We start from the raw sequence: 139,806 nt of genomic DNA on the forward strand, positions 1-139,806 counted from the left end.
TGGAACAGATGTTACATGTCAATTATACTTCAGTGTTAAAAAATTGGAACAGCACATCAATGAACTAAAAGGACCACTTCAAGCACCCTAATATACACATAATTGAAGTTTCTAAAAGAGAGGAGTGGACAGAAAAATTATTTAAATAATGGCTAAGATTTTTTCCAAATCTAGTGAACCCTGTAAGCTCATTCATCCAAAAAGTTCAATAGACCCCAAGAACAGGAAACATGAAGAAAATTATACCAAACATCACATAATGTTAAATAAATAAAATAGAAACTCTGAAACTCCCTATTCCTTACTCTGCTGTATTTTCTTCACAGCTCTCATCACTACTTAATACCACATTTCATTTATTTATATAGTTATGGGATTACTGTCCCTTTAACCCCTGGAAAAATGAGCTTCGTGACAGCAAGAAATCCATCTTGTTTATTACAATATATCCAACATCTAGAACTATGCCTAACACACAGTAGACACTCAATAATTATTTAAGTAGTTATTCAGAGAAGTGAGTTTAATTATTTTTGACCCAATTACTTTATCATACTTAAGGAGACAGAGCTTCATTTTAGAAATAAAAATATTATTCCAGATAGTACTCAATGAAGTGACTGCATTGTCTCTGATTCATTTTAAGCCAAAACATACTGAACATCCAACTCAATTTTACTCAGTATGCTCTTACTTTTTATACTCTTTTGAAACTTTCCATATTCATGGTGACACCTGCTTTCCTTTTTCTACACCTTTATTTCAAATTTGGCCTCCTCCATAAATACATTCAGACACCATCCTAGGACAAACAGAAACACATTGAACAATACCAGAATATGCCACTCCAAAATATTTTGACATATCGATAGCTTTGAGCTAAAGGCCATTGAGAACCAGCAGCTGCAAGAAAAACTCTTCACCTCACCCTAACTGACTAAAAATAGAGTATAAATCCTCTTTTATAAAAGAAATTTGCAGTTATAAAGGATATTTACACTCGTAAAGATGTTTCTTTACCAGGAAGAGAGCTATGTCTGGAGACAACTCTTATCACCTGAGAGACACATCTACATAACAAAACAATGCTTACTTACCATACATCTCCTCCTCTCACCTTCCCAGAACTTGCCTTCCTACCCAGAAGCACACCCACCCTTTTATGTTTAGTCTTAGATGGTATATAAGCCTGAATCATCTAACTGCCTTCTTGAGCCACATTTTGCAAACTCCTGTGCAAATATAAGAAATTAAAAGAGTTTTTTCTCCTGTTAATCTGTCTTTTATCACTTTAATTCAAAGGCCCCAGTCCTTGAATCTAGGAGGGTATAGGGAAAAATATTTTTCCTCCCCTACAACATCCAGTCACACCCACACCCATGTACGCACAAGGATACACACACATACACATATGCATACACATACCACTCAGATAAATAGACAGAGAGACAACCCATATAGGCAGACATACACACGTAAACACAAGTGGACATACACAAACTTAAATGAAGACACTGGAGGGGAACAAAACTTGCCTGCCCAAAATGTGTCTCTTGGGCTTGAGGATTATTTTGGGCTGATTGTTTTCAAGAAACAAAGGCTCAGGAAGAGCTTTTACCTCCTTCACTTCACTGTCTAAAAGAATTTGGATAAAAGGCCTGTTCCAGGAAGAACTATCACCATAGATAACTAAAGTCTAATATGAACTAGGTGTAGCAGACTAGGGGAAACAAGGCCTGTTTGATCAAAGTTCTCTCTGTGTCCCATTGTCTCTTCATGGCCCAACAAATATTTGTCTACCAAATATTTGCTGTTTTTCAGCTTCCTATAAATTGCCTTCCTTCCCTTTGAAGCCCCAAACCCCTACCCCCTTCTCCTTCCTTCAAATGATTTATAAGTTTCAACTGTCCTTGGGCCTCATATTCTTATGGAACCCTCATACCTACATATTAAATTTGATTTTCTCCTGTTAATCTTCCTCATATCAATTTAATTCTTAGGCCATCCAGAAAACCCTAGAATGGTAGAGGAAAGTTTTTTCCACCCCCACAACACATAGACACACAATGGAATTCTTATAAACAGACTTACAAAAATTTTTAAATCTATACAAAATGGCTACACACTATATCCTCCCTTAGAGATTCATAACTTGCTTTAAAGGATCTTATGTAAAGAAACTGGATTAACTGAATTAGCATTTTCCAAAATTATCTGAAGACAAAACTTCCTTACACTGCTATTAGCATAAGAAGGAACAGTTTTCTGTAGGATACTGTCCTGGGAAATAATGAGAAAAATCATCCTGTGAAGTGGGTACATCAGATTATTTTAGCACAAGGAGTAGCCATATGACTTGGGGAGATTTTTCAGAATTCAGAATCTCAGAATCCATCCCAGATGTATTAAATTGAATCTATGCTCTAATCCATTATGTATCGATCTACCACTAAACTTTAAGATAGCAATCTACTTTTCTCATTTCTAATTTCTTAGCTGGCATCTCACTGTTAATCCCATATACATACAAAACTCTCTGGAATTCCTTACATGTGATGCCCAGTTGTCTGTTTCTGAGACCAGATGTCACCATTCCTAAGAAGCCTTCACTGGCCTGTCCAGATGTCAATCTGATCCCCCATCCCATGATGTGGTATCTTTCTAATTGCAATGTTTCTTCCTATCCCTATGTCTGCAACTTTCATCATAATTATTCATTTATTTCTCTTTTTTCAGACTGTTGCTTCTTTGCAGATGAGTCCTCAATTTTACATCTTTATATTCCTAGTGCCTTTCAGCATGTTTAACATAAAAAAAAATATTCAATAATTTTGCTGTCATTGGTTTTGACTTGTTTAAGTTAAAGCGAATTGAAATCTCATTTTATTCTACACTGGTGTGGTTCTCAGTTCTCAGTTATTCACACATAACATCCATAAATATTGAGTCCTTTATGTAGCACATACCCCACTTAATATATATTTCTCCTTATGTTAGGGAGACATTGTTACTGGCCCAGCCTAAACAATTGTGTCAAAATATGTATAAGGAAGATAATATTGAATAAGATATCCAAAGTAAGCATTCAGAACACTAGTGTTAGTATGAACCAGGGCCCAGACTCCCAGCTCACTGATCTGCCAATGGCTACCACCTCCTGATTGAGACATGCTAACCATGGTCATGTAATATTGGAGAGGTAAGAAGATAAATACCAAATACCAAAAAGGCAATACCAAAGATTAAAATAATAATACAACAATAAGTAGTAGTAGTAATAATAACAGCTATCATTTATTGACTTCTTACTACTTGGCTGAACACTTTACATATATTAACTCATTAATCTTTATAACAATTTTGTGAGGTAATTATTACTAGCTTTCTTTTTTCTACAGATGAGAAAATTAAAACTTAAAGAGTGTTATGGACTGAATATTTGTGTTCCCCAAATTTTACATGTTTAAGCCCTACCCCCCAGTGTATTTGGAGGTGTGGCTTTGGGGTGGTAATTAGGTTTAGATGGGGTCATGTGAGTGGGACCCACATGATGAGATTAGTTTCCTTGTAAGAAGAACATTCCTTAAAATGTATTTCATCCTGCTCTTTATCATCCTGGCTTCTGACTTTCCTTACCCTTATCACGTATGCTAAACTTGACAAACAGCACTGTCCTTATTCAACATTTAGTCAGTATTTATTATGACTTTCCATTCCAGACAGTGGCTCAACTTGGGGGACTTTCTCCGTGCTCTTTACTCTCAGCCCTTAATAATTATTCTTCCTCCAGCTGCACCATTTCACACTTTCCTTAACAAACAACCTGCTTCAATTGACTCAGCTTTGGAACTTGCCTTTCTCCCACCTAGTTAACCTGCCTTCATGGACAGAGTGTTTATCAGAGCTTCTATTAGTGTGCTTTATCAACTTGTATGTTGATACAAGTAACAACAACAACAGCAAAAAAAAGCCCCTGATTAGGCTTCCCTGGTGGCACAGTGGTTGAGAGTCCGCCTGCCGATGCAGGGGACGTGGGTTCGTGCCCCGGTCCGGGAAGATCCCACATGCCATGGAGCGGCTAGGCCCGTGAGTCATGGCCACTGAGCCTGTGCGTCCGGAGCCTGTGCTCCGCAACGGGAGAGGCCACAACAGTGAGAGGCCCATGTACCGCAAAAAAAAAAAAAAACAAACAAACAAAAAAAACCCTGATTAATGGAAGCTTAAACCACAAAGGTTTAACGTATGGTTAACAAAAGTCTAGAGGTAAGTGGTTCCAAGAATTTTAGTGGCTCAGTTTTGCCAGCCTTCCAGGTTGAAGTCTCTGAGATTCTCATGGTTAAGTCAAGAGAATCAAGATGGCTACTACAGTTCCAGTCAGTACTTCCTCCCACTGGTATACTTAGCAAAAATACAGAGGAATAAGAAAGTACCTCCCCACCAAGTATATTCCGTTGCCATAACTAGAACTAAGCCCACCCTTTTCCCACTGCAAAGAAGAATGAGATTAATGTGACTCGCTTAATCGGTTATGGTTCCCTTCTTGCACCAAGGGGCAGGCATAACTTCCCTGAGCCCATTGCTGCCTATCTAATACCTCAACAAAAGCAAGTTTCAATTAGAAAGAAGAAAAAGAGGCAATGATTGTTGGGTGGATGAATAGCTGCATTGGCCACAAAATCACTCAAGCCTCCAGGAGCAGGAACCAGAATGGCAGCCAGAGTCCTACCTGCCTCACTTTGTATCCATCACTTCATCACATAGGGTAAGTAATATTTTGAATGAATGAAAGACTTAAAGATGACTTAAGTAGGAAGGCAAAAACAAGAACAACAGTTTAGCTCCTGTATGTGTGGTGTTTGTGTGTAGTAAGAGGTATTAGTGTTAAATACATGAGTCACACTGATCTTTGAAAGACTGACTTTTTAAAAACTGAGCAAAAATATATAACATGTACAAAGATATAGAATAATTAATACTTATAGCTAAAAAGTCATGTATGGGGTATATAGTAGTATATGATGTGATGATTATTTTTAGGAAAGACTTCCTGAGAAACATGAATTTTCAAAAGGAGCCTGAAGAAAGAAAACAACAAATAAGGAAATGAGTGAAAAGAGCACCCAGGGAATGACTGAACTGGAATCAGGAATGTCCAGTAAAGACTGTGTTTTTACCCCTTCTTATTTTTTTCCTTAATGCCATTATTTTCCTCTCCTAGTAACCTCTTGTCATTCTCTGCCAAACTTATTTTATAACTAGTCATTCCACACTGCCTCTATCCTCACCTCCTAGTGACTGCTTGATTCTGGGCAATTTATCGTTCACAATCATATTGCCAGAAAAGAACAGAAAAGAAAACACTCTTGGAAGTTACTTAGTCTGCAACCCACTTCTTCTCCTCCAGTTCATCTACCCTAAAACATAGAACCTTATTCCAATAAGGTTGTACAGGAGAACATTCCTCTGGATAAAAGGAGATACTGGAAGAAATTCTGAATTCCCCCTAAAATATGTAGATGACCCCTGGTATATCCAATGTTGTCAGTAATGTTCTCCTTCATTCCTCAGTGCCAGTTTTGCTTACCAGAATTTAGCCCATTAGACTTTCACATTCACTAAGTTGCAGTGATTAAGAAAGCATCTTAGGTCAGAAGATTTTTTTATGTAAAATAATAATGATAGAAGAATATAAAACACAAGCCTGTGAAATAAAAATACACAGCAGTACTTCACACAAGGCAACCCCATTAATTCTACCCTCCTCTCCATTGGTCTCAACCCCACCAAAATGTCTTACAGACTACCTGTTATGTCTTCCCAAGGCCTGATCATCTCTTTTGTTTTCTTGAAAATATCCATTTAGAAGATTTTTTTATGTAAAATAATAATGATAGAAGAATATAAAACACAAGCCTGTGAAATAAAAATACACAGCAGTACTTCACACAAGGCAACCCCATTAATTCTACCCTCCTCTCCATTGGTCTCAACCCCACCAAAATGTCTTACAGACTACCTGTTATGTCTTCCCAAGGCCTGATCATCTCTTTTGTTTTCTTGAAAATATCCATTTATTGCTGAAGAAAATATGTGTCATTCATGTTCTGGCCCAGTCTACTCTTCCAGCTTTATCTCATGCTCAGTCAGTGCTTAATACATACTCATTGGAGGAAAAAAAGTATAGAACGACTTGACAAAAAGTATAGAATGACTTAAAATGAGTAAATATCTAGGAGTTAAACTAAGGACCAGTCCTTTCCCCAACTTAGATAGTGGTTAAATATATCATTTTAAAATGAGACATCTTTCCTTTGCTTTTCAGGTTTTAGAAGTGTCGGATAGACATAATGAAGAAAAACTAAGAAAAATGACATTTGAGAAACACAGGAGGAAAAGTAAAGAGCGCTTCCTGTAAACTGGTGACTTTGTTCTACAGTTCTCACGCTAGCACAGGTAGCCTGGCATAAGTGGCTAATCTGGATGCCTACTGTTGATTCTTTAACCAAATCGGTTGGTCGGTTCTACATACAAAATGATGGTCCCTGAGACAAATAGACCAAGAGTGATCTCATTTCCTTTATGCTTTCTTCTTTATAATTGTGTTTTCTTCTGCCAGTGTTTGAAAGAGTCACAGTCCAGAGTAACTAAATACATTTCTCTTGTCTACATGCCAATTAATTGCCTAACTTCCTCTTCTTTCTTTTGTTTATAATTTGGGCATGTCTTACTCTGTTTAGCAAATATATTTTTTAATTGTGCATATAACATTTTTATAAACTTAGTCATGGTATAACTATACTGGTGAGGTCACTGTTTAAAGGAGATCTTTGACAAATGTTATTATAAAGTAGAAATCTTCAGAGCCACCTCCTACTTTCTCTCTTATAAAATCTGATTTCCATGGATTGAGTTGCATAAAGCGTTATGTATCAATAAACATTTTTGGTCTTTAGAGTATAAAAGCTTTCCAAATCTACTTTTACTTTGTTTGTTTAATTAAGACATTTTGAGTGTTGTTGTTCTTTGGATACTTAGGCTTTAGCTTACCACAGATGATTACAAAGGGAGCTTTGACCTTCCTGATAGTCTATTGAGTTCTTTGCATCAGCCTGGAGTATTCTCACTTTAGTCAAGTTCATAGTGCTCTCTAATTTATGTCTCTTATTATTTTAAATACACTGACAGTTTCATCAGCATTATCATAGTTTTTGCATGTAGAGTTTTTTGCTTTTGTTTTTGTTTTTTTTTTCTTTTTGCATGTAGAGTTTAGTTTAGGCTCTCTTTCACTTCACTGAAACCACCTGGTTCTATAAACAGCTAAACAAAGGTGTTTATATTGGATCAGCACTCAAAGGATCACATGTCAGGGTCAAATTTTGTTTGTTGTTTTTTTCATTCTTTTAGCATTTCTGGAGAGTGAAATGTATAAGAACTAAAGAATACATTCTCTGTTTGGAGGAAGAAAAGGAAAGCAACACTATTTAAGTTAATTTGTTTAAATATCAAGGTCCCAAATAAAAAAGGAAATACCCTATAACAACCACTTGATGTCACTACTGTAGCTCGTCTCCGGCTTTGGAGAGGAATAGAAGTTGCCTCCTTCCTAAGTCACCAGAAAAGAAAAATTAGACAAATGTACTTTTAATATTCTTATGGACATTTTTTAGAGGTAATGATTGTTTCAGTTTTAAATTGGGTTATTCCACCTTGTTTCTTTTTCTTGCTCTGCAGAGAGAAGGCAATTACATGAAGATACTGAGCAGACATTACTAGACAAAGACAAATATTCCATTCCCATATCAGCAGTTCTCAAATGTAGCTATGTATCAAATTTTATCTGGGGATCTTTTTAAAACACAAATCACTGGACTCCACCCAAGAACTCTGGTATGGGGTTCAGAACTCTGATTCAGAACTCTGGAATCAGAATCTCTGGAATGGGGCATAGGGATTTATATTTTAAGTTTATCAGAGTGATTCTAAATATCAGTAATGAATCCGAGCAGGATCCTGTGGGGCTCCTGGGCATGGAAGCCATTCCTTATTTGTAGGGAACAGACTCCAGCCTCCACAACCTTCCCAGAGTCCCAAAGGGCAGATTCAAACAGTTGTTAATCAGGGAAGAGAGGGGATGAAGAGACAAGGAAGGAGCAGCCAAGAAACAATAGTACAGCCTTGGGGCAGGGTCCTGGCTCTGACACAAGGGATACACATAACAATATCTTTTGAACTTTTTATAGAACTAAAACCCCCAATAAATGGAAGATGTCAGCATTCTTCATTCCTGAGAACACCACCCGAGGCCAGATTAAAAGGAAACAGAGAAGCTCATCAAGAGATTACCTGAGACCAGATTAAAGGAGTGCAGGCCCTGCACACACCCTAATCTTATCAGCCACACCACCCTTGAACCATTGCTATAAAACTCCTTACCAAATCCTTCCAGGTGGGACACACAGTTTTCGAGGGCAGGAGCCCACCATGTCCCCCTTTGCCTGGCAAAGCACCCAGAACCCTGTTTCCGAGAATCAATTTGGCACCAGTGCACAGAGACCAAGTTTCAGCATCAGTAAGGATTGGAAATCTCTGTTCCACTTTGCCCTATACCTCTCCTAATTTATAACAGTAGAGAACATAAGCTGACCTGATATTCTATTTAACTGAACAATTTTACATTTTCACATCCTCATACATCACTCAAAAGGAATTTTTTGCTTGCACTCCATTTCTCATTCAACTTTCTCTAATCTTCTTTTTGTCATATTGCCTCTTTATTTTTCCCTTCTTTAAATATTACATAGCATACATTCCCTTAATAGCAATAATTTTATATTTTGCTTTACTGATATATCTACTTTTCAATTGAAAGAAAGCTGAGCTGTTGATCCTCCCTTTTCTGACAAGCAATAAAAACAAACTCCCTTATTAAATTTACACAATATTATATGTCAAATATATATATATATTTTTTTTTTTTTTTGCGGTACGCGGGCCTCTCACTGTTGTGGCCTCTCCCGTTGCGGAGCACAGGCTCCGGACGCTCAAGCTCAGCGGCCATGGCTCAAGGGCCCAGCCACTCCGCGGCATGTGGGATCTTCCCGAACTGGGGCACGAACCCGTGTCCCCTGCATCGGCAGGCGGACTCTCAACCACTGCGCCACCAGGGAAGCCCTCAAATATATTTTTAAAGCAACAACAGTAACACTCCCTAAACTGGCCAATTACATACCTAATCCTAAATAAGACATTTTACATACATAGGTACATTCTTTCATAAAAACTTGTGTGAATAGTACCATTAACATATCTCTACAAATGAAGAAACTGAAGCCAGAATATTGCCTCCTCCACCCCCACACCCTAATCTGAAGGTCAGAAATTCTAACTCAAACACCTTCTCAGGTTTTTGCACTCTCCTTTAGATGCTGCTTTGTCTTATCAGAAATATGATCATCTTGCTACTGACGAATTTTTAAGTGCCCAGTGTGCAAACCTCAAGGAAAATTAGACTACAAGTTAAATACAAAGAGCCCTGCATAATGGTATAATATGCAATCTTCTTGATGAGTCATATTGTTTCTGGTTACCAGGGAAGAAGGGCTGATGGCAAACCCGAGAACTGTGAACCAGCAGCTCTGCCCCAATCCAACACGTATAGGATATTTCTCAAAATTTTGCTAAGTGAGGGACAGAAGAACCTATCCTTTGGACAAAGAATAATCCCACCTTTGGCTGATAAAATGAAGATTATGTTTTCTTGTGTTCCTTCTGTAACACTCAGTGCATTTCTACAGCTCTCCTGTTAAAAAATGTCAGCCATATCAAGTTTCTTGCTTGCTTTTAGACTTCAAAGGAGATTTGTGACTAAAAACAGACTTGCCCAAACCAATCATTTATATAAGAAATACTGATTTGATTTTAATATACTGCCTAATTCTGCCTTTTTCCTGAAAAAACAACTAGGAAGAATATCAAAGAAAAAAATTGCACTGCTAATTCTGATAATAGCCAAAATACTGATTACACTAACACCAGATACTTGAAATACTGCCAACAGAAAGAAAACAGATATCATTAATTATGCTTACTTGAGTAAAATTGAAAAAGAGATTCTGAATCTATGCCAAGTGCCAGGTTTTGTATCTAGTGATGACCCAGCCATGATTTTTTTCTTTAATTAAGGTGATATTCACATAACATAAAATTAACTATTTTAAAGTGAACAATTCAGTGGCATAAATTATATTCACAATGTTGTATAACCACCACCTCTAACTAGTTTCAAAACATTTCCATCACCCCAAAAAGAAACCTTGTACCCATTAAGCAGTTGGGTTGGCCAATAAGTGCCTTCGGTTTTTAAGTAAAAATAAAAGACACATTTATCATTTTCACCAAGAACTTTATTGAACAACGTATTCACCCTTTTATTCCTTACTTTTTGCCATTTTTCAAGCAAATTCATAATTCCATCTTCCCAAATCTTTTTATCTTTTTGAGCAAAGAACTGTTCCAGGTGCCTTTTACAGTCTTTTACAGGGAGTTGAAATTTCTTCCATTAAGAGAATTTTGTAAAGATTGAAATAAATGGAAATCTGAAGGTGCAATGTCTGGTGAATATGGCAAATGACTCAGAACTTCCCAGCCAAGCTGTAACAGTTTTTGCCTGGTCATCAAAGAAACATGCGGTCTTGTGTTATCCTGATGGAAGATTATGCGTTTTCTGTTGACTAATTCAGGACTCTTTTTGTTGAGTGCTGCTTTCAGTTGGTCTAATTGGGAGCAGTACTTGTTGGAATTAATCGTTTGGTTTTCCTGAAGGAGCTCATGATAGAAGACTCCCTTCCAATCCCACCATATACACAACATCACCTTCTTTGGATGAAGACTGGCCTTTGGTGTGGTTGGTGGTGGTTCATTTTGCTTGCCCCACGATCTCTTCCATTCCACATTATTGTACAGTATCTACTTTTCATCGCCCATTGCAATTTCTTTTAAAAATGGGACTTTTTTTTACATTTAACTAGAGAATGTCATGTGGAAATACAGTCAAGAAGGTTTTTTTCACTTAACTTATCTGGAAACCAAACGTCAAAGGCATTAACATAACCAAGCTGGTGCAAATGATTTTCAACACTTGATTTGGATATTTTGAGTATGTCAGCTATCTCCAGTGTGGTATAATGTTGATTGTTCTCAATTTGATCACTATCAACTTCAACTGGTCCACCTCACTGTGGAGCAACATCCAGCGAGAAATCGTCAGCATGAAACTTTACAAACCTCTTTTGACACGTTCAGTCAGTCACAGCACCTTCTCCATACACTGCACACTTTTTTTTTTTTTTGCTTTTCAGTTGTGTTTTTACCTTTCTTGCAATAATAAAGCATAATATGCCGAAAACGTTGCTTTTATTCTTCCACCTTCAATATTAAAATGGCTATACAAAAATTCACCAATTTTGATAAGTTTTTTTTTAATGCACACTGATATGACAGCTGTCACAATACAATCAATAAAATTGTTTCAAATGAAGTTAAAGACAACTAAGTGCTACTAGAGCCATCTTACAGAAAAACCCAAACGAACCTTTTGGCCAACCCAGTGTTCCCCATTCCCCTCTCTCCCAGGCCCTGCCAACCACCAGTCTGCTTCTGTCTCTATGGATTTACCTATACCAGATATTTCATATAAACAGAATCATACAATATGTGACCTTTTGTGTCTGGCTTATTTCACTTAGCATAATGCTTTCAAGGTCTTATCTCTATTGCAGCATGTATTGGTACTTCATTCCTATTTATGACTGAATAACATTTTATTGTATGTCTATGTCACAATTTGTTTATCCATTCATCTGTTGATGGGCATTTGGGTTATTTCCACCTTTTGGCTAATTTGAATAACACTACTCTGCAATGAACATGTGTGTATTGATACATTTGTTTGAGTAACAGTTTTTAATTCTTTTTGGTGTAGTTAGGAGTGGAATTGCTAGATCATACGGTAATTTTATGTTTAACTTTTTGAGGCGCAGCTGTAATACTTCTTGTACCACATCTCTTCTCCTGCCATCAGCCTCCGTTAAGACAGAAAACTAAAGGAATTGGTAGGACTACTTCAATTAAACCAGCAGTTCTCAAACTTTTTGGTCTCCATAACTCTTTACACTCTCAAACTTTTTTTTTTTTTTTTTTTTTTTTTTTTGCGGTACACAGGCCTCTCACTGTTGTGGCCTCTCCTGTTGTAGAGCACAGGCTCTGGACGCGCAGGCCCAGCAGCCATGGCTCACGGGCCCAGCTGCTCCACGGCATGTGGGATCTTCCCGGACCAGGACACGAGCCCACGTCCCCTGCATTGGCAGGCAGACTCTCAACCACTGTACCACCAGGGAAGCCCCTCAAACATTTTTAAAGAACCCAAAGAGGTTTTGATTGTGTTGGCCATGTCTATCAATATTTATTGTATTAGAAATTAAAACTGAGAATTTTTTAAAATAATGGAGCCATTACATATTAACATAAATATGTCTTAGAAAGATAACTGTATTTTTCAAAATGAAAATATTTGGAGAAAAGTGGAATTTTTATATATTCTCAACTAATGTAAGACAGCTGGATTCTCATACCTGTGTCTACATTCAATCTGTTGTGATAAATTGTTTTATTGAAGTATAGGAAGAAAATCTATCTGCACACAGATATATAGTTGAAAAGGAGTGGTGTGGTTTAATAGTTTTTTCAGATATTTGTAGGCATTTTCTTTGATACTACATGAAAACATAACAAATGGTAGAATCTTAAAGGTTAGTTGTGATGTGGAATCCGAAACTATATTAATGAATTTTTCCTAGTTGGTAACATTAAAATCCATTTTTCCATTTAAGCACTTTGAATAACTCATCCATGCATGATTTTAATGTTATAAATGTTGGTTTACTGAGCTATATCTCTCCTCAAAATGTTGGTACATCGTATTACACAATAACAAAAAAATCACATTTGTTAATATCACCAAAAATCTCATTAGAAAAATATGGGAGGCTTTCAAGGTCACAATGGTGGCAGATACATGTTTTCTAAAATTCTAAGTTTTGCTTAAAAGCTTGAATCTTGTCATTTGCAACAAATACTTGTAGCTGGTATCCTTGAATTGGCAGACTTACTCCACTTATTTTCAAGAAAATACCTGCCAATTACCAAACCTGAATAATTATTTTGTCAATCCACTTCTTACAAGTTGGTGGCAGTTTTCTATGATTCTCCACAATTTTCTATGATTCTCTCTATGACTCCTGTAGTTTTATCATAGAGTCCCCAAGGATACTTTTCCCTTTTAAAAATATCCATACATTACTAAATTTGAGAAGTGCTGTTACATAAAGGGCAAAACCTACTCTTAATATTCAAGGCCTTTGGAATTTGCACCTCAACTAAATTTCTTGCTTTATGGTTCACTAATCCTTCTTACTTGTGGTTCCCAAACCTAGCTGTTCATCACAATCACCTTGAAAGTTTTTTCAAGCTACAGATTCCAGATGGCACACCTCAGAGATTCTGATTTAATTGGTATTCTAAAAGATTAAATTTTAATTGGAATCTGTATAATTTTTAAAGTTCCCTCTTTGATTATAATGCCCAACTGGATCTGGGAACATGAGCTGAAGTTACTCGGTTCAGACTACTTTCCTAGTCAGGCTTCCAACTATCACACTTTTCTACCTCCAAACATCTGCTGCCCACCTTCTTATACCCTCTGCCCACTTTCCACCTAATCAAATCCTACCCGCCCTCAAGATGTGGCTCAGTTAACACCTAGTCACAGTCTCTACAAATATCCTTCCTGATTGCACCAACTGGAAAGAAATCTCTTACTCTTGGGACTTCAGGAATACTGTTTATCTTTCCAATTTATTTGGCACATCATACTGTACCACCTCCTTTATTGTTGCCTTGAATAACTTTTGACATGCTATTGTTATTTAAATTTTGACATATTTTTGTTTTATCTTCCTATCTACAATAGAAAGGTCTCCAGCACAAGAATGTGACTTATTATTTTGGATACCAAGTTCTCAGCTACTGTCTTGCATATTGTTAACTTTAACACAATCTGTTACTTTGACGGCACATATCAAACATTCTAAAATATGCAAGATAATATTTAACATTCACATAATGCTTTATGATTTATAAAGGATTTTTATATCTTTTATTTCACTTGTCACATTAGCCCTATTAAATGTGGTATTATTTATTACCCCTATCTTCAAGCCAGAAACTAAGGCTTAGAGAAGTCTAACAATCTGACCAAGATTAAATAAGTACAAAGTGTCAGAGTATGAAAAATAATCCAGGTTTATCTAATTCCAGAGGCTAAGTTCTGAATTATTATGGTATATTTCTTTATCTATCATACACTTACTGGTTACTTTTTTTTTTTCTTTTTTTTCTGTGGTACGCGGGCCTCTCACTGTTGTGGCCTCTCCCGTTGCGGAGCACAGGCTCCGGACATGCAGGCTCAGCGGCCATGGCTCACGGGCCCAGCCGCTCCGCAGCATGTGGGATCCTCCCTGACCGGGGCATGAACCCGCGTCCCCTGCATCGGCAGGCAGACTCTCAACCACTGCGCCACCAGGGAAGCCCCTACTGGTTACTTTTTTATTCCCTAATTTTTATCTTAAGTATATTACATAAGCAAACAAACAGAAAACTGTCATCTTTATTCAGGAACGAGTCTGAACTCTTAAAAATGTCATCTTGTTTAATTCCCAGGAGCAAAAACAAATGAATCTAAGGAGTCTGGGGGGTGGGGCAAGGGGAAATCCATGAGGGCAAATGAAATCAGCTTTGCTAAGGAGAGGAAGCATGAATTGGACCTTAAAAGATGGGTAGAAATAAACTAGGCAGCCACTGAAAATCAGAGGAAATGAGCACCAACAATTTTTAGGGTGTGATAAGAATTTGAGCCTGGCTAGTTCAGAATGTTTGTGCTGGAGAGTTCCATACTGTGAGATAAAGTCAGCTTGGTACAGTGAGGTTGATGAAAAAGATCTTAGAATGCCATGAAATTAATGCTGTCTTGATCCCTTATGCAGCCAATCGTTAATGGGGTCATTTCCTCACTTAAGTGCTTTCCTGATAACATTTTTGAAATTTCACTTGAGTCAACTATTGCCTTGTTATTTATGGCTCCAAAGCTTAATATTTCTGCTGAAATCTACAACATTGAAATATTAGCAGGGTCAATCAAAACAACCAGCAAATCATTCTGAACCATTTTATCAGAAGCTGTTGCCACAATCACAACTTCAGAAGGACTACTTTCTCACCCCTTCTTCTGTCTCACAGGGCAATCACTAGGATTCCTATGTGACTTTGGTTCTATGGCCAGAATATTTCTTCAAAATGTTTCCTGCTATCTAAGATACAACACTTAAAGCTTAAAAAGAGCAGACCTGGACATGTTCTAAATTTGGACTAGTTTAGTTCAATCCAGTGAAATAAAATTAGTATCAATAAATAAGTCTAGAATCCCATCTTCCATTTTAAACCTTTTTTTTTTCAGAAAAACACAAAAAGATTTGTCCCCACACTTAAACTCTATTAAAGTGTGAAGAACTAAAATTAAAACGTATTTCTATTATGCATTCATTTAACAAATCCCATGAGCTTACTATATGTTGGATTCTAAGAACTTCAGATGAATTGGTGAACAAGAAAAACTTTCTGCTTCCATGAATCTTACATTTTAGTAGGGAAATAACACATATGAATACATATACTTCTGTAAATAAGAAAACTATCAGGTCCTGTAAGTGCTTTGTACAGAGTGATAGGATAAGTACTTTAGACTGGTTGGCCAGGAAAATTCTTTCTGGGGAGGAGATATTTAAACAAATCTGAATGACAAGAAGTCAATCCCATGAAAATGTGGGGAAAGCATCTTCCAGGAAGAGGAAAGAACTAAGGCACAAGTATATTTCATCAAGAAATAAAAAAGGTTACTACCTCCATTGCTCAACCTCACCTGGACAATTTTTAAACTGGGGTCCGTTCTTCAGACCTAATAAAAGTGAACAGAACAGAATTGCTTTTGTCTGAATGTTTGTGTCCTCTTAAAATTCATATGTTGAAACCTAATGCCCAATGTGATGGTATTAGGAGGTGAGGTCTTTGGGAGTTGCATAGGTCATGGAGGTAGAGCCTTCATGAATGGGATTAGTACTTTTATAAAACAGACCCCAGAGAGATCCTTTCCCTATCTGCCATGTGAGGACACAGTGAAAAGATGCCTTCTGTGATCCAGGAAGTGGGTTCTCACCAATCACTGAATCTACTGGTGTCTTGATCTTGGATTTCTCAGACTCCAGAACTTAAGAAATAGACGTTTATTGTTATTAAGCTACGCAGTTCATGATATTTTGTGTAGCAGCATGAATGGACTACGACAATAATGGAAAAGCAATGTGAAATAATGGGGTTGGACTAACAATTGTCTACCTTTTCTAATCCACATGTTCTCTTGGTAATTGCTCTTCTTTTGGACTACAGCAACGATATTCCAAGTGAATAGTACGCTATCCCTCTTATTGTTGTAAAGGTGTCATGTATTCTTTTATCATTATAAGTAGGAATGCCACAATAAAATTATACTATTAATCACTTTTGAGGTTCAAATTTGCATTTTTAATAATTTTTAAAATTAGTAAGTATATATAAATATAATCCAAGATGACGATCATTGGCGCACCAGTGACATAACTGAGATGATGAAAATACTGGAAGTCCATCCACTTTTGAACCAGTAGAGGATCAGCAGGGAATCCTTCACATCCAGTGAAATATGTCTGGATTAACTGCACTTGATTTCTAAGGGTATCCAAGCTTCCTCTGAATAGAGTTTAAACTGCTTTGATGTAACAGGCAGAGAGTTACATGTATCCACTATCTTGGGTAAATCAAGACTGCTTTCCTTTAGATTCATTCCTCCAGCCATCAAAAGGTAATAACAACAATCCTGTCGACCTTCGAGAGATAAGCCAATTCTAAATAATAATGATAATAATAGCAGCTACCTTTTATTGAGCAGTAAGTATGTTAGAAAGTTTGCAAAGATGGCCACAATAAAACTTTGTGATCACTCCATTAAGAAGTGGCTCTTTCACTGCCCTTTGAATCTAGGCTGGTCTTGTGACTTGCTTTAACGAACAGACTGTGGTCAAATGACATTGGGCAAGTGTCAGAGCCTAGGCCTACAAAGTCTATTGCCTCTGTTCTTGCTCTCTTAGAATGCTGCTCAAGAACACTCTGTAAAGAAACCAAAACCAGCCTACTGGAGAACACGAGGCCACGTGGAAAGAGAGGGTCAACCATCCTAGCTATTCCAGCCATACAAGTTGAGGCCCCAGATTCATGAGAATGGTTGTCCTAGACCACCCAACCAGCCCCAACCAAGCCATCAGCTGACCTCAGCAACATGAATGAACCCAGGCAAGACCGACAGAAGAATTGTGGAGTCAACCACAAAAATTATGAGAAAGAAATCATTGGGTTTTTTTTTTTTTGAATTTTATTTTTTTATACAGCAGGCTCTTATCAGTTATGTATTTTTATACATATTAGCATATATATGTCAATCCCAATATCTAGTTCATCCCACCACCACAAACCCCTACTCCGCTTTCCCCCCTTGGTGTCCATAAGTTTGTTCTCTACATCTGTGCCTTTATTTCTGCCTTGCAAACTGGTTCACCTGTACCATTTTTCTAGAGTCCACATATATGCCTTAATATACGATTTTTGTGTTTCTCTTTCTTAATTAATTTTTTTAACATCTTTATTGGAGTATAATTGCTTTACAATGGTGTGATAGTTTCTGCTTTATAACAAAGTGAATCAGTTATACATATACATATGTTCCTATATCTCTTCCCTCTTGCATCTCCCTCCCTCTCACCCTCCCTATCACACCGCTCTAGGTGGTCACAAAGCACCGAGCTGATCTCCCTGTGCTATGCGGCTGCTTCCCACTAGCTATCTATTTTACGTTTGGTAGTGTATATATGCCCATGCAACTCTCTCACTTTGTCCCAGCTTACCCTTCCCCCTCCCCATATCCTCAAGTCCATTCTCTAGTAGGTCTGTGTCTTTATTCCCGTCTTGCCCCTAGGTTCTTTTTTTTTTTTTTTTGCGGTACGCGGGCCTCTCACTGTTGTGGCCTCTCCCGTTGCGGAGCACAGGCTCCGGACGCGCAGGCTCAGCGGCCATGGCTCACGGGCCTAGCCGCTCCGCGGCATGTGGGATCCTCCCGGACCGGGGCACGAACCCGTGTCCCCTGCATCGGCAGGCGGACTCTCAACCACTGTGCCACCAGGGAAGCCTGCCCCTAGGTTCTTCATGACCTTTTTTTTTTTCTTAGATTCCATATACATGTATTAGCATATGGTATTTGTTTCTCTCTTTCTGACTTACTTCACTCTGTATGACAGACTCTAGGTCCATCCACCTCACTACAAATAACTCAATTTAGTTTCTTTCCTTGGCTGAGTAGTATTCCATTGTATAAATGTGCCACACCTTCTTTATCCATTCATCTGTTGATGGACACTTAGGTTGCTTCCATGTCCTGGCTATTGTAAATAGAGCTGCAATGAACATTTTGGTACATGCCTCTTTTTGAATTATGGTTTTCTCAGGGTATATGCCCAGTAATGGGATTGCTGGGTCGTATGGTGGTTCTATTTTTAGTTTTTTAAGGAACCTCCATACGGTTCTCCATAGTGGCTGTATCAACTTACATTCCCACCAACAGTGCAAGAGGGTTCCCTTTTCTCCACACCCTCTCCGGCATTTATTGTTTCTAGATTTTTTGATGATGGCTATTCTGACAAGTGTGAGATGATATCTCATTGTAGTTTTGATTTGCATTTCTCTAATGATTAATGATGTTAAGCATTCTTTCATGTGTTTGTTGGCAATCTGTATATCTTCTTTGGAGAAATGTCTATTTAGGTCTTCTGCCCATTTTTGGATTGGGTTGTTTGTTTTTTTGATATTGAGCTGCATGAGCTGCTTGTAAATTTTATAGATTAATTCTTTGTCAGTTGCTTCATTTGCAAATATTTTCTCCCATTCTGAGGCTTGTCTTTTGGTCTTCTTTATGGTTTCCTTTGCTGTGCAAAAGACTTTAAGTTTCATTAGGTCCCATTTGTTTATTTTTGTTTTTAATTCCATTTCTCTAGGAGGTGGGTCAAAAAGGATCTTTCTGTGGTTTATGTCACACAGTGTTCTGTCTATGTTTTCCTCTAAGAGTTTGATAGTGTCTGGCCTTACATTTAGGTCTTTAATCCATTTTGAGTTTATTTTTGTGTATGGTGTTAGGGAGTGTTCTAATTTCATACTTTTACATGTACCTGTCCAGTTTTCCCAGCACCACTTATTGAAGAGGCTGTCTTTTCTCCATTGTATATTCTTGCCTCCTTTATCAAAGATAAGGTGACCATATATGTGTGGGCTTATCTCTGGGCTTTCTATCCTGTTCCACTGATATATATTTCTGTTTTTGTGCCAGTACCATACTGTCTTGATTACTGTAGCTTTGTAGTATAGTCTGAAGTCAGGGGGCCTGATTCCTCCAGTTCCATTTTTCGTTCGCAAGATTGATTTGGCTATTCGGGGTCTTTTGTGTTTCCATACAAATTGTGAAATTTTTTGTTCTAGTTCTGTGAAAAATGTCAGTGGTAGTTTGTGTTTTTTTCTTTTTAACTTACTTCACTCTATATGACAGACCCTAGGTCCATCCACATCTCTACAAATTACCTAATTTCTTTCCTTTTTAAGGCTGAGTAATATTCCATTGTATATACGTACCACATCTTCTTTACCCATTCGTCTGTTCATGGGCATTTACGTTGCTTACATGACCTGGTTATTGTAAATAGTGATGCAATGAACATTGGGGTGCATGTGTCTTTTTGAATTATGATTTTCTCTGGGTATATACCCAGTAGTTGGATTGCTGGGTCATATGGTAATTCTATTTTTAGTTTTTTAAGGAACTTCCATACTGTTTTCCATAGCGGCTGTATCAATTTACATTCCCACCAACAGGGCAAGAGGGTTCCCTTTTCCCCACATTCTCTCAAACATTTGTTGTTTGTAGATATTCTGATGATGCCCATGCTACATGGTGTGAGGAGATACCTCATTGTAGTTTTGATTTGCATATCTCTGATAATTAGTGATGTTGAGCTACTTTTCACGTGCCTCTTGGCCTTCTGTATGTCTTCATTGGAGAAATGTCTATTTAGGTCTTCTGCCCATTTTTGGATTGGGTTGTTTGTTTTTTTGTTATTGAGCTGCATGAACTGCTTGTAAATTTTGGAGATTAATCCTTTGTCAGTTGCTTCATTTGTAAATATTTTCTCCCATTCTGAGGGTTGTCTTTTGGTCTTGTTTATCTTTTTTTATCTTGTTTATCTTTTGCTGTGCAAAAGATTTTAAGTTTCATTAGGTCCCATTTGTTTATTTTTGTTTTTAATTCCATTTCTCTAGGAGTGGGTCAAAAAAGATCTTGCTGTAATTTGTCAAAGAGTATTCTTCCTATGTTTTCTCTAAGAGTTTTATAGTGTCTCAGCTTACATTTAGGTCTTTAATCCATTTTGAGTTTATTTTTGTGTAAGGTGTTAGGGAGTGTTCTAATTTCATTCTTGTACATGTAGCTGTCTGGTTTTCCCAGCACCACTTATGGAAGAGGCTGTTTTTTCTCCTCTGTATGTTCTTGCTTCCTTTGTCATAGATTAGTTGACCATAGTTTCGTGGGTTTATCTCTAGGCTTTCTATCCTGTTCCACGGATCTATATTTCTCTTTTTTTGCCAATACCATACTGTCTTGATTACTGTAGTTTTGTAGTATAGTCTGAAGTCTGAGAGCCTGATTCCTCCAGCTCCGTTTTTTTCCCTCAAGAATGCTTTAGCTATTTGGGGTCTTTTGTGTCTCCATACAAATTTTAATATTTTTTGTTCTAGTTAGTTCTGTAAAAAATGCCATTGGTAATTTGATAGGGATTGAATTGAATCTGTAGATTGCTTTGGGTAGTATAGTCATTTTCACAGTATGGATTCTTCCAATCCTAGAACATGGTATATCTCTCATCTGTTTGTGTCATCTTTTATTTCTTTCATCAGTGTCTTATAGTTTACTCCTAGGTATTTTATTCTTTTTGTTGCAATCGTAATTTGGATTTTTTCCTTAATTTCTCTTTCTGATCTTTTGTTGATAATGTATAGGAATGCAAGAAATTTCTGTGCATTAATTTTGTATCCTGCTACTTTACCAAATTCATTGATTAACTCTAGTAATTTTCTGGTGGCATCTTTCGGATTATCTATGTATAGTATCATGTCATCTGCAAACAGTGACTGTTTTACTTCTTCTTTTCCAATTTGTATTCCTTTTATTTCTTTTTCTTCTCTGATTGCCATGGCTAGGACTTCCAAAACTATGTTGAATAATAGTGGCGAGAGTGGACATCCTTGTCTTTTTCCTGATCTTAGAGGAAAAGCTTTCAGTTTTTCACCATTGAGAATGATGTTTGCTGTGGGTTTGTCGTATATAGCCTTTATTATGTTGAGGTCAGTTCCCTCTATGCCCACTTTTTGGAGAGTTTTTTTTATCATAAATGAGTGTTGAATTTTGTCGAAAGCTTCTTCTGCATCTATTGAGATGATCATATGGTTTTTATCCTTCAATTTCTTAATATGGGGTATCATATTAATTGATTTGCATATATTGCAGAATACTTGCATCCCTTGCATAAATCCCACTTGATGATGGTATATGATCCTTTTAATGTGTCATTGGATTCTGTGTGCTAGTACTTTGTTGAGGATTTGTGCTAGTATTTTGTTGAGTATTGAGCATCTATATTCATTAGTGATATTGGTCTGTAATTTGCTTTTTCTGTGGCATCTTTTACTGGTTTTGGTATCAGGGTGATGGTGGCCACATAGAATGAGTTTGGGAGTGTTGCCTCTTGTGCAATTATTTGGAAGAATTTGAGAAGGATGGGTGGTGTTAGCTCTCTCTAAATGTTTGATAGACTTCACCTGTGAAGCCATCTGATTCTGGACTTTTGTTTGTTGGAAGAATTTTAATCACAGTTTCAACTTCATTACTTGTGATTGGTTTGTTCATATTTTCTATTTCTTCCTGGTTCAGTCTTGGGAGGTTATACCTTTCTAAGAACTTGTCCATTTCTTCCAGGTTGTCCATTTTATTGGCATAGAGTTGCTGGTAGTAGTTTCTTAGGATGCTTTGTATTTCTGCGGTGTCTGTTGTAACTTCTCCTTTTTCATTTCTAATTTTATTGATTTGAGTTCTCTCCCTCTTTTTCTTGATGAGTCTAGCTAAAGGTTTATCAATTTTGTTTATCTTCTCAAAGAACCAGCTTTTAATTTTATTGATCTTTGGTATTGTTTCTTTCATTTCTTTTTCATTTATTTCTGATCAGATTTTTATGATTTCTTTCCTTCTTCTAACTTTGGGTTTTCTTTGTTCTTCTTTCTCTAGTTCCTTTAGGTGTAAGGTTAGATTGTTTATTTGAAATTTTTCTTGTTTCTTGAGGTAGGATTGTATTGCTATAAACTTCCCTCTTTGAACTGCTTTTGCTGCATCCCATAGGTTTTCAGGTGTCATGTTTTCATTGTCATTTGTCTCTAGGTATTTTTTGATTTCCTCTTTGATTTCTTCAGTGATTTCTTGGTTATTAATAACGTATTGTTTAGCCTCCATGTGTTTGAATTTTTTACATTTTTCTCCCTGTAATTTCTTTCTAATCTCATAGCATTTTGGTCAGAAAAGATGCTTGATATGACTTCAATTTTATTAAATTTACTGAGGCTTGATTTGTGACCCATGATGTGATCTATCCTGGAGAAGGTTCTGTGCACACTTGAGAAGAAACTGTAATCTGCTGTTTTCGGATGTTATGTGCTATAATTATCAATTAAATCTATCTGGTCTATTGTGCTGTTTAAAGCTTCCGTTTCCTTGTTAATTTTCTGCCTGGATAATCTGCCCTTTGGTGTAAGTGAGGTGTTAAAGTCCCCCATTTTTTTAGCTGTTAGCATTTGCCTTATGTATTGAGGTGTTCCCATGTTGGGTGTAAAAATATCTATAATTGTTATATCTTATTCTTGGACTGATCCCTTGATCATTATGTAGTGTCCTTCCTTGTCTCTTGTAACATTCTTTATTTTAAAGTCTATTTTATCTGATATGAGTATTGCTACTCCAGCCTTCTTCTGATTTCCACTTGCATTAAATATCTTTTTCCATCCACTCACTTTCATTTCTATGTGTCCCTAGGTCTGAAGTGGGCCTTTTGTAGACAGTATATATATGGGTCTTGTTTTTGTATCCATTCAGTGAGCCTGTGTCTTTTGGTTGGAGCATTTAATCCATTCACATTTAAGGTAATTATTCATATGAATGTTCCTATTACCATTTTCTTAATTGTTTTGGGTTTGTTTCTGTAGGTCCTTTTCTTCTCTTGTGTTTCCTACTTAGAGAAGTTCCTTTAGCATTTGTTGTAGAGCTGGTTTGGTGGTGCTGAATTCTCTTAGCTTTTGCTTGTGCAAAGCTTTTGATTTCTCTGCCAAATCTGAATGAGATCCTTGCCAGGTAGAGTAATCTTTGTTGTAGGTTCTTCCGTCTCATCACTTAAATATACCGGGACACTTCCTTCTTGCTTGCAGTGTTTCTGCGGAGAAATCAACTGTTAACCTTATGGGAGTTCCTTTGTATGTTATTTGTCATTTTTCCCCTGCTGCTTTTAATAATTTTTCTCTGTCCTTAATTTTTGTCAGTTTGATTACTATGTGTCTTGGCATGTTTCTCTTTGTGTTTACCCTGCCTGGGACTCTCTGTGCTTCCTGGACTTGGGTGGCTATTTCCTTTCCCATGTTAGGGAAGTTTTCAACTATAATCTCTTCAAATATTTTCTTGGGTCTTTCTCTCTCTCTTCTCCCTCTGGGATCCTTATAATGTGAATGTTGCTGCATTTAATGTTGTCCCAGTTGTCTCTTAGGCTGTCTTCATTTCTTTTCATTCTTTTTTCTTTATTCTGTTACACAGCAGTGAATTCCACCATTCTGTCTTCCAGGTCACTTATCCGTTCTTCTGCCTCAATTATTCTGCTATTGATTCCTTCTAGTACATTTTTCATTTCAGTTATTGTGTTGTTCATCTCTGTTTGTTTGTTCTTTAATTCTTCTAGGTGTTTGTTCTTTAATTCTTCTAGGTCTTTGTTAAACATTTCTTGCATCATCTCAATCTTTGCCTCTGTTCTTTTTCCAAGTTCCTGGATCATCTTCACTATCATTATTCTGAATTCTTTTTCTGGAAGGTTGCCTACCTCCACTTCACTTACTTGTTTTTCTGGGGTTTTATCTTGTTCCTTCATCTGGTACATAGTCCTTTGCCTTTTCATTTTGTCTATCTTTCTGTGAATGTGGTTTTCATTCCACAGGCTGCAGGACTGTAGTTCTTCTTGCTTCGCTGTCTGCCCTCTGGTGGATGATGCTATCTGAGTGGTTTATGCAAGCTTCCTGATGGGAGGGACTGGTGGTGGGTAGAGCTGGGTGTTGCTCTGGGGGGCAGAGCTCAGTAAAACTTTATTATGCTATTCTGCTGATGGGTGAGGCTGGGTTCCCTCTCTGTTGGTTGTTTAGCCTGAGGTGACTGAGCACTGGAGGCTACAGGCTGTTTGGTGGGACTAATGGCAGACTCTGGGAGGGCTCATGCCTAGGAGTACTTCCCAGAACTTCTGCTGCCAGTGTCCTTGTCCCAGCAGTGAGCCACAGCCACCCCCTGCCTCTGTAGGAGACCCTCCAACACTAGCAGGTAGGTCTGGTTCAGTCTCCTATGGGGTCACTGCTCCTTCCCCATGGGTCCTGATGCAGACACTGATTTGTGTGTGCCTTCCAAGAGTGGAGTCTCTGTTTCCCCCAGTCCTGTCAAGTCCTGCAATCAAATCCTGCTAGCCTTCAAAGTCTGATTCTCTGGGAATTCCTCCTCCCATTGCCGGACCCCCAAGTTGGGAAGCCTGATGTGGGGCTCAGAACCTTCACTCCAGTGGGTGGACTTCTGTGGTATAATTGTTTTCCAGTTTGTGAGTCACCCACCCAGCGGTTATGGGATTTGATTTTATTGTGATTGCACCCCTCACCATCTCATTGCTGCTTCTCCTTTGTCTTTGGATGTGGGGTATCTTTTTGGTGAGTTCCAGTGTCTTCTTGTTGATGACTGTTCAGTAGTTATTTGTGATTCCAGTGCTCTTGCAAGAGGGAGTGAACACACGTCCTTCTACTCTGCCATCTTGAACCAATCCAAAAAAATCGTTTTTTTAAGCTCTTAAACGTTGGGATGGATTTTTTGCAATTATAGATAAATGATATACTTAGTATGGACTAGGAGGTCTAAGTGTTTTATAATTAGTATCTAAATGAATTTTCTTAACAATACTGTGAGGGCAATACTATTAAAGACACCACATTACAAATAAAGAACTTGAAGCTCAGTGAATTTAAGTAACTTGCTGAAGGTAAAGCAACAAATTAAATCAAGCTCTGGCCTCAAGAAACTATTTATATCACTCTACCATTCTATGAGGATGTTTTAAAGTATTGGGTTATCCCAAAGTTTCATTCATTTTTTTTCCGTAAGATGGCCCTAGTAGCACTTAGTTGTCTTTAACTTCATTGGAAACAATTTTGTTAGATTGTATATGACAGCTGTCATATCAGTGTGCATTTAAAAAAGACTTATCAAAATTGGTAGATTTTTGTGTAGCAATTTTAATATAGAAGATAGAAGGAGAAAAGCAACATTTTTGGCACATTATGCTTTATTATTGCAAGAAAGGTAAAAACACAACTGAAAAGCAAAAAAAAGATTTGCACAGTGTATGGAGTGGTGCTGTGACTGATCAAACGTGTCAAAAGTGGTTTGTGAAGTTTCATCCTGGAGATTTCTCACTGGATTATGCTCCACGGTCAGGTGGACCAGTTGAAGTTGATAGTGATTAAATCAAGGCATTAATTGAGAACAACATTATACCACACTGGAGATAGCTGACATACTCAAAATATCCAAATCAAGTGTTGAAAATCATTTGCACCAGCTTGGTTATGTTAATGCCTTTGACGTTTGGTTTCCAGATAAGTTAAGTGAAAAAAACCTTCTTGACTGTATTTCCACATGACATTCTCTACTTAAACGTAAAGAAAACATTCCATTTTTAAAAGAAATTGCAATGGGTGATGAAAAGTGGATACTGTACAATAATGTGGAATGGAAGAGATCATGGAGCAAGCAAAATGATCCACCACCAACCACACCAAAGGCCAGTCTTCATCCAAAGAAGGTGATGTTGTGTATATGGTGGGATTGGAAGGGAGTCTTCTATCATGAGCTCCTTCAGGAAAACCAAACGATTAATTCCAACAAGTACTGCTCCCAATTAGACCAACTGAAAGCAGCACTCAACAAAAAGAGTCCTGAATTAGTCAACAGAAAACGCATAATCTTCCATCAGGATAACACAAGACTGCATGTTTCTTTGATGACCAGGCAAAAACTGTTACAGCTTGGCTGGGAAGTTCTGAGTTGTCTGCCATATTCACCAGACATTGCACCTTCAGATTTCCATTTATTTCAATCTTTACAAAATTCTCTTAATGGAAGAAATTTCAATTCCCTGTAAAAGACTGTAAAAGGCACCTGGAACAGTTCTTTGCTCAAAAAGATAAAACGTTTTGGGAAGACGGAATTATGAATTTGCTCGAAAAATGGCAAAAGGTAGGGAACAAAAGGGTGAATACATTGCTCAATAAAGTTCTTGGTGAAAATGATAAATGTGTCTTTTATTTTTACTTTAAAAATGAAGGCACTTTTTGGCCAGCCCAATATCATTCTATGATAATGTTTGTGAAGGAAAAAAGGTGGGTGATGAGGCCTTTAAAATCGAAGCCAGTATTATTTTTCTACATGGAATATAATACTTCAGTTTTTGGAATTGCAAAAAAATAATAGTATGTATGGAAAAAGGGGACAAATCTAAAATACAGATAATTTATTTGTCACTGAATATACATACACGTATATCAATCAGTATCATATATTCAAATAATTTCCAAACAATTGAAAAAGTGTATAGTGCAATAATTTTTAAAATTTAAACAATGCATGATGCTGAGGTGCTAGATCCTCTACAACAGTGGTCCCCAACCATGGTACCGGTCTGCCGCCTGTTAGGAACCAGGTCGCACAGCAGGAGGTGAGTGGCGTGCAAGCGAGCAAAGCTTCGTCTGCTGTTCCCCATCGCTCCCCATCCCTCGAATTACCACCTGAACCATGTCCCCCACACCGTGGAAAAATTGTCTTCCATGAAACCGGTCCCTGATGCCAAAAAGTTGGGGACCGCTGTTCTACAAAGTTACAAAAAATTAATTCTACCAAATTTCTCTGATACCTTCATAAACTTAAGCTTCATAGCTTCATAAGCTTAAAAACACTAAACATTGTGCTCCCTTGGGCACTCAAGTCACTTTGAGATTTTTGTTTCAGGCCAAGCCACCGCCTTCAGGATCCCCAGCTGCACCTGGGCCCCCTCTGAGGCAAGCTAATTAATCAAAATGCCCATAGGTGAGAGGTTACATTCAATTAACTATTTATTGAGCACCTGCTAGTAATCTCATTGCTAGGTTCTGTGGCAGAGACAAAGAAGTAGGAAACATTGTCTCATATGAAGCCAAAAATGTATGGTGTTCCCTCCCTTCAGCCTCTTTGGCCATGAGATGGAAGATCTGACAACCATTAATGTATCAGCTGTAGTCATCCACCCAGAAGGTAATAGTTTTAACTGATGTACCTAAAGCATACAGGCCCATGAGTCATGAAAGGAACTTTTGAAAGCCTTCGTATGAACAAATTGTTCATTGCCAGCCCTCATGGTTGCCCACCTGGTTTTCATCTCCCACATCATATCTGGGGTCTTTTAAAAAGAATAATTTTCAGACCTACACACTCACAATATATCCAAAATAGCAGATAAAACGAACGTCTGCATTAAAGATAAACACTTTAACCCTCACTGCTGTTGAAAGTCCCCACCAGAGAGTGGTGTTCAGCATCTATATGTTCAGAGCTTCCTTTTCCACTCCTGATCCAGCCTCATTATATGTGGCTAAAGATAAACCTGCTACAATTGCCTTGGCAACATATCCATTTGATAAAAGAGGAAATAAAGCCCGTGGTTTATATTAATTTTCTATCTGCCAGGTCTCTTACACTAATTTAGGAAATACGTTTTATTTATTTATTTGTTTGTTTGTTTGTTTATTTGCCCGGGCTGCGAGGCTTGCAGGGATCTTAGTTCCCCAAGCAGGGATCAAACCCGGGCCCACTGCAGTGAAAGCACCAAGTCCTAACTACTGGACTGCCAGGGAATTCCCGGGAAATAGGTTTTAAAAGCAATAGATATTAGTAGCCTACAAATAGTAACAGGATAATATTTCATAAGGGAAGATACTCATGAAAATGTTAGAGTTTATTTTTTAAATCTGAACCAAAGAGTTTTGGTGCCATTAATGTTCTTTAATGTTCTCTACTGAAACGTTATTTCTGCTCTAAAATTTATACTATGTTTAGTCTTTTAGTGACTTCCTGGATTTTTCATATTGGAATTTATATATGGTTAAAGAAAGTAGAGATTATGCTGAGGAAGCCCTAACTATAGATTTGAAAACAATAAAAGATTAGTGTTTTAAGGCTATAGTGTGTAAATCAGATAAAAATGCAAGTTTAAAACTCAAGAATTTTTGACTCCTTATTGTAGGTTTCCAGCAGAAGGAACTGTAGCCTCATAATTGTTATCTGTTATTTACATTCCACTTCAATCTTCCTGTGATTTTACTTTTTTTTTCCTTTTATCAGATTCTGTTGGTAAATGAAAAAAAAAGAGATGGAAGAGTTTTCAAAACTGAACCAAAACACTAAAAAGTAGCAGATTGTAGAACAGCAAAACACCACAAAAGTATTCATGGTGTTTAATTTCCATGGTTCAATTTGTTGGCTAGAAACTACGATTAGCAGTTATCTCACACGTATTGCTCACAGTTTAGGAAATGGGCTAGGCAGTTTTCCCAGTAAATGCAGAGAAAATGACAGGGCCTGTTGGAACTCTGTTGGAACAGAAGTACATCTAGACTATGTTTGGGGGCACAATGCCAGAGTCTGCATTTCTTACCTTGTAAATAACCATTGCTATTGCAATAGGATTCTCACCTCCAAAGTTATTCTTTTAATTAATTTCTCTGTTTACCTTATTTTCAAAGGGATTATTTTAATGAATCATTGAATTCTAAAAGCATTCAAAAATTACCTCAGTTTAGTTTGTTTTTTATTTACAGGGACTATTACTTAGCTAACTAGTAGAATACCTAAATACTAACAGTTGTTGAGTACTCATGTAATATATAAGTGTTTTTATACATGATTCATTCATTCATTCAACATATCTCTATCTTCTACTATGTGCCTTATTCTAGGTCCTAGAGACAGCTGTGGACAAAACAAAGTCTCTGCTCACATGGAGTTTACAGTCCAGTAGGGAAACAACAAATAAATTAAATATAAAGCATGTGTATGAACATAAGTCTATGAAGAAAAATGAAGCAGAGAAGGCAGATAGTGACTCTGTGTGTGTGTGTGTGTGTGTGTGAAAGAAAGAGAGAGAGAGAGAGAGAGAGAGAGAAGGCATCTCATCCAAATGATAAGTTGACATATGAACAGAGACCTGAAGGAGGTGAGGAAATCCAAAACTGGATCTCAGGAGGATGTTTGTTAAAGAGTATTGAGCATTATTCATTGGGTGTTTCTTATGAACCACTTATTTAATCCTCACAGCAGCACTTCATGGTAGGTATTTTTATTACTCCCATTTTACAGTTAAGAGGATTGAGGCTTAAAAATGTAAAGAAACTTGCTTAAGGCCACACTGTATACAAAGGACAAGCTAAGATTTGAACCCAGATCTGCCTCATTCACAAGCTGTGCTTTTAACCATCCTGTCAAATCATGCAACTACTCAATACCAAGATGTCTACGTGCTCAATAGGATATTAGGCTAGTCAGTTACAACATCACACTTGGAAAAAAAATCAATTTGAGAGGAAAAAAGTAAATGAAGTTTGGCTCAATCAAATAAATAAATGAGAAACATTCCTCTCCACCCCCGTGGTGAAGGATCTAGATGGAAACAGAGCTGACCTTGTAAGTTATGTCTCTCCAGGCACAAAAAACAAAGAATGACCCAGCTGACCCTGTGGGGCAGGTACTGAAATTGTCTTTCAAAGCAGCATTCACAGAGCTGCCAGAGGAGGCCAGGTGTAGGGAGTCGGGAGAGGAAGAAGAAGGGAACAGGAATGGAGTTTGATGTTGGAAGTCTCTATATCACTTCCCCTTCAGTTCACCCTTCTCTTTTCAGCTGAATCTCAGCACCAGGTTTGGATGTTTACATCTGGCTATATAATTGAGTTCTTCACAAGGTATAATCTACCTCAAGACTGGTCCTGCAGGGATAGAAGGAATTGCATCCAAGACCCACCATCCACATGGCTTCACTTAAGCTGAGAAAGGGTGGCAGAGCTATCATCTCTCCAGCTGTCCAGGCTTTGGGCCCCTTGATTTCCTTTTCACCCCCCGGAAGGCCTTATACCTGTGCATTAAGTGTGTGTGTAAAGATAGAAGGGTATGCTGTAGGAAAATGAGGACAGGGGAAGCTGTGTTCTCCAGCCACTGAATAAGTGGGGTTCTGCAATAACTGAGTGATTTGAGGGAAAGTGGACATACAATCCCAAGCAATCAAAGGGAAGATTATCTTAATACCAGGGGTAGATGTTTTTCTTTCTGCCTCTCAAGTCCAAAGAGGGAAAGCAGGACGAGTGGCTTTGTTGTAAACTTTAAGGTCAAGGACTCTTTCTGTTGAGCTTAGCTCTCAAGTTCTCAGAAGTCAACTAAGTGTGAAACATAACTAATAGCCTGGTAAGTATAAGTTGTGGAAGATAGGACTGAAAGTCAGAGGCTCCTTCCATGGGACCCCTACAAAGAGCCTATCATAAAGAGGACTTCATCAACGTTAGCAGGGCTGTTAGAAAGTATCACCTATTGAAAGTGTGCTCTCTTATTGGAGTTTCTCTGTGTGGGTGTGTTCCTAAGAGCAAGAGCGTACTGGGTACAATTTGAGTATATGCAAGAGAAAACAGAAACTCTCAGTGAGGAAGAACATAGGTTTCCGGGACTGCATCTGTGCAAAAAGGACACAGTCCCTGAAACTGTACTAAAGGAAAAACAAAACAAACAAACAAACAATTTTAAAATGTCTTATTTTACACAAGACATCTTCTTGGCACATTTCCCTCCTACTTCCTTTTCCGCCTGACCAAATAGCCCCTTCTCACCCCAGGTCCACGAAATGTTTCGAACAGTCTGACAGAGCCTGAATAACCAAATAGACTACTCACTCCGGGATCCCAGAGGCAAACCCCAGCCCAAGAACAGAAGTGACTCTCCAGGGTGCACTTGTCTGGAAGTCGGCCCTTGAGCAATCAAGCGGAAATCACATCCTTTTCGAGGGCTGGGCCGAGGCCGGGCGAGGCAAAGAGAGCGGAGCGCGGCCCCCGCCCACAGGATCCGAGGTGACTCGGAGAGTGTGCACGCCCTGGGGCGGACCGCGCCCCTTTCCCTGCAAGGAGTTCAACTCGTCAGGTGTCGGCGCGCGCGGCCCGCCTGGCACGGCTCGCTGGCGGATTGCGCTTGCCGCGCTGGAGCCGCGCCCCCTCTCCCGGGGGAAGGCCCAGCGCCAGGATTCCCGAGGCCTCGCTCGCCGCAGCTTGGGCCTCTCACCGGCGCGAAGGCGGGGCCAGAGGCGGGGCCGGCGCGGCGGGGCGGGGCTCGCATCAGTGCCCCGGGCTCCGCCGCAGCTTCGTCCGCAGCTTCGTCCGCAGGTCTCGCGGCAGACGCGTGGCTCGGTCGCCAGCTCCGGCCCCATGGCAGCTCCAGGCTCCTCGGCTGAGTGCGGCTACATCCGTACAGTCCTGGGCCAGCAGATCCTGGGGCAGCTGGACAGCTCCAGCCTGGCCTTGCCCTCCGAGGCCAAGCTGAAGCTGGTGGGGAGCAGCGGCCAGGCGGTCAAGAGCCTGCGGATCCAGGAGCAGGTGCAACAGACCCTGGCCCGGAAGGGCCGCAGTTTCGTGGGCAACGGTGAGTGGAGCCCCGCTGTGCCCTGCACCGCCCCCACCCTGCCCCTTATCCCTTCCCTCCCCTTCCCTCACCCTCACCGCCCAGTTGCTTCGACTCGCTTCTTCCTGAGGGTGCGGAACCTGGTGTTCTGCCCACCTGTGGGTCGCCGGCCCTTTGTACGATCTGTCGCGCCTCCAGACTCAGACCAGCTTACTTTGGGAAAGCACTGTTTTTAAAAACAAACTCTTACTCAGATGTGTCGTATATGTATCTACGTATATTAAGTGCATATATATATATATATATATATATATATATATATATATATATGAAAAGAATTCAGTCCAAGATTCCCTTCCTTAACCTGTTCCCCTAGGCCCCCCGCCCCCACCCCCACCCCAGGGGACTTCATCTGGAGGCTCCGGCAGTCTGTAAATACTTTGAAATTCTCTGCAGAAATTTGGTATGATCATTTTTCTGGGAGAAAGCGCCCCTAGCTTCTACTAAAGATTTTAAAGGATCTATGACCTCCATAAATATTTTAAAAAAGAAAATCTGAAAACACTGGCGCTCCTACAACCTGTAAATTGCGATTGTGGTGCTTCGCCCAGGTACTTCGGGGCACTCCACCCCGTGTACTGAGCGAGTGGTTAATCTAGGAAGTGAAAAGATTGGGTGGGAGGGTTTGGGCTGGGGAACAATCACCCCACCCCGCGGGTGACAAGGAGGAGGAGAAAGAAGGGGACTTTGCCCCGCCGGCAGCAGCCCCGCCCGCCTTGCTGTGCCCCGCCAACGCACTCGTGAGCACAGCGCTGGTATCTACGAAAAATTAAACTTGGAGGTGAACAGAGTTAAAACAACACACACACACACACAAAGAACACTATATTAGTAACTGATAGTCAAAGGAGGTGGAAGAGGAAGAAGATGGCAAACCAGTTGTGAAAATTAGAGAACGTGAAATATCATTTCTCTCCTGCTAAAAAGTCAGATGATCAGAGCCACTCAGTAATTCTTTTACTAGTTGTTTAATTGATTTTTTCATTATAAAAGTATTCTAGGCTTATTATGGAAACGAGAGGAAAGAAATTAAACGGTTAAGTTGGGTTATCAGTTGTTTCCTGCAATGTTGAACTGTTTCTCTAGGAAGTTAACTCGAGAAATGACAAATGTAGAACCCATTAGGAAAAAGAAAAATGCTTGCAGACCAGATCAGAGATTTAAAACAGCAGACCCTGCGAAGCTGTATTGTTTTACATTTATGTAAAAGAATTTTAAAGGATCAGGCAATCAATATCTACATACTTAAAGGTAAAGAGATGTTTAATAATTACAGTTGATGTAATTGTGTACCTACTATGTGCCAAGAATTGAACTCTGTGGTTTGCATTCATTATGTTACTTATGTTTCCAGAAAGAAAAAAAAAAAAGCTTGTGAGGTAGGGTGCTTTAATCCCCATTTTACAGATGAGGAAACTAAGCAGTTAAGTAACACTCGATTTCCCACAGGTAGTAAGTAGCAAAACTGGTAGTACTTAAACTCCCAAGCCTGAATTTTTAAACCACTCATCAGTTATATTGTTAAGCTTTTTGGTAATTAATAGAAAGTGGGATTTTAATTAAACCGTAAGCCTCTCTAAGCCCCCATCCCATTTTCCTTTAAAACTAAGATAGTTCTGAGAGAGTGGGGAGGTCTCAGTGACACAGAACTCCCACAGCACATGGAAAAAAAGAACGTATATTTACATTTAGGAGTCTGACTAAAGACCCTAGGACAACTGAGGCCAATTTTTGACCAGTGGGGTCATTGTACCCCCTTTAGTCTGTGCAGGTCCAGTGCCAAACTGGAACCAAACTAGCTGCTTCTGCATAGGGGGACACAAGGAATGCACCTGAAATATCCTTTCTTACCCTCTGAGAATGGCTGGCTAGGAAGAGCAACCAGACATCAACTATTCAGTAAATGCAGGGAGTGAACAGAAGGAAAGGGAGCATTGTCGAGCATCTGCTATGTGCCTAACCCTGTTCTAGAATATGTTTGCATTTTATTATATCCTTAAAACAATTATATGAGATATATATGCAGATCCATTTCACATATGAAGAATGTGTCAGTCTCTCAATATTTATTGGACGCTTAGTCCCAAACCCACATATGATTTGTTCTCTTGACAATGGCACATTCATGTTGTTTGGTGAATTCAAGAACTATCAGCTGAGTCTGTTCTTCATGCAGGGCATTATGCAGGTGCTGAATTAAACATACACTCTCCTTGCTTTAAAGCAAGGAGTTCAAAGTCTGTAGAAGGAAAATGCTCTCTCTAAAAAAATGCGTTATCAAATAAAAAATGGTAAGCTACCCAAAGGAAGAACAGCCAACGAATTATGGAGTTTAGAAGAATGAGTTAGACTACTAGCTGAAGGGAATTTTGAAAAACTTCTTGGAGCAATTGGGATTTTAGGTCTCAAAAATTCAGTAGGATTGGACAGAGGGAAGGGTTTGGAGGAAGAGCATTCTAGGAGGGAACAGCAGGAATATTACACAGTTCACAGAATTGATATGGTAGATAGAACAAAGGGCACTGTCATGATGCTTCTCCAATGCTTAGGGCAACTGCTTGAGTCCAACTAGGAACAAAGTGTTTGAAATATTTTTATTGCAACAGGAGCTTCCCAACAAGCTGAAAATACACTCAGCCTACACAGAAGGGCAAGTCAGGCAGAGAGATAAGGCAACAAACAACACCTACTTACTCTAAACCTCAGCTTTCTGAGACTCAAAGGAGAAATCAGCTTCAAAGGAATTTAGCGTTAACACACCATGGAACAATTACCAGGAGTGGTTTGTGTATGTTGTTTAATTAAAGTTCTTTGAAAAGGTTTGGGGGCTCCTTATGGTTGTGAGTATTGTTTTTATTATTTCCGTATTACTATCCTGTCTCTAAAGTTGAAACAGACAGGCTGTTGTTGAAACAGTGCTGGTCTGGAAAGAATCCTGTATCAACATAAATTCCGGGAAGAAATGACCCTGGTGTTAACTGCTGTTAGCTCCAGGGACCTGGAGAATTCTGAACTGTTGACATACCTGTAAGATTGAGGCAGCAGATAATCTGTTGAAAACAGAGATGAGATAAATGTGACTGATTTGTTGATAAATACCCTGCAAGGGTCTTTAAGCTGTCAACTTCTCTCTAATGCCTTTATATAAGTGAGTGGTTTTCATTGTAAATTACTCTAACTTTTGTTATTTTAAATTGTGTTGAACATTTTAAAATTGCCCATAACTCTTGGGGGTGGGGGTGGGGTGGGGTGTGGAACAGAGGTGTATAGCAGCACTGTGAGATGAGTCTGTATTGTAGGAAATTTTAAAAATTCTTTTATAAAAGTCACATAGAAGACATTTAAGAATTGCAAGTACAGTATTAGCAAAGGGAAGAATTTTAAGTGTCCATATCCTATTTATTACATTTACTTTGAAAGTACTACTACTTTACTTATTACAACAGTTCCCCCTTGGGTGCCTGGGTAAGGAAGAAAGTCATGCTTTAAATTGTTGTATGTATACAATACTTATAAAACACAATGAACAATATCCTAATAAAATTTTCAGCTTCTTTGGAAATCAGCCAAAGGCATGCTGTTTACTTAAATGGTTTTCCTGGCCAAGATGTTTTGAATATCTGTAATCAGAAGGAATTTTGGAGAAAAGACTGAAAATTGGCTAAGGTAGCAAAAAAAGCAATTAATAGGTATTATTTGTGGGGCAGAGGCCCGGGGTGGGGTGGGGGAATTAGACATCGTTTAAATCCTGTATGAATTATTTGTTGCCAAAAAAAAGAATGCCAGGAATGAAGCAATTCTGGAAGCGAGGCGACTAGTCATTTAGAAAGCAGGAGAAATCAAGAGAGAAGGAAAAAAAGTTAGATGGTGGGGTGACAGGGACATAGCCATGCTGCTGTGATTGTAAAATGTCAGTAGTGCCACATGATTTAATGTACTTCCTTGTCTGCCAGTGTCTAGCAGATCAATTGCAATGACTTAAAAAAAAAAGTGCATTTTTTTTTAGAAATTCTTCTGATTATAATAAGTCAAAGGAAATAGAATGTTAACAACATGGTGATTCCAAAAAAATTAACTCCCCTCCCCTAGAAATGGTGAAAACACATCTTTTATGGATAAGGTCTTGAGTGAAGGCATAAGTGGGGGTGCTTCAGAATCAGTGGAAGTATTAACAGTGTTTGATTATAAAAGTACATTGCTCTATGTGTCCCAGATAAGGTGCAAGAAATTTCCTTAAGAGAAAACAACTGTTCACTTAGGCTTTTTAAAAGACTGCATTAATGTTATTTATGCCCTGTGTTAGTAAGTTCCAATCATGGGAACAGCTCATTTGAATTAGATATTCTAGGTATTTGTTGTTCACATTGGCTTATTCTCCTAATTGTTTTGGATATCAGCTTTAAATTTTTTTCCTATGTGTTAAAATAAGGTCATACATATTTACTTTATTTTATCTTCAAATAGTTAACATTAATTTTACACTCGCTGAATTTCTGGTCTGATCAATAGAAATATTAAAAGCTTTATTTTTTTTCCATTCTGAGAGCAAGCATATTATTGGCAACCTATCTATGATAATAATGTATAACAAATATGTTACTAAAACCTCTGGAATTTATATATCAGACTTGATTAATATTGTCTGTAATAAGATCATTTGATACTATCTCAGATGACATTCAAGAATTTTAAGTTATACAATTCTGAGGTAAATGTTGGACTCCAACTATTTTGTGCCAGTACACAAATGTATGAAGACATAAATACCATACTCCTTCTAGGGAAGTAAACAGTAAAAGGAGTGTTGCAAGTGGGAATAGACACAATTAGTAGAAAACTTAATCTTTGTGCTAGAGTGAGCCATCTCACTCCCCTGACTTATTAAGGTAAGAACAATAAGCAGAATTTCAGGTCCTCTTATAATAGAATGATTGAAAAATCTATTGTGTATATTTTATGTTATGCTATTAATGGTGATTGGATATAGGACATAAAAACAGTTGCTCTATTCTTAAGTAAAGTGCTTAAAGATGAGCTGGGGACCCCAATCAATATGTAGACTTAAATGAAAAGGCATATTTAGAAAAAAGAATCTTGAGCATTTGAAAACACAGCTCACCATTACCATTAAAAGAATTCACATATTTGTTTTCTTGGAGTAATCAGCTTTAGGCTTAACAATATTAATTGGCCAAAGCATCATAATCAAAGTTCCTCAATTCCTTGATATCCAGAAGAAAATACTGCTCATTAGAAGCTTAATAAATTATTCCCACTTTATCTTAAATCTCACTAATATGTTCACAGGATACGGGTGAGGAGAATCACATCTGAATTATTGTATCTTGATTACCTTTTTCTTTGAAGGAGGAAAATAAATGGAAACTTTTCTTGACAGATCATAAGAAGTTATTATAGAATACCAAAATATTGCAGATAAAACACAAGCCATACAGATAAGAGAATGACAGTAAATATATATTATGCAGATGTAGAATCAACCTTGCCACAACGAAAAAAGTCATCGTTTCTAATCACTTAGAGTCTGCCTGCATGTGGGGGAAAATTTTTTTTCTTTCTCTCTATATTCCCAGAATGACAGAGAAACAGTAGGAAATATTTGAGCACCTTCCATCCACTCCAAGACAAAAGCATACATGCAACTATCATCTTCACATTTTGGCTCCACTGTGGTAATCCACAGGATAGATGTAGGCCTGAAGGATTAAGTGCAAACTGAATGTGTATAACTAGGATATTTTTAATGTACAAGGAAATATTGACTAATCAACCATTAACCTGTCAAGTGCTGATGAAGGACTGTGCCAGAAATGGTAGTAAAAGATGTGATTCTTTATATTAAGAAGGTAAATCTGGGCTCACTCCAATTCATTCTTCACCTAGGTAGTGAACTTTCTAAAATCTCAGCACATCATTTCCTGATTTAAATTACTTCGGTTTCTTGCTGTTCTCTACAGGAGTGAAATCCTTATTCAGCATGGCATTCCAAGTTCTCCATGCCTGCATCTTCTCAAACTTGGTCCTATCACCACTACTCCCACACCCAACCAAACACCAGCAATTTATCTTGCTCAATTCCTATCCCTACCCCCTACTGCCCTCACTCCTCTCCCTTCTTTTGGCTGGGTTAACTCTTACAAGCCCCTCAAAACTCAGTTCAGTTGTGCCCCTGTATAGGCAGCCATCCCTCATCCATCCTGATCCAAGTTAAAGATTTGATCACTGTGATGCACACAAGATGTTTCAGTAGGGGGAAAACAAGAAAAAATGCAGGGGTTTTCTGAAAATACATTTGGCAGATTTGGTGGATTTAAAGAAGGGACAGCAGTTATGAATCAGTTGGGAGAGGAGAGGTTAGTACTGGCAAGTGAGGGGCAGTGGAAATATCATGTCTTGAGTCATTACAAAAACCTATAGCAAGTTCTTTAAAGCAAAAAGTTCTTTAAATTCATCTTTTTTGACTATTAGTTGCATCATTGTGAGTATAATGTGCTATTTGTCTTTGTGGTTCTAAAGTTTTACAAGTGATCATTATGAGGTATCTCAGCAAATGAATTGGCAAGAATGCCAAAGTAAGGTGATAAATTATAGGAATTCATATAGATTTAGAAACCTCCAGGGTGTACCAACTTAGTGCTTTACTAGTGTGCTAAGTTACCAATCACAAATTTTATAATCACATATGCTGGCTACTCAAACAAAATACATGATATAGACACCTGCAGTATAAAAGGGCCTTTTTTTTTTAAAGGGCCTTTTAAATATGTGTTTTGTGGTTATCTAGAGCAGTAATTTGAGGATTACTCCAGAAATGTCATAAACTGATGTCATAAACTGCATAAGAGGCTCCTGAAAAATAAGGACTTCTGGTGGCTAGTTAGTATATTATTAGTGGGTGATAGCCATTGACTTAATGACACAGTGGCACATGGAGCGTGTGGCCCTTTTGCTAGGATTGCTGGTCTGTCCCTGGCATATTCAACTTTGTTTGAAGCCAGCTCTACTCACCACTGTACTACCAACACTGACTCCTGGCATATTCCACTTTGTAAGAACTCATAGCCAGTACTTTCCAACTGTACACTCAATACACTGAGTTGTTCCTCATGGTTGATTATGTGAGCTTTCTTAACTGGTAAGTTACAACACTGCACACTTTTTGTTAATTTTTCAATAATGCAAACATTATTAGGCTTTGGTTTGCTTTAAAACAATTTTTCACCGTAGTTTTTAAACCAACAAATTCCACTCCTCTTCCAGCCTGAGCAAGTGCTTACCTGAGTTGCACATAAGGTTGTAGAATTGCGGTTTGCGTGAATATCTGATCATTTTTCTTAGAAAGTAAAAACAGAAGAAGATAAAAGAAATAATTTTTTTTAATGTTAAGTCCAGGAAAATGAATTCTATGTTATATGCCCACACAGGCAAAGGAAAATCCTTCACCAACTCAGGAGTCCTGTTGTATGGTTCTTGATGGGTCCTTACATATTTTGTGTTTTCCTTTAAGTACCTACTTTTGTTAGTAAATTATTTTAAGGACCCATTTAAATATGAATTGCTATACAAATTCCTTCTGATAAGTTTCAAGAGGTCATGTAGTTAAATCTTTTTAAGGTATATGGAGAAAGAGAGCTGTTGCTACCCAGAGGTTGCTGTGAAAAGACCAAATACAAGAAAGTGATAGCTTTTAGAGCTTTCAGACTTCCAGAATCTAATCTCTTTCCATCAAAAAGGCCATTGTGAATCCACACAGTGAAGGCAACTGCTTGTGATTGTGAGCACAATGAATTGTAGCATTTAAATCAGTACTGGTAGTGAACACATACTGATTTCTATGCATACCTGTTTTCACGGGAATTTCTTATACCTCCATCTCTACACATTCTCCTTTTAAAGCTCAGTGTGAACCAAATCAGTTTTTCACCTATGCTCAGAGAGTGCTAGATGCTTGAAAGAAAAGATGCTTCTCTGAATGTGAATGCTACTCACTTCTCTCTAATATAAGCAGGTTATTTAAAGGTCTTGTTTGTTTGTTTAGCAACTCTCTATCATCTACTTACCATAAGGGAAGCTGTATTTTTAAACATCCCCAGATACCGGTAATGGAGTCACAACAGAGGCTTGTCAATTTGATTTCATAACTATATTAAATTTAACCAATTGGGTAATAAAGCTGGTCACAAAAGCTACAAAGAACTGATTATGGAAATTAATTTTCTATTTTTGACCCTAACAATATTTCATTATTTTGGACAACACTTGCATAGATGACCAGAAGTCAAGATATTTTCCCACGAACAGCTGCTTAGGGATCATATCATTCAGACTAACATTCAGAATTGGAAAGAGAGAAAATTACATTTCCTGTGAGGTCTGCACCTCTGCAGTCTTCCGAGCAATTTGGAATCCTTCCATCGAAACCAACCCCCCTCGTTCTCACCCTCCCACCCTGCCCCCACAATTGCTTTGACCTGAATTGCTTGTTATTTGAGGAGGATGGAGTTCTGTAACTGTGTCCTTCATTTCCCTTAAAGTGGGCTCCATAGATGTCCACAGTGTTCTTAGAAGAAAAGGTTTGGATAATGTTGCCTGAGTCAGTATGATTAATAATTTGAAATAGTCCCTAAAAATCATTGCCCTCTTTAGGAGACAGCAAAAGCACATTATGCAGTGTGTAAGTGAAATGAATGACCAGTTAAAACCACAAAATGATCACTCTCAGTGGCTGGGTCAATCAAAAATAACCAGAAAAAGCTAAATTCAGTACCCGAATAAAAACTCTTAGATACAACACAGTGTAAATTAAAGCATGCAAACTAGTTTATCCCTCTTTCTACAACTAATTCATGAAAATGTGTGAAAAACAGATTTTGTGACCCAAATTCTATTTTTAAAACCGTACCTAGGGGCTTCCCTGGTGGCGCAGTGGTTGAGAGTCCGCCTGCCGATGCAGGGGACGCAGGCTCGTGCCCCGGTCTGGGAAGATCCCACATGCCACGGAGCGGCTGGGCCCGTGCGCGTCCGGAGCCTGTGCTCCGCAACGGGAGAGGCCACAACAGTGAGAGGCCCGCGTACCGCAAAAACAAAACAAAACAAAACAAAACAAAACCGTATCTCATTTTTGCATGTTGCTTTATAATTTTAAAAGTATTTGAATGTATGCTTTCTCAGGTAAACCTCTTTCTCAGCAACTCTGTTAGTAGGTGGAATTATGGGAAATAAATCTAGGTGATGTGTCCAGACACACGGAAAGGAGTAGTTGGAGGCTCCAGACCAAGTCCACAGATTTCTACAGCTTAGGGAAGATACCTACATACTTCTGTGATGTAAGCAAGCCCTTTGAAATATAGTCATGCTCTAATTTTCCATGTTAGAAAATATGGATTTTTATGTTGGATTTATTTAAAGCAGTATGTGCCTGTATGTATAATATGTTTTTGTTGCTTTCTTATTTTTGTTTTTGGAGAAGGGCATGGCTGAGTTATTTTATATGTTTAACTGTCATATTATTATGTGTTTTATTCTCCAATTGAACAGAAAACAATGACTTGCCTTAAAGAGATTAGTTTCCATTCTGATTAATATTTATTTTTTAATTCTACCCAGTTCAAAATTTCTTTAAAATCTTAGAACACAGCTGCTAATTCATTAATCCACTATACTGATCTCAAACTCAACGACTGCCTAGGCAAATTAACCTGCATTATTTGTTGTTTAAGGTTGGCATTTTAACCAGAGAAACCATCTATTGAGCCATCCTGCAGGTTGACTATCAGGAGTCACAACTTTCCTTGAACAGGAAGAGAGTCTGTGGTTTAAAGATCTAATCTGATTTTATTCCCTGTTACCAACTACCTTGTAGTTATTTTGGGAACCAGTAAATCGGTCTCAATTCTTTCATCTGAAAACTGAAGGAGAAGCTTCCTTATAAGGATTTATGTCAGCAAATAAAGAACTTTTACAGAGTATTTGGAGTTGCCCAGGTAAAGGTTCTAGAGGAAAGAGAATGACTATTTTTGGTTCTCATTAAAGAAAAACTATGATAATAATAATCTCTCCGGGGTTTTGATAAATGGCAGTTTCAGAAGAGCCACAGTGCAGTCAAATAGTAGAGATCAGTGGAAAGGATGAGCCCAGAGTTCAAACCTGATATTAAATCTCTTCACAATTTGAAGCAAGTAATTTGTTTCCCTCTTTTTTAAGGGACATGCCAATAGCTAACTCTGCATCACAAAGTATTGAAAAATAAAATAATTTGAGCTCCTTAAAGAAAAGTAGTATTGAAATGTAAGGAGTTGCTTTAAAAAGCCTTACCAGCCCCAGCAACAACGTGAGTTAAAGAATGTAAACTAAACATTTAGCCTCCCTTCCCACACCAGCAGGACCCTTGCAGCCCTGCCTCCCTGATAGCCTGGGGTGGGGGTGGAGGTGAGAGAAGGAACAGTGGGGCCCGAGTTGGGGACTACCGACAGCCTGGGCAGCCTCAGCAGGAGCCTCAGGCAGGCATTGAGAGCTAGTATTTAAGCCTCTCACAGCTTTTGCTCTGGGGTCGGACGGAAGATTCCTTTCCCTTATTCAATGTCCAGGTTCCAGGCATCCTCTGTCATTGAAGTTAAAAATTAAGGGGCTGCCTGACCTTTTGCTAACCCTTGAGAAGAAATCAGGCCCCTGGAAACAGGAGAAGACTGGCTTAGCTCAACTCTTGTGGTCTTTAGGGTGACAGTTACAAGCCTGCAGCTGCCTCCCCCAGGACCCCTTGAGGCCTGAAACTTGTTTACCAGCCAGATTATTTGGCTCCAGGAAGTAAGACACATATACAAACATAATTTGGGATGGATTCATACTTTTTAGCTCTCTGGCAACAACACTCTCCATTCCCCCCTACCTCAAAATAACTTGTGAAAGTATTGTCAGTTAGACTCTATAACAATTTATTGGAAAATATGTTGCTATGTTCCAATTGTACTGGAAAGGGTCTACCTTTGTTGTTTTATTCCCAACATCTTTCACAAGTCTCTCAATCCTGCAAGAGTCAATTGAGTATTTTATTTTTTCCTCTGATGTCTAAAAGAATGCTACATGACACAGTAGTTTTGGTTAAAGTTAGGGAACTAGAAATTACCTAGGTTTTAGAAATCTTTTATTATTTTGATTAGGCTTTTTTTTTTTTTTTTTTTTTTTTTTTGTAGGGCAGTGGGAGATCGCAAAAGAACAAACAAAAGGCTGGGAGCTTTTTAAGCTCAAAGAGGAGTGTTTTAAGACTTGCTTCAGTTGAGAGTCCCTGCAGGCCTCACAGAGCTGAGCAGGAAGGGCTGCCTCCTATGCAGTGTCTGCAGGAAAGGGCTGACTTGTTATACCCCAAACTAAGAACTAGCCTGCAATTCATTTGTGGTGTACAAGTTGATTCTCTCTCCTGCCTAACTCTCATGTTGCCAAATGCCTCAGGCCCAGGGTTGGCATTTTTCAAGCTGATCCATGTTTTCTTTGACCACACCACCCATTGTATTTATTGCCTTCACCTACATCCTCTCAGGAAGCTTCAGAGTTTCTGCCTTGGATATTCCTCTGACTTACCGAACTGTTAACTGTAGTTAATAACATTTTTAGATTTTTGTGAAAATCTCCTCTCTCCTTTCTTCCCTTTTCTTAAAAAAATTTTTTCAAATAAATATTTTTAATTTTAATTCAACTTTTAGTTTGAAAAGCTTGTGGAGAATGTTGTCATAACCTGCAATCATTTGCCATATCCAAGGGTCCCGTTAACCTAGCACTTAAAAAACACTAATGTAAATAAATAAATAAATAAATAAACACTAATGTAAATCTAGTACTTGTCATTGACCTTAATTTTTTTTTAAATAAATTTATTTATTTATTTTTGGCTGCATTGGGTTTTCGTTGCTGCGCATGGGCTTTCTCTAGTTGCAGCAAGTGGGGTCTACTCTTCATTGCGGTGCGTGGGCTTCTCATTGCAGTGGCTTCTTTTGTTGCAGAGCATGAGCTCTAGGAGCAAGGGCTTCAGTAGTTGTGGCACGTGGGCTCAGTAGCTCAGTAGTTGTGGCTCGCAGGCTCTAGAGCACAGGCTCAGTAGTTGTGGCACACAGGCTTAGTTGCTCTGTGGCATGTGGGATCTTCCCGAACCAGGGCTCGAACCCATGTCCCCTGCATTGGCAGGTGGATTCTTAACCACTGTACCACCAGGGAAGTCCTGACCTTAACTACTTAAATTTAAAATATATTGTTGTTATATAATCTTTACTGATTGGCCCACTTATATTATTTTAATATATGCTTGATTACAGGAAATCTTCACCGAACTAGCAGTGTTCCTGAATATGTCTACAATCTACACTTGGTTGAAAATGATTTTGCTGGGGGGCGTTCCCCTGTTACTAAAACCTATGACATGCTAAAGGTAGGATACCAAAGAATATAACCCTAGTTACCAGGTTACCAAGAAAACATTTTTAAACTTCTGTAGGTTATTTTTTAATGTTTACCGTTCTCAAGTATTTCCATTTCCTAAATGAATTATGAGAAGTGGACACCATGGAAAACTGGAAACTTTAAACTATTAAATCCTGGTGCAAATAACTAGACAACCAAGTCTTGTTTAAAAACAGATTTTACCCAGAAAGGAGCTGACTTCTCCGTGTGATTCAGAGAAACCAACACCTTGTGTAATAGTCCTAGAATAGTTAATCTTCAACAAAGATGAAAACTGATTCATGCCTCATTTAAACTTTATTTCTCTCTTGTGCAGACAGGCACAGCTACCACTTATGAAGGTCGCTGGGGGAGAGGAACTTCGCAGTACAGCTCTCAGAAGTCAGTGGAAGAAAGGCACTTGAGGCAGCCTCTGAGGAGACTTGAGATTTCCCCGGACAGCAGCCCTGAGCGGGCTCAGTACGCACACAGCGAGCACCAGTACAGCCAGAGAAGCCAGGCCGGGCACACCTCGCGGCAGCAAGAGAGCAGGAGGTCCACGCTTCTCGTGCCGCCTCGCTACGCCCGCTCAGAAATTGTGGGTTTCAGCCACTCCGGGGCGGTGGGCAGACAGCGCCACTACGACACGTACAGGCGCTACCAGTACCGGTCTGTGAACGACGCTGTCTTTGACGGCGCCCAGGTCCACCCGGTGGTGCTCACGTACCCCAGGCCTGGGACCAGCCACAGCCTGGGCAACCTCCTGGAGAAGGAGAACTACGTGACTGCGGGGCCCGCCGCGGGGCAGGCCAGGCCGGCGTCCGTGCAGCCGGGCACGCAGGGCCGGGCGGTGCGGTCGTCCTGGCATCAGAGCTCCTTCCACAGCACCCGCACGCCGAGGGAGGCCGAGTTCGGCGGGAGGAGGACCCACATGACCGTGGGCCAAGTGGCAGCAGGAGGAAGTGGGAACGTGCTCGCGGAGAGAAGCACTTTCACCGACGGGCAGGCTGGGTGAGTCCCCTTCTCAATCTGCAGCACAGTCGGTGCCAGCACATTCTGTTCCCACAGCTCTTGCCCATGTGAGCTGGCGCTCCTGGGGCTGCAGAGAAAGGCTTCCAGAGATAAGTGATTAAAACAATGACTTCTTAGGCAGCTGCCTAATTGACAGATTAGCCTGTTTGCCTCAGGGACAGGGGCCAAGCTACCTGCTTGTATGGCAGCTCTGCGGGGGGAAATGTGACTTTTAATCCATCTGTTCCAAATTAGATGCTGGCTAAAGGGATGGCTGCCCCTTGGCTATATGAAAATCTGCTTTGAATGAGAGCTAACTCGAGAGTAGACCAAAAAATGGATAATTGCATGCATCAATTATTCTCAATCATTCCTTGAAATAAAGGAAGGAAAAAGGCAAAAGTGTTTATTCCTGGTGCTAAGAGTGAACCTCAAATGCTGTTTTGATAACACTACCACAAAAAGATGGAGCTAAGCAAAGGCAGCTAATTTCTAGATGTCTCTTTCCTTCCTTTGATACCTGATAATTTTACTTTTAGATTCTGGTATCAGTGATTGGAGGGGTTTTGTTTTGCAATACTGAATACTTAAAATAATTGAAGTTTCAAAGTCATTCCTTTGCCTCTCCTATTTACTTTATACCTTGACTAATCTAGTTTTTGGAACTTTAACATTTATTCAAGTTTAATGCTGGAGCACAAATTTCTTAAACTGAGGAACTCACTAAGAGAAAGGTTAAGAAATGGATGGATGATTACATCAGTAACTCCCAAAATAATGATGTAGTATCATTATGGTAAAACATTAAATACATGACTTTTAAAAATTTCTAATGAAAGTTGTTACCTTTAATCATCCCTTTAAGTGAAATTGTGCAGTGTACTCATTGATTAGGTAGGCACCGGTGAGAAAAGATGTTAGGGCTAATCTAATCTTGAAGCAAGAAATATTTTTTATAAAGCAAAATTGAGCATGAGACTTCTTTTTTTTTTTGCGGTATGCGGGCCTCTCACTGTCGTGGCCTCTCCCGTTGCGGAGCACAGGCTCCGGACGTGCAGGCTCAGCGACATGGCTCACGGGCCCAGCCGCTCCACGGCATGTGGGATCTTCCCGGACCGGGGCATGAACCCATGTTTCCTACATCGGCAGGCGGACTCTCAACCACTGCACCACCAGGGAAGCCCGAACATGAGACTTCTAACATTTCTTGTAGAAAGCAGATCTTTGTCAATATGGACACACTTATAAAGAAGAAAAATACATGAGGTAATTATTTATGGAGGAAAAAGCTGATCAAGTCTTTTAAATGGATAATTCAAGATGTATTAAATGCCTACTGTATTCTAGGATTTGTGTCAAGCACAGTTTTAACAAAATGATTCTAATAATAACAAAACTATTGTGCCACGTTCTCCAGCAACTGGCATTCTTCTCTTCTTGCATCTCTGTGTCCCCACACTGCTTCCACCACCTTGTCACTTCCCAGTCTGTCATCAACCCACTACAGTATGGCTTTAGTCCCCACCATTTCACTGAAATAGGCTCCCCACAGATCTACCAATGACTGCCTTAATGCTACATCTGAAGCAGTCCTTATATTACTCAGTCTGTGGGCAGCATTTGACACCACTATCTGTGAAATTCTCCCTTCCCTGGGTTGTCGGGGCACCAGCTTCTCCTGGTTTTCTCTAGCCATGTCTTAATCTTCTCTGAGAAGACTTTTCTGCATTCCCAAGGAAGTCATCTTCATCAACCCTTCTCTTCTGGTCTTGGTGCTCTTCTAAAGAGGCCCTGTGTACTGCACTTGTATCCTGTGATTCCCAGTGTTTTATTTGTAGCTCTGTCCTCCATCCTGAACTCTAGATCTGTATGTATTTCTAACAAAGTCATGGACTCAGTATGCTCAAAACTAAATCTATCAGCTCTTCCCTACCCTCTACTTCTAACTATCTTCTCATACTAAGTCCTATCTTTACAAACCTGGGAGTCATTCTTATCTTTTCCCTCCATAGTCACATATCACCAAGCCATATTTTATTCTCCTTAATGGGCCTTAAATTTTTACCCTTCTTTCTGTCTCTATTGCATAGGTCTCTCTGCCTCTGGTCTTGCTCACTCAACCATTCTCTAGGACCATTAGAATGGTCTTCCCAAATCTGATGATTCCTCTCCCCAATTTATAACCTTCCCATAATTCCACCAAATTTTTGTGCTTTTTACCATGGCACACAAGGCCCATGTTTTCAGCTATACTTATCACTCTAGTCTCATCTCTTTCTACTGTCCTCCACCTGTCATCATCACCTTCCCCAAACACATCCCCAAACAGTCAAACCACCTCGAACCTCTTTTACTTCCCTTAATGGAAAATATTTATTCACATATTTTCTTTCTTTTTCTCTTTCTGCCTTCCCTCCTTCTTTCTTTCCTTTCTTTCCTCCTTCCTTCCTTCCTTCTTTTCTTTGTCTGTCTATCTATCTATCTATCTATCTCCTCCCAGTAGCTTTGGCTGGCTACTCATGATTCTGGAATTATCTCAGTTACCACCCTTTCCCTGACCACTCCCCTCACAATCTAGTTTAGGAGCCCCAGAGAGCTGTACTGTGTGGGTGCCTCTACCAGAATAGTATATTGTGGTTATTAGTTTTCTTATCTGTACCCCCTCTAAATTCGAGTTATTGTTTTAATAGGGTGGATTTTATTAAAATAACTGATCGTATTTCAAAGACTAGAAGGAATACTTGGGGTCAAGAAATTTAAAATAAAGGGAAAGAAATCTATTCTTGATGATTCCCAAAGTTGCCATCCTAGAGACCAGAAATCATAGAAATGAACACTTCTTGAAATTTTTGCTATGTATGGAAAAGAAAGGGCATCTGGGATATTTCCTATAATGATCAAGGTGGCATCCATATCTGATTCTCTTCCTCCTTTGGTGTGCCACATGGCTCATTTCAGTTCCCCGGGCTGCCCCGTGAGAGCTCTACCCTTGAGAACACACACTCTGCTCTCCTTTGCCTTGTAGTGTCTCATATTTCAACCTCTATCCAGTCCCTATATTTGGAAACTGCTTTTTTATGACTAGTGAAAGTCCCACATGTAAAGAAGTGTTCTTTCACATTTGTGGAACATTCCTATAGAGTAGTTAGATAAAACTATAAACCTACATAATGACATAAGATATTAAACAATGGATCTTTGTTTCTAAAAGAAGAATGGCTGGTCAGTTTCTAATGCAGCTGAAAATCAAAACATTGGAGTAAAGAGAGATAGTGAACAACTGTTCTAAATCAGACTAATGAAAAAGGTTTAAGAAATCACCAAGTAAAACACTGTAGATCAGTTTTACTGAAAATATGATTTCTGTACCTGTGGAGGACTGGTAGTTCAGCAAATGAATATTAGGTTGCTCCAGTGTACCCAACACTGCAGTAAGCACCACAGAGGATCCGTAAAAAAGAAAATAAGACACATCAAGTGCTAGATTGTACTAGTGTCTACAGGAATTCAGAGAACAAAAGAGTGATGTATTAGTAGAGGGAAAGAAAGGTGAGAGACTTTATCTCTGGTAGGATCACCAGTCAACTTTGTGACTTAGAGCAACACAGAGCAGAAAAGATGTCATAATAACTTCCCTTCACATCCTCTTAATTACCAACCTCTTTAGTTCTTTGATTCCTCAGGTCTCTTTTAGTTATATCTTTCTTTCCATTTCCATTTTTAACAGCCCAGTTCACAACTTTATTGCTTCAGCTAAGACTCTTGTAGTGCCCTCAAAACTGTGTCTAGAGACACATATCCACTCCAAAGTCATCTTTCCAAAGCAGTGCTTTCATCACACCTAAAATCTTTGTGAGGTAGGGCGATTTGCATTTCCTAAGCATCTGACAACACGAGGGAGCTCTTCATTCATCATCTGGCGTTTGCTTGGCCTTCAGAGCTATTCTAATATCTGGGAACCAACCTAGGGCAGGGCTGTATTATTATTGGCAGGAATGCAGTTGCTGAGGGATTGCACACCTAAAAAATAGGACCGTTTTTAATTTTTTCATATAATGTCTCATATTCTGACCAGTGATATTTTACACTGCTTCCTCTTTACATTTTTGTAAAACATATATTGATATCATATTAACATATTAACTAAAGTTGTTGAAAAGACTCACTTCTGGAGAATATGCTCAGTGGATAATGGGGCCGAGGAACAGCTGCTCATCCTGATGCTTCCCTCCCCAACCCCATCTCCCAAGCCACATTTCTACAGGCTTCAAGAAATGTTTTGTGAGTGAGCAGAAAGGGGAGAAAGAAGGACGAAAGGGAAGCAGGGAAGAAAGTAGGGAGGAAGAGAGATTGAGGTGAAACCAAGCAGGACCCTGCAGGGCCTTGCCTGGGAGCAAAATTCCCTCCATATCTCACCTTTCTTGTTTGAAGAAAGGCTTTTGTCTCCTAGGCCCTCTGAGTTCCTAAGAGCAGGCTCAAGTAGTTAATGATTAGAACAATGGAGCCACAGGACTCCTAGTTCATCCTGAAGGGATATAGATAACAATCTAACACATATCTCTGAGTTGTTCTGCAGAAACTAGGACCGCCACTCATTGTGGATAGTGACTATGTGCTGACCACCAACACCTAGACCCCATACTGGTTGGAACCAGAAGGTTGATTGTTGAGATTCCTGGAACATCATCCTGTTAACTCACCACCATCAGAAGAATGTCCACAAGCTGATCAGGCACCCTGCAACCCTCACTCCTAATTTTGCCTTTAAAAACCCTTCCCTGGGGCTTCCCTGGTGGCGCAGTGGTGAAGAGTCCGCCTGCCAGTGCAGGGGACATGGGTTCGAGCCCTGGTCTGGGAGGATCCCGCATGCCGCGGAGAGGCTGAGACCGTGCACCACAACTACTGAGCCTGCGCTCTAGAGCCCGCGCTCTAGAGCCCACGAGCTATAACACTGAGCCCGTGAGCCACAACTCATGAGCCTGTGTTCCACAACTACTGAAGCACGTGCCTAGAGCCCGTGCTCTGCAGCAAGAGAAGCCACCGCAGTGAGAAGCCCGTGCACAATGCAGAGTATCCCCCCCACCCCGCCCCCTGCAACTAGAGAAAGCCCGCGCGCAGCAACGAAGACCCTAAAAATAAATAAATAAATTTATTTTTAAAAAAACAAAAACCCTTCCCTGACAGCCATCTGGTCTTTTGAGCATGAGCTGCCCATTCTCCTTGCTTGGGTACCCTGAAGTAAACGCTGTACTTTCCTTCACCACAATTCTGTGTCATTAGATTGACTGCTGTGTGTTGCACTAGCAGACTCCAATTTTGTTGGGAAACGAGAGGAGTGCTATGGGAAAATAGAGGAGGAAAAGAATAGCTCTAGCTGGGGGTAGGGATACAGGAAAGATTTCACAGAAGTGATGATATTTGAATTGAGTCTGAAGAATTAAGAATTAGGTAGAAGGGGGGCTTCCCTGGTGGCGCAGTGGTTGAGAGCCCACCTGCCGATGCAGGGGACACGAGTTCATGCCCCGGTCTGGGAAGATACCACATGCTGCAGAGCGGCTGGGCCGTGAGCCATGGCTGCTGAGCCTGCGCATCCGGAGCCTTTGCTCCGCAACGGGAGAGGCCACAACAGTGAGAGGCCCGCGTACCGCAAAAAAAAAAAGAAAAAGGTAGAAGGGTGGGCTTTCTAGAAAAATCAGAGAGAGTGGCTTGTGAAGAGGCATGCAGTGTTTAGAGAAGGATTAAAAGTCTGGTGTGATTGGAGGATGGGTTAGTCCATCAGGGGAAGGAGAGGAGATGGGGTGGAGGATGGCAGGAGATGGAGTCAGAACATATGCCATGTTATAGAGTTGGACTTTACAGACAATAACAAAACAGGAAATTGATGCCCTGACAGCTGTGGCTGACCTTCTTGTTGAGGAAGTCTTCGTTATGTTTAGGAATTGTTTTTAATGATAAAGTAAAGTAGTATTAGGTTGGCTGGTAGTGAATGCAGAACTTCTTTGTGAATCATGTTCAGGAATGGAATTAATTGTCGGTGTTAGAGACTTGGGAATTCAAACTTTCGTGAGTCATTTATGACTTACGAAGTACATTAATGGCTGAATCTTAAAAAAAAAAGAAGTGTTAAACAGGAGGTTATTCTTAGGTTATGAATGATCTTTCGTTAGTTTAAACACCTGTAGTGGTGGATGGTAAAAGACTTAAAACTAATTTCACTTTTGATTTCCCTGTAAAGGAATTGGAGTCCATGCATATGAAATATTTCCATCTCTTTTTTTTTAAATAGATCTTTATTGGAGTATAATTGCTTCACAGTACTGTGTTAGCTCCTGTTGTACACCAAAGTGAATCAGCCATATGCATATACCTGTCCCCATACCCCCTCCCTCTTGAGCCTCCCACCCGTCCTCCTTATCCCACCCCTCTAGTTCATCGCAAAGCACCGAGCTGATAGCCCTGTGCTATGCCGCTGCTTCCCACTAGCTAACTATTGGAAAACAGGATGGAGGTTCCATCTCTTTTTAAAAGGGTGTTTATATTAAATAAAAGTGATTCAAATTCTAGTTTTAGTGAAAATAGCCTACATTTTTACCAATTAACTTGATTGCTAAGTCCCAACAGTTAAAAATATGAGATCATTATATAATTCTCAGTATAAATGCCAGAAGTGCTTCATTTTTAATACCCTTATACGCATGAGGTAGCACTTCTGTGTTTGAACATGTGTTTCAGAAGCAGTGGAAATTAGTTTTTAGTCATGAGGCCCATTACTCTTATCCTCACCTGTGCCACACCCACTCACACACAGCCATTCACAACATACACATGCTCACCTCTATACACAGGTGCATGTATTGGTGGGTTAGCCAGCTATAAGAGAGAATTTCCTCACTGTTCTTGCTAGCAGGTACTGGAAAATTCCCTCCCATAATGTCTTAGGAGTCTCCATTACCTGAAATGAATCAGGCGTAACCTTCTTTGAAGCCAAAAAAAGTCCTAGGTTACCTTTAAAGCATGTCTTTAGCCACAGTACTAACATGTTGCCATCCTGAGTATGGTTTCTCTGAGGCGATACTTAAGGAAGTGCAAATGTGCAAAAGATAAAAAGGAAGTGCAAATCCACCTTGGTAATAGGCTGCCTAGCCTAGTCACCCTCTAGTCAGAAGTAAAAGGGGAGGAAAAAAATGCCACTTCTGTGAGGCATTTGGGAGCTATTGTTTAACACATAGCAATTTTATTTGTTCTCTATAAATTATCCTGTCAATATCGAACTGAGTCAGATTTCATAACACTGTACACACCTGCAATTCATAGAGGACAGAGTATGCTACTAGATAGATGTAAACTGAATGTCATTACAATGGCAAAGCAAATGGTAACAGAATGTTTATAAAATTGTCTTTGAAAAGGGCTTTTTAGGGCTTCCCTGGTGGCACAGTGGTTGAGAGTCCGCCTGCCAATGCAGGGTTCGTGCCCCGGTCCGGGAGGATCCCACATGCCGCGGAGTGGCTAGGCCCATGAGCCATGGCCACTGAGCCTGCGCGTCTGGAGCCTGTGCTCCACAGCGGGAGAGGCCACAACAGTGAGAGGCCCGCGTACCGCAAAAAAAAAAAAAAAAGGGCTTTTTATTGTTGCATGTAATCATTACCTTTCCTGATGGATTCTGTCACACTAGTGTGACTTATTTTAACCAAACAAACTCAGTTTTCCTGGCTTGTACTGTTTACATACTACTATATTCATCAAATAAGAGCACTTTTAGAATGCTTCTTTTAAAACTGATTTTCAGGTGAAATAACAGACTTTGAGCAGCTGTGAGAAAAATCTAATGATTTTTGAGGGAAGGTGTTTAACTTACAGGTGTGACATTACCAGGGTAGGAATAATTTTTAATTTCTGTGACCAAATTTCTTTTAAATTTCACATAAGATACATATTTATCTTAAACAGAGTTAAGTTTCTTCTCAATTCAGTGGTATCTTCAGAGGCTAGTCTGACCAGAGCTGGAATGTTTCTGTTGCTAGCTTCCTATACCTTCTGATCTCAAAGGCTGATTATTCCTCTGGCTGAAGAGGAGCCAAGGCTCAGACGTTCTAGGTGCTTCCTGATATTAGCCAAGTCATCTCTGGAGGATCAAGTTGACAGGAGAGGGCAGGTTTGGAATTTTGCTGAATCTGTGACTGTTTGTCTAGGAATGCAGACACGGAGATGACTCTGGAGCGAGCAGTGAGTATGCTTGAGGCAGACCACACGCCACCGTCCAGGATTTCTGCTGCAGCTACTTTCATACAGCATGAGTGCTTCCAGAAGTCTGAAGCGCGGAAAAGGGTGAGCATATCATATTAAGTCTGATGTAAAACTAGCACACTTTCACATCTATTACGGTGATACTGCAAACTGAAACCAATTTTAATTTATTTTGATTTTTGAAAATCTTCATTGAGTTATGTCAATCATAGCTCAATTTTTTTAATTAATTAAATAAATAAATAAAAATACTCTTTATTGAGACCTTTTAATTTAAAAGGAAATATACACTGATTGCCAAAAAAATTTTTCCTGCAATCCAGAAACTTAGAATGTAAATCACTACACATACCTCTCCCTTCTTTGTCTGACCCTTTAGAACCATCCCCAGAGATAACTGTTTGTATCAGTCTGTGTAATTTCAGATTTTTCTGAGAGAGAAAGGGAGCGAGAGAGAGAAAATGAGTGTACATTTTAGGCTATTATTTTCTACGTTTAAAAAAATATATTAAATGTAAGCAGTGTGTTCCAATTTTTGTTTTCCTGTTTTCTTTAACATATTACAACAATGGTTCAATGGATAGCTTTGTACATGTATCTTTTGGCATTTCCACCAGTGTTGCTATAGGACAGATCCTCCAAAATGGAATCAATGTTCGTTTTAAAAAGTGGTACAGGGCTCCCTTGATGGTGCAGTGGTTGAGAGTCCGCCTGCCGATGCAGGGGACACGGGTTCGTGCCCCGGTCCGGGAAGATCCCACATGCCGAGGAGCGGCTAGGCCCGTGAGCCATGGCCGCTGAGCCTGCGCGTCCGGAGCCTGGGCTCCGCAACGGGAGAGGCCACAGCAGTGAGAGGCCCGCGTATAGCAAAAAAAAAAAAAAAAAAAAAAAAAAAAGTGGTACATTTGTGGGGGAAAAAAATCATAGTTCAAAAAAGTATGCAGTGAAAAGTAAGTTTCTCTGCTACCCCAAACCCCAGTCTACCCGCCATTTCCCTCTTTCTCTCTCAACCTCCCATTCTCACTCCTCCTCCCTCTCTCCTTCTCTCTTTGCCTCTCTCATCAATTTTGAGGTATCTTTCCAGAGATAGTTTATGCATGTAGAAACAATTATTGGATGGGTTGGTTGAATACCCTTTTTTGTTTAAAATAAAATCACAAATGGTAACAGGTTATTTACAGTACTCAGTACTTTATGTTTTTATCTAACACTATATCTTGGAAATCTTCAGTATTTATTAGCCCTACTTCATTCTTTAAAACTGCTACATAGATTTCTCTTGTATAAGTGCACCAATTTTGTTTGTTCAGTTGTTTGTTTGTTTGTTTGTTCTTTTTGTGGTACGCGGGCCTCTCACTGTTGTGGCTTCTCCCATTGCGGAGCACAGGCTCCGGACACGCAGGCCCAGCAGCCATGGCTCACGGGCCTAGCCGCTCCGTGGCATGTGGGATCCTCCCGGACCAGGGCACGAACCCGTGTCCCCTGCATCCGCAGGTGGACTCTCAACCACTGCGCCACCAGGGAAGCCCCTGTTTGTTCAGTTTTTTAACAGACTTATTAAGGTCCAAAATGACAAAGTTTTGATATATGTTTTGATACTGTGAAACCATCATCACAATCAATATAATAAGCATATCGATTACCTCCAAAGTTGCCTTGTGCCCCTTGATAATCAATACATCCCACCCCTACACAACCTAGTTCTAGTCCCCAGGCATCCAGTGATCTGCTTTCTGTTACTATAGATAAGTTGAATTTTCTAGATTTGTATATAAATGGAATCATATAGTAAATATGCATTTTTTGTCTGGATTCTTTTACTCAGCTTAACTTAAATCTTTTGAGATCCATCCATGTTGTATGTATCATGTGTATGGCTGAGTAGTATTTTGTTGTATGGATACACCATAATGTGTTTATCCATTTACCTGTTGATGGACATTTGAGTTTTGGTTATTACAAATAAAGCTGCTATGAACATATGTATACAAACAAATGTTTTAATTTCTCTGGGGTAAATTCCTTGGAGTGGAATGCCTGGATGATATGGTAGTTGTATGACTTTTTAAGGAGTTGCCAAACTGTTTTACAAAGTAGCTGTACCATTTTACATTCCCATCAGCAATGTATGAGAGTTCCAGTTCCTCAATATCCTAACACTTGACATGGTCAGTATTTATTAGAGCCTATAGGTTTGTAGTAGTATTTCATTGTAGTTTTAATTTGCATTTTCCTAATGACTAATGATGTTGAACATCTTTTCATTTGCTTATTTATCATCTGTATACCTTCTTTGGTGAAATGTGTTTCCAGATCTTTTGCCCATTTTTTTTATTTGGGTCTTTTGTTTTCTTATTGAATTCTGATATTTCTTTATAGATTCTGGATATAAATCTTTTTTCATATATATGATTTGGAAATATTTTCTCTCAGTTGTGTTTTGTTTTTTCATTCTCTTAACAGTTTTTAATTTTGATGGAGTCTAATTTATCAGTTTTTTCCTTATGGGTCATACTTTTCATGGTGTATCCAAGAAATCTTTCTGTACTCCAGGGTCACAAAAATACTCTTCTATATTTTCTTCTAGATGTTTTTTAAGTGTAATATTTTATAGTTGACTAATAGTCCTTTGGGGGTTAATTTTTGTATATATTGCAAGATGTGGACCAAAATTCCTTTTGTTAAAATATATGTAAATGCAATTGTTTAGGCAGGATTTGTTAAAAAGACTAGCCTTGGGGCTTCCCTGGTGGCGCAGTGGTTGAGAGTCCGCCTGCCAATGCAGGGGACATGGGTTCGTGCCCCGGTCCGGGAAGATCCCACATGCCGCGGAGCAGCTGGGCCCGTGAGCCATGGCTGCTGAGCCTGCGCGTCCGGAGCCTGTGCTCTGCAACGGGAGAGGCCACAACAGTGAGAGGCCCGCGTACCGAAAAAAAAAAAAAAAAAAAAAGACTAGCCTTTTGGTACTGAGTTATTTTTGCACTTTTGTTTAAAGGAATTGATCATATACATATATGGGAGTTTATTTCTGGACTATGTATTCTATTCCATTGATCTCTGTCTATCTTTATACAAATACCATACTGTCTTGATTACCATAGTTTTATATTAAGTCTTGAAATTAAGTAATGTTAGTCCTCTGACTTTGTTCTTTTTCAAATTATTTTGGCTATTCTAGGTATTTTGCTGTTCCATTTGAATTTTAGAAATGAGCTTGTCAATTTCTATATTTTAAAAAACTGCTGGGATTTTGTTTTGAGGTTGCATTGAATCTGTAGATCAATATGTGGAGAATTGACATCTAAACAAATCTTCTGACCTCTGAACATGGTATACTGCACCACTTACTTAGGTCTTCTTTAATTTTTCTCAACAGTGTTTTGTAGTTTTTACTCTAGAGATCTTTCATTCTTTTGTCAGATCTTTCCCTAAAGATATCGTATTTCTAGATGCTTTTATAAATGGTCAAGTTTTTTTTTTTCATTTCAATTTTTGATAGTTCAATGAGAGTAGATAGAAATGCAGTTGATTTTTATATGTTGATTTTGTATCTGTGTTATTACCTAATTCACTTATTAGCTCTTGTAGCATATTTGTAGATTCATCACATTTCTACATAGAAGGTCATGCCAACTGCAAATAAAGACAGTTTTGTTTCTTCCTTTCTCATCTGGATGATTTATATGTCTTTTTTTTTTTTTTAATTTAGTACTGGCTAGAACCTCCAGTACAATGTTAAAAAGAAGTGAGAGTGGACATGTCCTGTTCCTGATTGTAGGGGAAAGCATTCAGTTGTGTTTACACTATTAAGTTTGATGCTACCTGTAAGTTTTTGTTGTTGTTGTTTTGAGGAATTTAATCTAGGGTATTTTTGTGGTTTTTCGTTTTTCTTTTCTTCCTTTTTTTTTTTTTTTTTGGAAGAAAGGGAAAAGGCTTATACTTTAGTTTTTTGTTTTTTTTTTTTTTTTTTTTTTTTTTTTTTTTTGTGGTACACGGGCCTCCCACTGTTGTGGCCTCTCCAGTTGCAGAGCACAGGCTCCGGACACGCAGGCTCAGCGGCCATGGCTCACGGGCCCAACCGCTCCGCGGCATGTGGGATCTTCCCAGACTGGGGCACGAACCCACGTCCCCTGCATCGGCAGGTGGACTCTCAACCACTGCGCCACCAGGGAAGCCCTACTTTAGTATTTTTAACAACAGTTTTTTCCAGCTTTTTGTTTTGTTTTTTTAATTGAGATATAATTGACATATAACATTATATTAGTTTCAGGTATACAATATAATGGTATGATATATGTATATATTGTACAGTGGTCACCACAATAAATCTGGTTACCATTTATCACCACACATAGTTACAAAATTTTTTTTCTTGTCATGAGAAGTTTTAAGATCTACTGTCTTAGCAACTTTCAAATATACAATACAGTATTATTAACTATAGTCCTCATGCTGTACATTACATCCTTAGGACTTATTTATTTTATAGCTGGAAGTTTGTACCTTTTGACCCCCTTCACCCATTGCACCCTGCCCCAAACTCCCTCCCCACCTCTGGCAACCACCAAACTGTACTCTGTACCTATGATTTTGGGGGGTTTTTGTTTTATTTGTTTCTTAGATTCCAGATGTGAGTGAGGTCATAGGGTGTTTGTCTATCTCTGCCTGACTTATTTCACTTAGCATAATGCCTTTAAGGTCCATACATGTTGTTGCAGTGGCAGTAATTCCTTCCTTTTTATAGCTGAATAATATTCCATATATATATATTTACACACATACACACCACAACTTCTTTATCTCTTCATCTATCGATGGACACTTAGGTTGTTTCCGTGTCTTAGCTATTATAAATAATGCTGCAGTCGAGCTTCCCTGGTGGCACAGTGGTTAAGAATCCACCTGCCAATGCAGGGCACATGGGTTCGAGCCCCGGTCCAGGAAGATTCCACATGCCACAGAACAACTAAGCCCGTGTGCCACAACTGCTGAAGCCTGTGCACCTAGAGCCCGTGCTCTGCAATGAGAAGTCACCACAATGAGAAGCCCGCACACCACAATGAAGAGTAGCCCCCACTCACCGCAACTAGAGAAAGCCCGTGCACATCAACGAAGACCTAACACAGCCAAAAATAAATAAATAAATTTATTTAAAAAATAATAATGCGGCAGTGAACACAAGGATTCATATATCTTTTTGAGTTAGTGTTTTTGTTTCCTCCAGATAAATACCTATAAGTAGAATTGCTGCATTATATGGTTGTTCTATTTTTCATTTTTTGAGGAACCTCCATACCATTTTCCACAGTGGCTGCTCCAATTTACATTCCCACCAACAGTATACAAGGGTTTCTTGTCTTTTTGGTAACAGCAATTCTAATAGGTATGAGGTAATATCTCATTGTGGTTTTGATTTTCATTTCCTTGTTGATTAGTGATGCTGATTAGTGACACATCTTTTCCTGTGTTTATTGGCCATCTGTATGTTTTCTTTGGAAAAATGTCTATTCATGTCCTCTTCCCATTTTTTAATCAGGTTGTTTGTTTTGATGTTGAGTTGTATGAGTTCTTTGTATACTTTATATACATAAAGTATATAAAGTATATATATATATATATATATATATATATATATATATATATACTTTATATATATCCCTTATCAGGCATATGATTTGCAAATATTTTCTCCCATTGTATAGGTTGCCTTTTGTTGATCTTTTCTTCTGCTGTGCAGAAGCTTTTTAGTTTGATATAGTCCCACTTGTTTATTTTTGCTTTTGTTGCCTTTTTTTGGATGTCAAATCCAAAAAATCATCACCAAGACCAACGTCAAGGAGCTTACAGCCTATATTTCCTTCCAGGAGTTTTATGGTTTCAGGTCTTATGTTCAAGTCTTTAATCCATTTTCAGTTGATATTTGTGTATGGTGTAAGATAGTGGTACAGTTACATTCTTTTGCATGTGGCTGTGCAGCTTCCCCAAAACCTTTTATTGTATATTCTTGCCTTCTTTGTTGTAAATTGATCATAATGTGTGGGTTTATTTCTGGGCTCTCTAATCTGTTCCACTGATCTATATGTCTTTTTATTCTAAAATCATACTGGTTTGATTGTTATAGCTTTTTAATATAGTTTGAAATCAAGGAAGCATGCTGCCTCCAGCTTTGTTCTTTTTTCTCAAGATTCCTTTATCTATCAGGGTCTTTTGTGGTTCTATATAAATGTTAGGATTGCTTGTTCTACTTCCATGAAAAATACCATTGGAATCTTGATGGGGATTTCATGGAATCTGGAGATTGCTTTGGGTAGTATAGATGTTTTTAACGATATTAATTCTTCCAGTCTATGAGCATGGAATATATTTCCATTTACTTGTGTCTTCTTCAGTTTCTTTCATCAATGTCTTATAATTTTCAGTGTACAGGTCTTTCACCTCATTGGTTAAATTTATTCCTAGGATTTTATTCTTTTTGCTGCAATTGTAAATGGGATTGTTTTCTTAATTTCTCTTTCTGATAGTTTGTTATTAAGTATACAGAAATGCAACCGAGTTTTGTATATTAGTTTTGTATCTTACAACTTTACTGAATTTGTTGATTCATTCTAACAGTTTTCTGTGACGTCTTTAGGGTTTCCTGTACATAATATCATGTCATCTGCAAATAGTGACGATTTTACTTCTTCCTTTCTGATTTGATGCCTTTTATTTCTTTTTCTTGCCTAGTTGTTCTGGCTAGGACTTTCAATACTGTGTTGAACAGAAGTGGTGAAAGTGGGCATCCTTGTTGCTTCTGATCTTTGAGGAAAAGCTTTCAGCTTTTTACCATTGAGTATGATGTTAGCTGTTGGTGTAGGTTTTTCATAAATCACCGAATCAAGTTGAATAACTTCCCTTCTGTCCCTAATTTAATAGATTTTTTCCCTTCCTCAGGAATGACTATTGAAGTTTATCAAATGCTTTTTATATGTTTATTGAAATACTTCTCTGGTTTTTATTTTAATTTTGCTAATATGATATATTACTTTGATTTTTAAATGTTACCCCATTCCTATGATGAAACCCACTTGGTCATGATGTACTGTCACTTTTTATATTTTTGAATTAGATTTGCTAAAATTTTGTCAAGAAATTACGAAGCTAATTTACAAATGATATTGACCTGTAATTTTCTTTTCTTGTAATGTCTTTGTCCAGTTTTAGATTGAGGGTAATACTAGCCTCATAGAATAAATTGGAAAGTGTCTTCGTCTCTTCAGTTTTCTGAAAGATTTTGATTGGACTTGGTATTATTTCTTCCTTAAATGTTTGGTGGAATTCACCAGTGAAGCTATTTTGACCTTAAGTTTTCTTTGTGAGAAGGTTATTAACTATAAGTTTAATTTCTTTAACTGATATGGGGCTATTTGGACTATTTATTTCTTCCTATTGAGTTTTGGTAGTTTATGTCATTCAAAGACCAAAGTCTTTGTTCATTTTATCTAAGCTGTTCCAGTGCTCTTCATTTCTTTTTGTAGGTGTCATCTGATGTCATTTCCCTTTGCCTGAAGAATTTTTTAAAACATTTATTATAATGCAAATCTCTGATTAACTATTTCAGCTTCGAATATCTGAAAAAGAATTTCATCTTTGCTTTTGAAAGATATTTTCACTAATAACAGAACCCTAGGTTGATGGTGTTTTAATTCCAGTACTTGAAAGTTGTTGCTCCATTGTCTTGTCACCTGCATTGTTTCAGACAAGAAATGTCCTGTCCTCCTTATTTTTGTACTGTACATGATGTGTCTCTCCCTGCCTACCCAAGCTGCTTTTAAGATTTTATCTTAATCATTGGTGTTGAGCAGTTTGGTCACAATGTACCTTTGTGCAGTTTTCCGTAGGCTTCTTAAGTTCATTAGACTTCTCAAAATTGTTGATTTCTGCTTTTCATCAAATTTTGGAGTTTTGTTTGGGAAATTTTCTTCTGTCTCACCTTTGGGAACTACAGTTACATATATATTAGGCTGCTTGAGGTTGTCCCACAGCTCATGCGTACTCTGTTTTTCTTTTTTAGTTGGTTTCTTTTTTTCTGTATGTTTCTTTTTGGATAAATTCATTTTCTATGCTTGAAATATACTAAAATTTTCTTCTGCAATGTTTAATATGCCATTAATCTCATTCAGTGTATTTTTTACTTCATAAATTATAGTTTTCCTCTCTAGAAGTTAAATTTGAGTCTTTTTTATATCTTCTGTGTCCCTACCTAACATGTTTCATTTTTCCTCAAGGTTTCTGAATGTAGGGAAGACTGTTAAAATAGCTGCTTGAATGACCTTGTCTGTTAATTCTAACATCTGTGTCCATTCTAGGTGGGTTTCATTTTTTTTAAATTTATTTTATTGAAGTATAGTTGATTTACAATGTTGTGTTAATTTCTGCTGTCCAGCAAAGTGATTCAGGTATACATATATGTATTCTTTTTCATATTCCTTTCTATTACAGTTTATTACAGAATATTGAATATAGTTCCCTGTGCTATACAGTAGGATCTTATTGTTTATCCATCCTATATATAATAGTTTGCATCTGCTAATCCCAAACTCCCAATCCTTTCCTCCCCTACCTCCCCCTCCCACTTGGCAACCACAAGTCTGTTCTCTATGTTGGTGAGTCCGTTTCTGTTTCATAGATAAGTTCATTTGTGTCATATTTTAGGTTCCACATATAAGTGATATCATATGGTATTTATCTTTCTCTTTCTGACTTACTCACTTAGTATGATAATCTCTAGGTCCATCCATGTTGCTGCAAGTGGCATTGTTTCATTCTTTTTTATGCCTGAGTAGTATTCCATTATATCTATCACATCATCTTTATCCATTCATCTGTCAGTTGTTTCCATGTCTTGGCTATTGTGAATAGTGCTGCTATGAACATAGGGGTACATGTATCTTTTCAAATTATAGTTCTGTCCAGATATATGCCCAGGAGTGGGATTGCTGAATCATATGGCTACTCTATTTTCAGTTATTTGAGGAACCTCCATACTGTTTTCCATAGTGGCTGCACCAATTTACATTCTGAGTGGGTTTCATTTGATTGTTTTTACTCCTCATTATGGATAATATTTTTCTTCTTTGCATGCCTGGAAATTTTTTATCAAATGCCAGGTATTATGAATTTTATCTTGTTGGATGCTGGACATTTTTATATTTGTAGATACTCTTGAGTTTTCTTCACAAGCTCAAGGATATAATTAAATTACTTGAAAACAGTTTGACTCTTTCAAATCTTGCTTTTAAGATTTGTTGGTGGGACCAGAGCAGCATTTATTCTAAAACTAATTAGTCCCCACTTCTTAAGGCAAGACACTTCTGAGAACTCTACCCAATGTACTATGAATTATGAGGCTTTCTGGCTGGCTAGTGAGAATAGGCCCTGTTCACGGCCCTGTGTGAGCATGAGGAGCAGTAACTTTTTTAGGCAGTTACTTCCGTGGCCTCAGGCAACTTCCTCACAAAGATGAACTGATTAATACCCTACTGAATACTAAATGGGGACCCTCTGCAGATCTCAGGAGTTCTCTTTCTGTGCAGCTCTTTTCTTACTGTTACTCTTCCCTGCAAACACTAGCCTCTTTGTTCTTCTTAGATTCTTCACTCTTTCTCCTCAGCTCTGCTTGTTGAATTCCACTTAGGTTTTCCGGAATCACACCACAGCCTGGGAACTCTCTCAAGACTGTGATCTGAGGCAGCAGTAGGGCTGTCCTTGCTTGTTCGCCATCTCTTAGGGATCATTGTCCATCATTGCCTCATGTCCAGTTATTGAAACTATTGTATGTTTTGTCTGGTTTTTAAAATTGTTCAAATGGTAGGTAAATCCAGTCCTCATTACTAGTGAGTCACTTTTAATTTTGATAAATAACCTCCTATAAATCTTCCCCCAAATTATACAAATTTACAGTCCCACCAGCATGGTGTCAAAGTACCTATTTACATGCACCATTACTACCACAAGATATTATTCTTTTTTGTTCATTTTTGTTAATCTGATAAGGAGAAAGAAAAGTATCTCTTTATAGAAGAAATTCTCTATTTCTGGAAATCAAGACGAATAACTGATCAGGTAATCAGAGTTACAGAGAAATTCTTTTAAAAAATTATACACACACACACACTTACAGAGTTTGTCATTGTCTTTCATGCATAAACTGTGCCAATTATGTTTCATTTGCCATTTTTAGTTTTTTTGGAGTGAGATGAGAACTTAGTGGCGCTTATTCATCTGAGTTCATATCCTTCTAGATTCTTACATTTTTACCTAGTCTTTTAGGTTAATTTCTTCCACAACCAATTACAGAGCTTTTTAAAGCTCTTCACCTTTATCTAGTCTTTCTAAAGCATTCAAATTAGTTTTCAGAGACACAGAGCTTTTTCAGAATAGGTAAGTAAATTACATAATTACAATAACAAGTATAACTGACATAAATGCATTGGGTAAGAAACCTAAGTTATTCTTGGTAAACTAGAAGAAATAAGAATGTGAAGGCCAACATATACTAACCTACAGCTTTGATAGTACTCAAAATCCGTGGATGTCACAGAAGGAAAAGAGAATGTGATTAATCCTGCAGATCAGTTAGTAAGTCAGAAAAATGAGCTTCCACTGATTTTTTTTCACTTGCATTTCATTAATTATTCATGAAGATGAGCATTTTTTGATATTTTTTTGACTTTGTATTTATTCAGTCAGTTGTCATTTTTTAATTCATTGGCTATTTTTTCTAAGACGTGTGTCTGTTTCTTTTTTTTAAAAATATTTTATTTATTTATTTATTCATTCATTTATTTTGGTTGCACTGAGTCTTAGTTGTGGCAGGCGGGCTCCCCAGTTGAAGCTCTCAGGCTCCTTAGTTGCAGCTCGCTGGCTCCTTAGTTGTGGCATGCGAACTCTTAGTTGCGGCATGCATGTGGGATCCAGTTCCCTGACCAGGGATCGAACCTGGGCCCCCTGCATTGGGAGCACAGAGTCTTACCTGCTGTGCCACCAGGGAAGTCCCAAGATGTGTGTCTGTTTCTTAATTATTTGTAAGAGTTCTTTACCTATTATGCACATTAATCCATTGCTACATATGTGACAGTGTTGTTTCCTAACTTTGCTTATGATATGTTTCATTGTGCATGATTTTAAATTCTTTTTTAATTAATTAATTTATTTATTTATTTATTTTTGACTGTGTTGGGTCTTTATTACTGAGTGCGGGCTTTCTCTAGTTGCAACAAGTGAGGGCCACTCTTCGTTGTGGTGCGCGGGCTTCTCATCGCCATGGCTTCTCTTGTTGCGGAGCACAGGCTCTAGGTGTGCGGGCTTCAGTAGTTGTGGCACATGGCCTCAGTAGTTGTGGCTCGCGGGCTCTAGAGCACTGGCTCAGTAGTTGTGGCACACAGGCCTAGTTGCTCCACAGCATGTGGGATCCTCCCAGACCAGGACTCGAACCCGTGTCCCCTGTGCTGGCAGGTGGATTCTTAACCACTATGCCACCAGAGAAGTCCCTAGTTTTAAATTCTTATGAAGTAAATTTGTCAACATTTTTCTTCATGGTCTCTATATTTTATGTATTGCTTCAAAAGAGCTATCCCATCTATTTTACTTTTAAAAGTTATGTAAGTCTTGGGTATTTCTCACTGACCCTTTGCCTATGTTTATTCCATGGAAAAAATAAGCGTTTTTATTTATTTATTTATTATTTTTTTTTTTTTTTGCGGTACGCGGGCCTCTCACTGTTGTGGCCTCTCCCGTTGCGGAGCACAGGCTCCGGACGCGCAGGCCCGGCGGCCATGGCTTATGGGCCTAGCCACTCCACAGCATGTGGGATCTTCCCGGACTGGGGCACGAACCCGTGTCCCCTGCATCGGCAGGTGGACTCTCAACCACTGCGCCACCAGGGAAGCCCAGTAAGCATTTTTTAAAATAATATATTTAACTAGTAATAAACCTTCTTTATACACAAATCTTTTTTTATTCCCAATTTTTAAAACTCAGCATTTTTATACATGCTTTCATTTTATAATGCGGAATTACATGAAATTTTCTCTTGTTACCCAAGTTGGGCTAGATTTCCACTATCTCTTAAATTATTAATTTGATTGTAAATATCATTTTGTTTGCATATAGGATTAAACCTATGCTTGCCTTCTTCGCTCTTATTCATTGTGATAAAGCTAGAACAAAGACTGGTTTTAAAAGTAATGAGGGCCTCCCTGGTGGCGCAGTGGTTGAGAGTCCGCCTGCCAATGCAGGGGATACGGGTTCGTGCCCCGGTCCGGGAGGATCCCATATGCCGCGGAGCGGCTGGGCCCGTGAGCCATGGCCGCTGAGCCTGCGCATCCGGAGCCTGCGCATCCGGAGCCTGTGCTCCGCAACGGGAGAGGCCACAACAGTGAGAGGCCCGCGTACCGGAAAAAAAAAAATAAAAAAAAAAAATAAAAAAATAAAAGTAATGAAACATGAAAACTATATGAAACCTATACATGTATATGCTTGGTAGGAAATCTAAGAAGTGAAAATATAACCCAAGGGCATTAACAAAATCCCATTAATATTAAGAATAATACTATAGTTTTTTAATGTTATTTACAAAAAACAGTTACAGTTTGAATATAAAGATCAAAATTTTAAATCATAAACTTCAATGGCAACTTTTCAGTTATTATTTTAGTTGATTAAGACTCAGCATTTAGCACTGTCAATCCCTCATTCCTTTTTGAGACTTTCTTCTTTTGGCCCCAGAGTCTCCTGGCTCTTTTTCCATTTCTCTGGCTCCTTCAGGTTTCCTCTGTTAAAAAAAAAAAAATTATCCACAACCTGTACCTTAAATGTTTATGTTCCCTAGATGCTTTCCTGGGACTTTTCTTATTTGACACCGTCTCCTGACCCACCTCATCTACTCCTCTGGCTTCCACTAATGTGTGATCTGAGTGCTAATGACTCACGGCATCTCCAGACCTTATCTTTCCCTGGGTTCCAAACCACATGTCTGTCTATTTGCTAGACGTCCCACTGAACTCAATATCAACTTATCTAAAAATGAACACATTATATTCATTGCTGTTTTTTCTCTACTGTCCAGTCAGTTCTCCTTCTAAACTTGTTCTTTCTGCTGGGTTGGCAAGTAGGGCATGTGGTGATTTAAGCATTGACTCTCAAGAGTAGCCAGGGGCTGGGTGTGAATCCCAGCAACCTAATTACCTGGGTGACCTTGGGCAAGATATTTTACCACTCTAAACCTCAGCTTTCCTTTAAACTGGAACTAATAGTCCTACTACAAAGAGTTGTTGTGAGAGTGCAATCAGATAATCATACAATGCTTGCCCTGAAATAATAACTCACTCCTCTGTGAGTGGTAGTTCACCCAGGTAGTTTGACACCAAAATAGGAACAGAGACTTTGAACCTTCTTTCTTTCTTACTTCTCATGTTCATGCAGTCTTCAAGTCCTATTAATGCTGCTCTTAAAAGTGTCCTGGGGACTTCCCTGGTGGTCCAGTGGTAAAGGATCTGCCTTTCAATGCAGGGGACCTGGGTTCAATGCCTGGTCGGGGCACTAAGATCCCACAGGCCATGGGGCAGCTAAGCCCGCACGCCACAACTCACGTGCCTCAACGAGAGAGTCAGCATGCCACAAACTACAGAGCCCATGTGCCCTGGAACCTGTGTGCCACAACTGGAGGAGAGAAAACCTGCATGCCACAACTAAAGAGAAACCCGTGCACCACAACAAAGAGCCAGAGCACCACAACACAAGATCCCACATGCCTCAACGAAGATCCCGCATGCCGCAGCTAAGACCCAACACAGCCAATAAATAAATAAATAAATATATTTTTTAAAAAGTGTCCTGAATCTGCCTACATCTTGCTCTCCCTAATCATGATGCTGATCCCTGTTACCATCATCCTTTTAATCCAGCTGCCTCCTAATTAATCTCTCTGCCTCCATTCTTATCCACTCCTAATCCCAGTCTCTTCACAGCATCCAGCAAGACCTTTCCAATATCTGCCCTGCTTGCCTGCAATATAAAGGACAAATCCCTTAATTTAATCTGCAAGACCCTTAAGCTGGTTTTGTTTCCATGCCTGCTTCAAATCTCATCACCGAAGCAGTGACTGCCATAACTGTCTTGCAAAATCTTATTGTAAAACTAATACAAACTCATTATAAGAAATTTGAGAAATTAAGAAAGAAAAAAGGAAAACAGCCTACAGTCCTTCTATTGTTATCATTTGATATTGCTCTCTGATTTTTTTAATGCATACATGTACATAGCTGTCATCAAATTGAATATGTAGCTTTGTTTATGGGGATGTTTTGTTTTTAAAAAAGCATGCCTAAATACATGCTTGTTGTTTAAAAAAATACAAAGTAGCATGCCCCACTCATACATTATAACCCCACCATTTCTCCCAAACCCCCTAGTTTCATTCCCTTCTTTATGTCTGTGAGCAGAAATGCATTAGATATTTTATTCAACTTTTTCAATAGCATTGCCTCAAGCATTTTCTCATAACATTAAAAATATTTTGAAAACTGGTGGGCCCTGGTGGTCCAGTGGTTAGGACTCTGTGCTTCCACTGCAGGGGCACGGGTTTGATTCCTGGTCGTGCTACTGCATGGCCAATATATATATATATATATATATATATATATATATATATATATATTTTTTTTTTTTTTTGTAAACTTCATTTTAATGGTGGCATATTAATGGTCATAGTAGTAGCTATGATGTGTGGAGTAACTACTCTGGGCCTAGCACACTGCTAATCTTGCACAATCCCCATTTGACTGATGAGGGAACTATATGACAAATAAAATGTCAGTTCAAACATTGCTGTGCCTCTCCTGTGGACACCTCAGTATATGGATATGTGACAATTAATCATTAACCAGTCTTCCCCCATCTTTGGACATTTATGGTTTCTTATTTTTCCATATTATAAATAATGTAGTTACTATTATCATGTTAGTCTGTGTCTGCATTTCAAATTATTTCCTAATGAAGTTTACTAAAAGTGAATATGTTTGAAGTTTTTGACACATATTGACAATTGCCTTCCTGAAAGGTTATACCAATTTGCAAGGAGTGATTAATTCTAATGGGAGGGAAGGGAGAGAAAGAAGGTGACACTTCACAGAGGAGGCGACATTTGAGCTGGCTTATGCAGGATGAGTAGGACTTTGCCAGAAGAAAAGCAGAGTGAGCAGAGCATTCCAGATAGGAAAGGAACTGAGAGCAAAGGCACCAGGCATGAGGGAGCCAACAGTTTGTTCCCTCAACTTACTTGCCACCAGAAACCCTCATCATTTAATTCTTTTAGAGTTGGCAGGGAAAAGAATCAACAGTCAAGGAGAAAGTTAAAATTCTAATATGCGATTTTGCCCTTTCACATATTTAGAAACCAACTCAAATGAAGCTTTTTTAAAGTTCTGAGAAGTTCGTGTTAGTCTGGTTGTTTCCTTTCCCAAAGGGGGAACAAATCCCCTGAGGATTCAGTATAACAAACATATGCAACCTCTCTGATCCCACCTGTTTCCCTGAATTCAGAGGGGCAAGAATGTTAGACCTAATGTGAATAGGAGTCACTCACTACCAACTGCTCTAGTTATAGGCAATGAGCAGAATATTATCAACTTCTTGTATTTGATATGATATATATCTATTTGATAAAATGGATAAAGGTACTAAAATCTATTTTTAAATGTGAGGTAGGTGCCAGATACTAGGGGGTCACATTCTACAGTGAGCAGAGCTGTAGCTGGATTTCAGCATTTATCTGAGTGTCAGGTGTCTGCAGTTCCTTCTTTCCAGACTGGAGCAAGTGCTGAAAGCCAAGGGGATAAAAGTGACAGGGTAAGGGAATGGGTTAGAGGGCTGTTAGCAGAAGACAGCCATTCATGCCACCCAGGCAGGGCAGTGGAGGCTTCCACTAGCCACTTCTCACTCATGCTATCATCACAGCTGGAAATGCAATTTAGCCAGGAGGCCATTTCACATCCTATTTTGAAGAAGGCAACTTATTAGTTGTAAATTAAGTAATAAAATATTTCTATTGTCTAGCTGCCATTTATGAAGTCTAGAGCGTATGAATTCAACCATCATAAAACCTAACTGTGAAATAGAAATTGGCAGAATTAGTGAAACACATGAGTTACAGGCTGTTTTCAAATAAGTTGTGTCTTTCTGCTTTTAAGGAAGTGTAATAATAGGAATAGATGAAGTGATCAAATAGATGATCTGCTGGACCAGATCTTATTGATAGCTATCATTAGCATTTTCATACAAATACATTAGAATGGCTTTAGACATTGCCAGTCTCCCAGTTGTCTGCTGTTCTGCAAATGTCTCCTCTGAAGGGAGCCAAAAGTGGAAGTATTCTTCCTTACTGCTGCCACTGAAGCCTTAAAGGGACCAAAAGAGTACTTTCTTCTTAAGGTTCTTGCAAGTTATTGATTAGAGAATGTATATAAAATTCTTAACACTATGCCAACACCTCCTAGTGATAGAAGTGGGAGGAACAGTTGTTATTTTGTTAGTATTGTGGTTATTATTATGTTTATTATTTTTACTAGATTATTTTACAACCTTGACTTTTATTCCTGACTTGCTAGTCTACTCGATAAAAAAAAAAATAGCTTGCATTTAAGGTTAGTTTCGCATTGCTACTACAGTTGCCATGGTAAATGAATTTTTATTTCTACTACTGATGGGAGCGATTTCTATTATTTACATTGACTGTATAGGACTTCCCTGGTGGCACAGTGGTTAAGAATCCACCTACCAATGCAGGGGACACGGGTTCAAGCCCTGGTCCGGGAAGTTCCCACATGCCGTGGAGCAACTAAACCCGTGCGCCACAATTACTGAGCCTGCACTCTAGAGCCCAAGAACCACAACTACTGAGCCTACGTGCTGCAACTACTGAAGCCCAGTAGATAATATTTGCAGCCTAAAACACTAAGTCACTTTATTCAGACTCATTATTTGGCCTCTTCTTTTTTTTTTTTTTTTTTTTGCGGCACGTGGGCCTCTCACTTTTGTGGCCTCTCCCGTTGCGGAGCACAGGCTCCGGACGCACAGGCTTAGCGGCCATAGCTCACGGGCCCAGCCGCTCCGCGGCATGTGGGATCTTCTCGGACCAGGGCACGAACCCGTGTCCCCTGCATCAGCAGGCGGACTCTCAACCACTGTGCCACCAGGGAAGCCCTTGGCCTCTTCTTAAACAGCCTTAGGTTTCAGAATCAAAACCTTCTAATTTTCTTTTTTATTCCTAGTTCTGACCCACTGGTTCTTTCTCCAATATCATGCCCTTTCTTGCATATGTGTATAGAAGAAGTATTTTTAAAATAGCACATTAAAAAGTGTAAAGTTATGTTATTTACCTAAAATGCTTGCATAATTTATTTCAGTGTTTTTAAATACTGAAAGCAATTGATCATAAAAATAGCTTGCAGTCTTCCAATTATAAAATAAATAAGTCATGGGAATGTAATGTACAGCATGGTGACTCTAAAAAGTTTCTAAGAGAACAGATCTTAAGAGTTCTTACCACAAGAAAAAAATTAACTATGTGTGGTGATGGATGTTAAATAGACTTATTATGATCATTTTACAATATGTACAGATATCGAATCATTATGTTCTGCACCTGAAGCTAATATAATGTTATCAACAAAGTCAGTGAACTTCATCTGTTCATTCATATTACATTGAAGATTTTTAATGCCACATCAAAATTAATAAATATCTGAAATATGCATCTACTTCTTCCCCAGGTTAATCAGCTTCATGGCATCCCCAAGCTTCTACAGCTCCTCAAAATTCAGAATGAAGATATCCAGCGAGCTGTGTGTGGGGCCTTGAGAAACTTGGTGTTTGAAGATAATGACAACAAATTGGAGGTAGCTGAACTCAATGGAGTACCTCGGCTGCTCCAGGTGCTGAAGCAAACCAGAGACTTGGAGACTAAGAAACAAATAACAGGTAGTGCTTACTGACTATCACAGGGGGTAGCACAGTGCACCCCAGCCAGATGTGTTAATATCATCTGTTTTTTTTCTGAAGTTTCCTGGAACAAATGATTGATGGGCTCGTTATCTGAGAGGGCTTTCAAGGAACATTATTACTGCTGGCTTAGACCCCAGATTTGAGTCAAGTTCGAATTCCTTTTTTCTGAAGGGGAAATTATTCTGAGGCTTTTGGTTAATATATATATTTTTTTAATTTATTTATTTGGGGCTGTGTTGGGTCTTCATTTCTGTGCGAGGGCTTTCTCTAGTTGTAGCAAGCGGGGGCCACTCTTCATCACAGTGCGCGGGCCTCTCACTATCGTGGCCTCTCTTGTCGCGGAGCACAGGCTCCAGACGCGCAGGCTCAGCAGTTGTGGCTCATGGGCTTAGTTGCTCCGCGGCATGTGGGATCCTCCCAGACCAGGGCTCGAACCCGTGTCCCCTGCATTGGCAGGCAGATTCTCAACCACTGCGCCACCAGGGAAGCCCTGGTTAATATTTTTAATTAGAAGTTCTATGCAGCTTCCATCACCTGGACCTCTCTCAATACGAGCTTCCTAGCTTACCTGTCCCTCTACATCCCCCAAAAAAGAAAAAAGCATGACTGGATATGTTTTTCAGTTCTCCTTTTTTATTTCTACTCAAATACTGATTTGGAAAAATTAATATCTCCCTTCTGTGCATAGATTGGAAAACTAAAATAATCAGATAGAACTAAACTAATGGTTTTGGTAATTCTTGAAACATGTAGAAAGGAGGCCTAGTTTCATTTAAATGAATAGTACGTATGATAGAATAGAAAATAGTTCATTGAAAATGAAATGAAAATGGTTCATCAGCTCTCTGCTAAAGCTCCATGAACACATTACAAAGAGTGCAAGAAACATTACTGAGTGTAATCATCAGTAGTATTGCCTTGGGGAAACTTTTAAGTATCTTCAGTGTCCCAGGTAGTAGACATTTTTAATTTATTCTCACAAAAACCTTAGGTTTTGAGGTATTTTTAGGTGTTATTGGCTACTAAATCTCAGTTTTACAGATGAGGAAACTAAGGTCCAAAGAAGTTAACCCTTTCTAATATATCATATAAAAGTTTTTTTTAATGATAATAGTTGACAGTCTTCATACTTATTTAAAAGACGTACTCCATAAATATTGTTTAAGTTGAACTGAATACATGTTGCACTTTTGCCATCCTTTATTATACAACAGTATTCTTTTTTCTATAAAAATGTTGTCATTATATCCTCTCTATCCATTTATATCTCAAAATATCACATTTTTCTGTCTCAATATATTTTAATTTTATAAAACTATATGAAGGGCTGCACCGTACTACCCTTCTGCCAGCATGCTGTCATGTCCCATGAGAGATTTCCTTTCATATCCATGACTTATATTAAAATACCTACAGAAATTAAGAGTGATATCACTTATTCAGTCAGTCATTCATTCAGCCAACATTTAGAGGGCAGCCTTCAAGTGCCACCCAGGGTGAATCACAGTCTAGATAGGTTGTGAATTTTATTTTCCATCTACTAAAACGTGAACAATCATGTGATGGTTGGCATTAAAAAAAAAAAAAAAACAGCAACCAAACCTCATGTTTAGAACCTAACAGTTTCTTTATTAAAAAACAGTTATGAACCACGAAAGAGAATCAAACAGATTATTCTCTTTTACACTCAGAAAAGACTTCATGAAGGAGATATATTTCACTGTGGACCTTAAAAGAGGGTTAGGCTTTGGACTAGTGTTTTGAAGGAGAATGAAAGTTATTCCCAGCAAAGTGAAAATCACTAGCAAAGCAAAGAAGCTGCTGGTCGTTCAGAGGAAACTTGGGTAATAGGTTAGGGTGCGTGGTAGCCAGAAAGCTTGGGAGGATGTGTGGCTGTGTGTCAAGGAAATAATCCACTGTTTATGAACTTCCTCTTCTTTTGTGTAGGAAGAAGGAAACTAAGGACAGAAAATGTTCTGTGGTATTGATGCCACAGAGACCATTGTCTTCTTTAGATAAACTACAGAGGTGATAAATGGAGTTTGATTGTACAGTTCCCAGGATTTCTAGTATAAGCTAAACATCCCTACCAGAAGGTGTTCATTACATATTAATTGAATTGAGTTGATAGTTGAATGTTTGATACAAATCCTACTAAATAACTTCCTTTAGCTCTATTAATGGAAGTGCTAAATAAGTGCTTTTTGGGCCTCAAAAATAAATTGTTGACTAATTTAGACATGTTTATATCTTTGTTTAGAAACACAAAACGATACAGTAGAAACTAACACGACATTGTAAAACAACTATACCCCAATTTAAAAAAAAAAAACAACAAACCACAAAGCGAGTAACCATATATGTGAATCTTTTCATGTCTATTTTGTAAACATCTTTTTATTGAGCCTCTATTACATGCTAGTCATAAGCTTGGGCTTTCCATTTTTTATCTCTGTTCTTCCTGACAGCTCCCTAAGTATGGTATTATTGACTGTTTACATATGACCAGTGTGAGGCTCAGGGGGTTGAGTTGCACAGCTAGCAAAGAACAAGGCCAGATTTGAACCCAGTATTATCTGGGTGTTTTGCTATATCATAGTGGCTCCGACCTACTTACTGTTTTGGGGGTAAAGAGTGACTCATTTTTACACTTCTTTAGGAAGGGGCTTTGTCTTTGGGATCTTGGATCAGAGAGCTCTCCCTTGCTCCTTTTTGGCCCTTCCTCTCTCTCCTCTGGCCACTGCCTTGATTCAAACCGTCTTCATCTCTCTGGTCTACTCTTGCAGTAACCTTGTGCCTGGCCTCTATGATTCAGTATTGCACATTCCCAGTCTGTCCACCACTCTGCTTCTAGTGATTTCTTTCTAAAATAAAAATATTGTCCCTTTATTTTCTCCATTACCTATGTTGAAGTCTGTACTCTGTAGCATCTCACACAAAGATTTTATGATGTGAGCCTGGTGACCATTGGCAGCAGTGTCTCTTTTCATACCCTTGTAGCCCAGGCTCTGAAATCCTAAAGAATTTGCTGCTCTGTCCCATGTCTCATCTGTCTCTATACCTTTGCTTCTGCTGTTGTCTTGGAGTGGAATCCTTTTTCATACCTAGACCACCTGGTAAACCTTCTCATTCTTCAATAGCTACTCAAGTATCACTTCTCTCTCTGAAGCATTTTCAAATACCATCCTTCTGTACTTTACTCTCAGGCAGAGTTTTGAAGGAAGGGGCTTCTCTGAACTACCTTTCTGTCCTTTCATATTAAGTTGCCACTTATTTTGTGCCAGTATGTAATTGCAGTAACAACTGTGTTACTCATATAAGTTTCTCAACAACTGTGGATGCTTCACCAAATATAAGAAAAGAGTTTTATGGCCTGGGAATATCTAGATTACACACAAATGAGAGAATCAGATGTGTTTTCAGATAAGACCCTGACTTTTCTGGCCAGGATATAAAAAAATAAACCATCTGCTTCTATATATGCATGAGAAGTTCAGCACCAGAGCTTTGTTGGCTGGGAAAGAAAGTCAACTCACTTAACTTTTCTGGCATGTTCAGTACCAGCCTAGGAGGGAAGCTCTTCCCTCTTCTGAAGAAGAGACTTCAGGATCAAAGACTTTCCTCCCATGAGTGTGTTTCCCCTCCCTTACCAAGTGAGTGTGGTAGTGTATTTAGTTGAAATGAGAACAGTACATACTAGTCTCAAAAAATTCGTCTTTGGGGCTTCCCTGGTGGCGCAGTGGTTGAGAGTCCACCTGCCGATGCAGGGGACACGGGTTCGTGCCCCGGTCCAGGAGGATCCCACATGCCACGGAGCGGCTGGGCCCATGAGCCATGGCCGCTGAGCCCACGCGTCCAGAACCTGTGCTCTCCGCGGCAGGAGAGGCCACAACAGTGAGAGGCCCGCGTACAGCAAAAAAAAAAAAAAATTCATTATGCACGTTCTTTAAATGTATAATTATTTTATTCTGCATTTGTAATGGTGCAATAAGGTACCTTGGGTTTATTTATAGTTTTGAATAAATGGCCTTTGCTATAATGTGATATTCCAGGTAAGACTTACAGAAGTTAGGTGAAAGGAGGAGTATATCCATGCAAGGGAGATTGCAAAAACGTATTCCTCTTGCTCTGTGATAATTTTGAAAAACAAGTTTAAAAAGAACCACTTCTCCTCCTCCTGCTCCTCCTTGAAGATTTAATCATAAAATTTACAAGTTTTCCTATTAAACATTATACAGATTTAGTTAAATAACTATATTTCCAGTCCTAAAGAGCAATATTAATAAAACATGGGTTTCAATATCTATTAAATCCCTTTACTAGGTAGCTGCATTTTGTAGATATCAGTTGGCAATAAGTTTCTGGATAATGCAGTTATCATTATCTTTCTTATAATTGCTAATTATTCAAAGTATATCCCTTACCAGAATCCAGTTCCCCTTTTTGGCTAGAATGAGAGTTTAGTGACAGAAAATTACGGACAGAACAGCTACAACAAAGAGCTATAATAATAGAAATTTAGGCACTATGATTAAATTGACCGGAAGTTAAAGGTGAAACAAATGAAAATCCAAACCCTAAATATAATACAGTATCAGGGAATATAGAATCTAATCATTGAAAGGGACATCTATTTAGGGTCATCTAAACCATTGATTTCCCAATGAGAGAAATTAGAATCATATTTAAAGTATAAATTCCTGGAATTCATCCTGGGAGTCAGGCTTAGTAAATTTGTGGTGTGGCCCAGGAATATGTGATTCCGATTTGTCACTGGGCTCATTTGGTGACTGCTAGTCTCTTCAAACGCTCTGGTTTTAAGATTAAACCCCCTTGTCGATATTTTGATAAAGGATGAGCTCATTTTTTTTATTGGCTCCAGTGATAGTGCTGGATCTTATAAGCAGATCTTTCTGTTTTCTTCAAAGCTGTCTTAGAAGTTTATACTTTCACTGAGCCAAAATCTCCTTCCTCAGAATTTCCGCTTATTGGTCTGGTTTTGTCTTCTGTAGCCACAGAAAATGATATGTAGCTGTTGAATTTGCATTTCTTTAGATACTAGAGAGCCTGCATTCCTATGTATATTAGACTCTTTTAGCTTGGGGTTAATTTTTCTACTAGTAACTGAATTTTTAATGATTTATAAGAACCCTGTATATTAATGGTATTTAACCCTTTGTCCCATATTGGCATGCACATTTTCCTAATTTGTAATTGGTCCTTTATTGATTTTGTATGTATGTGTGTGAGGGTGTGTGTATAAGTACAATCCCAAATCTCTAGTGAACATTTAAGCTCTTCCTTAGCTTTGTACCATACAGAAATTTGGCAAGCATGACATTTCTGTACAATATCCTACATTAAAAATTCAAAAATTATACTAAAGCTCCCCAAACCTTATACTTCTGTAGAAATAATACAGCATGACAAGCTACAAAGGACATTGACTGTTTGGAGGAAAATTCCACTCCCTTTGTTCAAACTAATCCTCTCTGGTTTTTATCATTATGTTTCACATTTTTAAGCCTCTGACAGGCAGAGACTGTTAATTTGTTAGCTTATTTAGAACAGGAAGCTTGTTTTTTTCTTTTCTTTTTAGCTTTCTTTTGTAGCTTAGTAACCAAAACTCAACCTCAGACCTGCCTTTCAATTGTTTTCAACCACCTTAGGAGTTTTGGGAGTTTTATTCTGTCTGTCCCCCTCCAGGGCCTCTTAAGATGAGGTGTGACCCATGAAGTCATTGTGTTGCAAAACCTGTGGTGGAGGGACACTGCTCATGACTAACCCCAAATGCCAGTTTGATCAGGAAAAGACCTTCTCATCAGCCAGAATTCTAGTCCTCACGAAGCACTAGACCCAGCATTGCTCTGTCTAATGGCAGCTAGATGTAAGCTATGGTGGAAATTTGGTTATTTAAAAAATTAGTTACTTGTACACAAAGTAAACTGTTTAAGCCCCAAAAGACTACATTAGGCCTAGAGTGTTCTAACTGATGGGCCAAATACAAGTATGGTTGATTAACTACTAAGCTTTAACTATACAGACTATTATTTCAGTCATTAATATCAGGGGAGGTGATATCGCCATGTAATTCTGGCAAGACCACCACGTTTGCTTTCTTCATAACGTGGACTGTCCTGTATATCCGTGCTTCCTCTGTCCTTCCTGCAGATGAAGCAGTAAATTTAAGAGATAAGAATTAACTAACTGGGCGGTGGGGGCATAAATAGGAAGAAAAGGAAGATCCCTTCTCTTTCTGTCCCCTCTCTGTTTCTCCTTTCCTGGATGATAGCGAGTTAGAGTAACTTACTGAAGAATGAATGATGGCAAAGCAACTTGACACCTGCTGGGAGTCAGTGGAATAGCAAGCAATAGGGGTATAGTCCTTCCACTGAATCAGAGGTATTCGAGCACCAAATTTGTGAGAAAAACAAATCCTAAGTGTATATGCCACTTTGTATTCTCTCTCAGTACCCAGCTTCAGTTCCTGTCTCACAAATGCCCTGGGAAATACAGTATCCTGTTATCTTAATTTCTTCCTGAGTTGGCTTAGATGGCCTTTCTTTTTAATTGGGGGTGGAGGGGATTCAAGAGGAATAGGAAAGTTAAGTGAGTAAATGTGGTACCAGTCTTAGACCAATGCTTAGGCCATGCAAGTTGGCAGGTAGATAAAATGCTCTTGTCTCTCCTTCTCTGCCAAACTGTAATATAAGAAGTAGATGAGGTAGAGCCAGCATAAATTCTGGGAGGACATAAAGTCTGCCATTGGGTAGGAGTTAATAAATATTAATTGGTGATGTTGAGCAGCCTGCTGTTGACAGGCATAGGCAAAAGCTTTCTAGAGGCTCTTCCTGCTATTATTGGAAGGCAGATGTCAGGTGGGAGTTGCAGGCAGTGGGGAGCAGTAGGCAGGCAGAGATGTCCTTAGATATGTATGTATCTAAGGGAGAAAACTGCGACTTTTAAAATGCTGAACGCTTAATTACACCAGGATCATTTCAAGCTTTCCTGTTGGTGAGCCCAGAATTTATTATACTAATGAGGTCACCTTTGTGGTAGGGTCTTTTAAGAGAAACAGCACTAAGGATTTTTGGCATTCATTTATGTTCTTGATTAAACATGTATAGTTTTACATTGTAAGTTCTCTTTCTCCCTCTCTCTCTGTATGTATATGTGTGTGTATACATATATATTTTTTTCTTTTTTAAACGTCTTTATTGGAGTATAATTGCTTCACAATGGTGTGTTAGTTTCTGCTTTACAACAAAGTGAATCGGTTATACATATACATGTATCCCCATATCTCTTCCCTCTTGCGTCTCCCTCCTTCCCACCCTCCCTATCCCACCCTTCTAGGTGACCACAAAGCACTGAGCTGATCTCCCTGTGCTATGCGGCTGCTTCCCACTAGCTATCTGCTTTACGTTTGGTAGTGTATGTATGTCCATGCCACTGTCTCACTTTGTCCCAGCTTACCCTTCCCCCTCCCTGTGTCCTCAAGTGCATTCTCTAGGAGGTTTGTGTCTTTATTCCCGTTTTGCCCCTAGGTTCTTCATGGCCTTTTTTTTTTTTTTTTTAGATTCCACATATATGTGTTAGCATACGGTATTTGTTTTTCTCTTTCTGACTTACTTCACTCTGTATGACAGGCTCTAGGTCCATACACCTCGCTACAAATAACTCAATTTCGTTTCTTTTTATGGCTGAGTAATATTCCATTGTCTCACCACTAGTATACATATATATATATATATTTAAATTATTCTTATGGAACAGCTTCCATTGCCATCTAATGAGGTCTAAACAGGTTCTTTCCCTTGGGAAAAGGGCTGTCTCACCCTACCTTGTTGGTTTTTTTTTTCCTTTTATAACTAGCCATAGCTCTAGGGGTGACAGTCTTAACTGATCTTTTCAGCAGTCATTTTGACCGAACCCTGCACTGTTTTGATGGTACTCTTTACTTTTCTAGGTTTGCTGTGGAATTTGTCCTCTAATGACAGACTTAAGAATGTCATGGTAACAGAAGCCTTGTTTATCCTGACTGAGAATATCATCATCCCCTTTTCGGGGTGGCCAGAAGGAGACTACCCCAAAGCCAATGGTTTGCTCGATTTTGATATATTCTACAATGTCACAGGATGCCTAAGGTAATACCACTCTACAACCGCCCTCAACCTTTTCTCTGTACACTTTAAATATTGCATCCAGATCTGTCTAACACTCTACCCAGTTACCTGGAGATACGGTAAAAATTATAAAGATCACTCTAAATACTAGAAGCACAATGTAGAAAGAGTATTTTTTCCAGACATGTTTGATTTCAGGAGCTACCCACATTAGCTCATGAGAGAGAGCATGTCTTCCAATAAAGAAACTAGAAATCCAGTCCGAACACCTAGAAGTCCAGGCACACTGGCCTTTCCTGTCTCACAGGATTTAAGCCAGGCTCCATGCTGTATTTTTAGTTCACAAAAATATAATTTAATGACATGATTAAAAAAATAGTTTTGAACCTGCTGTTTTTAAATAGGCAACAAAGCCTAAAAGGATAGAATGTCTTGCCACAAGAATAGCTTACAAAAAACGTTAGTTTGATCAGCATTTCTAAATATTGGGATGAAAAAATGCTGGAAATGTTTTCGCCCCTGGGCTGTCAGATGCCAGCTAAACCAAGAGGAAATAGAAACACATGCAGGAGGAAGAAACGTTTTAGTCTCAACTTTTGTAGAAGCGTGCCTCTCAGGCTTTCTTATATATATTTGAAAAATAATCATTGTCATTTATGTCCAAGGATTAAAAGAAACCAGACAGATATGTAATCAAAATTAAGCAGCACAGAAAAAGTTGGGTCATATTCTGCCTTTTGATCTTTTCTCTAGTTTCACAGTTCACTTTTTGAGGGAGTCTGTTTGGATGATAACAGAGGGATTATGGTAAGATGTTTATCTTATCTCCACAGTTAATCACACAGTAATGCATATCAAATGCCAGTTTTTTATAAAGAATTATGTTAGCCACTGAGAGTTTTACAAAGATGAATAAGAAAATTCTTAACTAACCTTTAATCTAGCAGGGGATGCAGATGAACAAATAAACCAGAATGCAATATGTTACAGCAGTGATTCTCAAAGCATGGCCCCTGGACTAGTAGCATGTATATTACCTGGAACTTATTAGAATTCTCAGATTTCACCCCAGACCTACTAAATCAGAAGTTTCAGGAACATGTGTCAGGAACAAGTGAAGTGCTGCAGGAATGCAGAACAAAGGACCATTCATGCCAGCTGAGTGGGATCAGAGGTGCCAAATGAGCTGGGCTTTGGTGGGCTATTTCAGTAGACAGAAATTCTCTAGGTAGTATCCCTTGAAATTTATTTGCTATACAGTCCACTAGAACTGCTTTTCTTTTTTTTTAACGTCTTTATTGGAGTTTAATTGCTTTACAATGTTGTTAGTTTCTGCTGTATAACAAAGTGAATCAGCCATATGCATACCTATATCCTCATATCCCCTCCCTCTTGCATCTCCTTCCCACCTTCCTTATCCCACCCCTCTAGGTGGTCGCAAAGCACCGAGCTGATCTCCCTGTGCTATGCGGCTGCTTCCCACCAACTATCTATTTTACATTTAGTACTGTATATATATGTCAGTGTTACTCTCTCACTTCATCCCAGCTTACCCTTCCCTCTCCTCGTGTCCTCAAGTCTATTCTCTACAACTGTGTCTTTATTCCTGTCCTGCCCCTAGTTTCATCAGAACCATTTTTTTTTTTTTTTTAGATTCCATATATATGTGTTAGCATACGGTATTTACTTTTCTTTTTATGACTTACTTCACTCTGTATGGCAGACTCTAGGTCCATCCACCTCACTACAAATAACTCAATTTCCTTTCTTTTTATGGCTGAGTAATAGTCCATTGTATATATGTGCCACATCTTCTTTATCCATTCATCTGTTGATGGACACATAGGTTGCTTCCATGTCCTGGGTATTGTAAATAGTGCTACAGTGAACGTTGTAGTACATGACTCTTTTGGAATGATGGTTTTCTCAGGGCATATGCCCAGTACTGAGATTGCAGGGTCATATGGTAGTTCTACTTTTAGTTTTTTAAGGAACCTCCATACTGTTCTCCATAGTGGCTGTATCAATTTACATTCCCACCAACAGTGCAAGAGGGTTCCCTTTTCTCCACACCCTCTCCAGTATTTACTGTTTGTAGATTTTTTGATCATGGCCATTCTGACCAGTGTGAGGTGATACCTCATTGTAGTTTTGATTTGTATTTCTCTAATGATTAGTGATGTTGAACACCTTTTCATGTGTTTGTTGGCAATCTGTTTATCTTCTTTGGAGAAATGTCTATTTAGGTCTTCTGCCCATTTTTGGATTGGGTTGTTTGTTTTTTTTTATATTGAGCTGCAAAGCTGCTTGTATATTTTGGAGATTAATCCATTGTCAGTTGCTTTGTTTCCAAATATTTTCTCCCATTCTGAGGGTTGTCTTTTGGTCTTGTTTATGGTTTCCTTTGCTGTGCAAAAGCTTTTAAGTTTCATTAGGTCCCATTTGTTTAGTTTTGTTTTTATTTCCATTTCTCTAGGAGGTGGGTCAAAAAGGGTCTTGCTGTGATTTATGTCACAGAGTGTTCTGCCTATGTTTTCCTCTAAGAGTTTGATAGTGTCTGGCCTTACATTTAGGTCTTTAATCCATTTTGAGTTTATTTTAGTGTATGATGTTAAGAAGTATTCTAATTTCATTCTTTCAATGTAGCTCTCCAGTTTTCCCAGCACCACTTATTGAAGAGGCTATCTTTTCTCCATTGTATATTCTTGCCTCCTTTATCAAAGATAAGGTGACCATATGTGTGTGGGTTTACATCTGGGCTTTCTATCCTGTTCCATTGATCTATATTTCTGTTTTTGTGCCAGTACCATACTGTCTTGATTACTGTAGGTTTGTAGTATAGTCTGAAGTCTGGGAGCCTGATTCCTCCAGCTCCGTTTTTCTTCTCAAAGTTGCTTTAGCTATTCGAGGTCTTTTGTGTTTCCATACATATTCTGAAATCTTTATTTCTAGTTCTGTGAAAAATGCCATTGGTAGTTTGATAGGGATTGCAATGAATCTGTAGATTGCTTTGGGTAGTATAGTCATTTTTACAATGTTGTTTCTTCCAATCCAAGAACATGGTATATCTCTCCGTCTGTTTGTATCATCTTTAATGTCTTTTATCAGTGTCTTATAGTTTTCTGCATACAGGTCTTTAGTCTCCTTAGGTAGGTTTATTCCTAGGTATTTTGTTCTTTTTGTTGCAGTGATAAATGGCAGTGTTTCCTTAATTTCCCTTTCAGATATTTCATTAGTGTATAGGAATGCAAGAGATTTCTGTGCATTAATTTTGTATCCTGCTACTGTACCAAATTCATTGATTAGCTCTAGTAGTTTTCTGGTAGCATCTTTAGGATTCTCTGTATAGTATCATGTCATCTGCAAACAGTGACAGCTTTACTTCATCTTTTCCGATTTGGATTCCTTTTATTTCTGTTTCTTCTGATTGCTGTGGTTAAAACTTCCACAACTGTATTGAATAGTAGTGGTGAGAGCGGGCAACCTTGTCTTGTTCCTGATCCTAGAGGAAATGGTTTCAGTTTTCACCACTGAGGACGACGTTGGCTGTGGGTTTGTCATATATGGCCTTTAGTATGTTGAGGTAAATTCCCGCTAGGCCCTTTCTGAAGGGTTTTTATCATAAATAGATGTTGAATTTTGTTGAAAGCTTTTTCTGCATCTATTGAGATGATCATATGGTTTTTATTCCTCAATTTGTTAATACGGTGTATCACATTGATTGATTTGCATATACTGAGGAATCTTTGCATTCCTGGGATAAACCCCACTTGGTCATGGTGTATGACCCTTTTAGTGTGCTGTTGTGTTCTGTTTTCTAGTATTTTGGTGAGGATTTTTGCATCTGTGTTCATCAGAGATATTGGCCTGTAGTTTTCTTTTTTTGTGACGTCTTTGTCTGTTTTTGGTATCAGGGTGATGGTGGCCTCATAGAATGAGTTTGGGCGTGTTCCTCCCTCTTCTATATTTTGAAAGAGTTTGAGAAGGATATGTGTTAGCTCTTGTGTAGATGTTTGATAGAATTTGCCTGTGAAGCCATCTGGTCCTGGGCTTTTGTTTGTTGGAAGATTTTTAATCACAGTTTCAGTTTCAGTGCTTATGATTGGTCTCTTTATATTTTCTATTTCTTCCTGGTTCAGTCTCAGAAGGTTGTGCTTTTCTAAGAATTTATCCATTTTTTCCAGGTTGTCCATTTTATTGGCTTACAGTAATTTCTCATGATCTTTTGTGTTTCTGCAGTGTCAGTTGTTACTTCTCCTTTTTCATTTCTAATTCTGTTGATTTGAGTCGTCTCCCTTTTTTTCTTGATGAGTCTGGATAATGGTTTATCAATGTTTTTTATCTTCTCAAAGAACCAGCTTTTAGTTTTATTGGTCTTTGCTCTTGTTTCCTTCATTTCTTTTTCATTTATTTCTGATCTGATCTTTATGATTTCTTTCCTTCTGCTAACTTTGGGGTTTTTTTGTTCTTCTTTCTCTAATTGCTTTAGGTGTAAGGTTAGGTTGTTTATTTGAGATGTTTCTTGTTTCTTGAGGTAGGATTGCATTGCTGTAAATTTCCCTCTTAGAACTGCTTTTGCTGCATCCCATAATTTTTGGGTCATCATGTTTTCATTGTCATTTGTTTCTAGGTATTTTTTGATTTCCTCTTTGATTTCTTCAGTGATCTCTTGGTTATTTAATACTATATTGTTTAGCCTCCATGTGTTTTTATTTTTTACAGTTTTTTTCCTGTAATTGTTATCTAGTCTCATAGCATTGTGGTTGAAAAAGATCCTTGATAACGATTTCAATTTTCTTAAATTAACCAAGACTTGATTTGTGACCCAAGATATGATCTATCCTGGAGAATGTTCCATGAGCACTTGAGAGGAAAGTGTATTCTGTTGTTTTTGGATGGAATGTCCTATAAATGTCAATTAAGTCCATCTTGTTTAATGTGTCATTTGAAGCATGTGTTTCCTCATTTATTTTCATTTTGGATGATTGGTCCATTGGTGAAAGTGGGGTGTTAAAGTCCTCTACTATTTTTGTGTTACTGTGGATTTCCCCTTTTATTGCTGTTAGCATTTGCCTTATGTACTGAGGTGCTCCTATGTTGGGTGCATAAATATTTACAATTGTTATATCTTCTTCTTGACTGATCCCTTGATCATTATGTAGTGGTCTTTTTCTCTTGTAATAGTCTTTAGTTTATAGTCTACTTTGTCTGATATGAGAATTGCTAGTCCAGCTTTCTTTTGATTTCCATTTGCATGGAATATCTTTTTCCATCCCCTCACTTTCAGTCTGTATGTGTCCCAAGTCTGAAGTGGATCTCTTGTAGACAACATATATATCAGTCTCCTTTTTGTATCCATTCAGCCAGTCTGTGTCTTTTGGTTGGAACATTTACTCTATTTACATTTAAGGTAATTATCAATATGTATGTTCCTATTCCCATTTTCTTAATTATTTTGGCTTTGTTTTTGTAGGTCTTTTCCTTCTCTTGTGTTTCCTGCCTAGAGAAGCTCCTTTAGCATTTGTTGTAAAGCTGGTTTGGTGGTGCTGAATTCTCTTAGCTATTACTTGTCTGTAAAGCTTTGGACTTCTCTCTCAAATATGAATGAGATCCTTGTTGGGTAGAGTACTCTTGGTTGTAGGTTTTTCCCTTTCATCACTTTAAATATGTCCTGCCACTCCCTTCTGGCTTGCAGAGTTTCTGCTGAAATGTTAACCTTATGGGGATTCCCTTGTATGTTATTTCTTGTTTTTCTCTTGTGCTTTTTTTTTTTTTTGCATTACGCGGGCCTCTCACTGTTGTGGCCTCACCCGTTGCGGAGCACAGGCTCCGGACGCGCAGGCTCAGCGGCCATGGCTCACGGGCCCAGCCGCTCCGAGGCATGTGGGATCTTCCCGGACCGGGGCATGAACCCGTGTCCCCTGCATCAGCAGGCTGACTCTCAACCACTGCGCCACCAGGGAAGCCCTCCCTTGTGCTTTTAATATTTTTTCTTTGTATTTAATTTTTGATAGCTTGATTAATATGTGTCTCGGCGTGTTTCTCTTTGGGTTTATCCTGTATGGTGCTCTCTGTACTTCCTGGACCTGACTGACTATTTCCTTTCCCATGTTAGGGAAGTTTTCGACTATAATCTCTTCAAATATTTTCTCATACCCTTTCTTTTTCTCTTCTTCTTCTGGGACCCCTATAATTTGAATGTTGGTACGGTTAATGTTGTCCCATTGGTCTCTGAGACTGTCCTCAATTCTTTTCATTCTTTTTTCTTTATTCTGCTCCCTGGCAATATTTCCACCATTTTATCTTCCAGCTCACTTATCTGTTCTTCTGCCTCAGTTATTCTGCTATTAATGCCTTCTAGAGTCTTTTTAATTCAGTAAGTGTGTTGTTCATCACTGTTTGTTTGCTTTAGTTCTTCTAGGTACCTGTTAAATGTTTTTTGTATTTTCTCCATTCTATTTCTGAGATTTTGGTTCATCTTTGCTATCATTACTCTGAATTCTTTTCAGGTAGGTTGCCTATTTCGTCTTCATTTTTTTGGTCTTGTAGGTTTTTACCTTACTCCTTCATCTGTAAGATATTTTTTTTGTCATTTCTTTTTTTTTTTTTTTTTTTTTTGATGGGTGGTGCTGTGTTCCTGTCTTACTGGTTGTTTGGCCTCTGCCGTCCGGCACTGGAGTTTGCAGGCAGTTGGATAGAGCTGGGTCTTGGTGCTGAGATGAGGACCTCCAGGAGGCCTCACTGCGACTGATATTCCCTGTGGTCTGAGGTTCTCTGTTAGTTCAGCAGTTTGGACTCGGAGCTCCCACCACATGAGCTCAGGCCCAACCTCTGACCTGGAAAGCAAGATCCCTCAAGCTTTGTGGTGTGGTAAAAAAAAAAAAAGAAAGAAAGAAAAGAAAAGAAAGAAAGAAAGAAAGAAAGGAGCAGTACAGTATCAAAAATAAAAAACAAAATAAAATTAGAAAGATAAAAAATATATTAGGTAAAATAAAACTATAATTAACAACCAATCACTGGGAGCTCCTCCTGTACCCTTAGGTGTCCATGGTCCCCCACCGGTGCCTGTTAAGTGCCCTAGTTGTGTGGAGACACGAATTCCACGTCCTCCTAGTACTCCACCCACTTGGAGCCACTTTTTAATGTATTTTTGATTCATTAAAACATTTTGATTCATTTAAAAACATTTTGCATCTTAAAATTTTTCTGTCACTCCCATTACCTTACCATGTGCGACAGAGTTCTTAGCATGGCAGACTCAGAACTCTTTCAATTGAAACTGGCAGATACACAATTCAAAGTTCCTTAAATCAAGTGGCTCATGTGGCTGAGATGTTGACGGTCACTTGTGGAAGTGAAAGAAGTGCACCAGGAACCATGGCCTCAAGGACTGGGACAGAAATTCAGCATCTCTAGGACTCAGTCTCCTATTTATAGGCATACCTCGGAGATATTATGGATTCGGTTCTAAACCACCGCACTAAAGTGAATATTGCAATGAAGCAAGTCACACGATTTTTTCGGTTTTCCAGTGCTTATTTAAATATGTTTACATTATGCTACAGTCTATTAAGTGTACAATGGCATTATGTCTTAAAGAAATCAATTTACATACCTTAATTTAAAAATACTTTATTACCAAAAAATGCTAACCATCATCTAACAGCACAGGGTTGCCACAAACCTTCAATTTTTTTAAAAAAAAATGCAATGTCTGTGAAGCTCAATAAAGCAAAGCACAATAAAACGAGGTATGCCTGTATATCTCATCTCCGGTTACTCATCCTCTTTGAAGACTACTGGGCTCATTCTCTAAAAATGCAAACAAGCCTTCTCCATGTAGCAGATCCCTAAATCACAGGCAGCCCTTGCTTAGCCACCCAGCAGAAAAAGTGCACTTCTTTCTTTAAATGTCAATCTCCTGGAAGGTTTAACCCTGACCCTGCTTCTGAAAGGTGTGTATCGTTTGAGCCTCTGTTCCCCTAGATTGACCAGACCTGGATCAGATACTTGCTTCATGGCAACAGTGGCAACAAGGTCTGTTAAAGTAGCAAGAGGGAGGGGAACACTTGCTTGACAAACAAAACAAAAATAGAAGACACCTTCCTCAATTACAGCATATGCAACCTTTCTCAGTCTATCCACAACCTTCTTTACAATCTTACTTCCCATTTTCCTGCAAACATACTCCAGAGTACAACCAAGCTACAAAGTACTTGCTTTCCTTAGATATTATAGGTAATTTCATATAGTCAAGGCTTTATTCAATTTTACTGCCTGGTAAACATTTTCTATTGTCTGCCTACTGATTACTTAATCTCCTAATCATATAATAGCAAAGACAAAGTTTATCTTTTCTGTAAAACATTTTCCTGCCTCAGGCAAAAGCCATTACTTGTTTATAAGAATTCAAACAGGCCTTTTTACAGGTAAGTCACCTCTGTACAGACTTTGTATTACATTACTATTTTTATGGGAAGTTGTTTACATACCTTTTTATTAATTTATTTATTTATTTATTTTTGCTGTGTTGCGTCTTCCTTTCTGTGTGAGGGCTTTCTCTAGTTGTGGCAAGCGGGGGCCACTCTTCATCGCGGTGCGTGGGCCTCTCACCATCGCGGCCTCTTGTTGCAGAGCACAGGCTCCAGACGCGCAGGCTCAGTAGTCGTGGCTCACGGGCCCAGCCGCTCCGCGGCATGTGGGATCCTCCCAGACCAGGGCTCGAACCCGTGTCCCCCGCACTAGCAGGCAGACTCTCAACCACTGCACCACCAGGGAAGCCCTACATACCTTTTTTATTAGACTGTGAACTCTAAGAGCTAAGCCTATGCATTTTTCTAATCTCTAATTCCTAGCACATAGCAAGGTTTCTGACATATAGTAAGCAAGTATAAAGTATTTGAGTGAAATGAGTAATGAATGAGTGAGCAAATGAAAATCCATTACGAATTAGGTGGATAATTATGTCTGGCAAGCTATCAAATTTGTGATGGAAAGTAATCAAACAGAAGTTGGAAACATTAGCTAAAGCCAGACTGAGGGGGCCTTATAAATCATGTTAAGGAGTTAATATTTTTCTTCTGTAAGCAAAGTTAGTAGTGTGGGGAGGATAGAAATATAAGTTCTGCATGAAGAAGAAAAATTATAATATCCACATGAAAGGTGTATTGGGAAGGTGGAAATCTAAAAATAAAGATGTTGGTTACAGATCTTTTCCTGTAGTCTCCTTTTGTGAACAAGGAATAACAGACTTGCGTGGTTTGGATGAAGCAGTGCCCTTGTTGGCACACATTTTTCAGATATGTTATTGCCTGAATCCACTCCCATCATAATGACACCATTTTAAACAGTGTTTGCAAAGTCAGTCCAAACCACTGATTTGAACTACTTTCAGAAGCAGAATATTGCAAAATATTTGGGAAATTGAGTATCATAGTATTTGCTTACTAAAATATCTATTCTTATTTCATCTGTATATCTAATTTATAATAATAATAGCTAATATTTACGTTGTAAAAACTGTTCAGAATGCTTTATGAGGATTTCCTCAGTTTATTCTCAGAGCAACCCTTGTAAAGTAGGCCTTCCCATTTTATAGATAAGGAAACTGGAGCTCAGAGAGGTTAAGAGATTTTCCCAACACCATACAGCTAGTAAGAGACAAAGCTGGAATTCTAATCCAGGAAGGCTGTCTCCAGGACCAAGCTCTTCATCAGTGTTCTGGATACGCTGATATTAGTCACATGTATACAGACTGCTCTGCTGTGGATTCAGCCTCTGCCCTTCACAGTCTCGCAACCTCGCAGGGTCAGGTAGGCCAGTGTACAGTCACGTTCAGGTCTCATTATGGGCATTGTGTCCGCATTTCAGCATTGTCTTTTTTTAGGAGTTCTATGCAAGTGGAACTCTGCACTACATTTCCTATTAACAGAGAAGATAGAAAGCATAAGAACTGGGAGGTCTTTCCAAGAGAGGAGATGGCTTTGTAGACAACTTCGGGTAGATGTTGTCACAATGAGTATAAAAGTCAGTAAGGAGATGTGAGTTAGGAAGGGACCTGTAGGGAACCTGTAATCAAATAGTCTCAGTTTTCACGACAATAGAGCTGTCTTCTGAATAGTTGCTTATTTCTGACTCCAAGTTACTCTAAAAAGATTTTAAGACAGGTGTTGACTAGGTCTAATAAGAGTGAATCTTAACTACATAAAAATAAATGTTAGCAAATATTGTAACTGCTACAAGTTCATTGGAGGTATGGCCTCCGCCACTGGGTGTAGAGCCAACAGTGAACTGGCAACATGAGTAGTATATTGGGCATTGTGTTGACTTAGGTTAGTGTAGCTAAATTCCTTCAATCTACTTTGAAGTAGAACTTCTGCATAGACCAGTGACTTTGTCCCTTTACTAACTTGACAGTGAGATCAGTTCTGAGAGGGACTTCCATGGTCTTTAGATAGCAGTGGTGCAGAGTGAATCTGCTCAGCAGGTAAAATCTTTGCTTCATTAATGAACTTGTGACAGTGACTCCAGTTCTGCCCACCTGGAGCTGCTACAGTGCGATCGCATTCAGACAGGAGAACGTGCACAACTTATCCTTCGAAAACTGTCAGATACACCGTATCTGTCAGGTGTCAGGTCATTTTTCTACAGAATTAGCATCTGCCTGCTGCAGCATTTACCGTGGGCCTTGGTGCTTTCTTTAGGTAACTCCTTTGGAATTACATACTTTTCATGACTAAAGTTACTCACTGACAGGTGATACAAATTTTGCAATAGGGAAAACAATATTCATTGCAAGTTTCAGTTTTTTTCTTAAACACTATGCCAGCATAATGAATAATAAAATCCAAGTTAGGAGAGGAAAAATAAATTGATACACTCCAATTTGTGCTAGAGCCATCAAGAGCAGTTGTCAGGATCTCCTCATAGCTCCACATTCAGTGACATCATGTTGGTAGCTTGAAATCAGCCATGGTGGGAGTATTTACACTATAGAAATTGGCAAATGCTACAAATCAGAGCTCTCCCCACTCCACCACCCCAGAAAGCTGGTTGGCATACCGCTGGCACTGAATTTCCATTAGTTGATTAACATCAAGATGTGGATAATTAGGGTAAAGGCATATTTCTCCTTACATATCTCTTTTCAAAGAAGAAATACTTCGTCTTCTTGGAAGGTAGTATGAAGCAGCAGCATTATCCACCCCACGTTTTTTTTTTTTTGAGTGGAGAAAACCTACTAAAATGCCCCATTCTTTTTTTCAAAATTATTTTTATTTACTTAGGACAAGAAGTATAACAGTTAAAATATTTAATAATTTATTTTGATTAGTAGGATACTTTTCTAAACATTTCAAACTGCAAAAGTCTTATGTGACAACCATAGAATTGTAAATTACCAAAGAGCATTAGCTGCCTTCCTTGATTGTATACCCTTCCTACACATACCTATTGCGAGCCCCTATTTGTTAATTTAGTATGGGTAACTCATTGGAAATTGCTGTGACATGGCTGTCAATTCTCTATGTTCCACCTCACTGATTGCTACACTTTTGGGACACCTTTGGATGTGACATAAATAAAACCAATGGTCATTATCAGGGTGTATGTTCAGAATTCCTACCAAAGATTTATCATTATTTCTCCATTCTTCCATTTGGTTCTATTTCTTTCCTTCTCTTACCTTCTTTCGTTCTTTCCTTTCTTACCTCAGTCTTCTTTGTTCTCTTAAAAGGGAAGATGTGGAAACAATTTAGAGGTCAGAAATTAAAATGCCTCCAGGGGTCAGACAGGCACTTAAGTGGACAAGTGTGAGACTATGGGCTGCTATCAGACTACAGAATGGAAAAAAATGCCTACCCCAGGAGCAGTGACATTCAAAGTTCTGGAAAACACTTCAGGCCAAACACAGACTCTTCTGAGAAAGCCTCTGTTAGCAGTCTCATTCTTCAGTTGAAGAAATTGAGTACTAGTGACCCTTCCACAATAATAGAAGCAGTTATCAGAAACTTGAGAAAAGCAACTAATCCAGCCTTCTTGGGATTTTACCACTTGGTCTGTCTTCCCTCTTGCTCTTATCCAATCCTTTCCAGTACTTGAGTGCCTGCTGTATCCAAAGCACTGTTTAAATTTCTGAAATTTCAAAGGGGAATGGGACCTATCTTTGCCCTGGAGGACCTCCAGTTTTAGTGGGGGAAAGGCACCAGAAGAGATTATCACAGTCCATTTGATAAGAAGTGTAGAAGAGGTTTGAAAAGACTGTTAATGCAGGCATTGAGTTGCTTAACTGATGTTGCCTAGGGATTGGGAAAAAATGTTGACTGGAGAGTCACATTTAAGGAGCTGGTAAAGGAAGAGTAGCTGTTTGAATGTCCCTCTCAATCTTTAGCTCATCATGCTATCACTAGTTCATCTCTATCCTTTTTCAATATAGTCATTAAAAATATGAATTCACAAAACTCTGACAAGTTGTTTTCCTAAACTCCTATTATTTGTTAACCATTTGCTTATGAGAAAGCCTTATAAACTTGCTGCCTTAATCTTATCGCCACAATCTGATTAACGACTGTTCCTCAGACTCACAGACTTAGAGAACCAATTTATGGTTATGGGAGAAAGGGTGGAGGGGAGGGATAAACTGGGGGTTTGGGATTGACACTGCTATATTTAAGGTAGATAACCAACAAGGACCTACTATATAGCACAGGGAATTCTCCTCAATATTCTGTAATAACCTAAATGGAAAAAAAATTTGAAAAAGACTAGATACATGTATATGTATAACTGACTCACTTTGCTGTACACCTGAAACTAACACAACGTTGTTAATCAACTATGCTCCAATATAAATTAAAAGTTAAAAAACACACAACTGTTTCTGCATTGTAAAGGCCACCCCAGAATTTGCCATTTTGTTTAGGATAATAGGACAAAATGACAAAACATTACTATAAAACATTATGAAATATACTCCTTTTTCTTAATTATATTTTATGCCAGTTGAAGAAGAAAAGCAATTGGTAATGCATTTCCCCTGCAAGTGACTTAAACTTCGCTCTTTCCTATATGTGTCATAGTGTAGTAAATGTATTTTAATGAATGTGTAATATAGTTATTTGTACTAAAATTTATGATGTCTTAAAAGAAACTTCCGTTGTCACTTATGATAAATCTAGCTAAGGTGGGGAGTGGTCAGAGGAAGCAAACTGTACATTTAGAAAGAAAAGCTATAATTATCAGCCTTAATCCTATTGAGCCTCTGGGTTAAGGGCAAGTTTTTTGGTAATATCAATACCAACTACTTTCTGGAAAAATAATATCTCCATGTAAATTTTTAATATATTCAATTATATCTATCTACTCCTGCACAATAAAACATGTCATTGTGTTCCTGAATTTCATTGTTTATGTATATCTGGATATCAAACTTCAGAACTTTGCTGAATCTGAATTTCCTCAATTATGCTTTTCATTCTGTTTACCTTTGCTCAGTTATCCCTTATTCTAAATACTCCTAACAGAAAAGGATTTATCTGGTCTATGTCTGTGCATAATCCTATTTAGTTATTTAAATAATTAAGAATTAGATAATTAAATGAGAGTCTAATTTCCCTTATTATCAAATAAGTATTTTCCTTTTTTGTAAGACTATAGATTTAAAAGCAGGCCAGAACTTATTTTTTTTTTAACATCTTTATTGGAGTATAATTGCTTTACAATGGTGTGTTAGTTTCTGCTTTATAACAAAGTGAATCAGTTATACATATGTTCCCATATCTCTTCCCTCTTGCGTCTCCCTCCCTCCCACCCTCCCTATCCCACCCCTCTAGGTGGTCACAAGCCACCGAGCTGATCTCCCTGTGCTATGCGGCTACTTCCCACTAGCTATCTATTTTACGTTTAGTAGTGTATATATTTTTTAAAACCATAATCTAAATGTGTGGTTATTTACTTCTAGAAAATAGTTTAACATAAACTAGAAGAATGTTAGCTGAGACAGTGTAAACAACACAGCCTGATAGAAGTATCCAGATAGTTCAGTCTGGAGAATGACTTCCAGAAATAAAAAGTTGAATTATCAACTTCAGCCTCAGTTATTTGGTTAATTATTTAAACTCTTAACATTTGATGTATAAACATAACCAATATGAAGTCCATAAATAATGGAATTGGCAGTATTTCTAGTCATATTACTCTGTTGGTCATAATCACATTTTATACATTGAATATTTTAGATATACAAACAAATGTGGCTTAATGAGTTAAATTTAATGAGTTTATTTAATTTAATGAGTAATTTAATGAGTTAAATTATTGTGTAAGTTTCTCTTTAAGTAATTTTAAAAGATATAAGTGATTTTTTTTTTTTTTTTTTTTTTTTTTTTTTTGTGGTACGCGGGCCTCTCACTGCTGTGGCCTCTCCCGTTGCTGAGCACAGGCTCAGCGGCCATGGCTCACGGGACCAGCCGCTCCGCGGCATGTGGGATCTTCCCGGACCTGGGCACGAACCCGTGTCCCCTGCATCGGCAGGTGGACTCTCAACCACTGCGCCACCAGGGAAGCCCATAAGTGATTTTTTTAAATAACTGTTTTATAAACTAAGCCTCAGGGGTTTTAGGTCATTATTTTTAAATCTCTCAACAATAATTAACTTATTAAAGCAGACACATCAAACAAACAAAGCAAATATGGCCATGATTACCTGGTCACCCCTCTCTGGTCTCCCTGAGTCCAATGTTTTAAAGAATATTTGTCTCATTAGAAATGTTAAGCAGCCCCCTTGCAAAGGTCCCCACTCTTCAGAGTAAATTTTCCACTATCTTATTCGTGTCCTTAGCAGGTGGGCCCAGATTAAAAGTTGTACTTCACAGAAATTATACGACATTTCAGTTTGCCAAAGAAATTCTTCATTCTTACCAACCAGTTCATAAATATCATTTGTCTACTTTGGGTCCAGCCCCCCTGGAATAATTGTTAAAACACATGAATAGGGATAATATGGAGGAAGAAGGATCAGTGAAGGAAACAGAAGAATAATTTTTATTATATCAAGAGGACTGTATTTGCTTGTTTTTCTGCATCAGTTTATGAGATGAGTCTTGAACAGAAAACGAAATTCCCAAGAATGTCTTTGTCAGAGATTTTTTTTTTTGACTGTATCAATATGGGTTTATTGAATTGTTTCTTCATGATCAGATTCAAGTCAAACTTTTTAGTAAGAAAAGTCGGGGGTGATGCTGTGTACTTCTGTTGGGCGGCATGGTATCCTTTTGGCCTATTATCCATGATGTCAAGCTTGATCACTTGGTCAAGGGTGATCTGGCAGTTCTCTCCACAAAGGTCCTGTCTCCCTCTGCAACAGATAATATCTGCAGCGCTAGGCTGAAACCAAGTGTGTATTTTTGTCAGAGATTTTTTTTTTTAAAGCATCCTCATGTTTAAAACTTCTGTGTATCTTAAATTGAAGGTAGTGTCTTATTAACTGTATCTTATGACACTCAAAGTCATTTTCCAAAAAAATTAATACTGTCATAGAACTACTATTAAATTTTTTTAAATTCTTCATCAAAAAAAAGTGAGTTGATATATTTGGATAAAGCCACTGATGACTTTGTTGCTATCCTGTGGTTAAAGTTTATGCCGTCATGGACCTTGAGGGTATTACACTAAGTGAAATAAGTCAGATGGAGAAAGACAAATACTGTATGATTTCACTCATATGTAGAAAATGACTTCACTCCTATAAAAAACAGTCAAAAAATCAAAATAAGTAAACAAACCAAACCTAACAAAAATAAACACATAGATACAAAGAACAGAGTAGTGCTTACGAGAGGGGAAGGGGGCAGGGGAGGGTTAAATGGATAAAGGAGATCAACTGTATGGTGAAGGATGAAAACAATTCTTGGTGGTGAGCACACTGTAGTGTATACAGAAGTAGAAATATCAGGCTGTACCCATGAAACTTGTATAATATTATAAACCAATGTTACCGCAATAAAAAATAAATTTAAAAAAACATGCCTACCTTGGAGGTACAGGCTGTCTGAGCACCATATTATTCTACTCTAGATCTTAAGCATCTTCATCTGTCCTAGTCTAGCATCCCAAACTTCTCCTTTAGGTGTTAAGAATGTCTACTCAAGTTCCAGTGACTCCTGGGCATATTTTTTAAATTAGTTTGCTGTTATAATTCATTTAAAATGGAATTTGACATTCTACCTTGAACAGCCTGCTAAGTCAAGGGGAAATGACTCTTGCTGACCAACCAGATGATTTCTGGCTGAACTGACTCTTTTTTTTTTTTTTTTTTTCCCATGAAGTTGTTTATTCTTGTTATTAAAACTTGAACTCAGGTAATCCTGGTTATTCTGGAAAAAGCACCTTGTTGTAGGGATCATTTAATCATCTTTTTCGACAATCACCTCTCCGTGAAGCACCTTTCTTCTCTGACGTAACGTATGAAAGTAGAGTTGTGGAAACAATGGTATATACAAGGCCATGGTTATAAGAAGAAAATAACAGTAGTCAAAAGAGACATTGTATTTATTGGGAAGTCTTATTGAGAACATTCCTGTTTTCTTCATAGTAAGGCAGCGTATATTGTAAGAAGTTCACCAGCAACTCCAACAGGATATAAGATGATAAAAAAATTATATTGGTTTTATACTGTAACGAGCCACACCATAAAGATTCTTGAACTCACTTGGACCCCAGCCACAAGCACAGAAGTAGGTACAATTCCAATTAAACAGTGGACTACCTCAAGCAAGGCAGATGTCTGGAAAAATTTGTGTCTTCTGAATACTTTTATATAAACCTTTGTGTGTTCCTTTTTCCATATAAAAACGTACCATGGCAATAGCTAGTACCGGCCGCCCCGCGGTCATGGCGATGTTGTAGAAGGTGAGCCAGGCGGTGGCCAGCGAGCCCCGGCGCCTCCTCTTGCCCGCGGCCTCCCTCTCCTCGCCGGCCTCCGAGGCGCCGCCGTTGGTGCCATCCTCCTCGCTGGACGCCATGGTGGCCGCGCAGCCGGGGAACGTGGACGAGAGGGGCAGGGGAGCGGGAGGGGGCCCGGCCGAGCGCGCCGCTGAAGCGCCGCGGCCCGCTGCCGCCGCCTCCGTCAGGCGCCCCATGTGCCGTGCGCAGGGGGCTCAGAACTGACTCTTCAGAATACTTTTGGAAGACCTGAAAATGTAGGAAAGCAGATCTAAAGGATTTTTAAGGATAGATTTTCTCTACCTACACCTTCTAGTTTCTTGATGTGTAATAGATGCTAACACTTTATTAAGTTGATGTTCCTTGTCCTGGAAGGAACAAGACGTGTAGGCTGTACAGCTTTGTTTTATTCCCAGTGTTGCTTCCTTTTGCAGAATGAACAGCTGACTTTGGCTGATGTTTGCGGATACCTGCAGGATCTGATGTTGACTCGGAATAACAGACAAACCCTTCTTTTGACATAGAGTTTTTGTTCCTCTGCCAGTTCAAACGAGGCTCCCCTTTTGTTCTGTGCAACCACAAACTGCCTCTGCTGCTTTCTCTAGGTTAATCACAGACAAGGCCCAACTGTTTGATATGTATCAGCTGAGAGTTAAACAAAAACCCAGACCTAAATCTCAAATAACCAGAGGAAGAAGGATGCCTCCTTATCAGCCAGTGTCTTATCAAGTACCCATTGGGTCTTTGAATGGACTTGGACCAAGCACTTAATTGACTGGTACCACTTGGGATATAATTTATAACACATGGTATTAGGAAGCCTATAATTATTGATGAAAATGAAGATACAGCCACAATTTTTTTAAAACCACTGTGGTGATCACTATCTCAGTATGCTGGTTAGACCTTTAAGACAGGTCACATTAATACACATGTAAATTGTATGTTAGTAGGAAACCACCTATTAGTAGAAATAGCCCCATTTTTTAATAAAAATCTCTATATCTTAGAATTACTTGTTGGTGAAATGTCTTGAAAAGGTTCACTCCTGCCTTATTATTATTGCCTGCCATTCTCATGCCCTGGTAACTAACTATAGCCTTTTACTTTAAACATTTCATATTAGCTCATCATTTCGCCAGGCCAGTTGTCCATACCCCAAGTTTGGACATTCTGTGTTGTAACAAACTTCCTTCCAGTGCTGGCAGACTAGCTGTATTTGACAACATGCCTGCACGTAGCCCCACACAGATAACTTTTTATGGAAGAGCCATTAAAAATCCCATTAGAAGCAGGTAATTCTGACTTTAAACAACAGTCACAGGTCAGGGTTCTGAATGAGATTCTAGCCCACCCTAATTTAAGGAATTTTGTAAAAACATAATATTTGCAAAGTATCTATAATAACGTCTAGCACACACACTAAATTGCAGTTATTCTTATCATTTGACACTGTTCACTCTTTGGTTTGCCATACAAATTTAAGATTTAGTCACACTGTCATTAATCTTAACAAAGACAATTCTTTATTTTAATTCTAGCAAGGTCCAGGGTGTTTGGTTTTCTTTTCTCCTTTTCATTGTGACACGCAGGAGTGTGTGAGATAAATGGTCCTGGAGAGAGTCAGGAATCACTGATTTGCTTTCAGATAAATCACCTGAAGCTTCCTAAATATGTGAAGTTTTGTTCAGAGACATACAGAGGTTCAGATTCTATTTTTTCTCTCCCTTTATAAGTCATATTAGCAGAAGAATTCTTCTTAATATCAAACACAAGCCACAGTTCGCACTGGTATCCTCCCGCTCAGGCCCAGTGAAGGTGGAGAGCTCTGAAACAGTCCTGCTTTTATGTTTAGAGTAGTTCACATCCTTCTCTACCCACCTCCTCCTGAGGCCCCAACCCCTAGCCCCAAGGACCTGGTATTTAAATTTCAGTATACAACAGTGTGCAGTTCTAATTTCCTAAAAGGTACTCACATATTTACTCAGACTTCTGCTAGATTATACCAGGGGAAATAAACTCATCATTTAATCAAATTCAAACCATAGACACTGAATTAAACATTTCCAATATGTTCATTGATAACTCTGATAATCAACTTTTATTGAGTAACTACTGTGGTTTTTATGCTCTTTCTTTTTTACTTTTCAGCAAGATAATCGTTTTGATATATTTCCTGTATAGTTTTGAGATAGTTTTCCAGATTAAACCTCTATTGGGCTGCATATAGGAAACAGTGATAGATAAATGTTTCTCGGGACTCAGGAGATACAGTGTAAAAGGATCAGTTCTGCCTAAGATTAGCCATGTTAATTCTCTGATTCCAAAAAACTTATGTATTAGCTGTTAAAAAATACTTTAAGATGAATATATCATTTTCTAATAATTTCTGATTATTTTTAAAGTAGTACAATAACAAATTCCTTTCTGACTAGTGACCTCTATTCATGGATGTATTGCTATAAAATAATCCACCCTTATCATTCATATTTCTGGGTAGTTGAGTAAGGTAGGAACTATTTTTGATATGCAAGAGCAAATACTGAAGCAGTGGGGTTCCATGCACTTTCTGTCAGCAAAGGTATCAACTGTCAGGAACCACTGATAAGTCCCATTTCAAGCCAGTAGAGTCTGGATAATACCAAACTACAAGACAACAGTTAGTGTGTGTGAACTGGCGGTACTGCCAAATTGAATTACCATTCCCACCCAAAATAAACAGACTTGAAGTTAAACAAAGCTGAGTCATCCATCTGCAAGGTATGTAGTGGGCTTAGCTAGGGAGAGAGACCTTTTGATTTGTCAAAGCAATTTTAAAGCTACTGCCATTTCTCCAAGCCAGATTTTGAAAAGGTCAAAGGGAGCTTTAAAATATGATAACGCTGTCTTGGAGTTGGGGGACATATGGTACTTGCTAAACAAATGGCAGACTGAATGAATGTTAGGTAAGGTTTGCTCTACTCTGGAGCCACCCTTAGCACAGAATAAAGAACAGCTCTCCTATCCTGACTTCACCAGTAATTTAATCTCACCAGGAAACGTAACTTAAACTCTCAGTTTCTCCATGTGTAAAATAAGGAGACCGTAAAAGATGCTTTTTCAGTTTTGTCAAGCTTCTTAAGATCCCATGACCTTAAAGGGCTCAGAGAGTAGATAGAGGATCTTGGTTCAAATAATCATTTCTTGAAAAAAAAACTATAGGATAAATGGTTTTATTTACAGTTTATGAGCCCGTTCATTATCTTTTTTTTTTAATGGACTAAATGTTAAAGTCAGGTACAGTGAAAAATAAGGATGTGAATAATTACATTAGAAACCTCAAATGAGAACCAAAGTCACAGAAGGGATTTTGTTAAAATCAAAAACTCATTGTATCAATTCAGCAACCACTAAATTATTAGTATATCCTTAGTTTTAGGTGTATTTGTCTTATCTCCTCAACTATTAGGTTGGATTATGAAATTGCATTTTCATGGGCTAAAAACAGTCGAGTATTATAGATGTGATCTCCCTGGGAGCAGGGTGCAATGCTGGATACTCCTCCCTTGTTCCCTGCAGTTCTTGATATAATGCTGGGCACATTTGTTCTTTGACAAAATGTATTGAAAACAGTATTTGGGAACAGAAAGCCTTTTTTAAATCACTTAGTGTAATATATTATTTTAAAGAAGAAGAAAATGCTACCCCAAAATTTCTCAGAATTGTAGTTCTTTTGATGTTCAGAATCACGCTGAGATATTATACACAAAAAAAGTATGCTTTGTGAGCCACAGAACTTCAGTTGAAAATTTTCACTTTTTAGCATGCTAACTATATATCTAAGTTAAATATCCTGTTTAATGGCCATTTATAAATTCAATCACTACCACTGGTCAGTTTTGTAAAATAGAATAAAAGGATGTTATCTGCAGTGTAAGTACAGCACACTGTTGAATTCTTTTCCTTAAGGTGCACAGTAAATGTACAGGTAGTCATAGGCAACTGTTTTGTAATGTACTACATTTCTAATCTGTTATTCCTAACCTATTATAAATGTTTGCAGAGACAGAAGAATTGAATTTTTCTAATCTGTAAAATGATGCCAACTTCAACAAGTAGGCGTTCTAAATAAAATTTTTTAAAAGGAGCAAACTGAAAAAAAAAAAAGAATGTGCTTTGGATGTTCTACCTACTAGTGAAAGGAACTGGTCTGATAAAATATATAGGAATAGTTCTTAGCAAGTGAAGTTAGCAAAAGGGAATAAGGGTGGTTCTCAAAATTCTAAAAACCTGAATGCATTGTTCTTTTGCCATTCTTGTTGATGGAGCTGTTAACATTTTTGGAAAAAAAATTTTTTTAAATAGTTAATGCCGACAAGAAGAACTTAATGCAAAGGAACATAGTAACAGTAATACCAGAATATAAACATGATCTGAATCTGAAACATAATCCCTAAATGTATTACTTTGCTGTGTTTGATAAGCTTCAGTCTCTATAAGGAAGCAACTTGCACTTGTAGATTTAATCACTGTTTATAGAAAGGTGTCATAGCTTAGCCAAATTAGAAATAGAGGGCTTCCCTGGTGGCGCAATGGTTAGGAATCTGCCTGCCAATGCAGGGGACACAGGTTCAATCCCTGGTCCAGGAAGATCCCACATGCTGCGGAGCAGCTAGGCCCACGGAGCAGCTAGGCCCACGCACCGCAACTACTGAAGCCCGTGCTCCAGTACAAGAGAAGCCACCTCAGTGAGAAGCCCGCACACCACAGTGACGACCCAATGCAGCCAAAAATAAAATAAATAAATGAATAAATTTGTTAAAAAAATAGACTAATTGCAAAGATGTTTATAGGTCATGCTTTTAACTTAGGTCTTACACTGTGTAAAACTGCATTTTTGTGACATCTCTGCCATTTTAATTATAGAATTATCATATTTTAGATCATTTGGTTTAATATTTGTCAATAACAGTTTATGCTGAAACCTACAAAACCTCCAAATAATATAGTCTAACACCCTGTATTTACAAATGAGGAAACTGAAGCCCAGAGAATTTAAGTAGCTTTAAGTTACTTAGAGTTAAGGCATGGCACAAGTTGGGACTTGGACATGTATATTGCTATGGCTAAGGTGCCATTTGTTCTCCTTTTAACTGCAAAATGTTTTCCTCATATATTTATACCCTGTCCAAAATGGTATAAAGATTAAATAAATAACGCTCTGACCTTGGTGCTTGGAATGAAGTAGACAGAAGACTTTTATTGACATAATAATGTGTTATGAATATATTTACAAGTTGTGTCTAGATTTGATGACCATAGGCAGTTGATGATTTATTGACCCAAGGACAAGTCTGTCATACTTTGACAAATTTGCCAGTTTTCCAAACCCTTGGAAGAAACTTTGAAACAAAAACCTATTAGATACACTGCCTGTCTTATGATTGATTGTTTATTTGTTTGTTTGTTTGTTTTTTCTGATAGAAACATGAGTTCAGCTGGCCCTGAAGGGAGGAAAGTGATGAGAAGGTGTGATGGGCTGATTGACTCACTGGTCCATTATGTCAGAGGAACCATTGCAGATTACCAGCCAGATGACAAGGTGATACAAGAATTAGATGTCTCTCATATTGAATTACTTATTTTGTCTTACTAAGACTCTTCAGAGTATTCTTGAAGTAGCTGTTTGGGTTTGGCTTTATTTATTAACTCATTTGCTGAGCTTAAGATTTCCTGTACATGCTCATAAATATTAATATCTATCTAGCCCCATTTTTTCTTCTACTTTCCAGACCCAAATTTCTAACTGTTTAACAACTCTGGATATTTGAAAGGAGCCCAAATACTACATATTCAGCAATGAAATTTATCTCTTCCCTCATCTCCGAACTTACTCCTCTGTATAAGCCTTCCTAATAATTATTACCATCTACCAAATGAAAATAGAAACCTGAGTAATGTTGCACTTCCTCTCTTCCATCACATCCCACATCCACTGGACAACAAATCTTGTGCATTTTACTTCTGAAATGCTCTTTAGTTTAACCAGTCCTCTTTAATGCTACTACTGCTGTCATAATTTGTGCATCTTTTATACTGATTATTGTAGTCGACTGGTCTCTATAAGCAATATCTCCTCCTATTTTCCAAGTCCACGTGGCTACTAAACAATGTACCTAAAATCTAAAATCATTCTGAACACTCTTTAAAAGTAAACTAGAACTGCTCCCCAATGTTTTAAAACATTCAGCCTCTACTTCTTAGCATTGTGCTCATGACCATTTATGATTTAGCCCTAGCCTTTCTAGCTGTGCTCATTTCACTCCCCCAGCCGCCCTGCAGTCCAAGCGCACCCTGTTGCATCCAGTTAACCTTGTAAGATCTAAAGCCTAAGAGGTCCTGTGGTATAGCACTTGCAAAGGGATATCTATATGTATATGATCAATATTCATGTCCTATTTTCTCAGGCCACAGAGAACTGTGTGTGCATTCTTCATAATCTCTCCTACCAGCTGGAGGCAGAGCTCCCAGAGAAATATTCCCAGAGTATCTATATTCAAAGCCGGAATATCCAGTCTGACAACAACAAAAGTATTGGATGTTTTGGCAATAGAAGCAGGAAAGTAAAAGAGGTATGTTGGGGGAGACCTTTGAAAGAATAAGTGTGTGTGTGTGTTTCTGAGTACTTAGTATATGTCAGGCTCTATTTTAAGTTTTTTTAATCCTTATATCTACCCTATGAGGTATGTATTATTAATACCCTCATTTACTGATGAGGAAACAGAGGGTACAGAAAGGTTAATTCAGAATAATTCAAATTAGTGGAGGAGATGGAATTGAATCCCAGGTAATCTGGCCCCAGATTTACACTATTAGCCATCAAACCATACTGCTCTATGCCCTGCAGGTTAGGAAGTAAGCTTAATGCCACATGGCCAGTGGCAAAGCATTGTTTTAACATTAAAAGCAGCCCTGACATTCAGCTTTAAACATTCTAAAAACAAATTTGTACATCCTAAAAGCAAACCCCATACATAGGAAGGACTGCTGTCCAGACTGGCATTTCATGAAATAGAAGGAATGTGATCTCTCCTACTCCTCAGAGTATCACAGTGTATGTGAACTTGGAGGACAACTGGTAAATTTAGAATCCTGATGCTATCCTGGACAACTTCACAAGACTCTGAGGGAAGAGGCCTGTTTTTCTTATCTTCAGAGTGAATGTGACTAATTTAGCTTTTAGCTTAACAGCAGCCTGAAAACTATTCTAGAACAGTCAATGCTTAATTCTCTGCATTCTCTCTCGCTGTGAAATGTAAAGTGAGTATGGGGTATTGTGAGGGAGAAATAGTCATCATGGGCTAAAAGTTAAATGATTGTGAATCATACATATTTGATTTTTCATTTTTATTTTAAGGGCTTCTTATTATGCTAATTATTAGTCTCCTTCGACAAGACAGTACTTCTGGTCTCTTGGTTTGGGTGTGGAATTGTAGAAATGACTTGAAGGCATTAATTTTGGATTTCATCGTGTGTGTGGTTAGCAATACCAGGACATGCTAATGCCAGAGGAAAAGAGCAACCCCAAGGGCGTGGAGTGGCTGTGGCATTCCATCGTGATACGGATGTATTTGTCCTTGATCGCCAAGAGTGTCCGAAACTACACTCAAGAAGCATCTTTGGGAGCTCTCCAGAATCTCACGGCAGGAAGTGGACCAGTGAGTATCATGATTACTTTTTAAAATAATGGCATTGTAGACACACCTACATTAAGTTCAGAAATGACAGTGAAGTAAGAACAGAAGTTTTCTCACTTCAATCAAAACAGTCCTCAGGAATTGCCAGAGAGAGTTCGGCTTTGCAGGACTTTCAGCCTCAGCTTCTGCAAACCCCGGTCAGACTGCGAGTGAAAGACTTGTTGGTATTTACGAGTATCAGTCAGAACTCTTTCTGTTACAAGTCTCAGAATCCTACCTGAACTGGCTTAGGCAAAAGAGAGGAATTTCTTGACTCATATAACTGAAAAGTCCAGGGTGGGTTTTCCTTCTGTCATGGTGGGACATAGGTGCCCAGCAATTGTATTTGTGATTCTCTATCTCTGGACTCTGTTTTCCTCTGTTGGTTTCATTCTCAAAGGCTAGCCTCATATTACAGCAAAGATAGCCACCAGTGATTTCAGGCTTACCTCTTATCCAGCTCAATGTCTCCACAGGAAAAGAAACTACTACTATTTTCCCAATAGCTCTGTTAAGAACTGGGGAAATGAGCCTCACTTGCCCATTTCCAAACCAGTACCTGGCCAGGAGCCTGTGATGTTCTAATTGGCCAAGTCTGGATTATGTGCTCACATGTGAATTTCAGGGGCAGGGGTTTCAGTGAGCGAGGGTCACTAGCACTTGTACCACATGGAGTGGCTCCCTAATGGAAAGTCAGAGTGTTGTTACCAAAAGGAAGGATGAATGCTAGAAGGCAGAGACAACACATGTCCACTGCAGTTAGAAAGACTATCTGTGCTTTTGTGTCCCAGAAAGTCAACTATAAAATAAAGACTTTCTTCTCTTTCCAGATGTACTTTATACCAGCAAAATCAAAATATTAAAAAGAGTAAAAACTTACAAGGTCCTATGATAAACCATAATGGAAAAAAGTATGAAAAAGAATGTATATATATGTATAACTGAATCACTTTGCTGTAAAGAAATTAATACAACATTGTAAATCAACTGTACTCCAACAAAATACATTTTTTAAATTACTTTAAAAAAGAGTAAAAAGTTGTTCCTTTCCCCACGTATTTTACAGCTTGCAACATAATAAAGGATTCTATAAATATTTAATTATTTGAACTAAGCTTGTATTCTTTGCCTTGATCATAAAATGATTAAATTCTCCCCAAGTAGTTCACTCTATGGCCAGTCTAATTATCCATCATCGTAGAGGAAAGCACTCTTGCTGATAACAAAAATATTATTTATTCTTTACTTAAGAAACCATGTTCATTCTTTAATGAACCATGTTCATTCTTTGCTCAGTTTTGAATAAAATTGTGAAATACTAAAACCAGTATTTCTCTAATTTTAACACCGTGGTTAAGAATACAGCCCAATTTTAATCTCTTTGAAATTCTTCAGAATGTACTTGTGCACAAAGAGAAAGAAATGGGGAGTGACCAGGGAGCCCTGACACACAGAAAGACATAATTTACTGTCTTATCTTCCCATTTCCCCATGCTTGGTTTCCCAAAACCATTTCTTTCATTTTCCCAAACTACAGAAGCCCTCTTATTAACTGACTACCAGCCAACTTAATAGAAAAGGTCAGAAATTAAATTGCTGTGTCTGTATGTATTTAAGCTCACTATGCTTTGAGGATGGTTCAATATGAGCTAACCCTTTAAGCTTGGATTTTAGCCTCTTCCACTCCAAAATCTTTCACGGAATCCAAACTATCCAGAGGTGTTTCCATGTTTCTGTCAATACAGGAATATTTGCCACCCAACATACAAGAATATGCCATTCTGAATATGTAGTTTATTCAGACTACATAATTCCTTTATTCATTTATCAAACAAACAGTATTTGAGCACCTTCTACATAAAAGGCACTAGCCTAGTGCTAAGTATATAGTGGTGAATAAGACAAAATCCCTGTGTTTGGTAATAATCTAGCTGGGAAAAAGAAATAAACAGAAATCTAAGAGTTCGAAGTCCAAAAGGAATCCAAGCAGTGGATTTTAAATCATACCTAACCTTAGACCAGTCCAGTCCCCTGAAAGGAGACCTACACTAAACTGGTATTAATCCATACTCAAGGCTATTAGAGTTGAACTTGACTAGAGATTTATAGGAGAAAATCATTAGCAGCATGGGACAATGATATGAGGACCCTTTGTTCTTTTAAGTTACAAGATGCTTTTTATTAAAATTTTGACTTACATGTATATTTTTTCTAATTATTACTTTCCCTAATTTTGCTATGTTTAGATGGTGTGATAAAAAAATGCTTGGCTTTGTAATTTCTAAAAGGAATCACTGAATAGAAAAACATGAAAAGCAGACCATTAGACATAGTTCCAAAAAATACCCAGTCCATTCACCTGTGTTCATAACTGAGACAGCACTGAGCATTGATGGCCATGTGCCTTAGATGGCAAAGAACCTGAACTGGACTGAATAGCTTCTAAAAGATAAATTCTATAATTTTAGTATAAAATTATGGCAGTAATTTCTTGCTGGTAAGAATACCTTAATGTAAGCTTTATTAGTTCAGGTATAATGGTCATTATTTTTTAAATGATACAAAAAAACCACAAAATAATAAATAAGGAAAGGGGATGGGTTGATAAAATTTACCCATTTAGCAAATTCTCTAAGGATAGTGTAAAGTATAAAGTACAGTATAAATAACTCCTGGGTGTGTAATGTACAGCATGGTGACTATAGTTAACAATATTGTATTGTATATTTGGAAGTTGCTAAAATAGTGGATCTTAAAAGGTCTCATCACAAGAAGGAAAAAAAATGTGTGACTATGTGTGATGATGGATGTTATCTAAACTTACTGTGATAATTATTTTACAATATATCAACTCATTATGTTGTATATACACATAAAATTAAACATTCAATGTACAAGTTAAAAATCATTGAAATAAACAGTTTTCAAGTTTCTAAAACACTTTAAAGGCACTTAATTTGATGTCCAATGGAAAAAAAAATGTGTTCCCTGTCTCACACCTTACACACAAATCAGTTCCAACAGCAATGAGATTTAAATGTGGAAGGTAAAACAATAAAGCTTCTAAATGATAACATAGAATATCTTCATGACCTGGAATAGGGAAAGATTTCTTAATAGTAGACATAAAAAGCACATAAAGTCAATATTTTATAAATTGACTACATTAAAATTAATAACTTAAGCTATCAAAAGACAGTAAAAAGGCAAAGCACAGAGGAGGAAAAGATTTTTGTAACAAAAGATTTTTGTAACATATTTTGTAACATATAAGTAACAAAGGTTGGTATCTAGGAAATAAAAGAAAATTCATCGATTTAACAATAAAAAGATAGACAGCCCAATAGAAAAATGGACAAGAGATTTGAACAGGCACTTCACAAACATAATGTATAAATGGCCATTAAACATTTGAAAAGGTGCTCAACCTCATTAGTAATCAGGGCAATATGAACTAGAAGTGCTGTTTGTAAATAATTGACTAGCAGTCATTCTCACAAATTCCCTAAAGCTGGAATATGAAATCTCTATTTGGTAAATTTGATTGTTTATTTTCCTTAATGAGCAAATTCTAAAGACCATTCCACATCGGCCTCTCCCATTTCCCTCAATGAATCAGAATTCTGTGATCATTTTTATATACTAGGCCTTGAGATGACAAAGAAAACGCTATGAGAGACATAGAGCTGGACTCATTGACTCAGAAGAGCAGAGCTTTTGCAGATGAGGAAAGATGTAATTACTTAGATGGGCCATTGGGAAGAGAGAGGGATGCTAAATCTACCTCTATGTCCAAGGAGGAGTTGTACAGAATGGCTGCAGGTGAAGGATTCTTCCCAGAGGAAAGAAAAGAGTCTGATGGAATGTTCTGCAAATTAGTGAAAGACAAAGTGTAACTTTGGAGCAAACATTGCAAAATAGTGGTTATTAAACTTCTTTGAGTCATGGGCACTTTGAGTATCTAATAAAAGTTATGGACTCTTTCCCTGAAAAAGATTACTATAAACACAAAAATAATTTTAAGGACCTCCTGTTCCCTCCCTGAAACCTATCCTGGATCCTATATTAAGAACCCCTTTTTTAGACAGTACAGTGGAGAATGTAAGGAGGGCACTGTGCAGGAGGTAGGGGAAGCAAGCAGAGTTTAGGTAGATAAACAGAGAAGATAGACACCCTGAAGAATGGTCAAGAATACACAGATTTTTGGCATGGTAGCCTCATGTTAGCTTCAAATAAGAATATATAAAGTTGCAGACACAAGCTAAGGTCTTAGTATTGTTGGAGGTTTGCTGATGCTAGGAAGGGCCTAGTTGGTACTCAGACCCTGTGAAAGTAGGTGACCAGCCTAATTCCAAATAAGGTTTGCCTCTGGTGGACCTAGACCTGGACCAGCAACTTGCCCATGCAGCCTCTGGTACAGAGAATAGAGTTACAGGTAATCTGACTAGCCATACATTCCTTTCTTTAAAAGCCCAATATCTCTTTCAGAATAAACTAGCTTTTTAGAAATGAATACGTTTATTAAATATGTAACATGCCAAAATTTGAACAGACAAACAGAGAAGATGAATAAGCCAACAACCAGTAAATACATTGAAATAGTAATCAAAGACATCTCCCTTTAAAATTTTTCTCAGCTCAGTTGGCTTTATAGCTAAGTTCTACCAGATCCACAAAGTTGGAATTATTCTTATATTACACAAATAGTTCAAGAAAATAGAAAAGGGGAAAAAAACTTACCCACTAAATTTTATGACATTAGTGTAACTTTGATTCTAAAACGTCCTTTTCTTTTCACAATGATGAACTGAAAATGTGAATTAAACGAATATAAAAAAGAAAGGGAAAGACAGACCCATTTTATTTATAACCAGATGCAAAAAACATAATAGCTAGGGGCTTCCCTGGTGGTGCAGTGGTTGAGAGTCCGCCTGCCGATGCAGGGGACACGGGTTCGTGCCCCGGTCCAGGAAGATCCCACATGCCGCGGAGCAGCTGGGCCCGTGAGCCATGGCCGCTGAGCCTGCGCGTCCGGAGCCTGTGCTCCGCAACGGGTGAGGCCACAACAGTGAGAGGCCCGCGTACTGCAAAAAAAAAAAAAAAAAAAAAAAAAAAAAAACATAATAGCTAACCAAATCCAGTATTTTATTTAAAAATACTGAATAAACTGTCTTTATCCAGTAATTAAATTGAAAACCTAACAAGAATTTAAAGAAAGTATCTCTAGCTTTTAAAACATCTCACTCAATCTCTAGTAATCTACAGAAATTAAGAAATTTTAACCATGAAGTAAAATACAATAGTATTTATAGAACATGTCTCACAAAACAGATGCCAACATCAGTAGCTCAGACTGTTGTCCAGAAAGAAAATGGCCTTCAGCACACACGAAAGATGCTGCATGTTGGTGATCCAACTGTGAAAAAGACTGCCATCTCTCTACTGAGGAATTTGTCTCGGAATCTTTCTCTGCAGAATGAAATTGGTAAGTCAGTATAAGTCTCTAGATGTAAAGTGTATATATTGAAAATACAAATGCAATAAAACATTGTCCTTATCACATTCTTTTTACAATGATGAGCTGAAAATGTGAATAAAGAGCAAAATGTGATAAATAGAACTAGTTTTTGTGTACCCAGACATCAAGCGTTGGCTTTCGCACTGGTCTCAAATAGGATTTTTCTTAATATCCAGCTTTGTTTTTGTTCTAATTACTACCAAAGAGAAATGTTAGACCATACTAATAATTAATGAGATAGGTAATATATTTGATATTTCTCAGCCCTCAGCTATGCCATCCAGTGAGTCTTTTTAACCCATGTCTTTCAGAATGTTCTCTGTGTGGCCTGCTTAAGCACCACTCTTCTGAAACATTAAACAAACACACACACACACAGTGGTTGTTCACCTCAGAAGCTTGGCCATTGTTGTACTAGAAAAAAATGGTTGGACAGAGAATCACAAAGAGAAGGAATCATGAATATAACAGATTTGGCATAGGTTTTAGAATAAATACGATGAAACACATTTGCTCCTTTTTTTCTAAGTCCGTATTATTGACAAAGATGATAACTATGTTACACTTTCAAATTACATTTTTCATTCATTTTCTTTATACCTGAAAATGTAAATGTTTGGGAATTAAGTCATAAACTATAAAATTAGATAATAAGAAGATAATGCTAAAATTAATCATGCTTTCTAATGCTCCATAAATTAGTCATTTCTGACAATTTAAAACTCAGTTTTTCAAAAATTCCACTGAATTTTTTTTTGTTTTTTTAATGGATTGGATTATTTTGAAATCTACACACACACACACACACACACACACACTCACTCACACTCACACAGTGCCAAAAGTCTGTGGTTATGTTTTAACAATGTCATTTTCAAAGACAGCCAGTAGCACAACATTGAACAGGAGGTTTCATACAACGCTTTTGTGCCCATTATGAATGTAGAGAGCCTGGAAATTTTTCAGTGAATCTGAAAGAAACCATGTCAAAGGCCCTGTCTCAAAATTATGAAAGTGTTCTTCTCATTGTCTTTCATGGACTTTTGGCTGCACTTCAATCAGGTGTATTATCCTTTGACTTTTTTTTTCTCAAATGAAATGTTAAGTCCATCTTTAGAGCATAGCTGATGAGAAGAACTGCGCTCTGCACACTGTGCCTGTGCCTTCAGGGCAGAAATGCTGTTGTCTCAAGTTCCACAGTCCTCGAGCTGTTGGAACAATACAGCTGTAGCCCCACAATTTATATAAGGTGATTTCACTGATCAACCTCCCCTCGTTTTAAGGACAATCGTGAGAAGAGGCTTCAGCAAGATAAATGCAGTTTTTGAATTCCAAATTGGTTTTATGTCAAATATGTAATTTGAGTAAAAATACTTGTGTTAATTCAGGGTATTAATAGCCAGGAATAAATGAAAATCAGTTTGAAATACAAGCTTTGTGTTTTTCCTGAGAGATTTCTAGGCCAAGTAAAACTTTCCATGGGCTGACCTGGAATGAAGTCATCACATTTCACTTAGATTTAACAGAAATTAACTTGAAACTTATTTTCTTAAAAACTTGAAGATAGGCAACTTAGCATGGTGACAGAATAACAGGTCTCATGCAGAAGACATTGGTCTGCATCCTATAATGTTACTTTGCCACATGTCACCTTGGATAGTCATTTAACTGCCCTAAACCGAATGAAATTAGTAATCACTACAGAACAGTGTTTTTCCAGGGATCAGATAACATAATGTATGTGCAAGCACCAGCATTAACTAAAATCTCTTTCAATAATATGACATTGAGCTGTAACCCTCCAATATCATGATAGGGCCTTTGATTTTATATTTCACTATTAAAGATCTAACTTTGTCTCAAAGTGAATGTATTTACTCAGGCCCACAGGGTGTGTGTGTCTGTGTGTGTGTGTGAGTAGAGAGACGGAATGACCACTCCTTTACTGTACTGTAGTGTTTAACTTTGTCGATGTAAACAGTTAGACTACTCTTCTAAGAAAAACAAACATGATATAAAATGTTAGAGACTCTAACTTCTCTTAATTCTCACTCCTCCTCAGACATAACCCAAAGTTTCGACCTTAAAATTGATCTGTAGAATTGGACGTTCTTGTTGGTCATACTGAGGGAGGAGAGGTGGAACTCTCTCAGCAGGGATCAGTCTCCGTGTGGGCAGCCTGGTCTCAGCCAGCCATTGATGCACCCTGCAGAGAGATCAGTTGTACATTTTCTGTTGTGATTGTCTCACACTTGTTTTCATGCTGTCGACCTAAATTCAGCAAAAGGAAAATTCAGGTTCTCAAGGCCTTTCATTCTGTGGTTTAACTTACTAAAAGGAGGAAGCCTTCTGGCAGTTACTCACATCTGTGGAGAGCTTACTATGTGCCGGGAACTGTGATACAGTTAACACATGGTAACTCATTTAATCCCTCAAAACAGTCCTGTGAAGTAAATACTATTATTATTCCATTTTACAAATTGGGAAAATGCAGCATAAAGAGGTTAAATAACTTACGCAGACCACACAGCCATGAAGTGGCAGAGACAAGACTAAAACTAAAAAAGTGTAGCTTCAGAGACTGAGCTCTGAGCTCCTAACACCATGCCAAGATGCTTAGACAACAGTGAAAAAGGAAGTGTTCAGGCCTTTGAGCAGAAGGTATGTCTTTCCTGTCAAATCAGGTCCGGGTATTATCAAAGGAAGACATATGGTTCCATTCCTTTTACTGTGTACCTCTCTATTTTAGGCATAGTGATCGATGCTGGAAATCCAGAAATGAATACAGTAATTGTCCTCAAGCAACTCATGGCTCCATTTGGAATTCAGACAGGCACATAACTAATTACAGTCTGGTATCAGAGAGAGAAGTGCAGTTCAAGGTGTCACATAAACTCAGATGAAGAAAATAAAATTAGGCAGAAGTATTTGTACAAAGCAATAGAAGCATGCTCTCTATCTTTCAAGGAGAGTCCGAAGTCGTTACAGGAAAAAAAAAACATACATGGAAAGAACTTTTGCAAAATATCAAGTATAAATTCATATTGCCCGAAATATATACCATAGGACAAGGTATAATGACACCATCAAATATTAATACCTCTCTTGTTACTACAGAAAAAGCTAAACGAAAACCCTATAACCAAGATTTTATATACGTAGTGAAAAAATAAATTTTAAATAGTTTCTTTATCTTTTTTTTTAATAACAGTTATTTATGTATTAAAGAAACTTTGGGCAGTACAGATAATTTTATTTTAATATTTTTAAGTCACCATTAATACTATTGTAGAAGAAGAAGGGCTGTTACTGTTTTAGTGTATTTCTTCTCAGGTTTCTTGTATATATGTTTGTTCTTTAAGTATACCGGTTATTTTCACATAGAATATTAACAAATATTTTCTTGTTATTATACATGCTTCATAGATATGTTTTGGGGTGCATAATATTCTTTACAGATGTGCTTTAGTTAATCATATTCACATTGGGATGTTTAGGCTTTGTAAAATTTTTCATGATATATATAACACTACAATAAAGATCTCTGCTTTTACCATTTTTAAAGTGATGTCTTCAGGATCAATTCTCAAAAGTGGAAATACTGAATCAAAAAATGTGAAAATTTAAAAAAATTTTGACATTTCTGTCAAATTGCTTTCTGGAAAGATCTCCAGTGCACTGAGCACAAAGTATCATCTTTTTAAAAATCTTTTTTTTTTTTTTTTTTTTTGGTAATTTGTGTATTAAAGTGGTTACATCCTTCCATATGTTTGTTAACAAAATGTTTCTTCTTAAATGTTATTGGGATCTTGAGGTTAAGAAACAATCTTTTTAACCAAGTGTTCTTTTTTTCTTTCATTTGTAGCCAGAGAAACTCTACCTGATTTGGTTACCATAATTCCCAACACAGTCCCAAGTACTGATCTTCTCATTGAAACTACAGCCTCTGCCTGTTACACATTGAACAATATAATCCAAAATAGTTACCAGAATGCACGGGATCTTCTAAACACTGGGGGCCTGCAGAAAATTATGACCATAAGCACAGGTGACACGTAAGTCCTTTAGCATCTGCCTGTCAGCGTCTCCCCTTTCCCCACCACCACTCCCATATGTAAATAATGCAGTTGTGAATGTCCAGGCATTGAGTACCGTGGACAACATGGCCAAAAAATAAGATTGTAAAGCCGGACCAGATCATCTGTTCCAGTCCTTGGTGATCAGGCAAGTGAAGGCTGAATCCTCTAAGCCAAGTAGTTGCTCATTCTCTTCTAAAATATCCAGAAATAGTAAAACTCCATAGCTTATCTGGGTCGTGCATTCCAGCATTTTATTGACCTAATGAATTGTTTCCCAGAGTCACAGCTGTGATTTAAAAAGAGAAGAAATTAGGCAAATTGGAGTCCTATGGACAAGGAATGCCCTTTTCCTCACTTAAATATGTGAAGCCGCTGTCACCCGTAATAGCATGAGGAGGGGAAGTAGGAGGCAGCATAACAAGAAATTCTTGCTTTCTCAGTTTTCTTTATCCCATCTCTTATTCTCTTTTGAAGTAGAAGGTTTAATGCATGTAAGTCATCCCACATCCTTGTGTCTGTGTCTTCAAATATTCCCCATTTTAAAAATAAAAGGTGAAGAAGAGAATGAAAAACATTGTGTAACCAAATTATTACTGTTAGTTAACTCAGAGTGATGGGATCCCAAGGGAGTATGAAGAGTATTATTTTTTTCTCTTTATATGACTCTGAATTGTTTGACTTGTTAAATAAAGTTAGTTTTGTAAGTAACCAAAAAAGAAAACAAATGTTATTATAGGCCAGTTCTAATGAGTTACAAAGCAAATGGACTTGACCTGTAGTAGACAAATGTGTGCTTGGCTGCACAGAGGCTAGCATAGGGATCTGTGGTACCCCGAATGAGCACAACCCTTCCCCCCACAGCCCCGCCCAATTTAGGCCCCTTGTGCTCTGCAGTTCCCCTCTGGCAAAGCTCACATGGAAGGAGGACTACATTCAGAGTCACATGATTAAAAGGAGCCCTAGTTAGAATGTCTGTTTCCCAAAAGCAGGGAATATTTACCTGCTCCCAAGTAGCAGTTGCTCAGCCTTTGTGGAAAGTGTGAATTATTGCTGAAAAGCAGAAAAGACTATTCCCAGTTGTCATCCAAACTTCTAACCAAATCTCTATAAGACAGTATGACTTTAATTATTTGAGTATTCAGACGTAAGAAGCACATGGGAATACACCATCACTTTTGGAAATTTCTTGTAGCTTAGAAAAGTACGGGGTGTGCTATTCTGTTATTTTTCGTTGCACTGAGTGTCCCATTTGTGAGCCAGTCCTCATATGCCCCGTCTCCAAAAAGAAAAAAAAAATATTCAACGAGGAACTCCTACCAGTTGGGTCTACTGTCTCTTCCTTGCTAGAGTGTTGTACAGCTAACCCATAATTTATGGGCTAGCCTGATAACCAATCACCATTTACATTTCATCTTTGAATAAATGAGTTCCAAGTGCCAAGCAACCAACTGATGAACAAACTTCATGACTATAACACCCTTGCAATTTAAGAACTTACAATTTTAATTATTAGAGATCCACAGCTTTCATGGATTTATTAATACTTCAGTTATTAGCAAGTGACTCTGAAAAGTCCCTGGGGTACTAAAAAAAATCTGTAGGGTGCTAATTTAACTTAACCCTCCCTACACTGCTGGTATGAAAGACAAAGTCTTTTAGCTATTAAATAAACCCAGCATGGGCTTCTTCATACAGTTTTGCATTCTCTATTCTTGGTTGCATGCTTACAGACTCCTATGATAGGAAAAATAAAATCTTTTTTTCTTTATTAAAAGAAAAAATGCAGCCATGTGCTAATTCAAGTGATGGAAGAGAGAGGGACCTAAGAAAGCACCGATCCTTAGCCAGAAACAAGAAGTTTGAGACAAATTTAAAAGCAGAACATCAAAAACTAAGTACATATAAAAATAATAATAATAAAGTTTTTTTAAAAAGTAAGGAGACTTCCCTGGTAGTCCAGTGGTTAAGACTCCAAGCTTCCAATGCCGGGGGCACATGTTCGATCCCTGGTCGGGGAACTAAGATCCCACATGCCGCACAGCATGGCCAAAAAAAAAAGTAAGTACAATGTCAAATTCAGTGCGGACTTGGATTTATAACAGGAACACACTTTCCATTTGCTGTATACAAAAACATAAATTTTGAAACTGTATTAAAATAACAGTTGCTCCAGTAAGAATTTATTAATTTGAAAAAGGTACATAACCCCTACATTCATGGAGTCACTAAGTCTAAGAGTTATACATATTTTTCAATCATACTTTCATGCGTTTGTACTCTATAAATATGCGTTATAAATATACAAGTATTTTCTAAAAAATATAAATGTACAAATATAAATTTTATTCTATAAATAAATTCAAGAAATTATAAAACTCTAAGAATATATGCCTTATAAATATCAGGAATTTGCTTTATAAACTATTTGTTAGCACTTTGCTAGTGGTTTGAAAAGATTTTTTAAAAAACAAAAGCACCAACGTGGCCCCTGGCCTCCTAAAGCTCACCATCTAATCTCTTGTCATGGTGAGTGGCCTGACTTAATGGATGGCTCCTGAGTGACAGCAATTAGAGAAGATTTACAGAACGTGCAAAGACAGCATCCAGAAGCCTCATACTTTCTCACTGATCTCCAAAAAATGTCCTCTTCTTCTTTTCAGCTGTGCTTCCAACAAAGCAAGTAAAGCTGCTTCTGTTCTCCTATATTCTCTGTGGACCCACACGGAGCTCCATAATGCCTACAAGAAGGTAAGAATGCTAAAAAGAGCCAGATAATGATGTCCCGCTTGACTTGACCCTGGTGAGAAGTCACTAAAAACTGCATTTTCTTGTGTGAAAATGTTGTTAACCTTTCTCATTTCTGTTTGCTTATTCCAAAGGCTCAGTTTAAGAAGACAGATTTTGTCAACAGCCGGACTGCCAAAGCCTACCACTCCCTGAAAGACTGAGGAACATGAAAAAGTGCTCTCAGAAATATGAACCTCATCATTCTCAGTCACAAAAAGCCCCAAAGGAAAACACCTATTTTTCTACTTCCCAGCCCAAGAAACTTCAAAAAAGCATGTCCTGTTGCTATCCTTTTCTATTTCCATGGTCCCCAGGATCCAGAAAACAAATAATCAAAATATAATTTTATTAGTTTTCCAGAGGACATTTGCAAGTTTGCCACCAGTAGATACTGGCAACAGGCTCGATTTTACCCTCTACAAATAGTGGTCTTTTTGATCACGGCTGACAGTGTATGTCCTACTGGAATCAAAATGTGAATTCATGTAGAATGGATGTTAACAGAATAAATAAGGAAGGAAGCTGCTGTATGACTAGGATTTTAAAAGTTTGATTTACATTTATATTCCTTTTCTGGTTTCCATGTTTTGTCACTCACATGCACGTTGCTTCACCATTGAGCCATGAGTGTCTTGTTCTGCAGTGTTGAAACAGAATGGAAACAACAAGAAATATTTGTGGGGTTATCCAAGTGAAAATGTAGTGACAAAATTACTTGTTTGTTTACTTTGTGCTTGTTTTTATCCTCTTGAATTTTTTCTCTGATTTTCAATGAACTTAAGAAATTTAGATCACAGAACATGCATGACTATAAGGAAAAGAAGTTGAAAGGAAGTGATCATAGCAAATTTAAAAGCCTTTTCTACAGAGAAAGTCAACTATGGTTATGAAACTCAGTGTTCCCTCAAAATACTGAATAAGTAGGATTTTTACTCAAGGAAATACTTCACCTATAATAACGCCATTAAATGCAAATCTCTTCTGACAGTAGCATTCAGTGTAATCTATTTCCTGGACTTCTTCAGCCACTGCTATGGGCTGGTGGAAGAATGGACTCTACTGTTTGGCTACAAAAGAAACCTAGGCCTCTCAGACTACTGGACCAGCCACGGCCCTGAAAACACAGCTCATTTGAATGACGTACATTATCAACCAGCCCTACTTTGCCCAACATTTTAAAAATAGAACCACTAAACTCATGTGACCTTCCTTAGGCCATTATTTTAAGTCAAGGAAAAGCTAGAAAAAAAATGAAGTTATGTTGAGGAAAAATGTGTCTAGGCCATCCAGAAATGATATGAGAAATACTAATGTTTTAAAGTTGACAACATCATCTATTGAAGTGAGTCTATATTAAGTGTTATTTTAACTGGGCTGTGATTAATACCATTCAGATAGAATTAGTCTTCTTAACTATAATTCTGTTATATTTTGCTTTTTTAAAAAAAAAATCTGACTATCTGTTGTAAGAAAGTAAGAAAGAAAAAAATCCTTCAGCTCCTTTTGGCCAGAAAAGTGTAATAGGAAATAAATTGCCACTTTCAATTTGAATGTGTACTTAAGTGTTTATTATATTTGTTTTGTTTTGTTTTTTTGGCCACACAGCTTGTGGGATCTTAGCTCGCCAACCAGGGATCGAACCCGAGCCTATGGCAGTGAAAACACCAAGTCTTAACTACTGGACCACCAGGGAATTCCCAAAGTCTTTATTATATTTGGAACTTAAAAATTTTTCAATTTCAAAAGCTCAATGAAGAAGACTTAGATTACTAACTTAGTTCAAAATGAAATTATTTAGATACCAATTTTTAAAATACTGAAGAGAGAAATTATATCCCTTTTATCAGAATTCTGATGATAAGCATTTGGAGTATATTTATTCCTCCAGAGAATTAAATGTATATTCAAGAAGTTTCTGTGTTTTTAAGAAATTAGTAGAGCCTTCAATAATATTAAACACAAAATGAGGTAAAAATAACATTGCCTGCCTTGGTATCTGTGTATATCTGACTTATTTGTGTATCTTGGTGTATGTGGTATGATTGACATGACATAAATTCAACTTTAATTACTAAGGGTTTAATACTTTGTAATTGCTGTATATCTTCCCTAATTAGTCCTACGTTCTTTACCAAGAAACACTTCCTATAAGAAAGATGGAAGGGATGTGGGAACAGATGTATATGTATGACTGATTCACTTTGTTATAAAGCAGAAACTAATTTTAAAAAAAGCGAGAAAGATGAGACTAGCTAGTGACTAAAACATGTAAAAATGGAGAAACATACAAATCTAGGTATTGCTAGATTTCAGTCAATCAAGTGGGTCTGTGACCATGAAAAGATAGACTATGCTTGATCCCCATGTCCTGCCTTGTCCCTTTGTTTACAAAAACCTCACTTCTTTACTTTCTATGAACACTTCTGAGGGAGGTCCTTATGCAGTTGAATATCACTTTTTTTTATAAATTTATTTATTTTATTTATATTTATTTTTGGCTGCGTTGGGTCTTCATTGCTGTGCGCAGGCTTTCTCTAGTTGTGGCGAGCGGGGGCTACTCTTCATTGCAGTGCGCAGGCTTCTCATTGTGCTGTCTTCTCTTGTTGCGGAGCACAGGCTCTAGGTGCGCGGGCTTCAGCAGTTGCGGCCCTTGGGCTCAGTAGTTGTGGCTCAAGGGCTTAGTTGCTCTGCAGCATGTGGGATCCTCCCAGACCAGGGCTCGAACCCATGTCCCCTGCATTAGCAGGTGGATTCTTAACCACTGTGCCACCAGGGAAGCACCCTGAATATCACTTTTGATCACAGGTCTATACACAAAGCTTTTTTTCTTTTCTATGTGTCCCAGACTGTACCCATGTCATCAAAGGAACAGAGGGACTGAGCTGGGACTCTGCATGCGTTTGTGTTAAGAGATCTAAAGGCCTTGCTGCCTTGTCAAGAATTCTTAATGATCTTCTGGAATATGGGAGGTTGCTGCCCTGAATTTCTATCAAATGAAAAACATTTTATACCAGAGGGAAAAAAACCAAAGGGTTATCTGATAAGATAAAGAGGGGATTAACATGTCAAATGGGAAAATAAGCAGCATGAGTAGGTAAACCACTTTAAAACCAATTTTATCACCCTATGAAGAAGCAATTCCTTAGAAGAAAGAAGGAAATGCTGGGGGAGAAATATATATATATATATATATATACACACACATATATATATGTTTAAATATATAAGTAATATGTATTTTTAATATATATTGAAACATATGTGTATATATATGTAATTTATATACTATAGTTACAAATGAAATTTCCTCTGAATAAAATATATAATGAAGGCACTGCATTGGAATGAGGAGGACTTCAGTATGTGTGTACTTTGAACAAAATTGCAGAAGCCTTGAATCACAGAATCTGTGGATTAGGAGGGAATTTAGAGGGCATCTGGTCAAGTCCTCTTTAGAGTATCTTCTTGTATCATAAAAGACTCAGTTCTTATTAAAGTAACAGAGAAGAAAAACATGCAATCATTCATTCAACTAATGCCTAACATGACCCTGTAACTGGCCTATCTTCAGATTCAGTAACTGTTGCATTTTAAAGTATTCGTTGTGGAAGTGAAAAAAGATTAAAAGGAAACAAACTCTTCAAAACTCGGCTTTAGATTTAATGTTTTATTTATAGTGGAAATGACAGTTTCATCTCTTATGAAATAAACTTCAACCCTTTAAGAACTGTAACTAAAAGGAAAACTCTCTTTTTATGATCTATTCAGAAAAAGAGCCCAAAATGCCACACATTGGCATAGAAGTTGTTTAAAATATGTTAAGGGAAAGCATTTTGAAAGTCGTAGGGAGACACAAAGAACCCAGCACTATCCAGCCTGGAAGAAGGGTGTCATGTTACCTGTCTTTAAATATCTGAGAGACCACGGTGTAGAAGATGACACAGTCTTCCTCTGACAGAGTAGAGGACAGACCAGGGTCAGTAGGAAGAGGCTTGTGTGACTGGCTTTGACTGAACAAGAGTGGACATATGTTGAGTACTTCTCACAGCCTCCTCATTAAGTATGTACTTCTTTTTTTTTTTTTTAATACATTTTACACATGAAAATAACCTGAAGCAGAGAAAGGTTAGGTCACATTCCAAAGCTGCATAGCTAGAAAGTGCAGAGGGGCCATGTAAACCCAGGTGGGGTGGCTTCTCTCTGGGGTCCCTGGGAGCCAAGAATGCAAGACTCAGGTCTCTGTGCTGGGGAAACGTGGGGCTCTCTTTGGCTTGTCTCTTGGCGAGTTAAGAGGATAGTCTGACATAATGGTTAAGAGGATTGATTCTAGGACCAGCCAGCCTGAACTCAAATTGTGACTGTTCTACTTACTGGGAGGGTAAGGGTAAAGGTTAGGGTTAAGGTTAGGGTTAGTTGGGGGAAGTTTCTCACTTCTCAGATAGGTTGGTTCAATTAAAAGCCCGACCTTTCCCCCAGCCATGCATTTTGTACACCCACACATACACATACTGACTCATCCCTCAGAATGCCAGGTAGAAATGAGGAAAATAAATATGGCCCAGACAAGTGTTGCTGAAAGTCTGTTCTTCAGAACACAAGTTCTTTGGGAGTATTTATAAGTGTTATGTGAAAAGAAATATCCCATACTTGAAGTCTGAAAAGGGCTGAGTTATACAAATATTGAAAGAATCTGGATTACAAGACTTCTCAGAGCCCCTAATATGCAGGGTACATTGTGAAATCTCCAAAAGGGGCTAGAGTATGCCGCATGTCACAAACCTTTGGTTGAATCAATTAACCCCTTTTTTCCTAGATGATTCTTGAAGCTGTGCTTCTGTTGTAAACACTGTGACCAGCAGTGATCTGAGCCATAGTCAAGAGGAAAAAAGGCATTTATCTTGTTCACAGTCTAGCCCAGTTCATCTTGCTAAAGCCTGGACTACTAGTAAACCATACCTGGGCTTAGTCATGATTTAGTAAAATCTGAAAATCAGCGACTTCAATAGATTTAGGGCTAGTTCCTGAACATTTTGTCTCATTCCCACCTGGAGTGCTGCATCTGTGGATGGGAAGGTAACTCAGGAGGTACGTATTAGCCCAGAGAAGCAGGTTGAGACAATGACAGACATTCTTACATCTGGCTGATCAGACCTCCTCATAAATCCCACTTAAAGAAGCAGTTAAATCTCTCAGAAGCCTGAATTTTGCTTGTAAGCTGCTAACACACATCTGGCAATGAATAAAAATCAAGTCCAAATTGTTGCAGATTTTCTTAGAACCATTGCAGTATGTTCTTCCCAGTAACAGTGTTTTTGGGTGTTTTCTTGTTTTGGAAAGGAAGTTAGGGGTATCCATTTTCAATTAGGATATCTTTCAACATACATGTATTAAGCATTTGTTCCTGGAGCTGAGGACCAGTGAGATGTACCTTTCTGAGGAAGCACTCACAGCTCTTCGTGAAACTGACTTCACTGTGACAGTTTCACAGTTTACAGTGCCCTTTGCTTCACCTGGGAAATGAAAAGTCATCAACTGTGCGGTGAGGGTTAAGGCACTCCAGACCTACACAGGTCTTCTGGAATAGATCTCTCTCATAAAACAAGAAATGGTTAGAGTGAGAAGCAGAGAATTATTAAGAAAATACCTTTGTTTTTAGCCAGAAGGGGTTAAGTCAGAATTGACACTACTGTAATAAGAGTGCATGAAAATTCTAATATTTTGAAAATTGACAAAATTTATTTTCCTCAGGAACTTGTTTCTTTTACTCCTTGCTCTAACTGGAGATTTTTACAGTCCTAAATTTAAAAGACATAAGTAATCTATTTTAGTGGTACTGTCAAAACAGCTTTTTTAAAAAGAATTAAGTGTGAACATATTAAATAGCATATTAACGTACTCCAACTTTTGGTGGATCATCTCTAAAATGACCCAATTCTTCATCTCATGTTGTGTTTCTCCTGTTTTAGTTTCTGTTTTAGTTTATCACTTAAGATGCTTCATTTGCAGTTGAGTAAGAAGAAAGTCCAACTCAAAATGGCTTAGGCAATAAATGATTTTTGCCTAAGGAACAGGAACATCAGGTTTAGGCTCAGGTTTGGTTATTTCAGCAGTTCATTGAGGTCATCAAGAACTCAGATTCCGGGACTTCCCTGGTGGTCCTGTGGGTAAGACTCTGCTCTCCCAATGAGGGGGGCCTGGGTTCGATCCCCGGTAGGGGAACTAGACCCCACAGGCATACCAAAACTAAAGATCCTGCATGCTGCAACTAGGACCGGGCACAGCCAAAATAAATAAATGAATATTTTTTTTAAAAAGAGAGAACTCAGATTCCTTTAATCTTTCTGCTGTGATCCTCACCATATTAGGTTTTGTCTCCAGGTTGATTTCTTCATGTTGACAAAATGGTTGCAGCAACTCCAAACATCTCATCTTCACAGAGCCATGTCCAAAGGCTAGAAAAGTAAACATTCCTTTCTTGCATCCTTTTTCTTTAAAACAAAGAAAAATTTCCCAGAAGCTTCCATCAGACATCCCTCATTTCATATTGCCCAGAATTATGTCACACATCCATTCCTAAATCAATTCCTGGTGAGAAAAATGAAACTACTATTCCTTTCTCTTTTTTTATAAATTCATTATTTTTTTAATATTTATTTATTTATTTATTTGGCTGTGCCAGGTCTTAGTTGCAGCACACGCGATCTTTTCTGTGGCATGCAAGATCTTTAGTTCTGGCATGCGGGATCTTTTAGTTGCGGCATGAGGGATCTAGTTCCCTGACCAGGGATGGAACCCCAGCCCCCTGCATTGGGAGCACGGAGTCTTAACCGCTGGATCACCAGGGAAGTCCCTACTATTCCTTTCTTAAACCAATCATATTTCACCGAAGGCAGGGGCTACCTTCTCTGAGACTCATGAATGGTGAATACTTGAACAAAGTCAGTGTATAATTGAGCAAGGAAAAAGGGGGCTGCAGAATAGTCAACCAACATTGCCTGCCCTATGTAGAGACACTCAAAGAAAAAAGAATTAAACATTTTTTAGCAAACTGATTTCATTTGACTTATAAGACAACTGTTCTTTCAAATGCTGCAGATAAAAGAGCAAGTTTATCTACTATGGCTGTTGCATTGCATTTAGGACAAAGTCCTTGAAAGTTTATGGTTAAAGAATGATAGGAGAGGGCTTCCCTGGTGGCGCAGTGGTTGAGAGTTGGCCTGCCGAATGCACGCGGGTTCGTGCCCCAGTCCGGGAGGATCCCACATGCCGTGGAGTGGCTGGGCCCGTGAGCCATGGCCTCTGGACCTGCGCGTCCGGAACCTGTGCTCTGCAACGGGAGAAGCCGCAACAGTGAGAGGCCCGCGTACCGCAAAAAAAAAAAAAAAAAAAAAAAAAAAAAAAAAAAAGATAGGAGAACTGTAGTTAAGCAAATAATCATGATTTCAAGGAGAACAATAAAAGATGATGCTCAATTGAACTGTAGAGGTAGAATAAAATCATTTCAGAAACGACTGTGCCTCTTTTTCATTCTCTCCTTTTTTTTTTTCATTCTCTCCTTTTCTTGACATATACTATTCCTCACCTTTAACTGCTAATTATGGAACAGAAGTTGTACCTTCATTGACCAAATTACCTTGGAAGAAAGTTGGCATGAGCTTGAGGTGTTTGGATAATCTCCAGTTACTCCAATGAGACATTAGTTTAGCTGAGTAGAAAGTATTGGGTTTGGATTCTGACTACTTCTCAATGGCTGTGTGTCTCTGGGGAGTTACTTTAACTTCCTGAGTGTCAATTTTACCTCATTGGTAAATGGAGTTGAAAATTATTGATTATAGGATTGTTGAGGGGATAAACTGAGATGATGTTTTCAAAATGACTGGCTCCTGGTGATTACTTCCTTTTTGTAGATCTGGCTGCTGCCCAGAGGTCCCCAGGCTTCAGTTTCTGCCTTCAGTTTTATTCCTCTGCTTTTCGGTGTCCCGGGGATCATCTTAAAGCAGAAAGCAAACTCCATAGTGGTAAAACAGGAAATGATAGAGGAGGGAAAACCTGTGTGTTGAATTTCCTTGCCCCCTCCAGCCCTTCCTCATGCCACCAGGTTTTGCTCACTGTTCTTCTGCTGACCTGAGATCCACAACCCCACAGTCCCTTATCCTGCCCATTTTTATACCAAACTCCATCCTCCTGAAGAATTCAAATCAGGGGAAACTTCGAGGGGCACAAAGTGAAACAATTCCCCTTTTTGCTGCTTAGGGGTGCAGCAGGAGACAATGTGTTCTCGCTAACCTAGGTGGAAATACTGAATATGTTTTTCTATTAAAATAATTTGTTCTACCCAAGGTAAATAATGTGTCAGTTCAGCCAAATAGTGATACTTAATTTCCTTTTCTGAAAAAATTGATTTTGCGAGGAGAGTATTGAGATAACCTTCAAGAGTAACTGTTTGTATGAAAGTTGGGTATGGCATAGACTTGACTTTTAACAGGACACATAGTGCCCAGCATAAAGACTACATTTCTCTGCCTCACTTGCAACTGAGTAAAGTCATATGACTAAGTGTTAGCCAGTGGGATGTAGGTGAAGTGTAACCCAACAGCTCCTCAAAACCTTCCTTAAGAGACAGTGGGCATGTGCCCTTTGCTCTTTTTGTCTCCTTTATCCATTCTTCCTGGAATGCTCATGATACCCACCTGGACCACGGGATGAAGGCCACGCTCTGGTATGGCAGCACGGCGACCTGAGTGGAGCCTGGTCACACTAGCTCTAGACCACTTATTTCAGACATTGCACACAAGAGAGAGAAATAAAATTTTATTGGGTTTATGCTATTATTATCTTAGTTTTTATAACTCACGATCAAACTTAATCCTAACTATTGCTTCTTGACACCATTATCTAGCACAAAATCAAATTTTAAAAAAGTTTCAAACCAAAAGATATCAATACAATGCCTCTGTCCTAGATCAAAATGCAAATTACACAGTTAAACTGTTAGCAAGAATACAGAGAAAGGGAAGATAATTCAGTGAGTTAATTTTGGATGTCAGATCCCTTTAACCTGTTGATAACGTTCTTTACAAAGCAGTCTTCAGCCGTGTTGTGGAATTAATTCTACTCAATGGAAAAATAAATAATGGTATCAGATTTCCTCAGAGAAGCATGTTCTGGAGCATATTGCCTAGGGGGGGTGAAAAGTAGTAGCTGAAATACAGTACATAAAGCTATGTGACTATAAAAGCTTATTTTCTATGATATATTTGCTGACAAATGTCAGGAGAAAATAATTTCTATGCAATGAAAAGAGACTTAAGTAGACACCTAACTTAGGTCATAAACATTTTTAAAATGTCAACTGGAAAACCATCTACAATTGTCTAATACCATGTGTCTCACAGGGGCTCTGTTTGACAAAAGGCATCCAATATCTGACCTACATATCATGGTATTTAGGAAACATTACCAAGTCATAATAAATCGACCTATATAGATTTGTGGAATTTTTGCTTCACGGATCTTGTCTTTGGGCACTTAGCACCCACTCCCACCTTTTCTGAATTCCCTCCTGTGCCATAGGGGCTAGAAGGCAAAAAACTACATTTTTCAGACTGTCTTACAGCTGGGGTTTTAGATGCAGCTTAGGTTCCTCAAGGATGACACAGTTGGGTATGAATGTGGAGACCATTTTCCAGCTGCTGTTGTGTTTGGGAAGCGAGTCCCAACAGATATAAGTGTGCCAGTGTCCAGTTACCAGCTTTGTGAGTTGTCAGCCGTGTCAGCGACACATGTGACAGCAGGAATAGCAGCAGCTGGCCTCCTGATTTCTGCTCCTCCAACTCTTTCACAAGTATGTAAACACCCAAATTCCTGTGTTAAGTCATCTCTACTCAAATATCTAGAGTGAATTCTGTTTTCTTCACTGAACCCCAATATGGTATTCCAGTCGCTTATGTTTTCTAGGGATTAGGGAAATTAGTTTCCCAGAAGAGCCTAATTTTGTTTGTTAACCGAGTTGTTTAATGTTAAAAAGGGATCTTTGGCATATCATAAATATTTGTATTTCTTAAACATAAGCGTAATTTAAATATCTGAATATCTGGTCATTTTCAATATAAATCTAGTAATTTTTCTATAAACCTTTTACTTGATCTTTGATTACTATTTTAATAACTGATAAGTTTAACAGAATAATTAATCCCAAATTAATTAACACCGTCATTAATTATAAGCAGTTTAAACTACAATCACAAAATGTCAGTGTATCTCAGGGCCTTCATAGATCTAACAGGGTAGACCTAGACATTTAGCAAACTAAAAGCTATTGATTTGTTCTGTCTTTAGCTACTGGAAATTACATTGAAGGTCAAGGTTTCCTGTAGGAATTTCTTCTGCATCAGGAAAACGATTAGAGAAAGGTCATTTCCAGAAATGTTGTGCTTGGCAAATTAATCTTGTTTGAAAAGCTATTCACCACATTAGTACAATATGAAAACCCAAGCAATTAGCAGAATTCTTCATTCTTAGAGTTGTGGGCTTAAGTTCAACATTTCTTGATTCACTGCCCATGATTCATTATTTTGAATAGCTGTGTTCCAGGCTAAGACCCCATGTTTGACAATCACAGCAATAAAACTGAGAAATGATGTTCAGTATTATTCATGACGTGCCCATACACAAAATTTGTTTCTATATACCACAGTTATTTACTGACTCCTGGTTAACCTTTCGTTCTCATTTTTAAAATGAGACGTCTTTTTTAAAGATGGTATTCCTGAATATAGTCTTTCAACTGTAAAGTCACAAAATGTTGAATTTTATAATGTTAACTGTGCCCTGACAAAAATCAACCATCCTTTGTGGGTCAACAGAGTCTGATTAGGTGGTATAAGGAAGATATTTCTATCAAAATAAAAGGTTCCTACTTGAATAAGATATTTACATCTAGTTTGTCACAGTACTTGGAAGTCAACAATTAGAGATTAAGGCTTTGGTTAAATTAGAAGCTCTTAAAATACAAATTCTCATAGGAAAGGTAGCACCAATAAAAAAATTTTTTTAATTTAAAAAAATTTTTAAATAAAAAGGAAAAAATTTAAAAAGGATGTCTGTATGTGGATAACTGAGTCACTTTGCTGTACAGCAGAGATTGCCACAACATTGTAAATCAACTATACTTCCATTAAAATTAAAAAAAAAGAAAGGAAAGGTAGCCCCAAAAGTCCAACGAACAACAGAAGACCATATAAAAAAAATCAGTGGCATTACATAATAAATCATCATACAGTGAGATGATATACAGTAAAGAAGAATGAGCTACAGCTACAAGCATCCATAAAAATAAACCTAAATTAGATCATGTTAAGCAGAAAAAGGCAATATAAAGTGGGGTGATTCCATTTATATAAAGTTCTTAAACAAAACTAAACTAAAAAATATATTGATTAGGAATAGATACTTATAATGGCTTTAAAAAGCTATAAAAAAAGAGAATGGACTTGAGGACACAGGGAGGGTGAAGGGTAAGCTGGGACAAAGTGAGAGAGTGGCACTGACATAGGTACACTACCAAATGTAAAACCGATAGCTAGTGGGAAGCAGCTGCATAGCACAGGGAGGTCAGCTCAGTGCTTTGTGACCACCTAGAGGGGTGGGATAGGGAGGGTGGAAGGGAGGGAGACGCAAGAGGGAGGAGATACGGGGTTATATGTATATGTATAGCTGATTCACTTTGTTATAAAGCAGAAACTAACACACCATTGTAAAGCAATTATACTCCAATAGAGTAGTGAAAACCAAAAAAAAACAAAGAGCTATAAAAAGAAAGCTTGCAGAGAAGCTTTTAAGAACACATATAAGAAAGATGCTTGTAAGAGTGCTACTTGCTTGCCATGTTGAGAACAATCAGTACTATATCAGTGAATGCATGAGGCAGCCTTTCTGTAATGCATGTACAGAAGTGCTTAAGAACACATGTGGACTTCCGTGGTAGCACAGTGGTTAAGAATCCGCCTGCCAGTGCAGGGGACATAGGTTCGATCCCTGGTCTGTGAAGATCCCACATGCTGTGGAGCAACTAAGCCTATTCGTCACAACTACTGAGCCCACATGCCACAATTAGTGAATCCCGCGCACCTAGAGCCTATGCTCCGCAGCAAGAGAAGCCACCGCAATGAGAAGCACATCCACCACAATGAAAAGTAGCCTTCCTCGCCGCAACTAGAGAAAGCCCATGCGCAGCAAAAAGACCCAATGCAGCCAAAAAGGAAGGAAGGAAGGAAGGAAGGAAGGAAGGAAGGAAGGAAGGAAGGGAAGGGAAGGAAGGGAAGGAAGGAGGGAGGAAGGATTATTAAAAAAAAAAAAAAGCGGGCTTCCCTGGTGGCGCAGTGGTTGAGAATCTGCCTGCCAATGCAGGGGACATGGGTTCGAGCCCTGGTCTGGGAGGATCCCACATGCCGCGGAGCGGCTGGGCCCGTGAGCCACATCTACTGAGCCTGCACATCTGGAGCCTGTGCTCCGCAACGAGAGGCCACGACAGTGAGAGGCCCGCGCACCGCGATGAAGAGTGGCCCCCACTTGCCACAACTAGAGATAGCCCTCGCATAGAAACGAAGACCCAACACAGCAAAAATAAATTAATTAATAAAAAAAGAGCACTTGTAATAAAGATGTTTGTAAGGAAAAAACAATCTTGTTATAGACTGAACTGTGTACCCTAACCCAATCTGCCTGATGTTCCTCTTTTTGGTTTTTACAAATTTTTTTATTAGTTTCTGCTTTATAACAAAGTCAATCAGTCATACATATACATCTGTTCCCACATCCCTTCCCTCTTGTGTCTCCCTCCCTCCCACCCTCCCTATCCCACCCCTCCAGGTGGTCACAAAGCACGGAGCTGACCTCCCTGTGCTATGCGGCTGCTTCCCACTAGCTATCTACCTTATGTTTGGTACTGTATATATGTCCATGTCCATGTCACAGCTTACCCTTCCCCCTCCCCATATCCTCAAGTCCATTCTCAAGTAGGTCTGTATCTTTATTCCTGTTTTACCCCTAGGTTCTTCATGACATTTTTTTTCTTAAATTCCATATATATGTGTTAGCATACGGTATTTGTCTTTCTCTTTCTGACTTATTTCACTCTGTATGACAGACTCTAGGTCTATCCACCTCATTACAAATAGCTCAGTTTCGTTTCTTTTTATGGCTGAGTAATATTCCATTGTATATATGTGCCACATCTTCTTTATCCATTCATCCGATGATGGACGCTTAGGTTGTTTCCATCTCTGGGCTATTGTGAATAGAGCTGCAATGAACATTTTGGTACATGTCTCTTTCCGAATTATGGTTTTCTCAGGGTATATGCCTAGTAGTGCGATTACTGGGTCATATGGTAGTTCTATTTTTAGTTTTTTAAGGAACCTCCATACTGTTGTCCATAGTGGCTGTACCAATTCACATTCCCACCAACAGTGCAAGAGTGTTCCCTTTTCTCCGCACCCTCTCCAGCATTTATTGTTTCTAGATTTTTTGATGATGGCCATTCTGACTGCTATGAGATGATATCTCATTGTAGTTTTGATTTGCATTTCTCTAATGATTAATGATGTTGACCAGTCTTTCATGTGTTTGTTGGCGGTCTGTATATCTTCTTTGGAGAAATGTCTATTTACGTCTTCTGCCAATTTTTGGACTGGGTTGTTTGTTTTATTGTTATTGAGCTGCATGAGCTGCTTGCAAATATTGGAGATTAATCCTTTGTCAGTTGCTTCATTTGAAAATAATTTCTCCCATTCTGAGGGTTGTCTTTTGGTCTTGTTTATGGTTTCCTTTGCTGTGTAAAAGCTTTGAAGTTTCATTAGGTCCCATTTGTTTATTTTTGTTTTTATTTCCATTTCTCTAGGAGGTGGATCAAAAAGGATCTTGCTGTGATTTATGTCATAGAGTGTTCTGCCTATGTTTTCCTCTAAGACTTTGATAGGTCCTGGCCTTACATTTAGGTCTTTAATCCATTTTGAGCTTATGTTTGTGTATGGCATTAGGGAGTCATCTAATCTCATACTTTTACATGTACCTGTCCAGTTTTCCCAGCACCACTTATTGAAGAGGCTGTCCTTTCTCCACTGTACGTTCCTGCCTCCTTTATCAAAGATAAGTTGACCATATGTGTGTGGGTTTATCTCTGGGCTTTCTATCCTGTTCCATTGATCTAACTTTCTGTTTTTGTGCCAGTACCACACTGTCTTGATTACTGTAGTTTTGTAGTAGAGTCTGAAGTCAGGGAGCTTGATTCCTCCAGCTCCGTTTTTCGTTCTCAAGATTGCTTTGGCTATTCGGGGTCTTTTGTTTTTCCAAACAAATTTTGAAATTTTTTGTTCTAGTTCTGTGAAAAATGCCAGTGGTAGTTTGATAGGGATTGCATTGAATCTGTAGATTGCTTTGGGTAGTAGAGTCATTTTCACAATATTGATTCTTCCAGTCCGGAAACATGGTATATCTCTCCATCTATTTGTATCATCTTTAATTTCTTTCATCAGTGTCTTATAATTTTCTGCATACAGGTCTTTTGTCTCCTTAGGTAGGTTTAATCCTAGATATTTTATTCTTTGTGTTGCAATGGTAAATGGGAGTGTTTTCTTGATTTCATTTTCAGATTTTTCATCATTAGTGTACAGGAATGCCAGAGATTTCTGTGCATTAATTTTGTATCCTGCTACTTTACCGAATTCATTAATTAGCTCTAGTAGTTTTCTGGTAGCATCCTTAGGATTCTCTATGTATAGTATCATGTCATCTGCAAACAGTGACAGCTTTACTTCTTCTTTCCCGATTTGGATTCCTTTTATTTCCTTTTCTTCTCTGATTGCTGTGGCTAAAACTTCCAAAACTAAGTTGAATAAGAGTGGTGAGAGTGGGCAGCCTTGTCTTGTTCCTCATTTTAGTGGAAATGGTTTCAGTTTTTCACCATTGAGGACGATGTTGGCTGTGGGTTTGTCATATATGGCCTTTATTATGTTGAGGAAACTTCCCTCTATGCCTACTTTCTGGAGGGTTTTTATCATAAATGGGTGTTGAATTTTGTCGAAAGCTTTCTCTGCATCTATTGAGAGGATCATATGGTTTTTCTCCTTCAATTTGTTAATATGGTGTATCACATTGTTTGATTTGCATATATTGAAGAATCCTTGCATTCCTGGAATAAACCCCACATGATCATGGTGTATGATCCTTTTAATGTGCTGTTGGATTCTGTTTGCTAGTATTTTGTTGAGGATTTTTGCATCTATGTTCATCAGTGATATTGGCCTGTAGTTTTCTTTCTTTGTGACAGCCTTGCCTGGTTTTGGTATCAGGGTGATGGTGGCCTCATAGAATGAGTTTGGGAGTGTTCCTTCCTCTGCTATATTTTGGAAGAGTTTGAGAAGGATATGTGTTAGCTCTTCTCTAAATGTTTGATAGAATTCGCCTGTGAAGCCATCTGGTCTTGGGCTTTTGTTTGTTGGAAGGTTTTTAATCACAGTTTCAATTTCAGTGCTTGCGATTGGTCTGCTCATATTGTCTATTTCTTCCTGATTCAGTCTTGGCAGCTTGTGCTTTTCTAAGAATTTGTCCATTTCTTCCAGGTTGTCCATTTTATTGGCATAGAGTTGCTTGTAGTAATCTCTCATGATCTTTTGTATTTCTGCAGTGTTAGTTGTTACTTATCCGTTTTCATTTCTAATTCTATTGATTTGAGTCTTCTCCCTTTTTTTCTTGATGAGTCTGGCTAATGGTTTATCAATTTTATTTATCTTCTCAAAGAACCAGCTTTTAGTTTTATTGATCTTTGCTATTGTTTCCTTCATTTCTTTTTCATTTATTTCTGCTCTGATCTTTATGATTTCTTTCCTTCTGCTAACTTTGTTTGTTTTTTGTTCTTCTTTCTCTAATTGCTTCCTGATGTTCTTATTAAGAAAAAAAAAAAAAAAGCTGTGAAGAGTAGCCAGTAAATGAAAACCATTAAACTTAGGTCAGCAGTTACCTCTGGAGAGAATACAATTAAGGAGATTTGTGTGGGGGCTTCCAAGTTATTGAAAATGGTCTATTTGTAATACATGTATTATAAGTCCTCTAGTATGATATATGTCATGATTAAAAAGTTTAAAACTAATTTTAAAGTTAAATATGGGCTTCCATGATTAAAAAATGGAGGAAGCCCGAGCTATGGGCAGTCACACACCCTTTTTGCACCTCCATCTCTAGTAGAGGCCATTGTGTACCACCAAGATCCCTTACCCTGGGTCTGAAACACACACTTCCAGCTCCTAGGAGTGTTGTCGACCACCATCTCTCAGCTGAGTCCCTCTTTGGGACTTGACTTTGGCTGGAGACAGCCATATATATACATAAACCCCCTTCCCAGGGAAAGCCCATATCCACAGATCGGTTAAATTGAGATTATAAAGGTCTAGCTCCTTTTTTTCCTCAGAAAATTTAAATGTGATGACATAAACACGCTCTAAATCGTTATGTAAAACATTAGAAATATTTGAGGTTCATTGAGAAAATATGCCAGTTACATATTATTGAAAACAGGTATCATGCTATAAAATGACAAGTTATCAAAATTGCATACTGTCCAGAACCTCTTTAACTTGAGGAGGTGTTTTTCATCAGAAACCTCTTATAGTAAGAAAGGTGCTGTACCATTTTGAATACAAAACTCCAAAATGGAATTTCCAGTTTTACTTTATATGGATGTGAGAGACTCTTCTTAAATGTAATGAAAACAAAATATAAAAGCGTAATTTTGCCTTCTAAGGAAATATTACCAATGTAAGTAATCCCACGTTAGTTATCACCATGCTGCTGTTGAAAGGCTATTATATTTAGAGACAGGAATTTAAGGGACAATGCATCTTGAACACGATACCAGCATTTGTCTTTCAGCCCTGTTTGAGAATCAGGTGGTAACTTCTAAGGTCTGCATTAAACAGAAAAACATCACCTTTGGTCAGTTCTGCTTAACAACAAGGTAAGCTCTGAAGGGGCCTCCTAAGTGACAGAACAAGTGGGAAATTTTGAGAGAGGCAGAAAGAATCTATTGTGGCTTAAAATGCAAAAGAGTACAGAAATCATCTGAAGGCTCCTAGATTTCAGGTTAAAAGTGGAATGTAAAAACTTCATTAGCATTTTGATTCCTTTCTTCAGTCTGTTTGTATAATAATGTCCATTCAGATATGAAGTCTCTAAACCTACCCACCTGGAATTCTCAAGAATTTCATCTGCTCAAGGATTCATCCAGCAAAACATTCTCTCTCTGAAAATGGTACTAAGGAATATTTACTGAGATAGTATGACAGTTATTACATCAGTGTCAACATAAACAAGCCGGTATACCCAAAATATACTTATCAACTTTCCCTCGGATTATGTTAAAGCTCTGCCATCTTTGAGCATACCTAAACCTTTTCAATACTATTCATCCTTCATTCATTTATTCAACAGATATTTATTTGGTGCCTGTGATGTGTCAGATACAGTGCTCAGCACTAGGGATATGATGAAAAGATGAAGATGACCCAGCTCTAGTGGGGCTTACAAGGGTCTGTGATTTCACTGAGAATCGGCAGTCACCATATAACATTAACTGGTAAAAAGCTTCACATACTTATTATTTGCCCACTAGGTAAAGTAGAATTTCCTTTTCTTTGTTCTAAAACTATTTCAATGAAAAACTCTCTCTTAAGCCTTTAAAGTGGGCGCAGCATTCTTCTTAGTTTCTACCTGAAGAACCTGGTAGCACAGCTACAGAAGCAGAATGTACACTTATGGCCAGACCAAGAAAGCTATAAATCCATATATTTGCTATTTGGCCTAGAGTGCTACAAAAATTTAAAAAAAGAAAATCTACTCTCAAAAGTACTCTGAAAGAAGGATTTGGACTGGCAAGGATGGTTCCAGGTGACTCAATATCATCCACAAAAGTGAAGTACATATATTTTATCCCATTCCCAAACAAAACGAAAGTTGTCTTTTCATTTTGTTTAGTTTCCTTTGTTGTGCAAAAGCTCTTAAGTTTAATTAGGTCCCATTTGTTTATTTTTGCATTTTTTCCATTATTATAGGAGACAGACTGAAAAAAAATATTGCTGTGATTGATGTCAAAGAGTGTTCTACCTGTGTTTTCCTCTAGGAGTTTTTAATAGTATCTGTCTTACATTTATGTCTTTAATGGGTTTTGAGTTTATTTTGTATATGGTGTTAGAGAATGTTCTAGTTTCATTCTTCTCTATGTAACTGTCTGGCACCACTTATTGGCAACAAAAAGACAACCTATGGGACAGGAGAAAATATTTGCAAATGATGCAACCGACAAGAGATTGATTTCCAAAACATATAAACAGCCCATACACCTCAATATCAAAAAAAAAAAAAACGCAATCAAAAAAGGGACAGATTGGGCTTCCCTGGTGGTGCAGTGGTTGGGAGTCTGCCTGCCGAAGCAGGGGACACAGGTTCATGCCCCGGCCCAGGAGGATCCCAAATGCCACGTAGCGGCTGGGCCCGTGGGCCATGGCCACTAGGCCTGCGCATCTGGAGCCTGTGCTCCATGACGGGAGAGACCATGGCAGTCAAAGGCCCACGTACCACAAAAAATGGGGGGGGGGCAGACGACCTAAACAGACATTTCTCCAAAGAAGACATACAGATGTCCAACACGCACATGAAAAGATGCTCAACATTGCTAATCATTAGAGAGATGCAAAGCAAAACTACAATGAGGTGTGATACACCTCACACTCGTCAGAATGGCCATCATCAAAAAGTCTGCAAATAATAAATGTTAGAGAGAGTGTGGAGAAAAGGGAACCCTCCTACACTGTTGGTGGGAATGTAAATTACTGCAGCCACTATGGAGAACAGTAAGGAGGTTTCTCAAAAAACTAAAAATAAAGTTACCATATGATACAGTAATACCACTCCTAGGCATATATCCAGAAAAGATGAAAACTCTAATATGAAGAGATACATGCTACCCAGCAAGGATCTCATTTAGATTTGATGGAGAAATTAAAACCTTTACAGACAAGCAAAAGTTAAGAGAATTCAGCACCACCAAATCAGCTTTACAACAAATGCTAAAGGAACGTCTCTAGGCAGGGGACAAAGAGAAGGAAAAGATGTACAATAACAAACCCAAAACAATTAAGAAAATGGTAATAGGAAAATACATATCGATAATTACCTTAAATGTAAATGGATTAAATGCTCCCACCAAAAGACACAGACTGGCTGAATGGATAAAAAAACAAGACCCGTATATATGCTGTCTACAAGAGACCCACTTCAGACCTAGGGCCACATACAGACTGAAAGTGAGGGAGGGGATGGAAAAAGATATTCCATGCAAAGGGAAATCAAAAGAAAGCTGGAGTGGCAATTTTCATATCAGACAAAATAGACTTTAAAATAAACACTATTACAAGGGACAAAGAAGGACACTACATAATGATCAAGGGATCAATCGAAGAAGAAAATATGACAATGGTAAATATTTATGCACCCAACATAGGAGCACCTCAGTATATAAGGCAAATACTAACAGCCATAAAAGGGGAAATCGACAGTAACACAATCATAGCATGGGACTTTAACACCCCACTTTCACCAATGAACAGATCATCCAAAGTGAAAATAAATAAGGAAACACAAGCTTTAAATGATACATTAAACAAGATGGACTTAATTGATATTTACAGTACATTCCATCCAAAAACAACAGAATACAGTTTCTTCTCAAGTGTTCATGGAACATTGTCCAGGATAGATCACATCTTGGGTCAAAAATCAAGCCTTGGTAAAAGGCTGAAGAAAATTGAAATTGTATCAAGTATCTTTTCCGACCACAATGCTATGAGACTAGATATCAATAACAGGAAAAGATCTGTAAAAAATACAAACACATGGAGGCTAAACAATACACTACTTAATAACCAAGACATCACTGAAGAAATCACAGAGGAAATCAAAAAATACCTAGAAACAAATGACAATGAAAACACGATGACCCAAAAATTATGGAATGCAGCAAAAGCAGTTCTAAGAGGGAAGTTTATAGCAATACAGTCGTACCTTAAGAAACAAGAAACATCTCAAATAAACAACCTAACCTTACACCTAAAGCAATTAGAGAAAGAAGAACAAAAAAAAAACCCAAATTAGCAGAAGGAACGAAATCATGAAGATAAGATCAGAAATAAACGAAAAAGAAATGAAAGAAACTATAGCAAAGATCAATAAACCTAAAAGCTGGTTATTTGAGAAGATAAAATTGATAAACCATTAGCCAGATTCATCAAGAAAAAAGGGAGAAGACTCAAATCAATAGAATTAGAAATGAAAAAGGAGAAGTAACAATTGACACTGCAGAAATACAAAGGATCATGAGAGATTTCTACAAGCAACTATATGTCGATAAAATGGACAACCTGGAAGAAATGGACAAATTCTTAGAAATGAACAACATTCCGAGACTGAACCAGGAAGAAATAGAAAATAAGAACACACCAGGGCTTCCCTGGTGGCACAGTGGTTGAGAGTACGCCTGCCGATGCAGGGGACGTGGGTACGTGCCCTCTTCTGGGAAGATCCCACATGCCGTGGAGTGGCTAGGCCCGTGAGCCATGGTTGCTGAGCTGGCGCGTCCAGAGCCTGTGCTCCACAATGGGAGCAGCCACAACAGTGAGAGGCCCAAAACCACACACACACAAAAAAGAACACACCAATCACAAGCACTGAAATTGAAACTGTGATTAAAAATCTTCCAACAGGGCTTCCCTGGTGGCGCAGTGGTTCAGAGTCCACCTGCCGATGCACGGAACGCGACTTTGTGCCCAAGTCTGGGAGGATGCCACATGCCACGGAGTGGCTGGGACCGAGAGCCTTGGCTGATGAGCTGGCGCGTCCAGAGCCTGTGCTCCGCAATGGGAGCGGCCACAACAGTGAGAGGCCTGCGTACCGCAAAAAAAAAAAAAAAAAAAAAAAATCTTCCAACAAACAAAAGCCCAGGACCAGATGGCTTCACAGGCGACTTCTATCAAACATTTAGAGAAGAGCTAACACCTATCCTTCTCAAACTCTTCCAAAATATAGCACAGGGAGGAACACTCCCAAACTCATTCTATGAGGCCACCATCACCCTGGTACCAAAACCAGACAAAGACGTCACAAAGAAAGAAAACTACAGGCCAATATCACTGATGAACATAGACGCAAAAATCCTCAACAATATACTACCAAACAGAATCCAACAGCACATTAAAAGGATCATACACCATGATCAAGCAGGGTTTATCCCAAGAATGCAAGGATTCTTCAATATATGCAAATCAATGAATGTGATACACGATATTAACAAATTGAAGAAGAAAAAACATATGATGATCTCAATAGATTCAGAGAAAGCTTTCAACAAAATTCAACACCATTTATGATAAAAACCCTCCAGAAAGTAGGCATAGAGGGAACTTTCCTCAACATAATAAAGGCCATATATGACAAACCCACAGCCAACATCATCCTCAATGGTGAAAAACTGAAAGCATTTCCACTAAGATCAGGAACAAGAAAAGGTTGCCTACTCTTACCACTATAATTCAACATAGTTTTGGAAGCTTTGACCACAGGAATCAGAGAAGAAAAGGAAATAAAAGGAATCCAAATCGGGAAAGAAGAAGTAAAGCTGTCACCTTTTGCAGATGACATGATACTATACATACAGAATCCTAAAGATGTAACCAGAAAACTACTAGAGCTAATTAATGAATTCAGTAAAGTAGCAGGATACAAAATTAATGCACAGAAATCTCTTGCATTGCTATACACTAATGATGAAAAATCTGAAAGTGAAATTAAGAAAACACTCCCATTTACCACTGCAACAAAAAGAATAAAATATCTAGGAATAATATACTACCCAAAGCAATCTACAGATTCAATGCAATCCTTATCAAACTACCCCTGGCATTTTTCACAGAACTAGAACAAAACATTTCACAATTTGTATGGAAACAAAAAAGACCCCGAATAGCCAAAGCAATCTTGAGAACGAAAAACGGAGCTGGAGGAATTAGGGTCCCTGACTTCAGACTATACTACAAAGCTACAGTAATCAAGACAGTATGGTACTGGCACAAATACAGAAATACAGATCAGTGGAACAGGATAGAAAGCCCACAGTTAAACCCATGCACATATGGTCACCTTATCTTTGATAAAGGAGGCAAGAATATACAGTGGAGAAAAGACAGCTTCTTCAATAAGTGGTGCTGGGAAAACTGGATAGCTACATGTAAAAGAATGAAATTAGAACACTCCTTAACACCATACACAAAAATGAACTCAAAATGGATTAAAGACCTAAATGTAAGGTCACACACTATCAAACTCTTAGAGGAAAACAGCAGCAGAACACTCTATGACATAAATCACAGCAAGATCCTTTTTGACCCACCTCCTAGAGAAATGGAAATAAAAACAAACCAAAAAAAAA

General features: G+C 38.3%; 1 protein-coding gene and 1 pseudogene across 3 annotated transcripts; one reads left to right on the forward strand and one right to left on the reverse strand.

Moving 5' to 3' along the window:
- Window positions 1–32,112: 32,112 nt before the first annotated feature.
- On the forward strand, window positions 32,113–117,436 carry PKP2 (plakophilin 2; the record flags this gene model as incomplete). 2 transcript variants are annotated; one of them, XM_079714730.1, is made up of 13 exons in its annotated part: window positions 32,113–32,326; window positions 44,689–44,801; window positions 45,150–45,823; window positions 54,016–54,151; window positions 71,881–72,088; window positions 80,082–80,259; window positions 102,640–102,757; window positions 103,623–103,787; window positions 104,700–104,873; window positions 110,223–110,376; window positions 114,275–114,464; window positions 117,149–117,236; window positions 117,368–117,436. In XM_079714730.1, the coding sequence occupies 13 exons, from the start codon at window positions 32,113–32,115 to the stop codon at window positions 117,434–117,436; spliced, it is 2,481 nt and encodes an 826-aa protein (XP_079570856.1). The 2 variants fall into 2 exon arrangements, with proteins under 2 accessions (XP_079570856.1, XP_079570857.1); XM_079714731.1 differs by lacking the exon at window positions 103,623–103,787.
- LOC307060359 (very-long-chain (3R)-3-hydroxyacyl-CoA dehydratase 1-like) lies at window positions 96,639–97,373 on the reverse strand (annotated as a pseudogene). The gene has a single exon. The product of its transcript is annotated as a very-long-chain (3R)-3-hydroxyacyl-CoA dehydratase 1-like (transcript).
- Window positions 117,437–139,806: the final 22,370 nt, after the last annotated feature.

Source organism: Hyperoodon ampullatus (genome assembly GCF_949752795.1).
Source record: "Hyperoodon ampullatus genome assembly, chromosome: 11".
Taxonomy (NCBI): domain Eukaryota; kingdom Metazoa; phylum Chordata; class Mammalia; order Artiodactyla; family Ziphiidae; genus Hyperoodon; species Hyperoodon ampullatus.